At 30.3% G+C, this 144179-nt stretch overlaps 5 protein-coding genes across 7 annotated transcripts; 3 read left to right on the forward strand and 2 right to left on the reverse strand.

Annotated features, from left to right (window-relative positions):
- Window positions 1–36124: 36124 nt before the first annotated feature.
- LOC126836942 (ADP-ribosylation factor-like protein 6) lies at window positions 36125–40303 on the reverse strand. Its single transcript, XM_050570662.1, has 2 exons — window positions 40105–40303; window positions 36125–36528 (listed from the first exon to the last, which is right to left on the reverse strand). Exons 1-2 carry the CDS (start codon window positions 40301–40303, stop codon window positions 36125–36127), a joined length of 603 nt encoding a protein of 200 aa, XP_050426619.1.
- Window positions 40304–40500: 197 nt separating this feature from the next.
- Window positions 40501–46432, forward strand: LOC126836788 (uncharacterized). The gene is made up of 10 exons (XM_050570432.1): window positions 40501–40747; window positions 42030–42193; window positions 42482–42610; window positions 43053–43231; window positions 43376–43597; window positions 43750–43890; window positions 44027–44186; window positions 44357–44509; window positions 45135–45283; window positions 46245–46432. The coding sequence occupies exons 1-10, from the start codon at window positions 40603–40605 to the stop codon at window positions 46351–46353; spliced, it is 1551 nt and encodes a 516-aa protein (XP_050426389.1). The 5' UTR covers window positions 40501–40602; the 3' UTR covers window positions 46354–46432.
- Window positions 46433–48023: 1591 nt separating this feature from the next.
- Window positions 48024–75333, reverse strand: LOC126836645 (tetratricopeptide repeat protein 39B-like). Of its 3 annotated transcripts, XM_050570225.1 has the most exons (14): window positions 74895–75333; window positions 74742–74770; window positions 69562–69666; window positions 64596–64671; window positions 61986–62118; window positions 61239–61371; window positions 61029–61134; window positions 57431–57496; window positions 57163–57330; window positions 55156–55319; window positions 54149–54313; window positions 52323–52552; window positions 48736–48976; window positions 48024–48585 (listed from the first exon to the last, which is right to left on the reverse strand). In XM_050570225.1, exons 1-14 carry the CDS (start codon window positions 74934–74936, stop codon window positions 48474–48476), a joined length of 1770 nt encoding a protein of 589 aa, XP_050426182.1. In that variant the 5' UTR covers window positions 74937–75333; the 3' UTR covers window positions 48024–48473. The 3 variants fall into 3 exon arrangements, with proteins under 3 accessions (XP_050426182.1, XP_050426184.1, XP_050426183.1); XM_050570227.1 differs by lacking the exons at window positions 74742–74770; window positions 74895–75333 and adding an exon at window positions 69771–69911; XM_050570226.1 differs by lacking the exons at window positions 74742–74770; window positions 74895–75333 and adding an exon at window positions 69749–69909.
- A 17760-nt stretch (window positions 75334–93093) lies between these two features.
- LOC126836943 (uncharacterized) lies at window positions 93094–97337 on the forward strand. The gene is made up of 12 exons (XM_050570663.1): window positions 93094–93151; window positions 93234–93263; window positions 93359–93406; window positions 93991–94044; window positions 94333–94362; window positions 94449–94484; window positions 94622–94672; window positions 94898–94921; window positions 95964–96053; window positions 96363–96410; window positions 96688–96777; window positions 97054–97337. The coding sequence occupies exons 1-12, from the start codon at window positions 93094–93096 to the stop codon at window positions 97335–97337; spliced, it is 843 nt and encodes a 280-aa protein (XP_050426620.1).
- A 3072-nt stretch (window positions 97338–100409) lies between these two features.
- Window positions 100410–115682, forward strand: LOC126836761 (uncharacterized). The gene is made up of 13 exons (XM_050570392.1): window positions 100410–100429; window positions 110723–110752; window positions 110844–110891; window positions 111314–111367; window positions 111825–111854; window positions 111943–111978; window positions 112115–112165; window positions 112435–112464; window positions 112802–112843; window positions 113613–113702; window positions 113932–113976; window positions 114289–114378; window positions 115336–115682. Exons 2-13 carry the CDS (start codon window positions 110737–110739, stop codon window positions 115611–115613), a joined length of 810 nt encoding a protein of 269 aa, XP_050426349.1. The 5' UTR covers window positions 100410–100429; window positions 110723–110736; the 3' UTR covers window positions 115614–115682.
- The last annotated feature ends 28497 nt before the right edge of the window (window positions 115683–144179 follow it).

Consider the following 144179-nt stretch of genomic DNA (forward strand, 5'->3'; position numbering starts at 1 on the left):
TTTTATATTCTGCCTTTAACCCGGTGTGTCGGTATAAATTTCAGGGATTTAACCTACCGCCGAGAGGGGAGGGAGCAAACAGGGGGACGGTGAAGTTGGGTCACCGATGGCGGGGCGGATGAGAAGGGCCGAGAGAAAAAGAAACGCGCGGTGGGTCGGTTTCGGATACGGGCGAGTGTGAAATATAACGTTTTTGCAGCTTTTGTTGCTTACATCCCAGCAGCAGCACACAATGGCCCTTCTTCACACCTACCACACACGAGGTAAGATTGAAACACACATTTAGAAAATGGAAAATGTTTTTCCTCGGTTTTTATTGTTCTTCTCCCCAGGTCGGACATTTATTATTCCGCGTGTAATTCAAAGAGCGCGGCCAAAACTCGTTTGATTTCCAAAAGCGAGCGTTTACAAAAAAAAAAAAAAAAATACTTTTAGAATGGAGTAGGAAAAATATAAGGGTAAAATTGTACAGGTTCGGTATTGTTTTTTCGTATTAATATTAATATAACACAAAGCAACAAAAAACAGTTCTTTAGCTCATTAAATAAACTTTTTTTATTCTAATATTCTATTTTTATATTCTCCATATTCTTCAACGCTTATCGGTAGTGCTACCTCTAAAGAACATTTCATACAAATTTGGATAAATTTACAAATTTCATACTAAAGTTGATTATTTTAGCTGTTTCTTTTAGTATTTTTAATTCATGCAAATAACGATGACAAAATGCCTATAAACCTTCCCTTCGTTATCTCATATCATGTGTCCAAATAATAATAATAAAGAATTATGTTTTTCTAGAATTCATGGGTTGTATGATCTCGGTCTTTTTTATATTTCTCGCTATTTTTAATATTCTCCAGAACCTCAATAATAGTTATGGCACACAGTGAAGAATTTTAAGTTTAATGTAATGATAATTAGCCGGTCGATAGGAAATCGTCCACAGAAAAAAAGTTATCGTGACTTTGCATCAAAAAAAAAAAAACGAACACATCACTGTCTAAGGTATAAAGGTATAAAATGTCCCAAAAAAAAAATCCCTACTGCTTCAAATCTGAAGTCACACAAGTATAAAAAGACGCTCGGTGAGGTAAGCTCGGTGAGACAGAAATATTCTTTTCTGATAATTAGTGAAACAACAATCAATTTTTTTTTTTACGATCGATTTTTATATAGTCTCAACATATTTTAGACAACGTTTCGAATTGCTAAAAATTGATTATTAGTCTCACGTTGATAGCAAGCAATTCGCGAAAAACTGACCGTAAGTACACCTATTTCTATTTTTTGTCATAATTTTACGTAGAAACTGTTTACAAAAAAATATTATGAAAACTACTCGGGAGGGGTCACGAAGATACGGCAAAGAAAGTTTTTTTTGCATTTATTTTCATACATAATTCGTGTTATTGCCTGCCGAGTCGAAACAAAAAACAAACAATACCAAAGAAAAGAATTAATAAATATTCATTCGGTGAGAATTGTAATTGCGCAGCGGAACACACCCCTTCTTTTATGCGATGTAAAAAAAAAAAAAAGGAGAAGGAGATGTCTTTCTACTTTGTTTTTTTTTTTTTGTTGCTTATGAAAAGCATGAAAAAAATACGGACCGAGTATTATTATACGACAAGAACAATAAAAAAAAAAAAAAAAAAACGAGCTTTGCCGGGGAATAGTTTACATTTTCCGTTCGTTTATAATTTCCATATTAAATAAGGAAATTTAAAAGTAAGTTAAGCGCGCGTCTCTATGGGGATTTCATTATTTCTCATTTCGCCTTTTTGTGTTTTTTAACTTATTCTTATTCTTTTTTTTTTTTATACACCCCACCCTCCCGATGACCGACCGGGGGAGGGGAGGGGCAACGATAGAATCTTGGAAATTTCCACGTCTTGTAATTTAACATTTATTTAAAAAAAAAAAAAAAACCAACTAAAATAAATAATACCCACCGCAATGGCAACGGCAATGGCCGCGGCGCCGGCAAGAACAGCGACAGAAATAACAACACGGATGAAAAAAAAAAAAAAATACAACGACAAAGACGTTAATAAAGAAAAAATAAAATCCCATTATTTCGTCTCATAACTAATTCCTTCGGTGGCCTTTTTTTGTTTTTTTTTTATTAAAACAAAAGAAAATTTACTCTCTCTCCCTCGACGCCGCCCCCGTCGCTGTGGCAACGACAGAAAGCAATCAAGTTTATTCTATTTTTTTTTTTTTCATTTTCATTTTCATTTCCATTCGGATTTTAATTTTTTTTTTTGTTTTTTATTCTTTTCCCCCGGTTATATTTTATACTGTTGGTTTTTTTTTTGTTTTATTATTATTAATTTACACACAAAAAAAAAAGCACCGGACAAAAAACCGTCGGCCTCGTTGAAATTAAATAAATTAAAAAAAAAATAATAATGTTAAAAAACGCTCCGGGTAATTAAGCGGATTGCCATCGTATTAACGATAATAATGTTATCGTTTCAACTATTGTCGTTATTGTTGGTCGGCTAAAAGACTAACAGAAAACAAGTCAAATCGAATCCGTCATTGTTATGCGAAGAAGCCGTCGGCTGCGTGCCGTTTTCTCCCCCATTTGCACGACAAACAACCCAAATCATAGTATTTATTATTCATATACAACACACGGACGGTGTTATGTCACGTGTAAAATTGAATTCTGAAAGTATTTTTTATGTTCTTTTCCATTTAGTTTTCAATTATACGGCCAACCGACGTTCCGGTTATAATATACATACATGTGTACACAGGGTGGTACGTCTGATGTAAGAAGACACTCGCTTTTAGTAAAAGTTGTCTGAAATAACAAAACAAATTGAAGCAGCTGAACTAAAAGCACCGAGTACAAAAAAATAGCCCGTAATTATACATTTTTCTAACTATCATATCATATCACTGGCTGCCACGGCAAATTTAAATTTTGTACATCATGATTTTAGTATTATTGAAATCGTCTAAAAATGGGCATTATTGGTATGTAATTTTGGAAAATGTGGGTTCGTGTGTTGGCTGATATATGACAATATAAATGTCAATAATATCTACAATGTTTTCAAATCCACATAATCAACGCTTGTTTTTTATAGGCTAAAACATATTAAATCAAGAAACTTAATAAGCTCGAATCGGACGGTATGTCTTTTAACATACCTGACCAAGCAAGTACTGCCAGCTTTTAGTGCGGTTTTAAAATTGACATACTATAATACGTTAGTTTTGTAGTATTATTACTTGCGCCAAAATTGAAATTTAACTAAAAATCATTTTTTTTAAATACATAGTGTTTGTTTATTTTTTTTTAGTGTTTCACATGTTCATCGAGTTCCAATACCATTTTATCTAATAGCCGTAAATTTATTCTACGTCCGGTTTTTACGGTTTTTCGCTATGATTTTAGGCAAGCAAATACATCTATGGTACCTAAAATTGTGTGAAAAAGACAAGGAGCGTTAGGGCTGTAAAAATGTATTGTGGTTGCCGTATGGAACTAGATCCAATTACGGGGAATAGAAAACTCAATTTATTTAACCAACAACATTTTGATAAAACGATCATCAAAATATACATGTGCTGTTCATAAAATTAACATGCAAAGTAAAAATTAAATTTCGTTAACATTACATAACATATACTATCTAGCGAAACCACAGCCAAAACCACGGGACAGCCTCCAGTGAATGACCCTATAAGATTTTCGCCTTATAAAACTCCTAATATGTGTAATTGATATGTAATAAAATATAATAAGGTGTTCAATAAAAATAAATGAAAGCAGCTGAATCAAGTCTCAAAAATTGTCCAGTGACAATAACTGTAATCTAAACTACAGGGTTTTTTTTTACGGTCGACGTGGAAGCGGGCTAAAAGGTTGATGGGCAAGAAAAGATATGTAGAAGACTGTGATTTTGTCTAAGCTTCGAGATTTGAATAGAATGTAATTATTGTGAATAATATTTTATATGAAATATGTTCTTAGAAAACATTAAAGTTCCTTCAAAAATATATTTAAATACTGTATATTGGTGTCAGGAAGTGTTTCGGCGTGAAATTAAATATTACTGCAATTATAATTTCACTACAAATATACATAATGTTGTTACAATGTTTCTTTATCCTTATAATAATTATACGGCTGTCTTTGTGTAAAACCACATGTTATTACGCTTACAAAATTATATTGAATCATGGTTATGTTTTAGCATTACGGGTCCGTTAAACAATAACGATTTTATTCGTATGAAGTACACTCAATATACATTGCAAATTGACGGCCGCCACTGTCGCACTTCCAAAGTACCAGGGTCCTATGTTAAGTTTGCTATGCATTGTTTAGCAGCTGTAGCGGATGATAATTTATATGAGACGCATACCGTCAGAACACCTTAACCTATTAAAAACTGGATTTGTTTAAAATGTTTAGAATGTTATTATTTAAAATACACAGCAAAATGTGTGTACCACCGTCCTAGGCAACCGCGAGAGTGTCAGCGCATTATATTTTTTCTAGAACCCCGGTACCCATATTTATTGTTCAATAAATAATCTGGATCTTTATATCGATGACGGTCTCATGTCTATAACATATTTATGTCCATTACACGAAATCGTAACACGAGTTTCAGAATAATCCTCGGCCTAAAAACATATCCATGTTAAAAAAAAAAACAATCCTGTACTCGAAAACCAAAATATGCGAATATTTTATTTTTGGGATAGTACAGATAGTACAGTTGGTTAATAGGTGTTTTAAAAATTACCTACATAATACTCACCTAATAGTCGTAGATTACATATCCATGCTTCCATATTTATCACTTAGTAAGAAAACTTTATTGGTCAGTGGCAGATTTTCTTCGTAGCTATTTTTTTTTTTTTTGGTCACAAAATTAAAACTAAATATCATTAACTTACGGAATAAAACAAAATGCACTTATCGTAACAATGTAATATTAAAATACTGATTTCCGACCGACCAACAAGTATCTCCCTGGAAACGGACTGACCAGCATTGGATTTTACAGCGTCTTTGAAATTCGAATATTATCGTCGGCCAATTTTATGTATACATTTGTCGCGCGCTTCTGATATAATGATTTAACAAATTACAAATCACTTATCTTTCTAATAGTGCTTAAAGGGCACGAAAAGCGCTAAAAACAAAAACAAATAATTAACAGTGAATTCACTTTCTAAAGTGTCTACCTAACCGAACTCTCAACCGACCAATTATAATTTAAACAAATATATTTTTGAAAGTTTTAATTTAAAGTTATATAAAGCCTATAAAATTCCTTTGTCTTTGTACTGTTAAATAAGTGGTTTAATTATTATGTGTAATTCTTTTATTTTTAGCCAGGGGGGTGTCCAGACACCGTGTAGACACCCCCCCCCCCCAAATTACGCCACTGTTAGTATCCTTCTACGGAGTTGCGGACCAGGAAATACACGAGTAGGGTCGTAGTAGGAAAACAGGGATTGTCAAAACTTATTTTGACCTAACAAAGTTTTAGAAAATATTTAAAATGACAAATTTTAAACTTAAAAACATATTCGCAAATTTCAGAGCGGTTTCTTAGAGAATTGCAGAAAAGGAGTGTAATTGAACTAAGAAAAATATTAAGCACCATTTTAGATAACTTCAAAAATAGACAATTTAATCAATTTGTTGGTTTAAATGTCCTAGGAATGTTGAGAAAAGAAGAAATATCTGATCAAATAAAACATACATTTTATGAAGAAATTGATGATACAGCAATTTAACCAAATAGGGTCGGTATCTACAAAAGTAGACTATTATTACAATTTCTGTAGACTATTTGTGTCTTTTTTAAGTAAGTAATAAACTATTTAGTACCACACTATTTCATATACCATACTCAATATAGCAGGTAAAACCCGCCTGGAAGCACATTAATTATTTAGACTGAACAATTACACCCTTTTTAGCACGGTTGTCACAGCGGTGTCGTTTGTTTAGTTTAGTTATGGAAAATGAAAACGTCCGGAAGTTTATTTTTTTTTTGTCGAAAAGTAAACTACAAAATGTGACATTGGCCTTTTCAGAGGCTGTAAATAATAAATTTGTCTTTCTCGCACGACGTCTGTCCTTTTAACCGCTCGGACGACTTTTACCATTTCTATTGATTATTGTGCTTACATATTGTATGTTGTATAGACAATATAACCAGCTTGTGAATATCTCTAACGGTTTTGTAATTTTTCGCTACACTTGATTTTTTGGAAAGTCTGTTGATCATATCAACCAGGGAAAGATTTTGTTAATAGAGGAACATCTTTGTTATGCTTGTCTGGTAACTTGTGTGTTGAGCTTTTTGTCGATAAGCTTGACTGAGCATGTGAAAAATATTTCTCGGTATCGTTTTAATGTTAATGAAAACGGTCATCAGATAAAACATAAAATTCGGTTAATAGGTTTATTATAATCTAAACTGGCCATAGACTATCTTAAACCACCCCGTAGGAATTATTTTTTTATGAAGGAGACTAAAACAAAAACGCCTATTCGAAAAAATCTGATATGTTATTCTATTTATTATTTTTAATAAATTCGTAATAAAATTATTGATTTTATATATCTTGTCTAAAAAAAAAAAAGGTATTAAAATTTTCAAAAGTATGAAAAACCTATATTTTACGATAGTTATTACCTAGCTGTTCAAAGTGAAAAATTAATGTGATCCTACTAATAGAACAGGACAAAATACTTTAGCGAGTTCATACTAAATACCAATTTAGAGATTACCCAATTAAGTGCTTTGAGCTAATTAGGAATTAGAAGTTGAAATAATCAATTTTTATAAATTTCTATACTTCATATTTTATTGATATATCCCTAAGGTTTTATGACCCAGCTAATAAACCTTCTGGTGAATTTTTATTTTCCATTTAACATTTTTAACTTAAACCTTATTGAAGAGTGTTTCTAATAAAAACATTTTATCTGGTCATGTTTCCTTATTCTCCACTCAACCGTAGAATTTATTTTTCGAGTTTTCTTTCATTAATTTTTCTTATTGGCTCTGCGCCATTTTTCCACTCCTTTGGCGTTATTTCTTTCAGCACTGCTTTTTCCGCATTCCACGAGCACCAAATTATATGACAGCACTCCAATGGGCGCGATCCCTGACATTGTATTCATTCTCTCTTATGACTTTCTCCAGCTAACCGTTCTTATAATTGTTACAAAATATATTTCTTAAATGCTTTTATCTCGACCAGTTTTTATTCGCTAATCTCGCGGCGTTGATCAAGCTGAACTGCTAAACAAGCTGACCGAAACTATGTATCCTGAAACGAAATGAAAATTAAGGCCGGGGTGGTTTTCGGGGGGGGGGGATAAAGGGGGGTGGGCGACGAGAATCCGATGTTATTAATGCACGGACAACGAACAATTTGTACGCGTTAAAGGATTGGTCGGACGGTCGTAACTACCTCGTCGTTTGCAGGGTATAATCTGCTCTGTGGAACAAGGCAAACAGACACAGGACTCGCGGGGTGCGCGTGCGTTATGGCTGGTGCGGTGTATATTATACACGGGAGAGAGATGATGATGCCGGGAGAATTACATTATTAAAACGGCGACCGTCGGGCCGCGTTATAGGGATCGAATCGAGGGTATTAAGGGGAACAGAGGGAAGACGACTTGGAAGGGGTGGGCACGGCGGTCTCGTTAACCGGACTAAGTCGAACGCTCAATCAACGTAACGTCGTGCGCAGCACAATGTTGTTCATAAGACTAAGCGGCCGCGGGTCAGTGCCGGGCAAGGAGGAGAGGAAGAGCCCTCTCCTCTCGGTTTGTGGTCAGTTTTAATAGCGTTCATTATGTCTTGTCTGTGTACGTTATAAATTTACTGGCGAAACTCCAAAAGGGACCGCGAAGGTGGAAAGGGTCGACGGTCGTGTAGTATTTGTTGTATCCGGCGTGTTTCACGAACCATAAACCCGATGGGTAACCGCCTAAGAGAGAGAGAGAGACGAGGCGAACGAGCAACGGAAAACAAATACAATATCTCTCCTGTGGAGGAGTAGTTTCTGTCGTGGACACATTCTCCGGGGCACATTCATCGTCACGTACTTAACGCACACACACACACATCAGTAGTAGTCACTGGTAGTGTTGGTTTTGGGTTTTGTTGTTTCTAACTCCGGCACGAAATTTCCTCCGCATAATGTATAATGCATCTGTTCTCTCTCTCTCTGCCGCGACGATGACGATGGTCATCCTTTCTGGCGTGTGTAAGCGTGTACGGACATACGGACGAACAGATGAAGCACCCGCCCCCCCTCCGCCCACGGGTCGGGGTTACAACCGTGTATACTGCTATACAGCACTCGGCCGAAATTAATCATCCCATTAATCCGGCGGCGTCCCTGTTTTTCCATTAGGTTTAATGACACCCCGGGCCGCCTGAAGGCGCGAAGGCACGTCAAACGGATACGGTTTTCGCACACGGCCAATAATAATAGTATATTCAGCAAAAATAACAACGACGACGACGACGTTGGACGGGACGAGACGCGGCGCAAGCGTGTGTTCGTTCGGCGTTTTGCATTTTCCGCCGATTGATCGAACACGGTTAACGTTTTGATTTATTACGTCGTTCCATTTTTAACCCCCCCCCCCCCTCCGGCCACGACGCACAAGGTTTCGACGGACAGGTATGATAATGATCACCAAAGACTCGATAAGACAAGCATGGATTTGGCAGATAGATTTACCTCACCGGAACGAACCGGAAGAAAAAAAACATTATTTTTTTCCCAACCGTTTACCTTTGATGTCGCATTCCCCTTTTTTTTTTACCCTTCCTCTCTCCCCATCTCTACTTCTACGCCGCGGGGCCCTTTAAAAACGTTACCGCCGCCGACGGCCAAGTCGAGCATACAAATAAAATCAGTTTAACCGCATTGTTGTGTGCTGCGCGTGCCACCGCAATCGTTTTATAAAAAGTACGGACGATAAAACGTGCACGTCAAAAGTCGAATGAAAATTTTAATGAGAACCAATAGAGTTTCTTTAATACATTTCAACATAATATTTCGGTGGACCGAGAAAAGGTTGACTAACTTTATCAGTCAAACTTTATACATAAACTGGTTTTTTTCGGGCAAGCGGCACAGTAATACCTATGTTGTATCTTTTCTGACCCAATCTTGGAACATAACTGACATCATTTTCACCCTTTTCATGTGTAGATGGTGTATGTTCGTCAAAAGTCAAAGATTTAGTAGGTGTCTCCGGCTTAGGTGACATTTCACTCAAGACAGCTTAACGAAAATCATACAAATTTAAATTTGTCCCAATGAGGTACTGATTATATGTATAGACGTGGTGCACCACGAAGACAGTATTCTCCGTTTGTGTTTCACCAAACGGAATGCCTTCAACATCATATGACGTACTGCCTGTTTAGATAATTTTCAAAATAAATACAAAGTATATTTTAGTTTTAATGAGTAGGTAAATTGTTCAAACTTCAATTGGTCGCTCTTGCCTCTTGGTTTTGCGACGATAAAAACTGCAAAATACACATTTTAAAATTTACTAATATCGAATATTTATATAAGTAAATTTTAAAATTTATATTAAATACGAGTTGAGACATAAAAATAATGATCAATGAATATTAAAGACAATTTTCTATCATTATACCAAAGGAAAACGGCTCCACATAATTTGTGAATTTAGCTGCGTTAATTAATTACAAAACCAGGTTGATTTTCTGAAAATTGATAGTGAAAATAATAATTAAATAAAAGTAAATAGTTGTTAAATTACATTTAAAATTGTCGTCGTTAGGAGCGGTATACTCACCCTTCGACGTTGGATTTTACACAAAAGAGTGTAATTAAGAATTGAATGGGTTTTATGCTCCGAGACCAAGACAACTTTTACAGTATAATTATTATCGTCAACGCGGACATGTCCCTTTTGCGCAGCTGTTAGCAAAGGACAATAATATATATATATATTATGTATACAGAGGACAGTGTGCATTGTCGCCGGGTCGCCGTGGGATTCGACAACAACGAGTCCACGTGTAAAGTATGTAACTAGTGTATGTGTGTACTCGAGTATTATAGCTATATGTATTGTATATACATTATGTACTTATCGGGGAAACGGTCGCGTTAAGGCAAGGGTGTACGGTTAAAACGGATTATTGTATGGGGGCGACAAAGGCCGATGGCCGGGAAATACCGCCGCCGTAGCTGACCACATCTTTGTCCGGTGGGCTTTATCGATCGGCCAAGAAAAAGCAAGACGAACCTCTTGGATGTGTGTGTGTGTGTGAGCAAGTAGGGGAGGGAAAACGCTCAACAGAGGGAGAGACGGGATGACCGGGAACAGAGGGAGAGACCGGGATGGGAAGGTCTCCACCCTTTGGGCACTGTGTACTACCGCGCCGACCGTGTGCGTGTACGTGCCGCCGCTGGACCCTGTCCATCAGCTGCAGGCCAAACAAAGGATTATTTCCATCGGTTCTTCTTCTTATTCTAGTGTCTTATTCTTTCCGTGTTTCGCCCTTAGGTACGCGTGTACATGTGCAGCGAAACGACACGAAAACACGCGTGATGCTCGGGGCTAAAAAGTATCAAGCAACGACCGTGCGAGGGCGAAATTAAATAAAAAATAAATAAATAAAATAAAATATCCGAATAAAGCTCGGATGGTACGGTTTTTTTGTTTATTTTGGTACAAAAAAAAGTTTTAACACTCGCATCGTGCAAAACTTGCACCTTCTTCTGCGACCAATCCCACCCCCACCCCGTCGCTCCTTCCTAAATTCTAAAACCCAATTTGATAAATCTAAAATTTCGTGAAAAAAGGTCCAAATAGGGCCCATAAATCATAACTAATTAACTTATATTGTTATTCATTATGTCGTTGGTCATTATTTGGATAATTGCAAGCTCTAACCAAAAACGTCTTGAGAGACGGACAATTCGCAAGTAGGTAGTCGTCATTGGGCTTGTGCAAACAAGCTTCTTAAGATGCAAAAAAAAATAGTTTTATGTCAACAAGAATTTACGGTGTACATCGATATACATAGTTGATTTGAACTTAAAACGGTTTCCACTATTGAATACAAAACTGGAGTGATACACCTTACCAAATATTTATTTGTTTACACGCCTTAGTTGTTCATTGACACTTAAAGTTAGAGTATACAATTATTTAAAAATTTAAGGGATGTATAGGCAATATAAACAATGAAATTCGAAGCTCTGCTTCTTTAATTTTAGTTATAGTTGTCTTTTGATTTAAGGAAGTTTCGCAATTTTTGAGTTATATTGATAATAACATTATAATAGAATTAATGTGGTAAGTAAACTTTTTTTACCATGGTTGGTTTTTAGGTACACCGAGTTGGACTATGTAAATTTTTACACTCAGGCAATTACAATTAGGTTTGTCAACGTGAAAGGTTTTGATTTTTGTCGTTTTTTTGTTTTGTAATTTTTTTATAATTTTAATTTTTTTCCAAGTCTCAAATCTCAGTCTTCTTTTCGGTAATGAGCAATAGCTTACAATTGAGTTTTAACACTTTTTTTAAAACTAAATTTTATTTTCTATCGGTTAAGCCGTTGTACTGCATGATGGACACTTTCGATTGAATTACTTTGTTTTGTTTTGTATCTCCTCGCAGACTTTGGACGAAATGAGCAAACATTTAAGAGGTATGTACACGCGGTTCAAACGAAACGTTAATAATAGTAGTTCATCCGAAAGCTTGAGGGAAAAAAATGCAATAACGTATAACAAAGCGATCGAAGTGTTGGACGTGTACCGTCAAACTCGACTTGTGAAAAAAAATGGCGAACGTGACTTTGGCGTCTCGCCGAATAAAAAGAAGGTGTGTGTATATATATTGTATATTTTTATAAAATACAATACAATCATTTATATGTATATATATATTGTGTACACGAGAAAAAAGAAAAAACAAACGGTGACAGCCGAGGAAAATCGTATTCTTTAATAGCTCCTCTTCTCTCTGATTCCGGCTCATCTCTCCATCTCTCTCTCTCTCTCTCTCTTCGATAAACAAACCAAAAAAAAAATAAAATAAAAAATACCGCGGATATATATATATGTATATATACATAAATATTGTGCTTGTATAAACCTATTACGCGAGGGGTGCAATAAGGCGTTAAAGAAGAAAAACGGCGGCGGGTGTGTGTGTGTGCGAAAGATGAAGCCCCGCGGTAAAGGCATTCAACATAGCGAAGATAACGTTTAAATATATTATATACAAACAAAAAAACTGAGAGTGAAACGACCCCGGGGTTTGGATGGGAAGCGACGGCGATGATGTAGCCGGGGGCCGGGGCCGGGGGGGAGGTGCCCGGAAATACGAAACTTTTACAATATGCGATAAATTGTGTAAAGCTGCACACCAACGCGCCTCGACGGCCGCCCATAGTTTTATATACATTTATATATATATATATTATGCATACAATATAATATAAACGATATACAAGTCAGAGCGATAAAAAAAAAAAAAAAAATACTGGTATTGCCAATATTTTCTCCGGTTTGCTTTTTCTTTTCTTTTTTTTTTGGAGGGGAGGTGGAGGAGGTAGGGGGGATTTAATGTAAAAAATTTAAATTGAATTCGATACGGGCGCGCGCCAAGTTCTACAAAAAAAAATCAAAAAAACGTACAATAATCGACGACAATATCCGCGTGGAAAATATTACTACGTGAAAAAGATCTGCTATCTGTTGGCAGTCTCAACACCGAATTTGGACGGTTGAAAATAAACAATAAAAAACATATTTTAATAAACAGAGTATTTGCGTTTCGTTGGCCGAACCGAAATTATTATTAGGTATTTAGTTAAAACTTTAAAAACGACAACAACACAGTTCAGTTTTATTTCCAAACCGGTTGGATGAACTGGGAGAATGTTCCAATATTGTGAAACACCGCCACCACAAATACTGACATTGTTCGCTTACTGTGATAATTTTATTGTTTATAAATAAAAAAACCTATATAAAATACACTTCACTTGTCTTTGATTAGGTTAAGTCGGGTTAGGGTAAATAATGTTCTATTAGCAAGGACATCATCGTCATCATGTACCTTCAGGAATTGTAGGCCCAACGAAATAGTTATATGATATTGTAAAATTCAGGAAAAAGTAGATTTTTAAAAATTGTCAGTTGAAGTGGCGCACAGGGGTTTTATAACAGCACATGCAGCAGATAAAATTACACCTAACTACCAATGATTATTAACAAAAATTAAGAAACATGTATGTAATAAAATAATAAAGAAATATATAAGGGTCATACAATTATTAAATATTGAACCAGTCTAATGACCCTTCGGTGGTAAGCTATATGGGCGCTACTGCAGTCAGTTGTATTCTTTTGGTTCTCACATTTAACATTATGACTCAATAATTTATTATCATCGAGTTTCTATACATAGAAAAAACTAATATGTTTTGTTACATGAGAATAATTGTTAGTACATTAAATTCATGTTAAAATATGCGACATGTGTTTATCGAAAGTCTAATCTAATAATGTAATGAACTACTAGTTTTATTAAGAGGTTCCAAATGCACAACTTATGTGTAGGCACATCCCTATACAGTATACTATTTAATATATATATATATATTAAAACTAACCAATGTGGTCAACAACAAACTGTAAAATCAAAAAACATATTCATCATATTGAAATGATCATAAACCGGAAAAAGTGGAAAAATTTCAACAACGGTAACAATAATAATAATTAGGCAATCTACGGTTCCGGTTATTACTATCTAAATCGCTGTCTTAAACGCGTACATCCGTCGCCTTATATAAAAGAAGAAAACGTTAAAGGAAAATCTTTCACGAGCAGTGTCAAGAGTCGAGGGAGCGAATCCCTTTTTTGCGGTTCATTCCGCACACTTTGCAACTACGGCCATAACCACAGAGTGGTAAAAAAAAAACCCGACAAATAAATAAATAAAATCAACTCCGAATTACTGTCGAGTGGAAGCCAAATGCAAAGAGAGATCAGTGTAAACACCGTCGATAAATAAATCCGGGAAGACCCGTGCGGTCTGCAAAAGCAAAGGTCGAAGAAGAATAAAAAATGTTAAAAAAGTGACTGATAAAGAAAAAATAGAAATTTCCATTCATTTACACTGCTGCCGGTGTGTACACGACCGAGTTTCGATGAATATTTTATAAGTCATTATACCGCGCTAAGTCAGCGCTAGTAAGTAAGTAGTAAGTACTAAGTCGGTTTTCGAAGAAATCAAATCTTTTCCGGGTCGAATGCCGGCGAGGTAAAAAAAAACAGAAAAGTAAAGTCAATAATATTATTCGGAAAAGAAAAATCGAGGTAAAAAACGGCAAACGGATTTTTTATTTTTGTCCTCAGCCATTTGGTTTGTGTTGTTCGACTTGTCCTGTCACGTGTTTACCTTGGCTGACCATTAAAATCGGTCATTTTTGTTTTTTTTTAGTTGTCTCCTTAAAATCCGCAATGTTTTATTTATGCGGATTTACATAGCTAACTCGGTACCGACCGATATTGTATATATTATTATTCTCTACTAAAACAATAATAATAATAGTATCCTCGACGGGGTCGGTTTGCCGGTAATAGTCAATTGCGACGATAAATCCGACACGGACACAATGTGTTTTTAGTTTTGGTTAAGTGTCGTTGGAAAGTTACGATGGAGTTTTTTTTTTCATAAAAGTAAAAAGGGTCTAAATTGTTTGCCGGACCAACGCAATAATGTTCCGGTTAATGAATTGTGTTTCTCTTCTTTTTTTTTTTTACTAAATTCTCTCAATAGATTTTGCTTGCCAAATCCTTTTCCGGACAAAGCCACGTTGAATGGTTATTGAGAAAAACTTCACAAGCGTTTACTCTGTAAGTCGTTGTGTAGTGTTTTAAAATAGTACATTTATAAGGGCAGAAACTTCAATACGGGCAACGCCTATCTATATGACACCAGGTACTATATTTTATGTATTTTTCTTACTTGTTTTTTAATCGACCGCAACTGTTTTGGCTTCTTACAACTCTTGACCTCCAGTGCTACAATGGGCTTAGCCACAAATTTCCACATTTGAGTTGATCACATGCTTGAACGGCCTGAACCAACTTCACTAGATGGAAATACCTGGACGGGTTATATTGCATTTTTAAAGAGCATCATTGGACTGAAGTTTTTTTATCGTTTGACAAATAATAACAATCGTCTACTTCTTAAAAAAAAATTAGACCTGACACCACAATTTAATACAAGTTACACTTTTAACAATCATAAAAACGTTACATTTCCACCTGTTAGGGTTAAAGTGAACGTAGACAAACGAAACTCTATACATTTAAAGTTTACAAGCGTTGGTGTGTCTTTTTAAACGGCGTGCAGATTTTGTTTATGGTTACACCGGTATTGTTTTTACTTTTTCTGATGTGTTTAAAAGGAAGGGTGACTCGCGTTTCAATCTCACCCTTCGCGTACACCGTTTCCGTCAATCGCAGCTTATTTCAAGAAACGGTTCCGAGACACAATTTTGCTCACACACAAAACGTTTAATCAATACCGTTCGTTTGCTGTGCGACTTTTGAATTGAACTCGGCCAGCACAGCTCCGGATAGATATAATATAAGTTCTTATTACAAACGTCAATCATAATATTTTTTGTGCCAAACAAATTTCCCCACATATCGGTTCCATTTTTTACTCTCCACTCGTAGAGGTGGTCTTCCTAAAAGCTGCTTGCTAAAGTAAGCATTTGTTATTTTTTTATCTTCACGCGTGTCTTGCCCGTCTTTGAAATTTCTTTTACATCATACGGCCTTTGAAATAGCTTATAAACCTGTAAATACTCATCTTCTGTTTGGGTTAGGGGCCATATATTCTTTTGAGAAGCGTTCTCTCAAATACACTTAAGCTACATTCCTCTGTTTTCCCAAGGGGCCATGTGTCATATAAAACCATTGTACTCTTGGCTTTCTCAATATGGACCTGGAACTCAGTGTTTTTCCAAGGCCAAAATTATAAGACTTGTTGGTCTTTGGGTACACTTTCTGTAATAATTTCCATTTTTGGGTCATGACTTGTTGTAAAAGATGACCCAATTAATTGAAATTGTTCACTCTAAGTGTCCTTCAACGTGTATAAACTTCCCCTGTTGTTTTTTAACTATACTCAGTTGAACCGGAAACCGAGCCAGACAAAGGAACCAAGAAACCGGAATCGGCCGCAAGCGATGAAAAGAAACAAAAGAAAGCTAACTAAATTGTAGATAATAATTTATATGAACAAAAACATGAATACTATGCATGTTTTTAAGTGTGTCTACTTAGCCTAAGTAAAATAATAGTACCATAGCCTATCGGCCGGGGCATGCTGGTTTTCATCGCCCCCCCCCCCCACAGGTCGGTTTTCCGGCGGCCATTTTCCAAATATACAACAACGACAAAATATAATATAATAAATATATATTTCATAATAACGCGATTGATAATATTTACCGTGCGCCGGCCCCTTTCGACCGTTGCCGGGGATTGGACGGGACTTTTTACTGCGTTATGTAATAACACGGTAACGCCCAACCCCCCCGAGTGAAATCCGTCATAACCGCGGGGGTGGAAAATGATCCGGTGGTGGCGGCGGCGGCGGCGCAATCATAATAATAATAACACGGGCTTTCGCCATTGGTCGAACGAACCGCCCGGCCGAGGTGTGTGCACCGGCCAAAGTATATTTCATATATACTTTGCCGCTTAGGTTGGGGGTGGATTCGCGCGGGGGCGGCAGGGGTAGGTAGTAGACGGCCGGATAAAGCCAAAGGGGGAGCATCACGCACGCACACATACAATCCGTGTCGTATAAGGGAGCGCACCACACACGTCTCTCCCTTGCCCCATCATCCCTTGCCCTAAGGGTTCATCAAAATCGATAATTTTTCCCGTTTACCCTTTTCCCCGTCGCCCCGGTATGATACACACACACACACACACACATCCCGCCCACCCCATCCCTCTCTCTCTCTCTGCCTCTCTCACACATGCCGGATCCTGTGTTTTATATAACGCGAAAACGACTACTACCCTCCCCTCCGCGCGCCCACTGTCCGCCGCCCCTTCGTCGGCGATCCCGGAGATTTTCCCTGACCGGCAGAGGAGCACCGCCGTTACCGCATTCGCCCGTGTAATAAGTCATCGATCCCCATGTGTATTTATTATATACAATACACAATATGTACATCTACAGCGAAAAACCGACGACCGTCGCAACTCCGCCCGAAATGGCCCGAAACGCGGCAGTGAAAACAATGTCACACAAAAAATGTCCATTCCAAATAACACACACTCGGCGTTGAGCCGAGGCTCGAAGTAAAAACGGGAAACGAACAATTTTACCTTGTAGTCTTGCAATAATAATATTGTTCTACATGATAGTTTAAGCTGATGTAAGACACTGATATTATCGAAAAATATATTTATACTTTGTAAATTATTCTCATACGTCTTTTAGGTACATGTTTTTCAATACTATGTGTTAGAACCGCGTTTTTAAATTTGAATGCTATAAAAGTCATGTGAAACGTAAAACTTTAAAATATTATGAATGATATAGCATGTACCGTCCATCAACGTGTTAAGAAAATATGAGCTAGCTTATTACTTTGTATGATATAAAACAAAAATATTTAAGTACATAAGGATAAATATCTTCATTTTGCAGAATACAATTTATTTACAACTAATTAATAGATGATTAATGACCACTCTTCAAAAACAAAGTCGTCCGCACGGGCATTTTCGAAAAATACTTGAAGTGCATCTAGACAAAAAAAATAACCAATAAATATAAATACCTACCTAAATGAAGTATTATAAAACATGTGTTTTACTTACCTTCTTCAGCATCAAATCCATCAGCAAAGTCTCCGTTATTTATCATTTCCAAAATTTGATCATCAGAGAGAACACTTTTGTGGTTTTAGTCAACGCGAAACATTTTTCAGAAGAAATAAATGTTAACCGTAAAAAAAGTATGAACACACTAAAATATTATAGACTACTGTGTGACTGTACACTGATTACAAACGATTAAAATCAACAACAATAATTTGAAGTAAACAAAAACTAATAGGAACCCCAATGTTCTATAAATATATAGTTCATATGGTATAATAATAGTATCATGACGTATCGTCACGATGTCCTGCCCATAGGACAGATAGTTAAAAAAAAAAATTCTCAGCTAAAAGTTGTGATCTAAATATTTATAGATAGAATACATAACAATCTTTTAATATAATGCATTTTTTGTAAAGATTTTGCATCAAATATTATATTTTAAATAAATTTCTAAAAATCGATCTCTCGAGGTGTATTATGATTTCATATGTACACCATGATATAAAATGACCTATAACTCAATAAATAATCCATAAATGTTACAAGAACTGAAAATATAGATGCTCTACGTGTAGGACAATGTGCTGCAAAATATAATATTTGTGACCGAAAACCATGGATTTATATTATTTATTTTTTATTTATTTACGGCTCAATAGTAATAGGATCAGTTATTGGAAGCTGCATAACTTACCTACTTGTGTGAGTGCGGATGCACTTGCCGAGTACGTATAATTACAATATCGTTTGTCCTGTTGCCCATAATATATTATGATACGTCATATTGATACATACTCAATGATTATATATATATATATTTTTAGGGCAATAAGTATAAGGGATATGTGAGAACAGGAACACGGTACACGCCTAATGAAGCTAGAAGGACTAGACGTTTAGTAAGAACCGTATTGAGGGAATTAAGGATGATGAGGTATCAATACGGCAGAACTCCGGAGAACGATGAAACAGGAGATAACGCGACTATACAATCGTCTAGTATTTTGCTACCAAGAAATATTGATGAAATAGTTTGAAGCTTTTGGGCACCCGGTTAGTAGTATCAGCTTTAAGAGAAGCATTCAAGTTCCAAAATTTTATTGCGATCGGATTAATGATGTACTAATGCATAAAGGACAGACAAACATACAATAATTTATAAATATAAAATATTGTGTAGAATATAAAAGTATATATTAATCGACTGATCATGTGATTTTTAAAAACTGTGATTCTTTGAATGACCTACAAAAGTATTGCAAGTTTTGACCTTAAGGTGGCCTCCAGGTTTCGGTTGTCCTTGTTGCAGTTATGAATGAACAAAACCAAAAAAAGGTCTTGTAAATTTTTTAAATATATCTCTTTGTATGCACAACTTTTATGTATTGATACTATATTGCAGTTATTTATTAATAAGGAACAATTAAAAAATATTAATTTACGCTTTGCAAGGGGAAATTATTCAATGACATCAGTTATCTGTCCATTGTAAAAATATTTAATGTGTAGGTACTGACTTTTTAATGTATCAAAATTGTCTTCTCTATCATTAATCATGAAATTCATAAACATAGTTTAATTATAATTTATCGATAGTTTTCAATGGTATGGACTGGTCTACGCTTGTCAATTAATAAAAACCGGAACTCTTCTTAATGAGACGTGCAAAGTTTTCTTATATTTGATCGGTTATGTGAATAGCTAATCGGAAAAAGTACAGTTTTTTTTGTTATAATCTAACAATAGCTAACTAGTTGAGAAGAAAACGCTGAAAATTACAAGTCATACGGACCAGTTGACATTTTATTGACTCAAGTAAAACGAACAAAACCAAGAAACCATTGCACACGTGAAGTACATTTTACCAATGCTTCAATCAAATTTTCAGTTTGTGCCTTGTTCTTCATAGAATTCAGTTATTCTTTAAACATTTTAAGCTGTTGAATAACGACGGTGGTTTTTTATTGCTTAAATGTCGCCTTTAGTGCAATAACGGACAAACCTAACCCCAAAACCCACTTTAGTCCATTCTTGTTCATGATAAAAATATAAAAAATATAATTTCAAAACGCCACTACGGTTTAGGTGCTGCCATCTATCGAAGAACGTTTAAACAGTTAAATCATCGAATTGTATTATTTCTCATTGCTGTTCATACAAAATCTGTTTACCTAAAACAAGAACATTTTTGTAACTCAATAAAATATAACATTATACATTAAGTAATGTAAAACCTAACCAGACAGAAAAAACAGCAAAGCAGAAAAATCCATAATAATAAAATAAAACAAATAAGATATGCTTTATTTTTTATCCTATTAAACATGATAAAATAAGACACTTTGACACCCATTTCTTAAGTCAAAGTTATTCGCTCTTACAGTCCAAAAAATGGCTTATAATATTCCGTGATTTATATTCTTTTTTTTTTTTTAATTTTTGATTGTATAAATTGAACAATTTTAGTTAAAATTTCATTGTTTTCAGAAAAAAAAAATCAAAAACATATGAATCAGTATTATTCAATGCCTACAAAATAATTTTGTACACTGTACAACCTTAAAAAATCAAAAAACTTTAACCTTTAAAATCTTATAATAATTATTATTGGATGTTTAACAACGAACAACACTAAATATTAGAATAGTTATAACTATTGTAACTAATAATTATTGTTTATAACGTTTCACTGCGAAGATTAAAGCGATAAATGCAAAAAAAAAATAAATTAGTCCATAGCTGTAAAATTTTATAAAAACAATAAATTTTTTTTTCTTTTTAAAAATGTCTGAAAATTTAATGTGTAGCCATTAAGAAAGTGTGTAAATTAATATTGAAGAAATATATGATATTTGGAAGTGTCTGATCGTTAATGATTGTAACTCACCTGACTTTAGTTTGTTTAGTTAGTAAGTTAGTTTTAAGGCATCTTCGACGTAGCCAGCGGATTGTGTTTTACTTCACTCACTATTAGACTTTTGTTCCTGACGTTTACATCCAGGACCATGGGCGCCCATTATTTTTTAGATACTATCTAAGGCATGAAATTATATGATTTATGATTTCTTATGAATCTAAAATCATATATATTATTTTTACTTATTATCATATATATTGTATAATATATGTGTATATATTAGTATCTATAATACAATATTATGTCGAATATAAAAGTATATTGATCAGTCAAATCGATATTCATCTTACAAGCAAAAACATATTTAATACATGATTTTTTTTAAAGATTTACTATTTATTATACATATATATATTATCTATAATATAATATTATGTCGAATATAAAAGTATATCGATCAGTCAAATAGATTGACCATGTGATTTTCACAAACCGGGTGTTTCTTTAAAATACCTACAAAAGTATTGCAAGTTTTGACCTTAAGGTGGCCTCCAGGTTTCGGTGTTGGCCTTGTTGCAGTCATGAATGAACAAAACCAAAAAAAAGGTCTTGTACAGTTCTATTAAACACTTTTCAAATTTATTTCTTTGAATGCATAACTTTTATGCATTGTTATTATATTGTTGTTAATTATAAATAAGAAACAATTAAAACACATTAAATTATGCTATAGTTAAGAGAAATTATTCAATGACATCAGTTAACTGTCAACTGTAAATTATTTTATGAGTAGGTACAGACTTTTTTTTAAATGTTTCAGTGATTTAATGCATTTTTTTTCTTATGAGCGCGTACCGTGATCAAGACTTGTATCGAATTTAATATTCAAACGAATACAGCACGCTCTTTTAACGGTTCTGCTCTCTCGAGTTCAAGGCAGAAACGGTAATAATTAATTATAATTATTGGCATTTTTAGTTTTTGCAAACGAAACAAAACACAATAATTTTCTAATTAAAATTTAGAATAGGTCTAAACCTAATCTAAGTACCTAACAGAATAACAATTACATACTTTCTTGGAGCTCTCGAGCATGAACCATTTCTCGTTTTGCGATTTGATTAAATATAATAAAACAATTTATGAAATATATTTCATAAATATTAAAAAAAAAATGCTAACAAGTATTATTTAATTTTATATATTAAAAGTAAAAGTTCACTATATTATAGATTATTATAGACAGTCATTCCTTGAGTACTTCTCAGGCTATATCCTCCACCTTGAAGGATCCAACGGTCGTCCTAAATGGGCCGTTTAAATTAACTATTTTAATCATTGCCTTAGATTAATTGCTTAGCTTATATTTTATTAAGAGAGTAGATTTTCGGGTGGTGATAAAATATTAAACTGATAAACAGCAGTTTGTGCTGTAACTATAAGTTGTTCAATACTCTCAGTGTTGCAATTGTTTACCTGAAAAGGTGTTGCTGAAAGTAGATTATATCTACAGTTATAAAAAATTAATGTTAAAATTCTTATATAGATTTCCAGAAAACTACATTTTTTTATTCTGATCCTTTTCATTCTGTCTAGTACCATTCTATTATAAACCTATTTTTGTAATGTAGGTAAGCCACATCTGTAGTGTTCGATTACATACAAATAGACAATGTTTTTTTTTTGTACAATTTTCCGTACACAAAAACGATGTACAGCAAGTTAAATTAAATAATAAATTCTAAAACGCATTGTCGGATAAATAATTTCAAAAAAAAAAAAATACCGTCGTTACCGGCCTTATTTATTATTACCTTGTGACCTGTCTTACAGATAACATTTTTCGTTTGCAATTAGCTTACATTGATTCACTGTTTCACTGCATTTATAATTAATCTTGTATTAATTAATTGTATTTAATCAATACAATGGAAGGATATCATTTCTATTGGAAACGTAAGATTTCATCATAAACGTTTATTAAGAGCTCAGCACGTCGATGACAGTTGTATGATGTTCCCTGGCCTTAGTCAGGTTTCAGGGCTTAGGATGAAGTTATCCTTGGGAGTTGATCCCCTGATCCATTGATGTAGAGTCCAATTTTGTATAGGTATTAATTATAACAATAATATATACTCGCATAAACGACTCTTGTGGTATTAAAAATGTTGGACACTGGCCATCCAGCAGTGACCGAATCAGTGTTATCAACGCTGACATTGCAACCACAACCATATGGAATTAATTAAGTTAGTGATGGCAGTACAAGGTATAATAAATGTCCTACGCTTTTGTTGCTAGAACAACTGTGTAACACCGGAACACATATTGTATTTTTTTAAATAAAAAATGTTTAGTTATAAATCTAGCCAGAACAACGTTTGCGTTGGACTGAAAGCCCAATGCGACGAAAACCGATGTGAAGTTGAACAGCTTAAAGACGAAAACAAAAGACTAATGTTGAATCTGACCAATAACGAAAATAAAACAAAAAAGCTTGAAAAAGACAAGCTAATTAGGTAAGTACTTATCAAATTGATAACACAAAAAAAAAGTCCAAATAATTAGTGAAACACAATTTTAAAACTACCGGACTCCTTTTGGACATTTTATAATATAAAACTATAATGAGTTTTAATACGCTTAACTTTTAAACGATAATAACAGTAAACATCCATTTGAACCCAAAGCTTAGTACACTGCTTAAGTAATAAAATAAGTCTAGATGTTAAAAAGAAATCTAACCTTATTAAAAGCGACTGGACCATATTTGTATCAGACATAATTGTTTGATATGCATGTGGACTTAACACTCCAAATCTCCAATTGAGCCGTATTGGTTTCTTCGAGTGTCTTAGTGAAAAATAAAAATAAGCCAGAAAATACAATAAACAGTTGTATTGTATTAAATTATAACAAAAAATATTTAATACCATTTACTAGAGTACATCGATGTTATTAAAAAAGAATTAAACGTGATTTTTATACACATTATTATGGCGCACGTTAAGTTTGAACGCTTAACTTTAAAAAATGAATGATTTAGAAAAATGACAAAAACCACTACCTCCTTACACTGAAAGTAAAAATTAACATATATTAGCAAAAAAAAAAAGCATAATTATTTTTGTAGTTATAATGTTTTAAAATGTATATAATCAAGTTTTTTACTGGCAATTATGCCGATACACTGGTTCACAACAACCCAGTCAATATATCAGAATACATAAGACTTGCTTATACGTTAAAGCTTTCAAATCAAACCCTGTAATATATTTTATGAAGTATTGAACTAAGAATATGTTTTGGAAACATTCTTCAGATATGTTTGAAAAAAAATTACAAGTGCAAATAAATAATACATAATGAGCATTAAATTGTAGGTAAAATCTTATTTAAATTCCATTTGCGATAATTAATCTTATTTTTTTCAAGTAATATTACTAATCAACGTTCTTAGTTTTAAATCATTATTTAGTTAAAAAGACAAGCACATTCTATCGCTCGACTAAAGTTGTAAAAGCTGAATTTAGCTAAAATAAAACTAAAAAATAGTTCTTTGATACGCATAGTGGATTTCTACGTACTATTGTGGAAACTACAACCCTTTTCGGTCTTACCTTTAGTGTCCTTAAGGTGTTAAGGCAATTGACCGAGGTCTTCCTTGTATCCAGGTTGACTAGTTGTTCGGCCAAGCGTCGTGTATCATTATTAAACTCAAGAGGCGTTTCTTACGTGAACCGAGGCACCGTATTACTTTTGTGATCTTTGTAAAACTTTAATTATTGATTAAATTATATATTTATTACAAAAACATGTTTCTTATTAAAAACGATATAAATGGCGAGCGAATGATGTTTAGTTAGAAATCCAGTTAGCCAGAAGAACGTTTGCGTTGGAATGAAAGCCCAATGCAACGAAAACCGACGTACAATTTAAAGCATTGAAAGGAGAAAACCTGATGACTGGAGTACATACGACGACGGTAAGTATATTAAGTACTATTAAGTGTTATTAATTTTGTAAAATTGATAACACAAAAAAAAAAATACAATCCAAAAAATCCAATCATAAAATTAGTAAAACATAACTTTAAAACTACTGCACCACTTTTTGACATTTTGTTTTATAAAACCCTTTTTGAAAACACTTAGAAACCTTAAGAAGACCGCGACATTATTTGGATTGAAACACAATTTTAAAACTTTGGCTGGTCTATAATAAATAAATAAATAAAATAAGTTGTTTAAAAATTATAATATTATTTGTAGTAAGCATGGAGACCACACATCTAGCAGGTATACACACATAATATAGCTAAATTATATTGTGAATTGATATTTTATATTGCGCACACGCTTGCTACATTATTATTAATAATAATAATAAAAAAACAAAAAAAGTTTTTCAGCCGAGTCTGCAACCACGAAAGAGCGTTTTCATGTCTCGTTGGAGTACCGAATAAATTTAGAGTAGTGGTGGAATTAAAATAAAATAATAAAACAACAAATGAGCACAAATAGGAAATGTCATCAATGGGTAGCTGCTTTGGTTAAGCTGTTCAGGTCTAAGTGAAACATTTAAAGTATAAATCCAAACTAACCAGGTAAAACTAAAGGGATTGACCAGCAAAAACGCACAGCTTCAAAACGAAAATGTAACACTTTCAGACGAAATTGCAATGACCGATAAGGAACTGTCTGTCGTTAAGTGTCAACTAACTGGAATAATCTAAAAAACCAATAGCTGCCAATCTCTTATGATCGATCACGCTGCACTCGCAATGCAATTACATTAATTTAAATCTATTTAGCCAGAAGCTAAATTCGCTTATGTTTTCATTATAAAAATGTTGTCTGAAAATATATGAAAATTCAATGTGTAACCTGGTGGCAACCAAGACGTTTTCCAATTGGCGGAGCCAACAAAAAACGCACGTACTTAATTAGTTTAATTAATTACTTAAATAATTACTTAAGAAATTTATATTTTCGTATTTTGTAGTTTAGCGATCGTAACTCACCTGACCGTTTAGTTAGTAAGTTAGTTTTGAGGCTTATTCGACGTAGACAGTGGTCGTGTTTTACATCCAGGACCATGGGCGCCCATTAGATACTTGGTTTTGCTTAGGATAGTATTTTAAACATATAGTAATATAAATGTTTTTTTTTTATTAATAAACACCAAGATAAATACAAGCAAAAACATAATTTTATACATGATTTTTTTAAAAGAGTTACTATTTATTATATATATATATATGTGTGTAAATATATTATTATCTATAATATAATATTATGTCGAATATAAAAGTATATCGATCAGTCAAATAGATTGACCATGTGATTTTCACAAACCGGGTGTTTCTTTAAAATACCTACAACAGTATTGTAAGTTTAAAATTCAAATTTTGGCCTTAAGGTAGCCTCCAGGTTTCGGTTAGCCTTGTTGCAGTAATGACTGAACAAAATCAAAAAAAGGTCTTGTACAATTCTATTAAACACTTTTCAAATTTATTTCTTTGAATGCATAACTTTTATGCATTGTTATTATATTGTTGTTAATTATAAATAAGAAACAATTAAAACACATTAAATTATGCTATAGCTAAGAGAAATTATTCAATGACATCAGTTATTTGTCAACTGTAAATTATTTAATGTGTAGGTACAGACTTATTAAGCATTGAATTATATAATTTATGATTTATGATTGCAATGGCATCAACAGATAATTTGTGAACTCAAACATGAAGAGAAATTAAATGGTTAATTCAAAACAAGTAAAGATAATAAAACAAATTTAATAAAAAAAAACAAAACGAAGAGATATTAAATAAAATAAAACAAAGATTATGCTTTATTTTTTATTTTATTAAATATCTTATTTGACGTATACAGTGGCCGTGTTTTACACCCAGGACCATGGGGGCCCATTAGATACTTAGAAAATAAGTTAGATTTATTAGAATAACCCAAAAAAAGTAAAAATATAAACATTTATAATCAAGTTTTAAAAACCGAAATAAAAAAAATCGGCCTTTTATTGAAGATGTTTACTTTATTTTAATAAAAATGTTTTTGAAATCGGCTCGTTAGACACTTAATACAGTCTACAGAAAGTGACTTTTTGTTTTAGTCTTTATTGCCGGCGTGGATCTTTCATCGTTATTAAACTTGTGAAAATAAATCAATGAAAAAAAAAATGGCATACACGGGCCTTTCAAATAAATCAAGAATTTCGTTAACGTTAGGTTAGGTAAATAAAATAAAAATGTAATATGTAACCTAATTAAATTAAATAAATATGTATAAATATTGTATATATATGTAAAAATGTATGTACCTGTGATTGTTGAGAGGCTAGTAATAATCTCTCAACAATGAAATATATATATGAAGTAAACAAACTGGGTGATTCTTTGAACGACCTACAAAAGTATTGCAATTTTAAAATGTAAGTATTGACCTTATGATAGCCTCCAGGTTTCGGTTGAAATTATTCAATGACATCAGTTATCTGTCCATTGTAAAAATATTTAATGTGCCGGGCAAACTGCATGTAACAAAATGTTTCAGTGATTTAATGCAGTTGTTTTCCTATGTGTTTATCTTATGAGCGCGTACCGTGATCAAGACATGTATCGACTTGAATATTCAAACAAATACAGCCCGCTCTTTCACCGGTTCTGCTCTTTCGAGTTCAAGCCAGAAACGGTAATAATTATAATTTTGGGCGTTTTTAGTTTTTGCAAACGAAACATACAAAACACAATAATTTTCTAATTAAAATTTAGACCTTATCTAAAATTAAATGATTTAGAAAAATCACAAAAACCACTATCTCCCTGCAGTGAAGGTGAAAATTAACATATATTAGCTCTAAAAAATACAAAATTATTTTTGTAATAGTATTGTTTCAAAATGACTGTGGTCAAGTATTGTACTGGCAATCATGCCGACACACTGGTACACAACGACCCAGTCAGTACATCAGAATATATTAGACTTGCTTATGCGTTATAGCTTTTAAATCAACCCGTATAATATATTTTTGAAGTTTTTAACTAAGAATATGTTTCGAAAACATTCTTCAGATATGTTTAAAAAAAAGCGTCGTGTATCATTAATAACATCAAGAGGCGTTTCTTACGTGATACGAGGCAGCGTATTAATTTTGTGATCTTTGTAAAACTTTAATTATTGAATAATTTCTTTTTTATTTTACAAAAACAATCTATACAAATATGTATGTACAATAAGTTTTTTCTTTATCTAAATTATAACAGGGCATGTATATCTTGAAAAGGAAGCTACCCATTGGTAACACCTCTCTATAGTAAGTTGGGTTAGGTTATAAGTTGTTTATTTTATGTTAGTAAGTCTCTACTCCAGTTACGTTTTAGTCTGCGTGGAGGGTCGTCAGGGATATTGGCCGTGTGCATGCGTTTTATTAGGGGGTTTGAGTTGAATAATTCAAATATTTATCACAAAAACATGTTTCTTGTTAAAAACTCTATAAATGGTAAATGAAAAATGTTTAGTTATAAATCTATTTAGCCAGAACAACGTTTGCGTTGGATTAAAAGCCCAATGCGACGAAAACCGATGTGAAGTTGAACAGCTTAAAGTCGAAAACAAAAGACTAATGTTGAATCTGATCAATAACGAAAATAAACCTAAAAAGCTTGACAAAGCTTGACCAAGCGAACTAATCAGGTAAGTTAATTGCTTTTATAAAATTGATAACACAAAAAAAAAGTCCAATTAAATTAGTGGAACACAATTTTAAAACTACCGGACTCCTTTTGGACATTTTATAATATAAAACTAACATCCATTTGAACCCAAAACTTAGTACACCGCTTAAGCAACAAAATAAGTCTAGATGTTAAAAAGAAATCTAACCTTATTAAAAGCGACTGGACCATATTTGTATCAGACATAATTGTTTGATATGCATGTGGACTTAACACTCCAAATCTCCACTTGAGCCGTATTGGTTTCTTCGAGTTTCTTAGTGAAAAATAAAAATATGTGTTTAAATAGTATAAAAAAAAACTCATTTTAATTTGTTGAAAATTGTATTTAAACAAAAAACAGTGAATTACATACAATACATATTATTGTAATATATATTGGACTACCCATGGCAACAATAATAATGCATGGAAAATACCCATCGAATATGTGTTAACAAAAAAGGTTACTAAGAAACGTTTCAAAACGACAAACGAAAGTTATAGGAAAACGATATGCCCAATCAGCACGGTGGTTACTTTCTGTGAACTACATAATTGTTGACTATACTTAAGCAGGGGTTATCTATGATGGTTGAACTGTTATAATAGATCGGTTTATATCAACATACAAAATATGTATACCAACAAAACACCGGCAAAGTATTGGATACTAACTAAAATATATCTCTGAGGAATTTGTGTACCAAAATGAAGAAACCCTAAAAATGTATACGTTATTATAAATGATAATATCATTTTGAAATTACATAACCAATCCCAAACATTGTATTAATAGACTAATGTATAAATAAACAAATAAAATAATATGTAAGACATAATATCAAGTTATGACTCCCAGTGTTTAACTAGAGGTATACAAAACACATATTTTTCTAATTAAAATTTACATTTGATCTAAGTACCTAACAGAAAAACAAATACACACTTTCTTCGAGCTTTCGAGCATGAGCGTTTTCCCGTTTTTTTAAATGTTTTAAATATTATAATACTACAAAACTACATTATAGATAATAATATATTTTGAAATATCTTGCAATAAAAAAAAACATTTATAACGTGTGTTTATTAAAATACAATTTGTATAAACATAGCAACAAAGACAAATAAAATTAGCCAGAAAATACAATAAACAGTTGTATTGTATTATATTATGAAAACAAAAATATTTAATACCATTCATTAGAATACGTCTATGTTATTAAAAAATAATTAAACGTGATTTTAATGGCGCACATTTACCATTTATTTTGAACGCTTTACTTAGCGCTGTTGTATATTGAATCAATTTTTTTTTCATCTTTTCGGTATAAAAACCTAAATGATTTAGAAAAATTACAAAAACTTCTACCTCCCTAAAGTTAGGGTGAAATTAACATATATTAGCTCTAAAAAAAGCATAATTATTTTTGTAGTTATAATGTTTTAAAATGTATATAATCAAGTTTTTTACTGGCAATTATGCCGATACACTGGTTCACAACAACCCAGTCAATATATCAGAATACATAAGACTTGCTTGTACGTTAAAGCTTTCAAATCAAACCCTGTAATATATTTTATGAAGTATTGAAAAATAAAAATATGTGTTTAAATCGTATAAAAAAAAACTCATTTTAATTTGTTGAAAATTGTATTTAAACAAAAAACAGTGAATTACATACAATACATATTATTGTAATATATATTGGACTACCCATGGCAACAATAATAATGCATGGAAAATACCCATCGAATATGTGTTAACAAAAAAGGTTACTAAGAAACGTTTCAAAACGACAAACGAAAGTTATAGGAAAACGATATGCCCAATCAGCACGGTGGTTACTTTCTGTGAACTACATAATTGTTGACTATACTTAAGCAGGGGTTATCTATGATGGTTGAACTGTTATAATAGATCGGTTTATATCAACATACAAAATATGTATACCAACAAAACACCGGCAAAGTATTGGATACTAACTAAAATATATCTCTGAGGAATTTGTGTACCAAAATGAAGAAACTCTAAAAATGTATACGTTATTATAAATGATAATATCATTTTGAAATTACATAACCAATCCCAAACATTGTATTAATAGACTAATGTATAAATAAACAAATAAAATAATATGTAAGACATAATATCAAGTTATGACTCCCAGTGTTTAAAGAGGTATACAAAACACATAATTTTCTAATTAAAATTTACATTTGATCTAAGTACCTAACAGAAAAACAAATACATACTTTCTTCGAGCTTTCGAGCATGAGCGTTTTCCCGTTTTTTTAAATGTTTTAAATATTATAATACTACAAAACTACATTATAGATAATAATATATTTTGAAATATCTTGCAATAAAAAAAAACATTTATAACGTGTGTTTATTAAAATACAATTTGTATAAACATAGCAACAAAGACAAATAAAATTAGCCAGAAAATACAATAAACAGTTGTATTGTATTATATTATGAAAACAAAAATATTTAATACCATTCATTAGAATACGTCTATGTTATTAAAAAATAATTAAACGTGATTTTAATGGCGCACATTTACCATTTATTTTGAACGCTTTACTTAGCGCTGTTGTATATTGAATCAATTTTTTTTTTCATCTTTTCGGTATAAAAACCTAAATGATTTAGAAAAATTACAAAAACTTCTACCTCCCTAAAGTTAGGGTGAAATTAACATATATTAGCTCTAAAAAAAGCAAAATTATTTTTGCGGTAGTAATGTTTCAAAACGAAAATAAAATTAAAAAGCTTGATAATGACAAGCTAATTAGGTAAGTACATTGCTTTTGTAAAATTCATAACACCAACAAAAATGAAATCAATTTGAATTAAATTAGTAAAACACAATTTTAAAATCTATTGGACGGATTTCAATTTTAATTTTGTTTAGATATAATAAATAAATTTATTATATCTAATATATCTATCTAAGTATAAAAATACTATTTATTATATAAAATTGAACTTGGCAAAGTGAAATAATAGAACACCAGAGAATACTGAATGTGGCTTCATTTCAGTTTTCCAAACAGTGTCCATATATGGAATATTATATAGCCAGTATGTCCAAGATTGTGTGTGCATATTTTTTGTACATTTTTTGGACGGATTTCACTTTTAATTTTGTTTATGAAAAGAACGTTAGTAAAAAAAGTATTGAAACCGAAATGAAAAGAGCGGCCTTTTAGACCCCATTGAGAAGATTTCGCTTCGTTATTATGTCACTTACTTTCGAAAGTGACTTTTTGTTTTAGCAAAATTTAGCAATCGATAATCAAGTACCGATGGAATCGAAAAAATTGTAAAAAATTTGCGAAAAATTAAGGTATTCGAACTTTCCAATAAATCACACCTCAATGTGAACCGCCAAGGCAGAGTTGCTAATGTTAGGATGTAACCAGGTAAGTACAATGCTTTTGTAAAATCGATAACACAAAAAAAAAAATAAATAAATTTAAATTAGTAAAACACAATTTTTAAACTACTGGACCACTTTTTGACATTTTATAACATAAAACTATTTTTGAAAACATTTAGAGACCTTTGGAAGCCCGCGACATTAATTAGATTAGTAAAACGCAATTTTAAAACTACTGGACCATTATTGGCTGGTCTATCATATGTACAGTAAGATAGATAATTTGAATCAACTTGAATCTTCAAAAAACTATTTCACGCAGCTCTTGCCATGAAATTACCTTTATTGTATATCTGTTGGACGGTTAGTCCCCGCCAAGGCACCGTTACTGTTGTTGAGATCTTTGTAAAACCTTAGTTAAGACAATTGAATAATTGAAATAATTTTCACAAAAACATTTTTTTCACGTTTCAAACGCTACGACGAATGGTAAACAAATATTGTTTATTTATAAAACTTTATTCAGCCGTCAATCGTTCACATTACCTGGCAACGAACGCGCATAGGTAATTTAATTCAATAAAATATGTGCTTTTTTGTCAAAATTTAATTTGGGTGGCCTTTTTTTTTCCATTCGAAACGACACTTTGACGTACACGACCTACGACGAGGTTTATTCATAATATGGCAATAATGGAATTTTTTTATAGAAAAGGGGGATGGTGTGTGTGCCGTGATTTGAACACAATAAGGTTGACAATGCTATTATTTATCGCCTCCTATTTCTAGTTTCAATATCCGTATGACCAAAATCGGGATCTAGAAAAAAGTTTCCAACCTAATCAATGATTTTGTTATATCACAGTTTTAAGTTAGTTATGGACAGTAATATTATCGTTTATTGTATATTTTCTATCGCTTACCTTTTTGGGAATTTTTGGTCTGTGTTGTTGTTGGACAAACGTTTTCCAAACATAGTTACATCGAAGGTGAAATTTTTAAAAACAACAATAAAGAATGAAAAACTTCTGAAAATAACTGTAATTCATCAAGAGTTAAAATATGTTAGCGGTAATGCTTGTGTTGCTAAACTGGCGATTGTCTAAATTGTTATGCCTACATCGTCTAGGTGATTTTTGTTATGCCAACGGTTTGTAGTCTCATAAACGTATTAGCCATATGTGACAAAACACAATTTTAATATGGTATACTTTTAAATCGGTTTTCGTCCAGAAAATGAGAACATAGAGAGTCTTATAGAATTGTCAATTTTAAGAGTAATTTTTCAAAACTGGTTATCGACCAGTCGACATTTTCATCAAGTTACTTTCAACTTGAAAAGTTTATTAAATATATACGTTACCATATTTTAAGGTTGATAGAGCTCAATGGGGGAATAAAAATTAAAAAACTTGATTTTTGTTCAATATTTTAGAACAACATTAGCTAAAATGTTCGCAAGTATCAAATGTAGTAATTGTTGTGGCAAACAAACAAAACTATAAGCGTTTAAATTTCAAATTCTTTCTAAGTGTTATTAGATGAAAAACTGAAAGACACTAAAAATAAGTAATTTTATAAGCGTCATTTAGCCTTTTTTAGTATATTTTTGTATGTACTATCCAAATCAAGTCATAAACCTTATAAGATATTTTACCATCAATTTGGTGTACAAAATAATAGATTTCAATGTTTATTATTTAATCTTTTGAATTTTATACTTTTCAAAGCGTTTTAGTGAGAAAAAATTAATAGCTGCCAAAAGGCGATCTGCAGTGTGACCACAATGACGAAATTAAATTTCTCTGGTACATATTTTGATTCGTTTCTCTACCCCACAATTATGGTGTTATCACATTATTAAAATATTATTGTCATATGAAACGTTAGTAAAAATAAGTATACCTTTTAATTATTACTTTGTATGATATAAAACAAAAATAGTTAAGTACATAAGGATAAATACCTTTATTTCTTATATAATAGGTGATTAATGATTACTCTTCAAAAACAAAGTCGTCCACACGGGCATTTTCTAAAGAAATAACTAATAAATATAAATACCTACCTAAATGAAGTATTTTAAAACATGTGTTCTACTTACCTTCTTCAGCATCAAATCCGCAATCAGCTTAGTGAGGAAAAATGAATAGCTGCCAAAAGGTGAACTACAGTGTGACGAGGACGAAATTAAATTTCTCTGGTACATATTTTGATGCGTTTCTCTACCCCACAAATATGGTATTATCACATTATTGTCATATGAAATTTGAATGTATCTCTTGATCTCTGTAGTCGATACGCTTTATACTGCGCAGTGTATAACGACTTGTAAAAAAGGTATTTATTATTTATTCAAAGCGGTCACACTGTCACTGGCCTACTTTGATTGCCTCATATTTTCACAATTTCCACGTTAAAAACTAACCGAATAATCGCGCCGTTTCTGTGTTATATTATTTGATTTTTTTCTCCCCTACCCTTAGTTTCTGCCATTAATTATTGTGTTGTGCGGGCCGTTTGATATAATGACACATTCGTTCGCAGGACCGGAAATATTTCTCCCAAAGTGATTGGAAAGCAACGTACACACACAGACACAGGAAAAGTTGACAGACTCGCCCGTCAAACGCAAGGGGCGGCTCCGGCGCTAATATATCATGTTTAATGTTGCTTGTCAGTAAAACCGTGCAAGCCTCTCTGAAGGGTTTTATTGCCCTGGATGGACACTGGTCAACTAATTTTCAGTTGTGTATATATATATTTTATATATAAATGTGTTTTATGTGTCTGTGTGTGTGTGTGTGTACACGTTGTTGCACACACTATTGTTCCTAACCGGGGAGTAGTCGGTGGTAGTACACCCCATATATTTTACCTTGGCTCCGGTTCAATATAACAGCAGCAGCAGCAGCAGCAGCATTCGGACAGTCCACCCGAAATTCCCTACAACAACAATAATAATAATGCATCCATTATACCAATGCAAACGTCCAGTCTTTCGGTGTTATTGAGTTATGTTATGTGTATACACACCAGCACTAAGCCAAGACCGACCCCGCGTCGATAAATCTCCCAAGTCGGTGTCCGGTATTGTTTTTCCACCAGTTTTAGTCGGTCGAGTTTAATAATGAAATACACTAAGAAATATCATAACTTAATAGACAATAGCAATGTGTTTTAGTGTGTCCGCGACGCCGACACGGTGAACATGGCTCTGTATTAATTTTGAGACATAATTGCTTTGAATGGTAAAAAATTAGTTCTATGTAATGCATGAACGCCACATTTAATGTAAATTTTCATTTGACCACCAAAAAGATGATTGAATAAAAAAACTTCAATCCAAAAACAAATGACCACTTAGAATATTCATTTCAACTGTAATTAATATAACTATGAGATTATGCAAAATTGAACACATGTATACATATTATAAAATATAATTATTTGTTTTCCTAACCTTAAAGGAATTATAAAAAAAGCGGGTAGTATAAGTATAGTGGAGTTGGTTCGATTTGATTAGTTAATTCATTAACTGTCAAGTAATTTTTAGCAAAAGTAAATTTTGCCATTTTAAAATCTAGTAATCTTTATGTCTTACCTACAAAGGTATATAACCATTAATTAAATTACCAATAAAAAGTAAATACATTTATTAGAAGTAAGTTATTTAATAATTATATTAAATTAGTTCTTCCTAACTGAGACAATTACATACATTACAATTTTAGAGTGGTCAGTGGTTGTTAGGCATTTTAAGCCTTAATAAAGTTGTATATTTATTTATAAATGTCTGTTAATATATTAACTATTAAAACCGCATAATAGAACCAAAAAAACTACATCTGAGAAAAAACTTGACGAATTATTTTATTCAACGTACAAATGTTATTTTTGTTATAAGAGTAACGAGCGAGTTGACGATTCGAGTAGCGCGAGCATGCAACTGACCTACTGATAAGAAAACAACAAACGAAACAAAACAGAAACTTATCACACAATATTTTTTTTTGTAATTCTTGTATTTTTCCAACTATCACAGAATCGTGAATATTTTATCTGGAAAATCACTTTGGAAGGTGGTAGCTGTTTTTTTTCTTCATAGTAAACATGTTTTAAGTATAAATTTGATCATAATAATGATAACAATAATGATAACAATAAATTAAAAAATGATAGCTCTTCAGCGGGCCGTCTTGGTGATCTGTTCCACCAGCCAACACATGGCCTCGTGCAGCCCGTCCTCGTCCAGGCGGCCGGTGCTGATGTCGGTGGCCGCCAGCCGCCACGGCCGCGACTGGCCGACGTCCTCGTGCAGCCGGAGCGCGGCCGCCACGGCGGTGGTGCTGCACGCGTCCGGCGCGGCCGCTTTGCTGGCCAGGAACAGTATCGGCACGGACGGCCTGTCCGCCACGTCGGCGTGCCTCAACGTCATGTCCAGCTCGTCCTTGGCCACGGCCAGCCGCATCTGGTCCGTGCTGTCCACGACGAACAGCAGCGCGTCGCACCGGCCGTACATGCACTCCCACATGCTGCGGTAGCCGTCCCGGCCGGACATGTCGTGCACCGTGAACTTGACATTGTTGACTGCAAAGACAAGATAAGATGAGACGGATGCAATAAGTGAACACGGGCGTGACTGAGGAGAGAGATCAATCCGGACCGATAAGAACGGCAATGCAGATAAACTGGATCGCTGCTAACTGAACGAGGCTAAAAAATGCTCCACAAGAAAAAACAAAACAACTGGAATGCCCAAGATTAAGATGGAAGACAGGGTAATAGAGGACGTGGAAAAAGGTAGAGCCCGGAGAGGATTGGAAGGAAATGTCATTAGAAAGGTAAAGTTGAAGGCAAACATGCTGGACGATATGTTCTTAAAGGCTGAAAACCACGGTGAAGAAGATGAAGAAAAGAGGGGTGGAGGAACACCGTAAAAAGGCTTTTGTAAAGAACGTTTTTTTTGGTTATGTGCCAGAGCTAAGACATGTAAATGTCAAAAGGTGGTTGGATGTGACTGAGAATGATATGAACACTGTTAGTGTATGGTATATTATAAGATGTGGGTTATCGTATCGAGGAGTTCTAAGACTAAGAAAAAACAAAGCATAAATAATCATAAAAGTCTCAAATCATAAATTTCTCATATTTCATAATTTTCTCAAAATCACAAATTTCTCAAAATCATAAAAGTCAAATCGTATATTTATTTCTTAAAAATCATACATTTCTCATATCATAAATTTTACATAAATATCATAAAATCATAAATGTCAAATCATACATTTCTCAATTCATAAATTTCTCGTATCATAAATTTCTTATATTTCATAATTTTTTCAAAGTTCATTATATAAAATCATAAATTTCTCAAAATCATAAATGTCAAATCATACATTTCTCAAATAAAATTTTTTTCATATCATAAACGTCAAATCATATATTTCTGAAATCATAAATTTCTCATTTATGAAACAAATTTGAGTGTTTTACCAAACTCCACTCTAGACCTAGAACTATATTCAGACTTCAAGGCCTAAAAATTCACTGCACTAAACCATTTCCACCCCTTCTACGGGAAAGGGCTTGAGATATTTTTTTTTGGTTTGTCAACGTAAATTGATACATAGTACTGGGGATAAATATATTTCATATTTTTAAAAGAGTTTTTATTGCGCCATAATTTTAAATTGAAAAATATTTCAATAGTTTTGGAGATTTTTTGATTTTGTAGGAAAAAAGAAAACTATTTCGATTTTTCAGGTACGATATAATCTATATATAGACTTGCCACATGAAAATATCGGTTCAGACTAAACACATGTTTACATCTTATATCTTATAACATACTAGGAAATCGAACCAAAATAATTATAATCACAGAACTTTCTTTTTTTCGTAAGTCAGTATTTCTATACTTTTATAAAACATTTTTTAAGTGTACAAACATTGAAAACCCATTTTTCACTAACATAAAGAAAAAATACCTATTGGATAGATATTCGTTATTTTTTTATAATCGAATAAAATACATTGGTTATAGATATTTCTTTTTAAACTAAATAATGCCAAAAAAAAAAAATACATACATTTATAATTATTTATAACATTATGTTTAAACCAAATTTCAAGTATAAATAATTAAAAAGCTATATTATTAATTCAAACGTGTACGACACTTGTATAAAATCCCAAATATTATTTAAGTTATAAATTTTACTTTATAGGAAAATTCTAATTTTGGTTTTGTAAATTGTTTAGTTGCATTTTTTTGGAGAAAATACCAAAAAATAAACCAAAAGTGATACATAAATTAATTGAATCGGGTGTCAGAAATTTCCAGAAAGTCTATTTCTTGAATCCACATCCTAAGTTTGTAATTAATTTACATACAATTAAATAGTATACAAAATTAGCTATACAATTTTTATTTGTTTTGTCTTATAATATAATTCTTAGATAAACTATAGGAATATTCGAGAGAGATGAAGAGAGGAGAAACACAACTTTACCATACCCCTAGTTGAAATGTAATAATTAATTTCTAACACTGATTGTGTATTTGAAAGTGTTTACATTGAAGTTCAAATACTTGTAGTAGAAAAATACATTTGAAAATGAATACCTCGGTGAAACAACCCACGCAATCTGGTGATCAAGGAACGCTACAAAAGTGATTTCAATGATTTCACTATTTTCAGAATAATAATTATACAATGTGATGGGTTTAACGTTGTTGGCTGCACATTAGTTAGTCATTCTCAAAGTAAAACATCTTTAAAAGCCGGGCAGATCCCATACCCAATTATTTATTTTACAAAATATATTAAGTCAAATAGTATAAAAATAAATGTCTGATCGGCAGACATTGCTTCGATTACTTTGGAAAAAAAATTAACCCAAACTACAGATTTTTGAGAAAATGTTTATCGATTGTACTTACTTATCTAAAGAATATTTTGCCACCATTTGGGGATGGTTTTAAAATGTTTTGTATGAAAAGTACACAATGGAATCGCTTAACGAGTAAGTATTCACAAGAGACAAGACAAAAGAACACGTTAGAAGGACCTTACAATTACATTAGTAATAGTAATTGTAACATTAAACAATAAATGGGAGGATATTTGAATAGACAAAGTGAGAATGATGAGTAATATAGATAAGGAATTTGGCTTTTGTTGATCGTTTGTATTTAATTAACTACAAGCTGTTCTAGATAAACCTAAAAAACGAATCTTAAAAATTACCTTTTTTTTTTTATAAAAAACCTAAATTAATTTTTTTTTTCTAAAATGTTCACAGTCTAATTCAAATTTTATAAAGATTTTTTTTAGTATATTTTTTTTAAATACACGGTGCAGAATATTGAATTTTAAAGTTGATAAACTCGAATTTTGGTATGCGTTTTTAATTTTTTCTTGCTTATTGCTTTTTGTATGATAAAAATAAAATATTTGTTGTCTAATTGAACGAATAATTTACAAAAAAAGAAAATTTTAAAATTTAGATTTCCCTTAAATATATTACAAAGGTCAAATCCTCCTGGACACCTTGTATGTTACCATTTATATATTTTCATAATTTGAAAAAGCTATGCAACGAAGGTACAGAACAATATCAATATTTGTGACATTCATAAACTAACGCGAGTCTAAAACTAATCTTTTTTATCTAATCTCTGCTAATACCTTATGTATAATTTTGTCAATTAGGAACATTATAAAATCTATAGAAAACCTTTTTTTTTCAGGTATAAAATATTTCCCCTTTGTGGAAAAAACACAATTAGATCATGAACATGTCCTATGGGACCTCGTCAGCTGGTTTTCTTATCAGTCGTTCAGGGGTTATCAATTGTCATCAACCCATTCTCTACTAGTTCTATTAGCTCCTACCAGTTATTTTCCTTCCCCTTCGTTCGTCCTAACCTAAACAGTTCCTTCCGCTCATCGTCTTGTACTGTTGTACTGTAATCCCTCACATCTCCAATCCATCCGGAGTACCTCTCCAGCAACTCTTCGACCCTTTTCCTCACCCCCTTTCCCTTAAGTCGAACTTAAGCGTGACGCCAATTTCGACAGACTCTCAGGCCCCCGCCCTGGGACGTATTCCCGTCAAAACTACTCGCCATAATAATTTAGTGTGTTCAGCATGACTTACATGTGAATTTGTCCACGGCGAACCCCACGGTCGGTCCGACGTTGCTGCTGGCAAGCTGCTCGCGTTCCGGCTTCAGGCGATTCAACAGCGTGCTCTTGCCGGCATTGTTCAGGCCGATGATGAGGATGTGCGCGTTTCGCCGGCGCGGCGTCCGTCCGAAGATGCCCAGGATTTTGGCTATTTTTCGCCAAATGTTCATCGCCAAATTGAAAATCTAAAAAAAATACAGCACAACCGAATTGGCTGCTGGCCGGGGGGTTAAGCTAGTAGGTCCTACCCCAAGCACGCGAGCCACCCTTTGCCCGGTCGTTGCACGGCTATCACCAAGGTTACAACGGCGCGACAACAAAACCGCAGCGCCGCCGACTGGATGCCGACATTTCCCTATTATGATGATGTGACGTTGTTGTTTAGCGAACACCTTCGATACATTGATTTTTTGTGTGTTTTTACACACAAACCCTGAAAACCGTCGGCGAGACCCATCTGTGTTTACAGATGGAATTCACCGTGATCGACGCCGAAGTCATCCAATCGCGGTTGGGACCGCAACAAACCACGGCCACGGGGAAAAGCTCCAACGACCCGGACCGGCTGCTGATCGCCCTGAAACAAGTCCAACAGCTAGACCTCAGCTGCATGAGTAAGCACGCAAACCGATAGATTAGTTTTTTGAGTATAAAAGTTGAAAGGAACAGAGACAGACATCAGCGAAAGAGATGGGAAGCAGAGGCTCCGGTATGTACTTAAGTGGAGTGGAAACTATGACCATTGGAAAATAATATATTTGGTTTGACTAAACCTAAAAAAAAAAACCCCCAGTTAGCTCAAAAACAGTTTTTATTTAATATTTTAAAAGATTTATAGTGTCTTTCCATTGACATGAATATATTTTATGACCGAGGGGTGTTGTCGAAAGAGGGGAAGGAGTGTAAGGCGAAGGGGAGCAGATGGGATAGTGATAAGTGTAGATTAGATAGGAATGGAATGAGGTTATGGGGAAATCGACAATTCCAGGATGATTGGTAAGATATTATTGATTAGAGATACAGCTGATAAGACCTTGGTCTAACCTCCGGCTCCGAGGGAGTGATTGATGGACATTTTTTGTTTCCTAGTGGCAAAGTAATTTAAATTTGTATTTTTTTTATGTTTTTTTAGTTGCCCGTTTATTAATAATTTCACGAATTTAAATGAGATTAATAAAAAAAAAAAAAACTGTACAAAACAATCAAATTGGTGTGAACATCAGGTTTTGGTTAAATAATAAATAATATGGACTTTATCCCTATAATATATCCCTAAATAATGTTAGTTGTTTAACACAAAAAACAAAATAATAATTATCATAAATTATCAATTTAAAAAAGCTGATAAAATATATTGCCAAAATGGAAATAGGAACAATCTCAAAAAAAATTAAAAACTGATTTAAAAAGTCAAAAATTATAATTACTATTTTTCATAGTGTATACTGTATTTAATATTCATATTATTCATGTTGGTTATATCCAGCTTTTACAGATATATATATATTTTGCAAAAAGAAGAAGACTAAAATTATTATATTAAATCATCTTACATTGCGTTAAAACTTAGTAATCACGTTGGTAAACACATGAAATCAGGGTTTATTTTTTTTAATAAAAAAAGAGCATTTTTTTTCCAAATAACGTTCACAATTGTATGTGTAGCTTTCACGAGGCACATAGCAGGACTAAGAATGACAAACTAGTTTGTCAATATTCGTTGAGTAGAAAGAAAAACCATACATTATACCATTCTGATCCTTATACTGATATTCCCCGGTCGTTCCCGTGGGATCAAAAAACAAACGGCAAGAGGATAACTCCAATGCTAGTACCCTATATAAAATACATTGATATTAAATGGGTTTTTTATGAAAGCATTGTTGTTCATATTAGATATACTGCACATCGTCAATTTGAGCGTGCTGTCATCGTCTAACCTGACGTCGTTGAAGCTGTCGTTGAATCGGATCGACAAGCTTTGCCATCTAGACACGTTGACAAATCTCGTCGAATTGGACTTGTCGCACAATCGTATAAGCCGCATCGAAAACATTCAGGTGATTTACTCTTTTCTAATACCTTTATTAAAACGAAAAGAGAGAGAGAGAGAGATGTTACAGTTTGAAAGTGCCTAGAGAACCTCCACGTAAATGGTTTACCCGAAGAACTCAGTTAAACAGAAAGAGATACGAAAACAAAAATGGATTGGAGAATATTTTCAAGGAAATGGATTACTGAATGAAATGTGATGGGCGATGATTTGAGTGGTGAAAGGTTAACCTCGTACTGACACCTAAGTCCCTGACTAACGTCTTAATGTTGATATAGCATTCGTTATCTTACAGCATTTGACTAGACTGCAGCGGTTGTCGTTGAATCACAATCCAATCACACGAGTTGAAAATTTGGAAGGTCAACTCGATTCGTTAGCAATGTTGGACGTCGGTTATTGTAAGATCGAAGACTTAAAATATGTAAGTGTAACAATTAATGCACAAATACATTCGCGTTAAAGAAAACCAACTACATTCTTATATTTGCATCTTCTTGGAATACGAATATGATCATAAAAAAAATCAGGATTACTTTTTTCTAAGGCACCACTCCTGATTATATTATCAGGCTTGATCCTTCCCAATTTCCTTTTTAATTCTTATTTATCCAACTTTGGAGCAAATTAATAAGCTATGCAAAGTCTAACTGACAGTATTTACGATCAACCAATACCCCGGTCAACTATTCCAGGTGAATGACCACCAGACCTTTGCTGATTGAGCCTTAAAACTTAAATAGCATATAAATGTCATTTTTTTCATGCCTTTTTCACTTCTGTTTTATCCTGATTGTATCATCCTGATTTTTTGTTGTGATTCAACTGCATGATACTTGTTCATTTGTTTGGAAACCGTGTTTCAGACGTTGTACTTGAAACAGTTCACGAATCTAGTGTCGCTGGTGGCAGAGGGAAATCCTATCCACTTCAAGCCGGCTGGCGCCGATCGGTCGTTGTCGATGACCATCATACAGTCACTTTTGGTGTACGACAACAAAACAATAAGACCAGAAGAAAGAGTTAAGGCGCGGCACGATTACAGGTTAGCCTCCGAAACCTGTTACTCCGGTTCGTCTCGGTTCTTTGCATAACGTCAGCCGTTGAAGCAGAAGAGCCGAACTGAACCGCGTGGCGGGTTATTTTCCCGGGAAAACCTGTATTTTTAAAAGTGATTTTTCCTGCGTAGAAAACTGGTCGAATTGCTGGAAAAAAGCCACCGAAAATGGAAACTCAAAGCGGAAGCCGACGGAGAGCGTGCGACCAGAAGTTTGGCGAGAAAAGAAGCTTTCTTGGATGGGATTTTAGAAGGAGACGACGTCGACCTGAACGAAAGGATTTTTCGAAACGCCACCGTGGAAAGCGTTCTCCGCGAAAACAACCGTTACGGGATTCACAACGCCTATAGAATGTGAGTACACTTCGATTGGGGAAACATATGAAGCATCAGTGGGTTTCTTAAGCGCCCACCCCCTTCAAAAAGAGTATCGTCCCTCTTTGTGGCATGTCCTTAACTCTTATTACGGGTCCAAACATAGTCACGTTAAACCGCGAATTGTTTAGGCACTCGGAAAAGTTCAAGACCCTCGTCAGTGATATCACAACGGCCGCAGAAAGCTGTCGGGCCACTCGAACCGGTCTGGTGCAGACTTTCGGCGAGAATCTGCGACAACTGGTCGACGAAAGAGTGGAAGAAAGTAGAAGGTATGTGTAGCACGAGTTACCTGAGCTCCAACCTTATCAGTGGTACCGAATCAAAGTCGGTTTCGCCAATCTATTGCGAACAAACTCTTGTAACTTTTACCACGTAACATCTTCTCTCGTCTTTGGTCGTTTACAGGTACGTCTTGAAATTTATCGGTGACCAGAAAAAATATTTTGCCAACCGCTGTCCAATGCCGTCCGATGTCAATGACTCCACCGTTGGTTTGGAGAGCATAATGCACAAACTGTGGCTGGCATTGATGTGCCAAGAAGACCGTTTGTCGAGCAGAATATGTGTTGGTACACAAATAGACTTTACCCCCTAACAACCGACAACCACGTGGTCGGTTAAAGCCCAATAACGTGTCCACGTTAAGCACAACAGACTGCACACGTGGTTATCGGTGGACAAAAATAAAACTGATCTCAGTGAGATTGATTGGTCTCGTTCGATTCATTTGTCCAGGCCATGATCGCGGATCTACACGGTGTACTCGAAAAGGAAATAGATCGTTTCAAGCGGTTCGTCAAGGATAGGTTCGGCTCGTTGCAAACGCAGCAAAATGATTTTTTACAATTCATTTTGGAGTACGCGACGAGTTTCGCTCAAAACAACGAGGTGAGCTAATTAGCAAATACCAAATCAGATAAACTGGTGTTTAGTGTCTTATAAAAATTAGTATACTCGAGGTATACCTTGAATGAAGAAATTTAAAAGAGTTTATTTAAAAAAAAGATTTCCAAAAATTTAAACATGATATGAAAATATCACCAAACAAATGTTATTTCGAATAAAAAAAAAAGGCTCAAGTCATAAAAGCAAAAAACAAATTTAGTTATATTTTATTTAATTTACAACTGTTCCAATTTTTCAAGTAGTTTAATGTTTTAACTTTTAACACATTTTCAATTATATTTATTTTTCTTTCGTTCGAATAAATTCGGTCAAATAAAAACACAATGTATAAAACAGTGAACAGAAACTTTTTTTTTGATAAAGATAAAACATCTTAATATAACCATTCCGAATATACTTATGTTTATTATTGAAAATTTTCGGATGTTTAACGGTTAATGTTTAAAAATTTAAATATGTTTTCGTTCACTGAATCGAGTGATTTCGAAATGAAAAGAATGTATACCAATTTTTATTTTCAATTAATTTCAAGCTGTAAGTTACCCACTCATATTTAAGTCTGATTTTCTTCTTTTATGACTTATTATTATATGCTTTGATTTTTCAGGCGATCAATCGACAACGGAAAGTGTCTGAAATCACCGACGACATATCTCAATGCATGGAACAGCAAACCCTGTTGATCGGTCAGGCCGAGTCGTCCATAACGACAAAGTCTTCAGAGTGGCTGAACACATTGTGCAAAGATCTCAAGAGGTGGGTTTTGGCCGTTTGTCTTGACTTGACGACAAAGTCAGTTAATCGCAGTCACGAATCGGTCAAAATTGGTTTTTTCTTATTAAATATCTTTGCAAAGTGTACTTTCTGTGTCGACTATTCGGTGATTTTCTTTTTCGTGCGACGTACAACAAAAAAAACGCAGAAGACAAATCAGTAAAATCAGTAAGAAATTAACAAAATAAAAAAAAAAAATGAATAAAAGCTTCATCAAGCTTATAGCCATAAACCGTGCAAATTGTATAGAACAATATAAAAACGTTTTAATTATAATTGCTCGAAGACGGCGTTAAAGATAGGCAAAACTGCACACAACATGTTAATCAATTAAAAAATATTGGAATTATTTCAAAAATAATTATTCAAATAACATTATAATTCGAATAATATTCTGTTCAAATCATTTTAAATTCAAATTTTCGAGCAAAACGTTTTTCGAATACCTAATTTTTAAACATATTTTCTTAACAGACTGCAATTGCTCGTTTGGTGTAATTAAATTAGTTTAAACCATCAATTCGTATAATACATTTACAAAATATATAAAACCGAATTAGTCGATTAATATCTAATTATTGTTATATTTTATTCAGAATTAAAAACAATGTTTTCTTAAACACACAACTGTTAATTTATTATTAATATTGTTAAAACCATGATGTAAGTAATTAATGAAAATAATATCAGTAATATAGATAGTCTATCTAATTGCTGAAAATCAATTACATGTTACTCGTCTAACTTGGCCAAGGCAAAACGTTTTAAGTTAAAACATGAAAATGACTAAAAAATCAGCTATTTTTAAACAGTTAAGACAACATAATATAACAACATATTACTATTATGGATTGACCAGACATCAAGTTATGTGTTATTTGTTTAAGTAAACCCAATCGATTGCACTCCATTCATTTGACTATTTTTATCAATTTTGTTATAGCCGTGAAGTCCACAGGAATCGTCAAAAGGTTTTGGAAATAGCGGCTTTCGTACAGTTCCAAAAGACAAGATGGAATGACAAGACAAAAAATATGAACATACCTTTTTGAATGTGCCTATCATTTGGTTTTTTTAATTTGATTTAGTCGTTTCGTTTGCTTTTAACAGACCGAATATAAACTGTACAGCTGAAAAATAAATTAAGTAAAAAAAAAAAGTGTTAATTAAAAATATAATTTATATTCGAATTTTTCAACATAAATTATAAGTGCAGATTTTAGACAAATCTTTTATTGTTTCAATACTAATTTTCGGGTTTTTTTTAAATATATTTGTTCATTTAATATAAATACAGAATAATTTTAAGTATCTACTTAATTAACATAATTTTGCTTTTATCTTTTTAACTTAAATATACATATAGATATATATTTCACTAATTTTTTTTTATGAATAAAACATCTATAGTTTTACACTATTACAGTTTAACATCAAGTTTTTTTTTATCATAGAACAAATTATTTACTTTTGTAAAAATAAAAGTTTTTTTTTATCTAGTTTAATAATTTAAAACGTTAGTTAATAATGTACTAATAACATTTATATTCCTACATATAGTAAATATATATATTATATTATGTTGTAACAATAAAAATATGTATACAATGCAAAGTAATTTTGACACTGACTAGTTGTGTTATATTCTAATAATCATGTATAAATATATTTATAATATATTTTTTTTTCAATTCATTACAATATAATTCAATAAGTAACTACCGTACTATATTAGATTACAAAAATAAATATATAAAATAAAACAAATGAACCTATGTAGAGAAGTTAAAAAACTCAAAACGAGACCACTTTTCCAGTTTTATTGGCGACACTATTAGGCTTGGCTGTTGAAAAATTAACAGTATTTGACAATTAATTGTGTGATGATAACAAAAACAATAACAATAAAAACAATATAATCTTTGCCTGCAACGACATTATGACATTGCAGTGTTATGGTAACTAATAGAATAAAATTAAAAAAATAAAACTCTTATTCAAAAACAAATAATTTTTATAAAAATAACTAGCTAAACTAATTTAATAAAAATTAAACAGTAAAATTCAAACAAAGCAGATCCGTTTCATTATTTAAATGCAATTGATAATAATTAATGTATTTAAAACACCCTCTTTAACAAATATATATATATATATTATGTAATATAACTTTATTTCTATTTAAAAAAATTAATATTTTTGTTGGCAAATTAATAGTAATTTAAAATGAAAATGGCTATGTTTGAAACTAAGTATTTTTTTTCTAAATATTTAGTAGACTTTTTAACAATAGTCATAAACTATATTATATTTATTAACTACCGAATAACAATAATTACAATAACAGTTTATGTATATATATTCTATTTGTCATTCAACAACAATATTACTACAGTAAAGTATACATTTGGGTTGTTCCCATGTCAAAATGTTTTATAATATGTTTTTGGAAACGAGTTAAAGATATAACGTTACGATTGTAAAGTAATAATAAAAAAATAAATACTATTAAAATAATAAATTATATTATCCAACAACAACAAGAATAAAAAATAAAATAAAAATATAAAACATTCATTATCACATATTAATGGTATACTATAAATCATATAATTTTTACTTTTTTTTATAACGTTTTATACTTAAACGATAAAAATCTAAATATTCTAACAACATATATATATATATTTTATTTTATAACGCCTAAGTATATAATAGTAAGGATTATACAACGAGGACACCGATCGATAATAATATTATTAAAATATATTCATATATATATATTTTTTTTTTTTGATAAACTTTTCTAACAAATAAAATAAATTAAAATATAACATTAGGTTTTGAGTTTGTATGAGTCCATGGGGATTTAATCGTTTATCACAACAAAGATATTAAGTACTATTTAGTAGTATAACACACAAGACGTGTTATGGAAAATATTTTACGAGATAAAAATATAATATAATAATAATTTTAAAAATATTATGCAACAACTAGAGAAAGACAAACAGTGTCCATCACACACCAAAAATGGCCTGACAATAAATTACAACGCAGACCTATTTCGAATGTCGGAGACTTTCTTTTGATAAAAAACTACAATTTATTTCAAAACAAACATAATCATTTCGAACAGGGCAGCCAACATACGCACACACACGCGCGGCGTTTAGGCGCTGCAGTTGTCGGCACTGTTTGTGTTGCTGTCGTTTAACGCGGACCACGCGCAGTGAATTTGAAAATGCAGTCTTGTCTCTAGAGAATAACCCGTATAGTTTTTCCTGAAATAAAAAACAAAAAAACGCTCCATTTCAAAATGCTTTACAACAGTTTAACAAACAGTATTCCAAAATTGACTTTCAGTCGACTGTTTTGAATAAAATTGTTTAGGATTAAAACCCAATGGCCAACAGCTATTAACTCTGACATACTTTGCCGAGTCCAGATACCAAGCGGCCTTTTCCAACTGCCCTTTGGACTTGTGCAGAAAAGCCAGCTCGACGTGGGCGTACGGCACCAGGTAGCGGTCCTCTTTGATTTTCTTCTCCATGGCTATTACACTCTTGAGACATTCTTCGGCTTGCAAAGGACTGTCCATGACTCGCAGGCAAGTGCCTTTGAGCAGCTGGCAAAGCGCTTTGTTGTCATATTCGTATTCGGTGCCGTATTGTCCTGTTAAAAAAAAAAACACCATAAAACACAACATTCATATTGACAATGTAAAACTGATAAAAAGGTCAAGTCGACGACCACGCTCCTTCTTTCACTGTCTATTTCAAAAAGGCTAATTTTAAATAAAGTCTTGAGATTAAACCATATCTAATAGCTTCAATCCTACAGTTCCAACGAGTGTCACTTAATCATTTTAACGGTTTTTTGTTTATCTTTAACTATTACTGGTTATTGCATACAAACCATAAGTACAGTATAGATTAGTATAGAACAAGTTACCAAAGTTGGGTCTAGTGGGTTAGGGGAGGGGTAAGTTTATTGGCTGAACTATGAAAAAAAATGTATACATACAAAAAAAAAAACTGTCGGATTTTTTTGACTAAAAAATGTCTTTACTAGATTTTATCAACTACTAAAAGTATTAAACTAAGCGCAACACGTTCAAAAAATTTTTTAGAATATTGAAATGTAGTAAATAAACTATTTTTTTCAATAATATATATAATATATATTAACTATACAAATAAATGAAAAAATTGTTATTGTGTTGGTTTTAGTAATTATTATCAAAATAGAAATTCCCAAGCATTAACAAAAATAAATTGGACTACATTTTATCATTTTTATTCACTAAAATAATAATTTGAAAGGTAAAAAATGTAAATATTTTTCTAGAAATTATTTTTTTGGTCAGAAATTTAATGTGTCTACAATATTAGTTAAATATCGTTTAAGTATGTTTTTAACTATTATTGCAAATATTTACAACAAGAATAAAATACAAAATATTTACAAAAAAAAGACAATTATAAAATATAAATAATTATTTTTCAAACGATTTCTTCTGTATTTGTTTGTTACTTTTTTTGTTTGTCGTGGCGGGTAAAAAATTACTATTTAACGGTTTAAATTAAAATAAATTAAGTATCCTATCTTCAAGAATTGTAGATTTATGATTGAAAAATGTTTACTAGATTTTATCAAGTAACATATAATTAGTGTAAACAATATCCTAAGAAATGCATTTGGAGTGGTTACAATTGACCAAAACACATTTTTTTTTTAATGAATAAATTAATGAATTTCCATAATAATTGTAGACCAAATTTGAAACTTAAATGAAAAATGTTGTGCTGATTTCACACGGATGACTCGTGTTAAGTTAAATTCGAACTTTTAACAAAAACAACTTATCGAATAGGATAAAAAAATGTATACTGTATTTTTAGCGGTTTCCTTCGTCCGTCGTCTTTTACACAACCGATCGATTCCATCACGGTATGTGATTTTTAGTATTTGTATTTCATTTATGCAAATGAGCATGCACAGTTCAAGGACACGAGGAGACGGTCTGCGCTTCTTACCGTGGTACAGTATAATAATATTATTAAGTTATTTAATTCTTGACACACAAACCTACACGGGACGACGGCAAGGTCAAGCGAACAACACTAAGGTTTCGGTCATTTCGACTGGTTTTTGGTTGTAAAACTGGTACAAAAAAAAAAGAAGAAGATATATATACATATACATGTAATACATGTGGAAATAGCAAACAATCGACTTTTATCTGATTACTAGTTAGTATTATACTAACAAAAAATACATAATGGTGTAGAGTTTGTTTGCTCACCGACAGAAACCATAAAAAAATACCTCAATTACATCAAAAGGACGTGTACATTTCTTTCTCTACATATTGTTTTTTAGTAGCTAAAATAGTGGAAGTCAATTGTAAAAAAAAATTCTAATTTAAAAAAATAGAAAAAAACAATCGTTTTTACTGCGTTCTAAATGTACTATGAAAAATACAAGCCATTTTAATCAGAACAAATTTCGCTGTCACAAGATGCTCGGATTTTTCTTAAAAAAGTCTAAATTTTTAAATGGGTTAAGTAGCCTATGTGTAAAACATACTATAATCGAACTACTTTAAAAAAATTAATTAAAACGCATTCATTTGTAATCGATTTATAATATTTCAAGAAGAACAAAATATATCAAGTTGAAATGCCTTTCTATTATTTTGTTTACTTATATAAATATTAGATGGATAAGTTTTCTTAGAATAGAAAATAAAAATATAATTAAAACAAAAAATAGCTATAAGTACTTGTCAAATGAAACAACTGATCAACAAAAAAAGTAAAAGCAAAATGTAATAGTTTTTTAATTTTTTATTTAATAGCGATCGAAAACTGTGTTACTGAAGAAGTATTTAATACCATATTATCATCTTTAATGTATTTCACAACATTAATCATACTAAAACGTACCTACCTCAATTTAATAGTGAACAAAAGTCCATTAAAAATTATCTACGTGGAATCGTTTATTTTATTTTCAAGAAACAATTACCTATACTTAACTACTTAATGAATGAATAAGTGGTTTGGCGTCGTCTTAAATAGCAGACAAGTCCGAATTGACAGAAATTTCACTCTTTTCTACAATAAAACGTTTTGTGTATAGAGTTGTCATTATACTTAATCCTAATACTTTTTAAGTACAAAATCATACCACAAATTATTTCTGTTATTATTTAAACTATCTCCCTTTCAACTTTTGTACTTTCCAGTGATTTACAAAGAAATTATATTAATTTATAAATTGATAGTATAACGATTACTTAAGTTAATTTTCCTTTTATTAACAATTTAATTGTTTACAATAAATATAATTATATTTTAAAGGCTTAATGAAACTTAACCAGTTTTTAAATGTACATAGCATTTACTATACATTGGTGCTTTGGTTATTTAGTGCCAAATTTATTTTAAAAATATTTAACTATGAAACAAAATTTAATTACCGTAAAAGAATATAGGACAGGGCAGTTTTAAACAAATCATATTATTGACTTTTTGTCGGTTATGACTAACATTATTTAATCACATTCTAAAATATTATATTACCTCCATTATTACAACATTTGAATTCATGATTGGTTTTGCAAAAATTAAGAATTTGAGTACTCAAACAAAAATGTTCTAAAACTAGAACTTTCTTTTGGAACCGTTAAAGTAGTATTGAACAACATAACGGCCAGTATTTTTTTTCTTTTGGACTATTATGGCGACAGTTTTAAAATTAAAAACTACACATTTTTTCTCATTCAAGAAGGAACATGAAAATAACTTGGGGCACATACCTACTTCTGAAAACGTATCATATACTCTTATCACTCCTTATCTCTTATCACCTCTTCTTATCTCTTATCACTTAAAAGTAAACAATACGTCACATTCTGATCTTATTAAAAAGTTTTCCACAAAACATATTCAAACGTTAAAACAAAACTTTATAAACGATACAATGTAATTGTTATTGTTTTGTGTTTTTTTACCGGGATTTTTCTCCAGGTCTCTGGCGTTTTTGTCGATTAGCTTGTACAAGTTGCCGGACAGTGATTTCTTTTTGCCGAAAACGCTGAACAGGTTCCACAAGTACAGCAGTTCAATGGTCGGCAAAAACAGTCGGTTTTTTTGGCTGAAGTATCTCTGCGCCTTCCTGACCGAAAATTTCTCCATCGGTAAAGACTTGCCGGCGATTCTCTGTTTATATTTTGGCACGTCCCTATTGAATGATAATATTACAATAACAGTTTAACCGTATTCAAAAAAGCAATACCGTCCATAAGGCGATCTGACACGAAGAAAGTGGCGGACTTAAGTCGACAGTAATTTAATTCTAGCATTGGCGTTAAAAATATTTAACAAAAAAAAACTATTTCAATTGGCAAAGAAATTAGACCATGAATATTTCTTATTGTACTACACGATGGATTGTTTATATCTTATCAATGTTTCCTTATCACCGTTCCATACTAACCCTTACTCATTCTCTCCCCTCCCCTATTTTCCAATTCCGTTTCATATTTATCAATCTGTAGTTGGTGTAAGTACTAAACATCAATAAAGACTATTGAAAAGGCAAAAACGTGTATGAAATTGTATAGCAAATTATTTTTTTTGATAGGTTAGTTGCCGTTGTTACAAATCATCACAGATTTATTTTTCATAAACCCGTCGACGTTGATTCACACATATACAAAGCAACTCAATTTACAACGGTAAAAGATTGACAACATATTTTTATAGAAATCGTTCAGGCCTTAAAAGGAACACCAAAATAGCAAAAGAAAAAGTCTCCACTATTTTGGGGGAAAAGGTTTTTGATGCTTGTCAACGTTTATTGATTTTGACATGTCTAAAATTATCAAAAAAAAGTCATTTGAAGTTAAAATATATGCACATTTTCGAGTGTTTGGAAGGGTAAAGGGTGACATTTTAATATTTTTGGCTCTATTAAGTACTTTTCAAATAGAATTTCTGGTCTATAGACTTACAACACACAGAAATCTGTGAAGAAAACATTGTCCAGACACAAAAAAATATATGATAACAATAACCAAAAAATATCGTTAAATCCGAATCTGGCATATCTTAAACCGTCTACAAAGTAGTGAAAAAAACGGCATTTTGTGGTGTTTTCAGTTTGTTTTGTATGTTTGAGTAATATTATAATAAATATAATATGTCAAATAGCGTTTTTGAATCTATTATTTTTTTCCCCTAAATTCAGAATTAACGTAGGTATAATTTTTATTCATACAAAATAGAAAAATGAAAATTATAAAAATGTGATCCACACCAAACGGTGTTTTTACAAATTTGAAGGCGATTCAAAAAACAACCAGACGTGGCATTTAGATTAAAAAAAAAATTAGATTCAGTTAAAGACAATCATTTTTTAGTTCTTGTTCGAAAATCTTGTGTCGTACGGCACAATTAAAACGGTCTAAAGTGATTTGCGAAAAATTACCAAGGCAATGTGCACCTTAACAAAAATAGGTGATCTAACCTATTTTTGTAAAATCAGAGGATCTACTCTGAACGAGCAGAGCTGAAAAATGTGTACATTTTTTGGGGGGGGTTTTTTTCACTTTAAATAGTTCAGTTATATAATTTATACAAACAATATTATAACAGCTCAGGTTTTAACCATTTGCATCACGAGCGGTCGATAACGGTTCGTTATCGTTATGGATATGATGCACACATATTATTGTCAGTGTCACGGTCGGAGCTGTGTTGCGTGCACAATGGTGTTATGATAAATTAAACGGACCGTTATTATTATTATTAAACATTTTGTTAGTATTATACTTACAACATTAATTGATTGACGGTATTGAGGTCGTCACGAGACAGGCCGTTGTACCCACGCATAAGCATTATGCATGCGCGCTGATAGTTGTAAATCGTTCTCGACCACTTGCTCTCCTCTGCCAATTTCACTGCGTACACTTCCGCCCGTTTCCAATCCATAGCGACGCTTTTATAAACAATAAATTTAAAAAAAATTATATTAAAACACATATGTTGAATCCTCAATTACATTTCTTTTTTTCCAATGCTAAAGCACTAAAACATCTTGGGGTCCTAAGGGTTCCAATTCTGATAGGTTTTTGACTCTTCACTGCCATCATCGATTTTCCCTTATAGTGGTAAGGGGAAGCTAAAAATCGATAATGTTTCCCTCTCCTCTTTCTTACAGTGCCAACACTTGAAAACTTTATCCATGATTTATGAGTCATGTAATGGTCAGATCTCCTTGAGATATAGTATTGACCATGGGGCACGTGGAATACACAAATTATTGCTTACTGTTGTTTCGGGTAACTTTTAATTAACGTGTAATACTTAGTTAGCATTTAAGCATTATATTATTGTACTCAATTCTGTTTAAATGACGTTGTTAATACTTGTTTTTCACAAGCATTAAGATAATATGCTTAGCTTGCATTCTTGTACTATAAAACCCCAAAGGAACAGCGAGTATTCATTCTCAATTGTTTTATCTTGCTTCACCCGAGCAAGTTACTGTTTGTGTAAAATATATATGTTATTTACAATGAATCAAACCTACCTTGGCAGTTCTTATTGTTTTACTAAATATCAGTTAATTACTACAGTTCTAACACTGTCCAAGATAGTATTTGTATTGGACTCTACGGTTCGTTACAGTCACACTAAGTTAGGATAAACTTGGCAAGATACTTTGCTAGTGGATCTGTATACGGTTTGTGCGGCTTTGCTCAGAGCAATCCTCGGTACACGTGTCTTTATAACAACACTTGGAGTGTCCCTTGGGGAGACTTTGAGTATCATTTTTACCTGTTCGCCCAACACAATTCCCAATAGCAGATATGGTGAAATTGTCGCCACGAGGACTGCGATTCGACCGATGCCGTGTACCACTTGACCGCCTCGTCGATGTTGCCCTTCATGAACTCCAACCGGCCTTTGAAGTACAAGAACCACGCACCGTTCGGGTATAGCTGTGCCGGACAAAAACATTAAAACGTTAAGTCCACTGATAGGTCTTTTGCAAAGTCACACGGTGGTGCCGATTACAGTTTAGGCGGACAAAAGTAATAAGACAAATAAATCCACCTTTCCCTCGAAGCCGTTGGGGGGTTTCCTGTCTCTTATCAGCTGATTCTCCTGGTATTAAGATTTCGACATTTACCCCTCCCCTCCCCATCGTTCACTTTGAATTTACCTCCCTACCCTTACTTTTGCTTTCTTCTCCTCCACTCCCCTTCTTACTTTTTAACGGGCATATCTTGATATGACATTTTTTTTTCTTCTACAATTTATGTTCTATACATACTTATGCTAAGTTAGAAATTTTTAGCCAAAAAACATGTTCATTAGGGTGTAGCGAAAAAAAACAATTTTCAAAATCGTTTTCGTAATACATTACAAAACTAGCGTGTTGGTGTATATAAACCGAAAGTAAAAAAAAAATGTTTTTAAAAAAATATTTTCCCCGCCCCAAGTCAAAAAACCAATATTTAGCAAAAGTATTTAGACTTTCTATCATAACTCAAAAAGTTTTAATATTAAAAAAAATTAAAACCTATTATTTTGTAGAGAACTATATTCTGCATATTATAAGTGTACAGTTTTATTTTTTTTTTCATTTTTTTTTTAATCGCCAAAAATAAAGTTCAAAGCTTAAAAACACGCAAAAATATTTTTTTTTTAACTATGATTTAATTTTTAAAGTGAATAATAAAGTTTTTTTGAAAAATTAGTTTTTCTACGCTCTAGACTAGTTTATTTCAAACCAAAATCAGATTTGAAAAAAAAATTATGATATATATATATAAAACAACCATAAACAAAAAAAACAAAACCCGGATTATGAAAACTTGTAAATAATGATTTCTCAGAATCACGAAATGGTAGTTTATAATAATATTACTTGTTTTATTTTTTGACGACTGAATTATCGATTGATGGTCGAGGAAGGGGGCTCATTGTGTTTGCATACATATCACAGGAATACATGTTTAGCCAGTGTTTTCAGTATATTAATTTTCACTACAAACAAGATGTGTGCAAAAACTCGATAAGTTTTAATCGAATTCCCTATAGTCCAAAACAACTAACTAGAAATGTATTTACCGCATATAAAGATATGCTTTGCTATTTGTTGTTTCTCCCAAGTGTTGATAGAGTAACAAACATTTTTGTTTTTCATAATCCGGGTTTTTTTTTTGTTTATAGTTGTTTTATATTATTATATATTTTTTTGTCAAGTCTGATTTCGATGTGAAATAAACTAGGCTAGAGCGTAAAAAAACTAATTTTTCAAAAAAACTTTATTATTTACTTACATCTTATCTTTACGAATAAAATGAAAAAAAAATGTAATAAGATTTGTTTAATTATGAAACCAAAAATGTAACTTAAAACATGTTTTATATTTATGTATATATGTAGTATAAATTCGTTTCGGAGCCATGTTGCATAATACATGATTATTTTAAAATTTTTTAATTTCTTTAAATAATGTTTTGTCAAAAAAATTGTCATTATTAATTTTGCCCGCTTAAGTATTATAATTTGGCCAACTGTGGATCATGGGTATTATAGCAACAAGTGGGGTGGGCGCTGGGGAAGTCCAGACCCTTTAAAAATTCTCAAAGCTCCCTCGGAAGGACGTTGGATCGTAAACGTGTCTCATTAGCTGAATGTCTGTTATCAGTCTTTTCTTATCAGCCGATTCTCTTATCAATCATCTGTTATCAGCCAATATTCTCTTGCCAGTTACCCGGGATTTGGACTTCCCCGGAACCCCCTCTGTAATTTGGCCAATAGTCAAGGGTTTACCGCCAGCTGTTGGCGCAGAGCCGCGTCGCAGAATTCCAAATCGCCGTCCTCTTGGCTGAACACGTACACCACCACCAGGTTGTATGTGAGCAAAGTGATGACGCACAGCACGTGCCTCAGACCGGTTGGCAGTTGATAGCATGCGTCCAGCTCGGCCAGGCCTTGTTGCTAAGCAAACGTGTCGAAAATACAATATATTAAAACCGATTTTTCTTATCTACCAACACCCACCTGTTGCCATTCTATAGGCAACAGGCGTATCACTCACTTTGCTTCCGGAAAATCCTATAAACTCCAGTAGCTTGATCACTTTGGACGGTAGCAATGAGATCATCTGTAAAACGACAAAAATTATCATTTGTATATTTTTTTTATAATTTGTTTTTATTGTACTACATTTTGTTAAAAAAAAAAAGAACAAAACAACTCTACACGAATTAAGGACTAACATATTATTAAGTATGGTATACATTACACAAGAAATCCTTGATATTTTTTCCAAACTAAATACACAGTAGTCGGATTGGACAAACGATAAAACAATTTCATTCAGAACAAAAAAGAAATTAACAAGAATTGGACAAATTTTTGTTAAATAACGAATAACGACAAAAAGAAATTGATGAAATACCCAAATTACAAAGAAAAATTACATATCTAAACTGAGGATTTTCGATTAACAATATTCAAATAAAAAATGCTTTTAATAGACTTCCAAATGCTTTTATTGCGACACCATAATTTTTTGTACGCTTTTTAAATTTTTTTTCATACCTGTAAAATAGTTCTGTTTATTGTAAAAGTATATAATTTATTAAAAAAAAAATTACTACAGCAAGATGGGTAAGAATAACACTTCTCAATATACAGTATTTTTTAATTTTTTTTTTAAAATCCAAAATATCCATAAAAGTAATCTATGTGTTTTTAACAACTTCTTCGCTATGATTGCTATTTAAAATATCTAAACGTGCAATTGAAGATTTAATATAAAAAGCTTTTGTAATTTTTCGAATCAATGAGAAAACTATTCAAGGAAACATGGGACTTTTTCTCGAGTCGGTGCGATTTAAATCTATTTTGGCATAAAATCATAAGTTTTTTCTCATTGAATTCAGACAACTGACAGTACTTCTATTAAACTAAATAAAATAAAACAAACTAACGATTTCATTTTTACAAAGTCATGAGTTTTAAGTTGTCACCGTATAACAACATCATACTAATTATGTCCGATGGTCGTTCTCGTCGGTTTAGCTTAGTAAAATTAAGTATAGTTCTAAACACCGAAAATTAAGTATAGTTTTACAACACCGAAATTTAATTATGTTATGCTAAACTATGTTTAAAAATGATAAGCAAAACTCATGAGAACGACCATGAATAATATGTTATTATAGTATGTCTGAATTAACAGAACAAAAACTGTATTTTTTTATTTTAAAAATATAAAAAAATAAAACAGTACAACAAAGAGGTACAAACAACTGTCCTAAGCCATAATTTTGTCCATGTAAAATGTATAATTAAATAAAATGTATAAAAACGTAGAGCTAAATATGTTTTTAACGGATAATGTGGTATTGTTTGAATTTCATATTACTTTAAGCTAACAAAATTGGATAGGTAGTTTAACATTGTTTCAATTGACTTTATTAAAAAATACATAATATGAAATATTTAAGCGTTGGACTCAACCTAGACAACTTTTATCTAAACAGCAAATACAAAATTGATGTCTTTCTTTGAAAAGAAATTGTGACACAAAATTATAAAAAGATGGATCACGAAGTGGCTATTGAAATTGAAAAAATGTTCTCAAGTTAAAATTTGTCGAATGAAATAATTTTAATTTCTCATTTTGATAAAACGCAAAAAAAAAATCACCAGAAAGCACTTAGAGTTAGGGTAAGTGGAGATTAGGGGAGGTAAAAACATTTTTTTTAGACACAGTTAAGTATACACATATACAAAATATGTATGTAACTATGTGTTAAGTAGCGATGCGTGTAGGTAACATAACCGACCAAGTAATGGCCATGAAGTGAGATATCAAGTTTTCAAACGGTTTGCGATTACTATGATATTATATTTCCAATTGGAAAAAACGACCAGGCATTTATATTGTTTTATGTGTACAACATGACCTTATGCCGTCGTTCGACATTCAAAGTGATACTATTACACTTTTGGCTGTTTTAAGAGTTAGACACAACACGACTGAAAAAAAAACAATGTACATAAACCGTGTTAACACATTTACACTGGTATGCTAACCGTTAATGACACTTTTGGGTCGTGTCCTTGTTTGGAATGTACATATTTTGTTTTCAGTCAGCAGAATGCAACTAAAGTTGAATTATAGCAAATTTGTCCTGGTAAAATTGTATAAAATAAAAATAAAGCCAGCTATATAATCACTATACATAAAAAAATACACAAAAGTGTTAATCTCTTCCGGTTAGTTTATAGTTTGTTTTAAAAATAATGAAAACCTAAATTTTTGGTTTGCTTACAACTTTCTAAGATGATTCCGAAAAACAAATAGACTCGATTTAGCAGTAACAGTTTCAACAAGAAATATTTATGTAGGTTCACCTCAAAATCAAATATACTTGTGTCAGTATTGATATATTGCATTCAATTGGTTTAAATTTATGAAAATTATAACTAGTAATAGACAAATTAAACTGTATATTATATTTGCGACTAGCTTAAATAATAAAAATCAATCACCACAGAGATTTGGTAAACAATTTGTTCATTTATTATATATTTAATTTATGTACTTCAATGGTATGCTTTATATCCGTAGGGGGGACATATAAAAATATACATTCCAATATACATGTCCAATTATAAACTAATTTGATTAATCATCGTGCATCAGCAATGTAGCTCTATAACAGATGTCACACAATATCTACCATGGTAAAATTTGCCTTTATGAGACAGCAAAAAAACAATATTTTAATATTATAAAAATTTGACTCGAGACCTCTAAAAAATAATCAACTTTTTAATAATAAAAATTATTAAAATTATTTAATTACAACTACAATAAAACATTTTTTATTATTTGATTATAACTATAATTAATATTTAAAAATTTATTCAGTAGACAGGTAATTAAAAATAATATTTTAGTGTGAAGTGTGAAGTGAATTAATACTATTTTTGGCTTACATTAAAACAAAACAATTATCTTTCTAGTAAAAATATACTCAACAAAATTATGCGGAAATAATTTAATGATGGACACACGCGAGACATTTGTGGTAAATCATTGTTAAGCATCTGACGGCTATGACTGATTTTTCCTAACCTTCTGTATCCGGAAGCGTGTTAAGATATCGCCCAATGACATAAATAATATATATATGTATACATTTATGTGTTGTTCAAATTTGTTATTGTGTATTAGATGGATTGGCACGGTATAAAAATAGGAGGTACATAAAGGCAATACGAATCCAAACATAGAATAAAGAGGTATATTTTAGTTTTCTCTTTTTAAAAACTTTGTTTATATAGTAAACTAGTGTCCTAACAACGTAAAATAACGTACAATCTAACCTAACCTTACCTACAGTGGCCCAACTAGATGTTCTGGTAACCACAGTGTAAAGCTAAACATGATGCTCTCAGTCTTTGCCCCTTGGAATTTATATCACTGTTTTTGGCGAATGAGCACAGACAAACCGCTTTCACATTACTTCTCTAAAAATAATTTATACACCTAGGCCCTAGGTACTACATACTAGGTACACGAGTGATCTTTTTCATACAAACCGAGAGCTTGGGGTGCTATACTTATATTAATTATTCCAGTGGGTTTTCACCGAGTTTTTAAAACAATGACTAACCAAGTTGAACGCTCCAATGCCGAGCCGGACGCCGCTCTCGAAATGCGTTTTGTACGGTTTTTGTTCTTCTGTCCAAGTGCGCGAGTTGAGAATATGATTGCACTCTCTGCAAACGAACAAACAAAATATGCAAATGCAATTAATACAATGACCCCCGAGTGGTTACCAACACCGCGGTTAGGGTATGCCGGGACTAGGTATAATACGGACTTGTAAGAGTTGTAGCAAGACCGTATCTTGATTCCGGCCCGTAAGAAACTGACTAGTGTTTCGTCTTCGATGAACGTCAACAACGCCTTGAGCAATAGCGCTTCGGCAAAACACAGTTCGGCGTGTAGCTCGTCTAAAAAAACAAACAGCAAATAATATAACAGAATATTATATTTTCACGTAGGTATATTCAAAATATGCACAAGCACAGCCCCCCGGTCGAATTGGTCCAATAGGTTCAAATCCTCGTTGGCAAAAAACAGTATGGCAAGTAAAGTATCTCGAGCAGAAAAAAAAACAATTGCCGGTGTGTAGATTTTCTTGACTTTTGGAAAATTTTTCAAAAATAATATACTTTTTATTATTAAGCAGTTAATTCAAAAGCTGTACAAATTTAAGGGGAATATTGTGTTAATTATAATAACACAACTTGCAGTGAATGAACGATATCGGATAAAGTTGTGAAACTCTTCACTGCACTTCTACGTGTCAAAGTGATTCTAATAACACCTTAAAAATTGAAAATTATACTTGGCTGCTAAAAGTGACTATGTAAGAGTGAATAAACTGTCAACGGGTAGCTGAAAATTATATATTTATTTATCGTTGAGACGATATTGCCTATTAGTAACAATTGATAACTAACCTGACCTCTAACCTAACAGAAAATACAACCGTGCCCTTACAATATTTTTAAATGATATAATATAATAATAGTTATACCGTGATTTCAATATTATACCATACCCGGAGTGTATGAATCATAATTAGGTTTTTTCATCATGTTGCCGAGGGTCTGAGTCAACGTGGTCTTCTTTCGGTACACGTTGCATAACCGGATACTGGTTTTGAGCGAAGCTGATGCTTTTTGTATGCTCGTCTGAAATAAATATTTATATATATATATAATATATAAAAAATGTATATATTTCTTTAAACTTATTATTTCATAAAATATCAGTTTCACATTGTACACTAGAAAAAAAAATGGTTTGTCTCCTGACTTTGTCCTGACGTTTTTTATTTGTTTGAGAATTATTTAAATAACGTTTTAATCTAATATTGTGATAATAATTTTAAATACAGTTTGTAAATATGTATTTCAATTAAATTAATCATTAATCAATTAATCAATTTCAATTGAAACGTTAAAAAGTTATTACTGAAACTACTCTAATATCTGATATATCTTACGATACTAAAGTAACATCTGAAACAAGATAATAAGATGATCAACAAAATTTAATAACAATTCATTAAGATTGTCTGAACCTTATCATTTTTCTCGTTCAGTATTGTGTGGTAACACATTTTTCTATTTAGACTTTTTTTTTATTAATAAACCCTCTCCCTGACTTAAAAGTAATATCAGCTATTGTATTTTTTTTTCATTAAGATTTTGAACGTTTTATCTCTATTTGTTGTTTTAAATCAAACATTAATTTTGCAGTAAACAAAAATGTATGTATTTTCCAGATTTTTTTATTTGCAAGTTGTTATTTGTTGTTTAATTAAAAATTCGAGTCGTTGCATGTGAATCACATGCAAAAAATTTATAGATTTATAATGAACACTTATAGTTATTGTACATAATATATTCTTGTTATTTATAATTATACGCATTAAGACCGAATTAAATAAAAAAATTTAATTATTTGTTAACACATAATTATTGGTTAAATATTATTGAACTGACAGTTCATAAATCTTCTTAACCTAACCTTAATTAAGGTAATTTATAGGTTTTCTTAATTTTATAGAATTATACTACTATAAATTATTAGATTCTTGTTTAAACAGGAAATGTTTTTAGGATAGTAATAAATAAAAATAGAGTCCCATAACGTCAGTAAAATGTTAATGAAATCCAACCGATAAGTAATTCAAGAAGAAAGTGGTAACAATGATGAGAATAATCTGATGAGAAATTATTTACTTAGATATGATAACAGGAAGCCCAGACACATTTCATAATTTTTCGAACTATGTTTATACTTTAGTGTTTTAGGTTTACCTCAAAATAACAGATTTTTTTTACTAGTGTATGGATTTGCAATATTAATAAATGATTACGATAATTAATCTAGAATAGGTATTTTTTATAGTTTTCGATAATTATGTGAATATGCGCTCATTTATATGATATTGTAAATAAGATGGTGAAATGAAGATTTAGTTAATATTATGTGTAATAACAGTAGAAGTGTTAGTCAAATGTCTCATTTTAATACTGTTCTAAAATGTACACTACTCTACAAAATATACATACAGGCATTCAAGTGAAAATTAAAATAAACGTTGTACACAAAAAGTCATTAGATACAAAATATAAGAATATTGTGGTTTGTACATGTTTTTAGTGAATATATATATATATTTTTAATAATATTTATAGATTTTTCCTAATTTGTGGTAATTGGAGCCAATATTTTTATAAAGTTTGAGATTTTAACAATTAAAATCCAACGAATTGCGACTCAATTTTTTTTTTATGTACATTTACAAACATTCGATGTCATGAAAGCGTTTTACTAACATCCAAAGTACTAAAATTTTGAAACATCATTGGCAGTCTGCAATTACAGTAGGAGTTAACTAAATTTCGTATTTTCACAAAAATATCAAGATAGTCAAATCGCGTGAATCGCACGTAAGTTGTTAACGACGACCTCCAAGTATTTTCCTAACACTTTTAATTATTATTGCCCTGTGACAAATCCGCTTTTTACGACAAGTTCACCGGTGACTCAAATGACGCCAAGTGCAAGTACAAATCGCACGTAGGTAAAAACTATATATGTATAAAAAAAAAATACATAAAAATATAGGTTTGCGAGTAGGTACTGTAACGTTATTAAACCAGTCGATAATTGGCGAAAAACTACCTATAATTTTATTTTTATTACTAGATTATATAACGTTAACAGAACCTTGCCAATTGGATTTGCCAAGGTGTACAAAAAAATTCAATGTATACAACACACACAAACACATACGCACGGTTTTGTTTTCTCCGAATAATTAATAAGTTCTAATGATAAGATAATAAAACAATTAAAATAGTATAAACAAATCAAGTTCGCGTTAATAAATCCGAGGACGGACGTAATTGGTAACCTTGAATCTCTATTATGTTTTGCATTTTTTAAAAATAACTATTTTTACAACCAACAAGCGGTTTTTAATAAAATACTCGTACGCCATTTAACGGGTTGTTGTGCAGCCTCTAATGATGGTTTATAGCTATTTAATAATGACATATGGGGTAAATTATGTACCAATTAAAGATAAATGGTTAATTTTTTTTTTTAATTTTCACGTATAAATTGTAAGTGTAACCAAAACAATAATAAATACCTGATCGAAGGTGAGCACCGCCTCAAGAAACTGAAATATGGCCGTTCCCATAGTGTGATACATACTCGTGCCGACCCTGTTAAAAGCAAATTAATTAAAACGTTTTATTTAAACAATTTTCTTTATAATATTATCAGGGCGGATACGATAAGGGTCGATCGTCTGGCTATAATATTATTTCTTGCCGTTATTTCAATTGCACAGACATTGTATGCCTTTAGGCTATACCTCAGCAAAATAAAAAAATAAAGTTACCACACTGGCGAAAGGGTTTTTTTTATATTTGTAATTTTTTCTTTTTTTAGTTTTGATGAGTAGTTACAACAATGTATTTTTATTTTTATTAATCTAAAGGTTTTTTTTTTGTAATATATTTTAGCAAGTCTATACTCTTTAGAAAATCTAAATGGTATTACAAAGGGCCAAAATTTAAAAAGTTAACCCTTTCCATTTCAAAATAGAAAAAAAATTTAAACCTAAGGCGTCATAATTTTTATTTTAAATACTGAGTTCATTTTTAATTTATGTATGAAATATTTCCTAATAATACTATGAATTAACGTTGACAAACCTATAAAATATCTAAGACCCAAAGCCTCCAGAAGGGGTGGAAACTTTTCTTTTATTTCACTTTTTTAGATGAACTTTTAAGGGTTAGGTCTGACAATTAGACAGATAGTACATCTTGAGTGCGGCAATAATATTTTTTTCATTAAGGAAAAAATTACAACTTAAACCGTTATAACAGTCTATAAACAGTCAACAGGTAAGATTCTGAAAGTATATTAATTTAATGTTGACATATTATTGCCTATTGGTAACAATAGCAACTTACCTAACCTAACCCAACCTAACCAAATAGAAAATAAAATGTAACACAATTTTGAACAGGATTTTTATCAATTCCGTCTACAGATATAAAAAGATTGCAAAATAGTTTCATTACGTTGTTAATAAATTTAGGATCTGTGGAAAACAACGGCCACAAATTTGTATAGAAAGACGATCTGAAAGTGAAATTTAAAGCACATTATTGTCATTACAATGCCTTAGTCGAAAGTTTTATTTCTACCAAATATAGATTGATTCTCATCGAAGCATTAACATATTACTGTAGACCTGTGATCTCCCCACTACGATTTCCACCGACCCCCACACTATCCTAGCTTTTTTGGGGTGGTTTTTCTTGTTTAATTGTAAGGGTGTCCATCTCGCTTTTGATGAGGAAAGAGGTACACACTTTAAATTGTTGGCCCAATTAACAAGTACCTATGCATGATTTCTGATCTATAGACTTATCATTTTTTAGGAATCGGTTTAGCGATTGAAAATAATTTATCGGTGGATTAGCCACAAAAAAAAATACACACCATTGTAAAAATACCTTCTAAGCTCCGCATGGAAGCTGAAAAACAAACAAAACCAAAAAGAGCAACCTAGCCAGCTCGAAAAAGAACCAAGTCAATACAAACATGGCCCATTAAGATTAAATACAGGTAACCACGTTTATTTTTCGCCTAAATAATTCACTTATTATAATTTTTGTTTTACTATCGCAAAGACCTCGATTAAAAAAAAATTGACAGATGGTCGATTATTTATAGTTTTATTGCGCTATAATTGATATAATATTTTTAACGAGCTAGTCAATTACATTATATAAATGTTACAGTTTAATTATTAAGTATTAACAGAATAAATTAATACAGCCGGAAGTTAAAAAACTACAAAATTATAAGTTTTTTATGTGTAAAACTCGGCTAATTAGTGTGTCGTGTATTATTTTTGCATGTTTTTTTAATTTTTTAACGACTTATTCTAAAACATGACAAATATGATAATATTTTATATTGTATTAGTTTTAATAGCACAAGTAAAATAAAGTTGTATTTTTAAAATTACGGACAATCTGGTAAGACTGATTAGGCACAAAATATGTTCCACGATACATTATACGTCTAATTTCATTCGGTAGTGAGAACTCTCCCTAGCAATTAATCTTTTTTTTTTATTAAAAAAATTTGAATCTTAGCTACACCGCCCCTGCCCCAAAACAAACCATCAAAATTTGTCTTCAAGTTTTCAGAAAAAACTTTATATTATAATGGATCGGCTAAAAAAAATTAACGGTTTACTTGACATTTTGTTATGTTTGTCAGTTTAGAATTAAACTGAATATTATATCTGAAAATATTTAGGATGATACTTTTAGTAGAAAAAATAAAAACCTATATTTTTCAACAATTGAGTTTTCACTAGTTTAAGTTAAATTTTTCATAATTTATATTAAAAATAAAAATTTATTAAATTTATTTAAAAGTGATTTACATAACAATGCTAGTACAAAATCTGAGGCCAAATTAGGCAACAAGTACAGTTGGTGTGTATAGTTTGCAATATTCTTTTAACCAAAACATAAATACGTTTTTTATTTAATGAAATCACAATGAAGCAAGGTCAATGTGGATAATTGGAGATAACATAAAAAATCGATAAATGTAGCTAAATATTTTGAAGAAATACTACCCGCCATTACAGATAGGCGGCTACAGAAGGGACACGAATAACCTCTCCAGAACCTAAGGTGTCAGAGATACAAAGATGATGAAGTTTCTTGGAAAGAGCAATTAGTAAGTAGCAAAGTAATAAGTAATATATAGACTACAATATATATATAGTAGTTTTAATTTGTGGTCAAAGCCAAAGTGTCCGAAATCAGTATTATAAGAAAAAAAAATATTATGAGGCCAAGTGTTCCAATAAATACACCGATATTGCATAAATATGCACAATAAATTAAACTATGAAACGATAATCTACAACCAATTAGATTGCTCTTTAACACAAATAGACACACTGGTGTTAACGCAGTATATGATAATTAGCAAAATTCCATATACTGAAAATTAGCATAGAACAATAATAATAGTAAATACAAAAAAAAAAACATATTATTATGCACTTATAAATACTTTGAAGGACAGTGTCAAGAAAACATTAATTACAAGTGAAAAATGCACACAGCCGTTGCGTAAATCCTATAACAACTCTGAGTGTACTCTATTAATAGGCTATAATTATTATTGCAACCTTAGTAACAAAAATCCTATTAAGAAACAAAAACACAAGTTCAGGAACTTAATTAAATAGGAGCCAAAACATTTTATCCAAACAGAATATGAAATGGGAAAAATGGAATACTCTCCAATTATATAAATTATATAATATTGAAATACAAAAAAACAAAATATTGTTAAATATTGAATCAAAAATAACTTTGTTATTTCACTACTTTTATTAATTCACAAAATTTATCATTTTCACGATGAATTACAAAAACAAAAAATGGAATATAAATTAACTATTGAACTTAAACATATTTCGTTTTTTCATTCTGTTCTATTTATAAAAAAAAATCATTTTTACAATTAAAATCTTATATTATACGCCCAATTTTTTTGTTTAAACGTCTTTTTTAGTTAATCTATTAAATTATATTAATTAAGAAAAATACAAAATTACAAAAGGTTATTTTAAAAAAAATTGATGTTTGTATCTACCATTAATGTCATTAACCTTCGTCTCTTTAATTAAAATATATATGATCGATTTCCTAATTGGCTTTATTAAAGGAAAATTATGATGGCCATTAGCAAATGGCGTTTATTTCCCATACAAATGCAATATGATGTTCTTTTCATCGTGAATATTTATGATTTAAAAAAAAACACAAAAAATTAGTTGTTTTTTATACTATGCACACATGTCAATAATGCAAATACATTTTTTTTTAAATAATGCATCGTGTTTATTGAGTTTTCTTTTGTTTATAAAATACATAAAAGCGCACGCTTTATGTGTTTGTACATAATTAGTATAATAATTTTTTTTTAACAAATAATTAGAGTAAATATTCAGACAACGAGGAAAACGTTAAATATATCGTTTCGACATCATGCCACGCTATTGAAATTACATGACCATGAAATAGGCAGAACAAACGTTATTGTAAAAAGTTCCAATTTCACACAAATACTGTTTTATCCACACTTATTTCACTATAGATATTGACATAAAAAGTTTTAAAAATTAACAATATTAATAATAATAATATCGTCATCCGATTTGGTTTTCCCCTTTTTATTTAAGTTTAAATAAGAGAGGAGAAGGTCGACGGACAACCCACCCCCCCCTAATTATTACAAGAGATTTTTTTGGGGATGGAGAGCAACATTTGTATTTGACCTTAAGGCGGTGCTTAGAAGGAGCCACTAGAAATGTATATTGTTGGATTCTTTGTTGTATAAGAAGTTATTGTGTTAACTACAAACGTATGTATGTAGTTTACAGTGTGATAAGACTCGCACACGTTATTTTTTATCGTTTGTATAATATATTCAATTATTTTATTTATTAAACCGTGCCTAATATTCATAACTTTATTGTTGCAACTGATCAATGTAAAGCCGATTCTTCAACTCAACGACCTTTGCAATCGCTGTATTATCATTGAACCGAGTTGTATCGTTTTACAAAATACACTAGTTAAAACAAAATATTGTATTATAACAATGCAAGTATATTAATCACACTATAGCAATATTATTATTATGTAATATCCTTTAATGAGGCTACCTTACTGGCAATAGGACCCCATACATGTTTTGTATTTATTTATAATAACACCCATTCACAGCTATAAATTATCATTTTATAAATCTCAAGTTCACGGGATTTTAACAAATATACATCAGATCTGGTCTAACTAACAACTATAAATATATGAAAAATAATAATTAAAATTTAGAGTAATTAAAGAATAATTTAAAAAATTTAACACCTTGTTAGATATTGACTTGGTTAATCAATCGCACCGTTTACTCCATTTATAAAGATTGTTAATCGTTTAAATAAATATTCTCTGGGAAAATTTAAATTTATAAAAAAAACTATACCAGGTACGTACCACGGTTGTAAAATGTTTTGGGCTTCGTCGAATTTGTTGTTGAAAAAGCAATGGATGGCGATTTTTGAGTCCTCCAGGGCCGTGTCCAAGTCCATGGTACAATGCCTGTAAAAATACAACACCGCGTTATACTAGGTAATAATAGCAATAAAAAAACGATAAAAACAAATTTAACGCTTAACAAAACCTTAAAAAAAAAGTCTAAGGACCTAAACCTATTGTTATACGGCTTTAAAGGTAATAATTATATTGCGGTTAGGTCGGCAAAGTAAAATTTTGTTTTTTTTTCAATCCACTTGACACACGGTCGTAACACATTGACTTCCGGCGAAAGCCAACGAGCGATTAAATAATAGTTGATAAAATTCAAACAAATATTTAAAAAGAAAAATAATAACCTTTTAATACCTACTACCGTTTCCTTATCTTCCAACGCTTTTCGTTTTTATCGTGATTCTTTTAACGCCCCACACCAATATTATCTCTCTGAAACTCTTATTACAATTTTATAGTCTTTCTTTTTAAAAACATTTTTGTTTATGTTATATTACAATATTAGACATCAGTATTTACATTTTTATCTTATTTAGTATTTTCTAGAGCTGTAGCGATTTTGGAAACTTATATACATATATTTATATATATATATATATATATATATATATATATATATATATTTAATTAAATGTATAAACTGTCAATTGGTCGATAACCAGTTTTGAATAAATAGTTTCAAAGTTATTAACGTTTGATATTTAGTACTGGAGGTAGTCGAGTAAAGCAAGCAGATAAAAATAACTCCACCCTTCTTCCCGTCCTAAATTTTAGATTAAACCTAACCTACTGAACCAGTCAAAATATTCTAATTCAGTAATTCAGTTAAATATGTGCATTACCACGTGAGTAACATTTAAGTTTCAAAAGTCGATAAAGCTCTAGAAAATACCAAAAAAAAGTAAACATTTGAATATTAATGTAATATAATATAAACAAGACTGTTTTGAAAAAGAACAACTACACAATTTTAATTATTCTAAGAGTAAACAAGACGTGTCTTACACGTTGAATGATGCATCCGGTATAACAATCTTAGTAACATTCTCAAATTACACATTTACGCGTTAAGCACACTATTAAATTATTGTGACTACTTTGTTCTATTATAATATCGTTCACGCCGTGTAAACATTATTATATCATCGTGTACAATTTCAACGGTGTTATTTATTTATGTATATTTTCAAAATAGTACATTATTACACGTATGACTCAAAATTAGAACATTTCAATGTGTTCGCACAACTAGACCGATATTTTACTTACCTAAAAGTAATTATCTACTGTTAAATGTTAATATATTCCCACAAGGATAGGGTAGAGAGACCTTGAACGGTTAAAAGGTCGAGGAAGACTACTAAAAACGTTTTTCGGTCGATAAATCAAACGTGTGTGCTTGAACGGCTACTGTCGGGTTAGGTTAAAATTACTGATCTTGTTGTAAAAATAAAGCACGGAAAATTTAAAAATGCCTTTTTGTATTATAATTTTTAATTTTACATCCTTTACAAATTGCGTTGCAAACAAATCGTTAAATCTTGGACACATGGATGTGTTAAAAAAAAAACCATGGATAGAACGCAATATGTATTTTGGCCGTATGGTGTTGATGTTTAAGTTTAATATATTTGTATTTATGGTAATAATAAGAAGAAATAGGATATCAAAACATTTTAACTGGAACATTTTGTTAAAGCTGGCCAATCTGGCGGAGTGAAAACCATTCTGATTTCATGGATATATGATTGACCAATTATAGTTGAGATTGTATTAAACCGTTTGGCAATTTAATATCTTAAATCGGAATTTCTCAAAATACTAAAGGTTAGACAAGGCCAGAAGTTGAGAAAGTTCAATCATTCGGATCGAAATCGAAAAATCTATATACCTATCAATAGTTCTTCAATTTCAAAAGATAAAAACTTTCTTATTTAACTTTTTTTAAAAATAACTTATCGTGTGATTATTGTAAATTTTAAAACTTTAAAATTCACATTGAAGCTTTTTTAAGGTTATTTTATCACTTTCACTGATACAAAAATGTCTATACAACTGTGACCTTCTATTACGCTGATTTTTTTTTTTTAAATTTACATTTTAATTTAAAAAAAATTGGAAGACAACATTGTACTGACTGAAAATAATAACTAGTCGATAACACGAGTTTTTTTAGAGGGAAGGGGGCAATTTTTTATAAGTGTGATATCATAATATTTGATATTAACAATTCAAACTGTTCTCAATCGAATATTACATCTTCTAATCTTTAAACCTGGTCATCTTTTTTTGTGAAGGTAATGACTTGGGAATAATTTTACGTTATACTAATTGCAAATATAAACGAGGTCGTTTGATTTAAAAAAAATTGTTTTTACAATTTTTACACTTTATGATGAGTTAAACACACAAAGGTTGTTGTATTTTGCCCTGAAAAATATATATTCGAAATATTATCAATTGAAAAAGTAAACTTGAAATGATTCGTTTGTGCACCATTTGGGATACCAGATACCAGGTTCTAGTATGGTTATAAAATAGTAGTAAGTAGCAGTAGTAATAGAAGTAGTAAAAAATATTGGACGATAACGATTATAACGGATAAGGTTTATAACAATGGCGACCTCAATATGGTAACCACTGGCGTAACCTTATAACTAGTAAAACGAATATAATAAATATGCTTGGAAAGTTTTTGTTTTCAAAAAATGTCTAGCTACTCTATTTCAATAATTACAGTTACCCCAAGAGACATTGTCAACTCCTGGCGGGACACCCTTTATGTGCAACTCGCAAGCCTTAAGGGTAAGGTGTGCTACAAAACAATATTACATAAGGGTGTATAGTTGACCTTGTGCCGGTTTTAGTCGTGACATCTTCGTGAAAACGACAAAAACGTTTTATGATATTATTATCGACAATGCTTTGCTTTCAATATACCCAAAATGTGGACATCGTCATCACCAGGGCTGTCACTGTTGCCCGAAACTGCAGATTATGGGTTTAATTTGTTTTATTTTCTGACATGTTATTAGACGGTTTTATACGCCATAGATCATATTAGAATTTCGATTAAAGTTTGTAAAGGTATGACATATTAATATAGAAAGACACTGCAATAATAATATGAACGTCCAAAAACCTATACCATAAAACCACTGGCAACAGCCAGCAGTTTAGAAACAATGAACAGAACGATAAAGAGTACATAATGAGTTTATTTTCTACCTAACCTCTACATGGTATTAAATAGGGGTGGTTTTGAGGGTGAGGGGCAGAGTTTTATTACTGCAATTGGATACTAATCGTACAGTAGAAATTTAAAACGTCGATTTTACTGTTAAAATATTTTGAAATATTCTAAATGTATTTTAACAATAATACAATTAGACATTTTTTTTTAATCACCCTTTAAAAGTTTGAATACAAATTATTATTGTCTACTGTTAGATATGTCTAACAGCTGTTATCAAATTGACTTACTTATAATTTTTTTTTTTAAATATTTTTGAATGACTCTTAACATAGAATCCCTAGATATCTAATAGTTTATTTTTATTTTAAAATTTACCATTTGACACACATAAATAGTAGTCTGATTGTAAGCAAACATATTTTCTAATTCATTTATTTTTTGTTTGAAATATGTTACAAATGATTTTGTATTTAAAATTGGACTAAGTCCTTACAATAAAGCCTGAGGTGCTCCATTTGAAATTTAGATTGTTTTCTATATACATCCGCTTGCAAAAAGTAATTTAAAAATCAAGTAAACAGTAATTTAATTCGTTACCAGACCACAGCACTAATTATTATTTAATATTTTTTTTATAATATAATTTCAAATTCCGAAAAAAAATGTTTACATTGTTATATGTATGTTTGTTTTGTAAAGACCAAAACAACAACACTTATCATCATCTGACTCATGTATTTTTATTTAATTTTAAGACCGGGAAAATATTTTTTTTGGACCTGCGAACCGTTTTCCATTAAAATAGTTTACTCACATATAAATATGTTTTTTTCACCGAATATAGAATTAGAAATTACTAAGGCGGCAAAAATTGTAAAAAATTCCTATTCATTCAAATAGTAGGCAATATCTCTAGTAGGTAATCAATTAGGTAATATTGTAACAACTCAATTATTCGACCAAACGTTTAATAGGCTATAAACCGGATTAACGTTTTTTTTTTTTCAATTGAACTTGATCGTGTCAGAATATTACTGCAATGCACGCTTAGCCTTGATTTTATTGTCAATAAAAAATATATAATTATATGCATCGTTTAATCACAACGCTAATGTAATAATAATAATAATAACAGTAGGTATTGTGTTTTGCCGTCTAAAGAAAAATCATTAAGCGACGGTTAATGGGCATTTTATCTAATTGCCAAATGATAAAACTTATATTATGGGTTTTTAAAAATTTAACAATAATAGAATATCCTCAACCAACGTGGGGAATATTGACCTTTTTGGAAGGTTGCGGACACGGGCATTGCAGCAAACACATTTCGGAGAAATCCGTGGTAGGTTTTCACGGGCAAAGACGTTATAAATAGGTACCGACAAAATATATTATGTTAATATACACCTAGGTAGGTATATATTAATGTAAATTTATAATTATTATTATTCGTACGTACTACATTATCGTTCTCTCCAAATCGATTCTAGGAAAATAATATAATCCCACAACAACGCTAAAATATTATATTATTTTTTTTCTCCCCAAAAATGTTTACCAGCCGTATACGTTATTCGGTATTTAAACACAACACGGCCGAGTGGTAAGTATGAAAATATGATATTTTAACAAAAACTAAAAAAATAACACACCTATATGGCTATATTATATGTATACACACAACTATTATTGTATAAGAGGAGCCGATTCGCGTTATGGTTCAGTAAGACGAGAATAATAATATTTTTGTAACGGCGGACGTTCTGTGCTGATAATTATTATTATTTTTATTATTATTATTATCGTACACGGTGTACAAGTAATGAGGCTGCGGTAGAGAGTAGCTGATACACCGCCGGAGAGAAAGACCAAAAAAAATTAAATTGGTTAAAAAAAAAAAAAAATTGTAAAAACGAGCGGTTGTACTTACGCCGGAATCACTTCCAACGCGTCTTCGAACTGTAACAGAAAAAAAAACTAATGAAAAATGAACAATATTTTTAGATTATAAAAACAAATTGCTGTTTAAAATTTCCCTAAGGTAATTTTTTTCAAAGGGGTTTCGGACAAAGGCCTGTCTTACCTCGTCTTCGACGTTATCGTCCATGCCGTTGATGTCGCCCATGTCGTCGGCCGGACTATGAGAGGAGCAAATTATAATATTATGTCTGCGGGTTAGAAAATGATTTTCCGTTTTTGTTCTTATGATTTTTATTTCGAAAATAACATTCCAAACGTCGGTCGGACCGAAGGCCTATCGACAATATACTATTATGCGGGTAGTACCATGATGATAAAAAATGATAATATTATGACCGTTAAAGATGTCCGCGCGCGGCGTAAGTACACTTTTCCACGGTTTTCGGTTAGGTTTTTTCGCGTAGGTTTTTCGAAAAATATATCATATCACTAGAGTGCTGTTAATGGTGAAAAAATCCAAATAAACATAAACGGGCCGACCAAACCAACGTGCGAGCAAACTGGCGTTCCGGCAAAGCGCAACTGAACCGTTGTTTGTATGTGTGTGTACGGTTCATAATATTATCAATATAATATATTGTTATGCCAGGCGGACGGCACCGAACGAAGCCGACCGCCGCGCTCGTGTATGCTCGGCACGTGCATGTGTGTGTGTGTGTATTGTGAGTACCGTCAGCAGCAGCAGAAGCTGCTGTACTACCTGTTTATCACTTGCCGTCAATATGATAATATGACCATAATAATGTTATAATTTATTATTATATTATTACCGTCAATTGTTAAGCCTGCCGTACGCGAAACGATACACGGCGATAATATTGTATTAAATATATGTTAATTGATAATAATTGTAATATTGTATGATATACCAATAAATTACCAAAAAAACCCAGCACAGACTCAGGCCCGTATTATTTAGAAAAATCGGCGATTGTAAACTGCGCCCAGGGCACAGGTAAACACAAAATCATATAAGTAAACTGCGCCCGAGTTTTTATCAAATGTAAAAAGGTTACATGTAAACTGCAATGAAAACACGTTGTAATTTTTCATGTTCTTGTTTTGTTTTAGAACTTCAAAATTAAAAACGTTCGTTTAAATTATTTCATTTAATGTATGTTTCTATTTGAATTTCTTTTAACTTTTCTATAAGCATACAAATATTTGGATGAGTTGTATAAAAGCTAGAATTAAAATGGGAATGGAAAGACTCGCATGCATTGGTGGTTAAAGTTGGCTCGGCTGAAGCTTGAGCCCATATTTCAAGTGGATACTGAGCTCTTCACTTATGTATACATCTACTAAACAATTCGCAATTAATCGTGTCACTCTTTCATCGTCGGGCTTAGATTTTATTAAATAATTTTAAAAATTCTCAGATAAACTTTCTGGGCTTAAAAATGGTATTCCGTAGCATGAACTAACACCCTTCTAATATCACTGTTCTTATTTTTATAGTCACTACTCGAGCCATTTTGTTGGATATTTCTATTCCAGGATTGTGTTAGATGAAAGCACCATCCGTGTTTCTTTAGTTTATCTGAGGCCAAACGGCATGGACATTGGTAATTTATGCAATTTGGTCAAAGTGGTAGCAACCCTAAAATATTAATATTTCTGTGATTTTATTGATTCGGGCGCTGTTTGCATTTCATACCTGAACTTGAATTATTCTATGTCCATGGATATTGCGTTCTTCACCCATATTCGACCACAACCAAGTTTTTATGTGCGCCGTTTTGTTTAATCCTAGGCAATATAACTCTCATGCCAAACGTTAAACACATAATAAAGTGCAAATAGAATTGAAAAAATTGGTAAGTACAAAATTTTAGCAAGTAGCTGGTAGTTTTATACTATTATTATACTACAGTACATTTCAGACCAACGTACTTAAAACATCAAATACCACCGCGTACATTCATTTAAAGTAGAAGTTTGGAACAAATATGTACAAAGACTAAAATGATTATTAAGTAGAAAGTAATTTTTTTTTTTATTTGTTTTGTTTAAACTAACAGCAAAATAAATGTATTTTTAGACAATATAACGTCTTCGCAATCTACTTTGCATGGTTTAAGGCCCTCGGTAGACGAAAGGATAGAATACTTATAAAACATTTAACCGGGAAAAACAATGTTAGCTCTAAAAACTTCTCAAAACCAGCTTATAGCAGGAAAATAATTAATATTTCGATAACATATGTACCTATCGTCTTACCGTCGCATCGTAATGATTATATGTATACTTGAAGAAGTATATAGTCATCGATTAGCCTTAGGTTTGCATTTTTCTTATCTCCCACACCGGCTGCAAGTTTTGCAACATAATCAACCAAGTGCAGGAGGTCGTTAAAAGCGTGTACAGGTCGCAATGTCTTCCAACATCACTGCCAACCGTGTACTACTCGCTTTTTTTAATTTTACCCAGGAGATATTCAATCAATGATCTTTACTAAAAATTGACACGTTTAAATAATAAACCATAAAATCTTGTCAAATTGTCTTTATGCCGTTATTCATAAGTGGTAATGTCTTTTTAAAAAAAATAAATTTATAGTCCTTAAAAATCATTTTTAGATTTATACACTTAATGTATGCGAATTTATGCCTAATCATAGAATTAGAAGGTATAAGTGTGTCAATTATGTTTTGTAAAAAAGAATCGCAACATTATTTTGCATTATAAAATAATTAAACATCATAAAATACACCTTATAATTCATTCTAATAATATTATTGTTGTGTTAAAAATATATTTATACAATGTAAATATGTTTAACTTATAGAATAAATAAATGCATTTAAGGGTGTACGAGTTCCTGAATTAATCCAGCTCAAAGGTTATTGAAGTTTACCTTAAAAAATAAATTTTAAACGAAGGATTTAATCATAACCACAGAAGTCTCTTCAAGACAGTTATTGTGAATATTTTTTAAATATGTCTCTTAAAATGTGTCGCGTAACACAGAGATAATTATAAAATCATATAACTTGTAAAAACATGTAGTAATGATGAGTTATGATTAGGTATCATAGTTTGTAAACTAGAAGATTTTGACACAAAATATTTTAAATACTTAAGCATAACATATAAAATATTTCCGCCAACAAATGTTTTATTACCTACAAGTTCAAAATAAGATAATTCGGATGTCTACTTCATAATTAATGGGAATCCGTTGTCATCAAAAATGGTGCACCATTATACATAAAAGCGTTAATAAAAAAGAGACATCACTATCGCTTGTGATATGATTTAAAAAGGTAATCATTTTTTTTTATTTACTTGCCTGTAGGTGTTATACTTTTAAAGTAAGTAATACAATTTTTTTTTTGGCATAAATTCTCGCTTGTTTGTCACTACTAGATTATACTAGCTGGATTTTATTAACTAATGATTTATTGAATGATGTAATTTTATACAATAGAAAATCTAACCTTAGTATATGCGAATGAGCCAGTATTGTCATAATCTGCACTACTGGTTGACTGTTGTTGACCACATATCCATTATATGAACACTTAAATAATGATAAACATATTACATCTCAAAATGTATTGACTTGTAATTACGTTAAAGTCAATTTTATAAAGAAAAAAAAATGAACTTGCATAACTAATTGCATTTGTTTGCAAATGGAACGATTTATTTCTATCAATGACAAACACAGTTAAATAACAAACATAGTTTATCTCCATAGAGACAAATACAATTCTTAGTCTAAAATAAAAATAAAATAAAATTTAAATAAAATAAAATAAATACTTTTTGAACTATACAAAAAAATGCGGGGAAGAGTATAGAATTTTATAAAACGAAATGACACGTTAATTAATCCATTAATAATTTAATTACTCTAGATTATAAATTGATTTTGCAATTTGTTTGCTGCTAACATTGTCTTAGTAAATAATAGTTTATAACAATAATAACGTAAATAATGATCTATATTTTTCCGTACAAACTTTTAGAATTATCACAATCAAGAAATATAAATTTAACATCATTTTTGAATAAGTTAAATAATTGTGGGGGCAAGTGTTGGGGAACATCGGATATACAGAAAATAGTTTCTGAAAGGTAACTCTGAATTTTAAAAACTTCTGAACGATCGGTCAGATAGGATCTTAGAGCCAAGAAAGTAAAGAGTATTTTATTCTAATATGTTTTAACTTTCTTATAAGAGTAAACCAGAATTTAGACCGGAACACGGAATAGGAAGGCAGACCCATAATAAATTCTCAAATAAAAAAAGAACAAAATTTAGACAACTAGGACATACTATGTATGAAAAAGACAGTGGAAGGGATCCTTATCCAGTTCGAAGGACCATATATGTTTTGAGTATAAACCTCTTGAATTGACTTACAAGGACAGTTTAATTATTACAGGACCTAACGGGAAATGTTAATAAAATATTATTATGTTTTAATATTTAAAATTAAAGGGTTTCTTATAAATTAGATATATGATTGTGTATATTATTATTTTAAAATTAAAAATATTATTATCATTATAAATTGTTTTCTAGATTTGATTTTTTTTTAATAAAAAACATTATGTATGAAGTATACTTGTATATTATTCTACTTTTTAAAGGTATATATAATGATATTTATGGTTTTGACTTTTGTCAAATTAAAATTTATTAATCAACACATTTTTAAAAATTATGTAATTCCATTATCGTTCATGCACCTATTTATTTAATTAAGTATCTTAAGAGCGGCATTAAAATTTTCGCTTTAGGGCGGAAAATATCTTACGACGGGGCTGAATTTAAAGACGTAGCAAAACGAGGGCATGCGATACAACAGGAGATATCCAACAGGAGCGAAATAGTAATAGGAATACAATCCAGTCGGATGATTCAATAAAAATCGAAAAAATACAATACAAACATACTTCTGTGGTATGCTCCCTTTTTATATTGGTTTATTTGTGGGTATTGTCAATTTATTTAAAATTTATGAATTCCCGTTTCGATGATAAAGCTTTCTATTTATATTTCATATATAATTATTATTGTGAGGCGTGAAAGTTATGAAGAACCCAAAAATAAACCGCTAAACAGTTTAAAGAGCTTAAAAAAAGTAAGTCCTAAAATAAATATGGCACAGATCTTTGAAAACTCGTTGAAAAATATGATGGCTTACATTTCCATGCATTATATTTAAATTTTGTAGACTGTTTTGGTAATGCAAGATTTAATTCTTTGATTATGGAAGACACTTTAAAAAGTATAAAAGTGAGTTGAGTTTTCAGTTAAATTAATCATTTTTTGTTATTAGTAAAATGTAAATGTATTTAACTTTTTTCAGGTGCTGTTGGGCTGCGCCAATGATTTGAACAATTTTTCAGAAAGAAATTTGTTAAAAAATTTAGGCCATTGGTATGGGATGATTACAATAGGAAAAAATAGACCCGTATTGATGAAAGATGTCGACCTTAAAATGTTGTTGGTTGATTCGTACAGTAAAGGTGTTAAAGAATTACTATATACTGTACCATTTATAACAAAAGTTTTAGAATCGTGTTCTAGAAGTAGAGTAAGGGCAAACAAAATATATTAATAAAATATTTTAGTTGATTTCTATTGATTTAAAAAAAATATATACATCTAGATATTTAAACCGAAGAATCCTTGGACGATGGCTATTATGAACTCTTTAGCTGAACTTCACCGTACTCCTGCTTTAAAGTTATCATTAAAGTTTGAAGTGGAAGTACTTTGTAAGACTTTACAACTTAATTGTTATTGTGAGACGTGAAAGATATGAAGAACCCAAAAATAAACCGCTAAACAGTTTAAAGAGCTTAAAAAAAGTAAGTCCTAAAATACGTCTCAATGTTTTCATCTAATAATTGACTAACAAAAAAGCAACGAAACTAATATGGCACAGATCTTTGAAAACTCGTTGAAAAATATGATGGCTTATAACGAAAATACAATCGATGGAAACACGAAAAAATAATAAGATAAATTTTTTTTACGGCGCTTTATCTTGGATGCATCACGTCTGCCTAATTGTAATTTTTACCTGAACTATCAGAAAACTGAGAATAAATCAGAGAAATGTGCTGTCAACCTAACATAAAAGTCGACGTAGATATTTTGGGTAAAAAAAAAATAATTTTTTTATAGAGACAACCGTCTTGCGAACAAATTTGTAGTAGAATTTATTTAGTAAAAAAAAATTTAGGAGAAGAAAACGGTGTAATCTCATTTAGTATTAAGCAAAATGTGTTCTTTACATAATTAAACAATTTAATACTTATATATTTGAATGGAAATGCATGTAATTGAAATCGAAGAAAATTGGCCCTTTGACATGCCGACTTCTTCAATTGATGAAAAGTATCAACAAAGGAAATGGTTTTAATAGGTACAATAATACTTAATACATTTTAAAATAAGCGAAAGTTGGACTGTTGGCCGTATACATTTTTTTCAATGTAAACTACATAAACAACTGAGACATAACCATCATTATGCATTTTCTATCCAGTGTATATTCAAAATAATATTATGAATGCGTTTTAAATATATTTCTTAAAATATCAAAATCATAATTAGAATTAAACTTAAATTTATGGATTAGTTAATTAAATAGCAAATTATCTTAGACCAACGAGCTAGCTGTTCTAGTGCTATCTGCCACAAGATTATAAACTTGTATACAACATGATTAATCGCAGAAAAAGGCTTATAATCGTTAATCGTATACACACCAATACTAAAAATACAATATTAAGTTAAATTCAAATAAACATTTGGAGGTTAGCAATAATGTCTTGAACATGTCTAAAATGTATTTCTTCCAATATCCAAAACGTAACTTATAGTTTAGACACAAGAGTTGAACTTATAGTTTAGACACAGAGTTTTTCCAAACACTAAACTGCAAATTGTTTAAAACGTTTCGATAACTCAAAGTAACAACAATTTATAATCATTTTAACTGAATTTTTAACCGAAAATCTAAAAAATATTAAAAACGTAACTACTATGTATATAGATATTGTAGTTGGTAATTCGCTGTGTTTCGAGTCATAATCTCACTGACAATCTCAGCACCATACTCTTACGGTACTGACAATTTTAAGTATGTAAAAAAAAAATGTTCACAATATCACCTTTAAGGTATGCATTATAATGTTGTGACCACGTTAATATACTTGATTAAAACTCGAATGTGATAAAAAAGTAGTCAATGTTAGGACAGATCGAAAACCATTGGAATCAAATCAAAGGTACCCGGTTGATATTTAAAATAATAATAATCAACGACAAAATATTAAAATAATAATTTAAAGGCGGTTGAAAAAAAGTGTTCAAACCTAGTCCGATTATTATAAACATGCTGGGATTTGATTGTAAAACGACACAGCTAAACAAAACACATTTTCATATCCAGCAATAATTCATGAAAGTTTTAAAGCATTAGTTTTGGACTTTTGACTTTTCCAATGGCATTTTACATTGATAACCGTCAATTTCGCACATATACACATTCCTGTTATTAATGTTATCTTATTAATAGGTGTATATAGTATAAAGTTTACTACCAACACTACTATATTATATTATATTATATTATACAAAACAGAAATATAATATATTTATATATTATCTATTTCAATATATAATAAATTGTACATACGGCTCATCGAGAACTTTATCCTATTGGCAGCTAACACAAAATGATTTCAGTGCCCAAAAATAAACGAAACATGATCACTTTTTACATTCAAATTTTACTCAATAGGCATTTAGGTGTTATACTTTGAAAAAAAAGTAAAAAACGTATTTTTTGTTTTAAATTCTCATGTTAGGCACTACTAAATTATACTGGCTGGATTTTATTAATTAATAATTATATTGAGTGATGTAGTTTTGTACAATAGAAAATCTAACCTTAATATAAGCGAATGAGCCAAAACTGTCATAATCTGTACTATTGGTTGACCACATCTTCGATATGTGAGCACCTAAATAATGATAAATAAAAATTTAACGAACAAAAAACATAAATATAAATTTATATTACATCTAAATATATATTACTGACTTGCACATACGTTAAAGTTCATATTTTGTGGGTAAATTTCCAGTTACAAAAGTTAAAATTTAAATAAAGTACTTTTTTTTTATAAAGAAAAAAATTAAACTTGCATCACAAATTGCATATATTATTACAAATTGAACGATTTATACGTTTCAATGGCCATGACAGTTAAATAACAAACATAGTTTATCTCTATAGAGACAAATACAATTTTTAATGATCTATAATAAAAATAAAATAAATACTTTTTGAACTATATAAACGAAACCAGGAAAGAGTATATTAAATGAAATAAATCGTTACCAATGACACGGTACTTAACCCATAAATAATTTAATTACTCCAGATTATAAATTTATTTTGCAACTAATTTGCTGCTAACATTGTCTTAGTAAATAATGGTATATAATAATAATAACGTACATGGTGATCTATTTTTTTCGCACAATCTTTTAGAATGATTTCAAACACAAATTTTTTTTCCATTAGTCTCACCAACATGAGACCATTCTCAAAGTTTGCAAAGAAAGAACAAAATCGTAAAAATTGTTAAGTCGCTGGTGTGTTTGACTTGCAATAACAGGTTAAAGTAAAACAAGATAACATTACGATCCATACTATGCACAAACGGTTTTAAAAAATTATAAACGATACAATATAAAAATTATAATTTATGTAGTAACAACTAGAATTAAATTTAATAAATAATTGTATCGAAGAAATGTACCTCAATGTGCTCGGTCTTCTAAATTTCTGTAAGCGAATGATGAGAGCCACATCTTAATCAAGTTTACAAAAAAAATGTTAAATTTAAAAAAAAAAATAAGATAAGAATTCCGAATCGTTTTCGCCAATTTTTTCGAGGTGAGGGAAAAAAAAATAGTTTTACCGCATTCGAATGAACAAAACAAAATTATTACTCTATAAGTATCTTAGCGACCGATGCTTAGAAATTCGTTATAAATATGCGTTTTGCACGGAACTGTACAATATATTTTTTTTCATGAAATAATGTTTCATGGAAAAAAGAGTTTCGGGGAGATTGGCAATTTGAAAATGTTTGTTTTATCGACACGCTGAAATTTATTTTTAAAAAAATGTGTAAGTCTCCACATATAAGTGAAGAAATATAATTTTTTTCAGTTTGACAAACAAAGTTAACCAATACATTTAGCATTTGGTGCAAAAAATCAGAATTGTTCTTTTCTCTTAAGAATAGTACAAATTATGTTTCTAGTTGTAAGTTGCCTTCAAAAGATTAGAAAATTAATAAATTGAGTGGGACGGCTAATAAACTCAAGAAGCTTTATATTATGTCTTGCATAATTTTTTGCACAAAAAATAATACTTTATAAAACCGCAGTACGTATGAAATGAACAAATATCTTATTTTTTAGTAAATTACAGAAGTGAAGTATTAAGTTTTTAACTTATTTGATTTTAACTTATATTGTATTAGTTTATTATTAGTAGTACATATTTAGTTTTTACAATAATTAGTATAGTAATATTAAGTTAATTGTGTATGTGTTTGAAGTTAGCCCTAAACGAGCCAGTAATATTTCATAACAGAAAGTATTTTAGTTTCTAGGTCGTTTTTTTGGAAAACGTTGATACCTAAATTTAATTTTTGTCAGTTTTGCATGCATGACCCAAAGACCCAAAGATCGGCCCAAAGACGATACCCAATAAAAAAAAATTATTATAAACTTTATTTTTTATTAATGCGTTGTAATTAGTACAATTGGCTATTACAATCAGTCAATAATTAATAAGAATTAACTAGTATAATATAATTTTGATTAATTTGCAATTCCAGTTATATGAACTTGATACCAAGCTGTTCGAAGAGCTGATGAAAACTGACAGGACCAATACAGGAAAAATAGCAAAAAAGTGACAATTAAAAAACCTAACGATACAATAAATAACGATAATCATGAAAATAGGATAACGAAAAATGTTTTGAAGTATAATCATATAAACAAAAAACAACCGTCTTACGAACAAATTTGCAGTAGAATTTATTTAGTATAAAAAATAATTTAGGAGAAGAACACAGTGTAATCGCATTTAGTATTAAGCAAAATGTGAGTTATGTTTGCTTTAAAATGTGTACACGTTTATACATAAGGCTATTAATTAGTCAATAATTAATAAGTAATTTGATTAATTTGCATTTCAGTTATATGAACTTGATACCATGCTGTTTGAAGAGCTGATGAAAACCGACAAATTAAAAAAAAATAACGAATAATAATAATTGTTTAACTGTCGTTAAACACTAACACTAATACTGTCGTTGTTAATTAAAGATTTAGGAAATATTTTGTACAGCCTAAATCTTTACACCTTAAGGGATTAAAAAAATTGTTTATTAAAATAAAATGTACCTATTGTCTTGTCATCACATCGTAATGGTTTTATATATAACAACATACTTGACTAAGTATATAGTCAACGATTTACCTTAGATTTGCATTTATGTTATGCCCCACACCGGCTGCATGTTCTGCAACATATTCAACCAAGTGCAGAATGTCGTTAAAAGCGTGTACAGGTTGTAATGTCTTTCAACATCACTGCCGACCGTGTACTACTCGCTTTTTTTAATTTTACCCAGGAGATATTCAATCAATGATCTTTACTAAAAGTTGACACATTAAAATCCATAAAATCTTGTCAAATTGCCTTTCTGCCGTCAGGTTAAACGAGTTATTCGTATAAAATGGTAATGTATTTTAAAAAAAAGAAAATTATAATCCTTAAAAATCCTTTTTAGGTCTATATTCTTAATGTATCTGAATACATGCCTAATCACGTGATTATAAGGTATAACTATGTCAATTATGTTTTGTAAAATAAAATCACAACATTATATTGTATTTATCAAAATTGGTTTCTCAATCGAACGAGCATCACACATTTTGTATTATAAAATAATTAAACATCATAAAATTACGATTACGATATACACTTTTTTTTTTATCTTTATATTTTTAACAATTTATGACATATAACAATAAAATAATACTATAAAGAGTTTTATAGTTGTTTTAATATATTGTCAACACATAGAAAAATTAAATCAATAAAATTAGAAAAAAACTGATGTAATTATTAAAACATTTGGAGGATTTACAATGAGGTCACAAGTTAAAATTAAAGTTGAAATAGAAAATTAGAAATGTAAGGAAAGTATTCATTTTCAAGTATAAATTAAATTAAATGAGTGAAATACAATTATATTAGATTAATTAATAGAAAATAAAAAAGAACAATTTACAAAAGAAAATATTGATGTATTTATCGGTGTAGGGAAATTTCCGGATAAGCCAAACAAGCCTTCTGCCTTTCGTCAAATGTATTTCGAATTTTTAATGTGGTCTTAACTCTTAAATATAGCTATTCAATTTTCAAAGCTACAATACGCATCACCAAATATTGGCTTCTACACATAATAAAATAAAACTGCATTGTTTTCGGTCCTTAAGTGTCTAGTCAAAACTCAAGAATAACATAGCAAGTAGCAAGACGTACTTGTATTAACGAGCTTTACCAAGTAGATTTGTTGGCTATGTTGCACTATTCGATTTGATCTAGATTGAATTATTTTGGAATTGAAGAACATACAAGCTAATTAACAATATGGAAAAAGAACCAAAGTCAAACCATACTACCTTTACCGCCGGTCTTAATAACTTGGATACAACAGCTCAGTTTAATATGGTCGAACCCAACACATCTAAAAATGCATTAGAATCTGTAAAAATTGTAGATCTTCACTGTATGCTTGATTGGCAAAATAACACAGCGGTGGCATTCAAAATAAATGAGTATGAAAAGGCAATACAAGAAAAGGATGAACAAATTAAATCATTGAAAAAACACATGTCGAACTCTAAAAATAACAGCATCACTAACAGTTTTACAATTCCGTAGAAGAATTGACCACTTTTACAATTGACACTTGTAAGCAAATGGATTCGAGTTTCACTTCAATTTGTAATCGCTTAAATAAGTTAGGAGAAAATCTTGATAATTCTAAATCCAGATAAAAAGAAATAATTGATTTGGTAGTTCAAACTACAAATAATTTTCAAGAAAAGTTATTAAAAGTTTCAGAGGATTTAGAAGATTCATTAAAATGTGTTAACGTTGAAAAGATGCTAAAAATGAAATATCAAATTTGGAAATCCAACACACCGAAGATTTAATGAAATATAAACCAAGTCTTGAAAATATTGCTAATGAATTGGATGAGATAAAAACTGAAAGAAATGACATGTGAGATCAATAAATTGAAGTTAAAAATGTATTTAAAGAAAAGACGACATCCTCCGACTGCGCCATGTTTTAATATATTGTTAACACATAGAACAAGTTACAAGATTTTAATTAAAGAAATTACACATAAGTCATGACATAATTTTATTTTAAACAAAACACAAGACAGTGCCTTTTTTGTGATAATGATAATAATACTAATAAAACTGACAACACATTGATATGATAAAAAATAATACAACAAACATAAATTAAATTTTCAGTAGGAATACAAACGAGAAAAAAAAACATTAAATAAGTTCTTTAGCTAATAAATAGGTTATTGTTACAAAACTTATTAGCAGCTGATTGAACTAAATTAATAGGAGAGTAAGTAAAATAATTTTTAGAGGACTGTGGGATAGGTATAGAAAAGGTCTTTGTCGCGCATATTATAAGGATTTTATTTGTCAAATTAATGTAATAGGACCACTAAATTTGAGCAGTTACGTTTTATTGTACCAAAAACCGATAGAGAATTTCCTTAGAATTTCTAATAAATGTATATTAAATAACAGTTTAGAATCAAAAATAATTCCAAGATATTTGATCTGATAAACTCGAGATAAGCTGTGATTGGCTAAATTATAATTAATTGATTTTATACATCGTTTTTCGGAGAGAGAAATAGAGTTACGCATTTTATTAATGTGAAGGGTCATTCCATTAGAGTTGCACCAATCATAAATATTATTTAATGTTTTTTTGTAATAGATTCGCATCTTCATTGCTGCTAATTAGTTTTAAAATGTTTGCATCATCAGCAAAAAGCAAAATTTTTGAATAATAAATTTAGAGCTAATGCAATATCATTAATAAATAAGCTGAAAAGATGTAAGTTAGTTTTAACGGATGAATTGGAGCTCCCACCCAGTGCTTAATGCCTCCGTTTGGCGCAGAACGCACTAAATTTCGTTCCTGTAAAACTACAAAGTAGTCAGCATATTTGTCTCGTATTGCTGCAGCTCCTCTTCCGTGATTATTACTCCCCATATTTCTAGAAATATCCATCAAACCCAATGTAATAGAACCTATTCCAGATTTTCTGTATCGACTATTCCATTGATGTATTTTATTATACGGAGCCAATTTTGTAATGCGCATGCAGCTCTAATAATAGAATCAATTTTGTTCAAAGATAGGTCTCTGAAATATCCTGTATCTCAAAACAAGTATTTCAAACGCAAATCAATACGTCAATAGTTGAAAATTGTGTGAAACAACTAAAGAAACGAAAAAACGGTATTAATATAGCACAGAACTTTGAAACCTCATTGAAAAATATGATGGCTTTGAACGAAAATACAATCGATAGATACACGAAAAAGTAATAGGTTTTATGTATTTAAAACGTTACACAAAATCCCTCACTAATTTTGTATTACTTTATAAAACCGCAGTACGTTCAAAACAACCGACTCAGCGATGACTCTGATTTGAAACTGCAAATTTCTATGTCTGATTAGTAAAATAAGTTAAAAGAAACAGTTACTGCAATTCAATTCTTTGACCATTTGGAAGATTTAATTGTGTGACTAAGGAAAAATAAAACGATATGAATATGGAAAATATGATGGCTTATAATGACTTTTAAGCTACAGGAAATAATCATGAAAATAGGATAATGAAAATGTTATGAAGTATAATCATGTAAACGAAAAAAATACTTTATAAAACCGCAGTATGTATGAAATGAACAAACATCTTATTTTGTAGTGAATTACAAAAGTGAAGAAATACGTTTTTAATTTTTACTTATTTAATTTTAACTTATATTGTATTAGTTTATTATTAGTAGTACATATTTATTTATTACAGTTATTAGTGTAGTAATATTATGTTAAATGTGTATGTGTTTGAAGTTAGCCCTAAACGAGCCAGTAATATTTCATAACCGAAAGTATTTTAGATTCTAGGTCATTTTTTTGGAAAACATTGATACCTAAATGTCATTTTTGCCAGTTTTGCATATATGAGGTTCTTTCGGCCCAAATACCCAATAAAAAAAAATAAATATAAATTTTGTTTTTTATTTATGTGTTGTAATTATTACAAAATGCTATTAAATAGTCAATAATCCATAAGAATTAACTAGTATAATATTATTTTGATTAATTTGCATTTTCAGTTATATGAACTTGATACCAAGGTGTTTGAAGAGCTGATGAAACCGATATGGATCATTAAAGAAAAGTTTAAAAAATATAAACGTATAATTAATATACATACAAAATAACTAAATCAACATTTTGTTTTAGTTTTGAAAAGTTGTTAATTTTATCACTAACATATACCTACAAAAGTACATGAATAATTAACATATATATTATATTATTATTATTGTTATAACATTATTATTAAAATCTAATATTAAAATCTACTATTATAATTATTGTTATTTATTATGTTAATCTCTATTGCCGTTGGCGAATCCTCGTGGGTGGCGATGTAAAACCCCTTATATTTGATTAAAATACAAGTATTTTTCTACAAATTCTTATCACAATATTTTTTTAATCGTTTTCACCTCTGCTTATTAAGGAATTATGTACAAGTAATTTTTCACAAAATCTTTGCTAAAATCAAAATGTGTAAAATCAAAACCCGACCGGACCAATAGAGAAAAGTTTAAAAAATTACATAAAATCTAAAGGACTTCACGTTTTTTTTTTATTTAATACTTGTGTGATCAAGAAAAAACAAAACGATATTAACAAGGCACAGAACAGCAAAAACTCATTGAATATTCATTTATTTACTATTTATTTGACACAGCTATTACCGTCCCATTTCGGATGAACTATCAGAAAACTGAGAATAAATCAGAGAAATGTGCTGTCAACCTAACATAAAGGTCGATGTAGATATTTTGGGTAAAAAAAACAATAATTTTTCAATAGAGACAACCGTCTTAGGAACAAATTTGTAGTAGAATTTATTTAGTAAAAAATAATTTAGGAGAAGAAAACGGTGTAATCTCATTTAGTATTAAGCAAAATGTGTTCTTTACATAATTAAACAATTTAATACTTATGTATTTTAATAGAAATGCATGTAAATGAAATCGAAGAAAATTGGCCCTTTGACGTGCCGACTTCTTCAATTAATGAAAGGTATCAACAAAGGAAATGGTTTTAATAGATACAATAATACTTATAACATTTTAAAATAAGCGAAAGTTGAACTGTTGACCGTATACATTTTTTCAATATAAACTACATAAACAACTGAGAAATAACCATCATTATGGATTTTCTACTTAATGTATATTGCAAAATAATATTATGTAAACTTTTAAAATATATCTCTTGAAATATCAAAATCATAATAATCAGAATGAAGCATAATTTTATCGATTTGTAAATTGAATAACAAATTATTTTAGACAAACAAACACCAACCAGCTGTTATAGCTGTTTTAGTGCTAACTGCTAAGTGTCTTGCCTATAGGTGTTATACATTAAAAGTAAGTAATACGAATATTTGTTGGCACAAATTATCATGTTTGCAACTACTAAATTATACTAGCTGGGTTGTATTAATTAATAATTATATTGAGTGATGTAGTTTTATACAGAAAATCTAACCTTAGTATATGAGAATGATTGCCAAAATTGTCATAATCTACTCTACTGGTTGACTGCTGTCGACTACATCTTCGATATGTGAACATCTAAATAATGATAAACATAAATTTAGCAAATAAAAATATTTAAAAGTAAAGTGTTTTTTTTTTATAAAAAAAAATTCAACTTCCATAACTAATTGCATTTTTTTGCAAATTAAACGATTTATTTGTTTCAATAACAATTAAATAACAAACATAGTTTATCTCCATAGAGACAATACAATTTTTGGTCTATAAAAAAATTAAAACACTATTTGATAAAATAAAATAAATACTTTTTGAACAATATAAACGAAACCGGGAAAGAGTATATAAAATTAAATAAATCGTTACCAATAACACGGTACTTAGTCCATAAATAATTTATCTACTCCAGGTTATAAACTAATTTTATAAATTACAATAATAATGTACAGGGTGATCTATTTGTACAAACTTTTAGAATGATCTCAAACGCAAAATGTTTTTTGCATTCCTCTCAGCAACAATAAGATTATTCTTAAAGTTTATAAAGAAAGAGAGAAATCACCCTGTATAATAATAATAAAAAGTAAAAAGTCGTACAATCGCTGATGTGTTTGACTTACAAGAACAAGTTATAAGTAAAACAAGATAACATTACGATCCAGAAAATACACAAACTTTTCTAAATAATTGTAAACGATACAATAAAAATTTAAGAATTATAATTGATGTAGTAACGACTAGAATTGAAATAATTAATAATTGTATCAAAAAAACATAGCCATACCTCAAAGTGCGCGGTCTTCTAAATTTCTGTAAGCGATTGATGAAAGCCACATCTTAATCGAGTTTAAAAAATTATGTTAAATGTAAAAAAATAATATAAGAAGTACAAATCGTTTTCGCCAAACATTTCTAAGCGAGCAAAATAAAATAAGTACTCAATAAGTATCTTAGCGACCGATGCTTAGAAATTCGTTAGAAATATGCGTTTTACACGGATGTTACTACAGAGATATTTTTTTTCATGATATATTTCATGGAAAAAATAGTTATGGTGAGATTGTAAATTTAAAAATGTTTGTTTTATCGACACGTTTAAATTGCTTTAAACAAATTTTAAAAATCAAACCGGATGTCTAAAAATGATTGGAGAAATTATATAGAAATTAATAATTGGCGTTCTAACTTTTGATTTCCATCGTTCTGATCATTTACTATGACTTTGCAAAGATATTACAATTACAAATTAAAACCTTATATTCCATTTTGGAAAAACCAGTCCAAACTTATCTTACACGTGGGGCATAAAATGTATTTATCTTCGATGTGAATTGTAGCACTTGTTTAGTTGTGTACATAACATTATATTATGAGACTTGTTACCAGTTGTAGTCTTAGACTTATATTTAAACTCTAATATGGGTTAGCACGTTGAACACATAAAAACGATGTGTTTTTTAAACAAATGTTTTGCGCTAAAATTATTTACACATATGTATTCTCAATAGCTAGCGATGAACAATCTATATCACGCATCTGTAGTATTGTTTTTTTTTATCAGAGATACCTATAAAGTCAAGCCACACTATATTAAAAAATAAATTATTGAAAATAAAGTGATTCATACCTAATTCTCCCCGTGCCTAATATGCTTCACCGCCACTACACTGGCATTTGTTTCAATATTTTAAGCACACGGTTTTTGTAAAATCAATAACTGGTTAATAAAATGTATTATTTGAATAATATTGTAAACTTGTTAGTCATAACAAAAAATGTCTAATGTTGCCGGTGCAAGTAAATTTGCATAAACAATTCTACAAAATATATTTACATTGTATTGTTTCGGTCGACATAATATAGGTCATTCAAAAAGTCTTAAGCAAACCATTGAAACAGCCGGGTTATCTATCATTGCAAATTGTTTAAATAAGTAATACTATCAAAACTGGAAAAACGATATCCACTATATCCTTAGATATCCACTAGTCTTATTTTCATTATACATCAAGGCCAATAGTAAGTAACACTATCACACTTCAAAAGTTGTAAGTACACTGTAAAACAGAGATGGATGAATTTTTTATACATTTATCTACAAATAATATACCAAATATAACATTATATTTTATATGCGGTATATCAATTATATAAGTCCGTGTGTCTTTATATACATTGTATACTGTTAAATACCGTTTTGTAATTTAAAAAAAAAATAATGCCACATAGTTATTATTTCACACGATGTATCTCGACCAAACCGGAAGCGCTTGAATTGCATTTATGATTGTTATTTTTTTCAGGTAAAAATGAAAATTTTCTGTATTTTAATATCATTTATCTGTGTAAATGTATTTGCAGACATACGTAAGCCTTTTATTTTCATATTAACTCACACAAGATAGTTTAAAATCTAAAACGAAATGTAAGATTTAACTTTTCATTACAGAAGAATATATAGATATAGTTGAAATGACAAGTAAGTGATATCCTTTTATCATACTGACAATCTTTGTGAGTTTTTTAATTTTAATATTTTTTTTTACATATTTTTTAAAAAAACGTTTACAACAGACTCGCAAATCAAGATTGCTTCAGACTATAAAGATGATTTAAAAGGAAGTAAGATATATACATATTTATGTACATCACATATATAAATAGATAAATGTATAATAATTAGTATACTAATATACTTTTCTTTTGTGATGTTTACCTAATTTTCAAATGAATTATAAGTCAAAAATATAATATATATACGTGAAAGCACGAGTTAAAATATAATAACAGTGTGACAAATACTGTGTACATATTAAAGTAATGAAAAATAATTAGTTTATATTGTAAAGAGGCACATGCGTTTTTACGGTATAAAACCATGAGTTGGCTTTCATGATACAGCGCTTCCAAAAATTGGCTCACAGAAAAGTTACCTACATCATCTGAAAGTTAAAAACTTTATCTGTGTGGTTAAGATTTCTAAAAAAAATTGCCTTAACCCAATCCTTAATAAATAGGGGCGGATTCGCATCCTCTTAAAGTGGTAGTTTTATATTTTAGATTGCGTCTGTGAACACACTTGATTCTAGGAATTGACTATTTTCCCTCGGCAGGAAGAGTATTTTTTTTTAATAATTTGTAAATGTATTCTGATTAATATATCTTAGAAATTTTCTATAGGTCAAACCGTTATTTGTTTGTTTCAGATAAATTGGTGCATGTAATTACGGTCATTTTACACGCAAATAAACATCCATTGTGTAATTATAATTATATAATTATAAACAAATAAAAAAATCTTGGTGATAGAAGAACTTTTTTAAAAAAAACTACAAAAATTCACCCTTAACCGTTTCATTACCATGGTTAATGAAAATGTTATGTAGTATTTTCATTGGATTTCATAATATTTAATTTAATAGAGCTAAGCATTTTGTTTCCAATTACTAATATATATATTATTTTTCCTTACATTTCTACTCTAGTAGTTTATGTTTGAATAACATATTTTAATTCAATACCATTAATTTATATATGGCTAATTTCAGTTTTTATGAATTTGATGTTTACTGTGCCGGGTAATCATTTTTATGGCAATTTTTGGAAATATTTCCACACAGTCGTTTGATAATAATTAATTATACAGTTTTCGCTTTAATTTCAGAACAAGGAATAACTTACCACTTTGACTATCTAAACGGTAATCTATAAAATATCACCTTTATCTATATATTTCAAACTTTTATATTTATAATACTTTACACAGCTTTAAAATATATACAATATTTGTTTCTATTAAAAAAAAAAATAAGTACATTTAAGTTTGTTTTATTTTAGAATCAATACCGACACAAGAATTTTTGCAAAAACAAATATCTGATTCAATAGGTAAGTGTTCAATTTTTTGGAGACCAATTTTCAAAATTGATAATTACTCGATTACAGTGTAAAGAAAGCAATCATTCAAACGTCGCAATATAATAGTTTTATGTTAATAATTTATTTTGATTTGATTAATTGGTCAAATTAATATGAATTTTAGAGTGACTCTTATGGATGAATAAAACAACCTGGTTTGAATAGCTGTTTAATTATTTTTTATTTTTGTTACAGATATTCCTGCTGATACAACCAATAGTAATTACAAAGTTATTCATTAAATAGAACTTACTGCTCGTTTGAACGATGAAATAGTCTTTGTAGATTTTTCAAGTTACACAGTAATTAAAATAAAGTAAAATTTGGTTGAGGACACTTAAAAACATAATATTGACGTATATAAATGTTAAAACATTTCACCACAAAATCAAATCATAAACACGACAGTAATTTGTTGTTTTGGCGTCTTAAGTTAACTTGAAAAAGTATACTTGTGACTCGAAAAACGACATGCCATACTAGTACTGGCAGTTTATATCATATCAACAATTTGGAATTGGATTCCCAACTGGGCTTGGATCACATCTTACCTCGCAGATAGAAGACAACGCACTAAAGGGCATAGAGGTGTTTCTGATCATTCTACTGTCTTATTAGGCATCACGCAGAGGGTTCCTTATCCTCGTTTTAGTTGGAGTTTGCAAACACACAAAGTTCCTTCGAAACATCTTCTTTATTATTACCTTTCCTACGAACTATTACCAGATACAAACTGAGCTTAATTTATTTCTTGACGGGCCTCATCTCCTTGATCTGCCATTGATTATTGATAAATGTTGTATTGTACATCGTTGTCCGTACTTTCCTTAACAATATCACTTCGGTTGATCGTTGAACTAACGCTGAACTGAATTTTATTTTACACTTCTTCTAGGCCCCTGAAATTCTTTTACCACATCTTGTCGCACGTTCCTTCCCACTATTTTTTGTACTCATTCCCTGTTCCAAGTTCTTACTCGCACCACATCATTTGACCGCAACCATCCTATTCATAGAATGTTGCACAGTGCCCAAGTTTCTTGTATAGATTTTTTAATCAAGTTTGGTCTGGAAAATCGCTTGGTTAGTTCTACTCAATTGTTGATTGTCTTAATTTTATATTCTCAGCTCTAGCCATTTTCATTGTAATATTTTTATCTATGTACTAATGTTACATGTTACAGTGTGTGTTATCTATCATTGCATAATATTGCTTATTATACTGCATTATTGACCCGGTTAAATATTAAAAATAATGCAGGTAAAGAAATGATAACAATTACCAAACGTGAAAAGGCGAGAAGACATTTTACTGGAAAAGCTTTGAAAAATGTAGTTAACCAAATATTAGGTGAATATAAATATAGTTTTAACGGTATTGCTTTTTTAATTAAATTTATTTTTTACAAGGTTATTTATTGTAGGTAACACAATCAATTTATTTTTAACTAATTGATAATTTGTAGTTTTTCTTCTTTGGGACGCAGTTTAACTTTTGTTATTTTTTTAATATTGAACAATATATACATTTTTTTCTAGATTAGGTGGATTATATCGGCTTTATATTAATACAATTTTTGGCATTGATTAATTGGAACTGTTATGGATCAATATATCAACCAAGTTTGATTAACTATAAAATGTTTTTAATTTTTTGCAGATCATTCTGAGCGTCATGAAATATACCAAAGAAATTACAAAGCTAGTCGTTAGTAGTAAATATAAGTTATGGCTTGTTTAAAAGTTACAATTTGTTTTACATTTTCCATTGTTCACACAACAATTACAATGAATTAAAATTTAGTTTTTATTTTTTCACCCCCTCTAGGCTCCGTCAATACGGATGTTATATTTTTACTATATCTTTTCACATTACTTTCCACTTATTTTGTACTCATTTGGGCGTTAAATTTCAAATTAAAACGAATATTTTTACAAATATTTAAATGTTTTCAACTCAGTTACACATACATACGTTTATACAGGCAAAGAAATTGTGAAATTGAACGAACTTGGAAAGGCGAGAAGACGTCTTACTGGAGAAGCTATAAAAAAAGTACTTACCCAAAAATTAGGTAAATATAAATAGCAAAATTTAATGGTATTGCTTTTTATATTTAAAAAGCTCTAACTCTGTTTGAATTTTACACATTTATTGTCAATTAGTTTATTAAATTATTGTCTAAAAAAAATATTAAAAACTTTTTCAATCTTTGGTCCACATGTTAAAAAAAACTACTTTTTAGATTTTAAATTTATTTTTAATTGTGTCCTGCAAATTATAGAAAAAAAGTAGCTTAGAAACTAAACTTGGCAATAATTTTTAATAAGCATTTTCTGTTTTTTTTTAGCTGAAAAGTTCTCGACTGACAAGATGTATGTTCAGAGAATTTGCACTTTGATAGGAATGTGGATTAGTGTAAAAACGTCTTTACTAACGTCGTACATTATAGAATCTGACGCTTGTGTAATAGATTACGATGTCGGTCGTTCTGTAAAATACAGGCCATTGAAGGGCAAATGGTGTCAAGTAAAACTCTTTTACAAAGACGAAAAAATAGAAGATTTAAAAGTACAACTACTCAAGGATCATTTTCTAATTGAGGAACAGAACCGGCTTAACAATTTAGACTAGTAATCAATTGTATATTTCTATGCAATTATAAGTAAACAAATAAACAATTTTTGCATATTGCACTAACATTGGAAAATAAATGTCAATTACAATAATGTTTTTATCGAGAATAAACGGTTTTTTTCACCATCATAAACACATTTGTTGCTTAAGAAGTATTATTATTATTGCGTATCTATAGCTATGGTTTGATTTTGACAGGAAGTAGGTTTTATGATTTAGATAGGTTACAAAATTCAATTGTATAAGAACTACTATTGTATTTGTTGTACACTTTTTTATAGTTTTTATAATTCATTAATATTTTCATGTTGTTTTAAGTTAACCACGAAGGAAAATATATTTATTCATTTTTTTAGATGGTTTAACAAAATTTCATACTATTAAATGAAAATAATAAAAATTTTAATTAATGGTAAGTTTGAAAAAAATAAATTATTTTTTCAACATTATTCTCCAGCATTGTGGGATGAATAACGAAATAACGGTTAAAATTCAAACTACAATTATTTTTTATACAGGTAGATACCACAAGAATATGACTTGTAAAAATATTACATTTCCAAATTAAAACCATATGTTCCATTTTGGAAAAACCGAGTTCAAACTTACGTTAACTAAAAAGCTTCAATATAAATTGTAGCACTTGTTAAGCTGTAAACATAATATTATAATATAAGATTTTTGCTACCGCCACAGTCTAAAATTTATATTTTAACTCTTATATGGGCTAGAACGTTAGAACACATACAAACGATGTGTTTTTTAAGCAAGTGTTTTGCGCTGTAATTATATATATATATATAGTTCACACTGTAGGTATTAGTGCTTGTTGTTTTGTTATTCACATAAAAACATGTTGATGCACAATAAGCTTACATATAATATGTAAAATTATATTTACATTGTATTGTTTCGTTCGACATAAAATAGGTCATTCGACAAGTCGCAAGAAAATCATCGAAGCAGCCGGTGTAACTATCATTGCAATCGTTTGAGTAAGTAAAACTTTCCAACCTTAAAAACGATAAACTCGTTCACTTTCAATATGTTTTACTAATTTTCAATTATTTTCCCCCATCTAGACCTTCGATAACATTTTTTTCCACTGGTTCTTTTGCAATACACAACCCATAAGTAAGTAATACTATCAACATCAAACTATCAAAGTATTGAGTACGCTTTCAAACAGATACAGATCAATTTTAGATACATTTATACGAATAATATTCCAAATATAAAATTATATTTGAAGTTTAAAATTATATTTTATATTTGGTATATGAAACATATAAGTCCATGTTTTTTTGCACAATGTTTTTAATTAAATGGATTATTAGACCAAATACCGTTTTTTTTTTAAATTAAATCCTGTAGGGAGAGCTAGATTATTAAAATTTGGATTTGAGGATATTTATGTATAGGAACATGCCTGATGTTGTACGCTATGTTATAGAACGTTAACTTTGAAAGTCCAAAAAACCGAGAACTTTTCTTTGGTTATTCTCGGTTCTGGCGTTGAAGAAGTTGACTTTTTCTACTTTTGACCCACCAAAGTCACCTAAACACATATAATTTCGGTTAACTCAAGTAAATTGGGCCATAGAAATAATGTATGGTGTTGTGGATACAAAAAAAAACCAAATCATAGGAACACCTTTACAGTTACTCATCGAAGCTAAAAAACAGCTTTGTAAATAAACCAGCAAAGTTACGCTGCAAACTATGTATTTATTTTACTGTTTTGCTGAAATATGTTTTTTACAAAAAAATGTTATAAGCGTGTTTATTATGTAAAATTGTATTTTTGATTTTGTATTATTATAATACACCTCGAGTTCAAGTTGTTTCTTGTCTTTTATTTTTACATAAATATTATTTTTAATAAGTTAACCGTAATATCAAAACACTTTACCTTTTTGTTAGTTAGTAGGTGTTGGTATTAGTATTTTTTTTTTTTTTAAATCAAGTTTAAAACTTTATCTTCAGGCCAACGCTGCCTGTCACGTGCCTCTCTATCGTTGTCATTCTCCTATATCTCCCACCTACATCGTGTCATCTGTGGTTCATAAATCCTTAAGTACTGTACCTAGCCGTCTTTGTCTTGGATCTCTATGATGTCTTTTCCTATTTCATTTTTGTATAGTATTTCCTTCATTTCACTTCCTTCTGCTCTCCAGACATGCCCAAGTCTGTATCCGAGAGACCTAAGACTGAATCCGTTTACTTTTCATATTTGGATGTTTAAATAGATTCCTTAAATCTTCGTTGTGTCTAATTTCGTATTGTTGTGTGGAAGTATTGTAGTATGGGTCATATATTCTTCTTAACACTTTCTTTGAAATGTTATAAGTTTCGTGTCATCTCCTTTGGTCGTAGCCCATACCTAACACCCATAAGTTAAGATGGGCGTTTTTGATTCTTTGTTGTATCTCTCAGTGCATGCCATTTTTACTGTTGTGTCCCAAGATATTTGAAGCTATTCACGCGTTCAAATGTGTATTGACTAATTTTAATACTATTGTTATTATTAGTATTATTAATTTTACAACTTAGAAAGTTTTTCTCTCAAGCAACTTTTATGTATTTAGTTTTTCCTCACTGACAATTATTAGTCACATCATCTCCCCAGCTTGGATTAATTTTTTAGTAGTCTCAGTTACATCTTTAAAATATCTACAAGGATCGCTGCTATATGATCTGCGAAAGCGAGTATAGGGCTTCTATTTAATCCATGAATCTAGTTTCTTCCATTATCATTTAGCTATCTAGCACACTATGTATAACGTTAGCGAGGGTCTAATAAAATACATCCTGTAGTGCTATTCCTCTATAATTGTTCGTTTTTCATGGATCTCCTTTTTTGTAAATTGGGCAGATGATGCCTACATTCCATTCTTCAGGAATTGTTTCATTTGTCCAAATTTGTCCAATCAACTGCTGCTTATTAGCGCAGGAATGATATGTAATATCAAAACACTTCAACTTCTAGTCTTATATAAATTGCAATTATGTTTATTTTTTGCAGATTAAAATGAAAATTTCCTGCATTTTATTATCATTTATCTGTGTAAATGTATTTGCAGGTATACGTAAGTATTTTATTTTCATATTTATCCACACAAGATCGTTAAAAAAAATTGTAAAATGTAATAATTATCTTTTCTTTACAGAAGAATATATACAAGTGGTTGAGATTACAAGTCAGTAATATTTTTTTATCATACAGACTAATTTTGTGAGTTTTTAGTTTTACTTTTACTATAAATATGTTTTAAAAAAATGTACAACAGACACGCAAATCAAGGAAGCTTCTGACTTTAAAGATGATTTTATAAAAAGTAAGATTTAATATATTATATACACATATATAAATAGATACATTTATAATAAATAATATTATACTAATTTATTTTTGTTTTGTACTGTTTGCCTAAGTTTCAAATGACTTATAAATCAAAATAATAGTTTATATAGATGATTTCACGAGTTATAATATAGTACCAATGTGCTAAACGTTGTGTAAAATAAAGTTTCCTATACTACCTGAAAGTTAAACAATTTTACCAGTGTGATCAAGTTAAGATCTTCTGAACAAAGTTACTTACACACAACTCCTCAGTAAATGGATGAATTCATCTCCTCTTAATTATTTTCCTCGACAAGGAGAGTAATATTTTCTAATGATTTTTAAATGTGTTTTGATTAGAAATGTTAGATATTTTCTATAAGTCAAACTTTTATTTGTTTGCAGATGGATTGGAGCATGTATTTACAGCCATTTTGGATGAAAACAAATATTCAATGAGTAATTATAATTATATGATAAGAAAAGAATAAAAAAGATAATAGAAGAAATGTATACAAAAAACGTCGAAAATTCAACCTTAACCCTTTTAATGCTACTGTGTTTTACACACTGCGACACACAGGATTTAATAACACGTCCTAGGCAGTGAAAGGGTTAAGGAAAATGTTCAGTGATATAAATCTTATTCTACTTATATGATGCCCATAATATGATTTAGTTCAGCCACTGTATTTTCATTGGGTTTTAAACTTATTCAATTTATCAGAGCTAAACGTTATTTTCCCAATTACTAATACACATATTATTGTTCTTACTTTTTCTACTCTGGTTTATGTTTGAATTAATGTATGCATGTATGTATTGAATTTATGTATGTATTGCTAATTTCAGCGTATTTGTGTTGGATGTTCACTGTGCCGGGTAATAAATTTAATCGCAATTTTTGGAAATATTTTCACACAGTCGTTCGATAATCATTAATTATACTAAATTTTCGCTTTAATTTCAGAACGTGCAGTAATTCGCCACTCTGTAATAACACCATGTAATCAAGTATTACCTTTACCTATTAATTTCATATTTCATAATTACAATGCTTCACACAGACTTATAATACGTACAATATTTGCTTATATTACAAGAAATATGTACATTTAAGTTTATTTTAATCTAAATTTTAGATTCCATGGCTATACAAGTACAATTGCAAGAACACATACTCGCGTCAACGGGTAAATATAACATTTTCATTTATTTTAGCAAACAATATTCAAAATTGATAATTACTTAAATAAATAGAAGTTACATTTTATGAATATGATAAAAACCATTTTCAAAATTATTCATAAACACAAATGGCCAAAATAATTCAGGCTAATAACACCTTTAGACGAGATTGTGAACAAAATACAAAAAGATCAGCTTGTTACATTTCCCAGGAATTTCAAACAAATACAGAGTACAGTTAAGTTCATCAAGAAATAATAGTTCACAAGAACTTTTGGTAAATACAAAGGACAAAATGAAGGCACAGAAAAAATCAGATTACAATAAAATGCATTGTAAAGAAAGCATTCATTCAAACGTTGCTATAGAAAAATTTCATGTTAATACTATAATATTTTGTTTTAATTAATTGGTCAAATTAACAAGCTTTTTAGCGTGACTATTATGGATAAATAAAACAACCTGGTTTGACTAGCTGTATAATTATTTTTTATTTGGTTACAGGTATCTCTGTGCCTGCTAATACATCCAATAGTAATTACAAAGTTATTTATTAAATAGAGCTTACACCTCGTTTGAACGATAAAATTTTTTTTGTATATTTTTCAAGTTACACGGTAATTATAATAAATTAAAATTTAGTTGAGGACACTTAATAACATAACATTGGCGTATATAAATTTCATAACATTCCACCACAAAATCAAATCATAAACACGACAGTAATTTTTTGTTAAGACGTCTTATGTTAACGAACTGTTGCCTCCTACAAACTGAGCTTAATTTATTTCTTGACGGGTCACATCTCCTTGATTTGTAACTGATTATTGATAAATGTTGTATTGTGCATGTTGCCCGGACTTAACTGGTTCGATAATAGTAGCTGTATAATTATTTTTTACTTTTGTTACAGGTATTCCTATGCCTGCTGAAACAGCAAATAGTAATTACAAAGTTAATGATTAGTAATATATTATAGAACTTAAGCTTGATATACATTTTTTTTTGTTTGCACAATAGTTACAATGTCTCAATAGTGCCAAAGTTTCTTGTATAGATTTTTTAATCAATTTTGGTATGAACAATCGCATGGTTAGTTTTCAATTCGATTGTTGAGTGCCTTAATTTTATATTCTTAGCCTTAGCCATTATATTGTAATTTTCTATTTTCTATTAATTTTACATATTACAATGTGTTTTCTATAATTGTATCATACTGCTTTTTATACTGTATATTGTACTTTGTATGTGATATTTATGTAAATTGGTGAAATAAAATATGCATATTAGGGCTTTACATTAGAAATCAAAAATTAAATACAGATACATTAATAAATATTATATTATTAACCCGGTTATATTTACATCTATCTAGGTAAAGAAGGGTTGAAATTGGCCAAACGTGAAAAGGCGAAAAGACATTATACTAGAAAAGCTTTGAAAAATGTAGTTAACCAAATATTAGGTGAATATAAATATAGTTTTAATGGTAATGCTTTTTTAAAAACATACATTTTTTACAGGGTGATTCATTAAAGATAACACAATCAATTTATTTTTAACTAATTGATAATTTTTGGTTTTAATTTTTGAGGACACAGTTTAATTTTTAAATTTATCGGTTTAAATTAATAATATATTTGACATTGGTAGTTGTTATTGATAGATATATTTAATTAACTATATAATGTTTTTATATTTTTGTCGCAGAACATAATAAGCGTTATGATTTATACGAAAATGATTACAAAACAACTTAGTTGTAAATAGAACTTATGGCTCGTTTAAAATATAAAATTTGCTTTACATATTCTTTTGTTCACACAATATTTAATATTAAGAAAACTTATTATTTTTATTTTTAACTCCTTATAGGCTCCATCAATGATATCATTGACAAAATGATATTATATTTATAAATATTGTAATGGTTTCAACTCAATTATACACAAATACATTTATGCAGGTAAAGAAATTAAGAAATTGAATGAACTTGGAAAAGAGAGAAGACGCCATACTGGAGAAATTATAAGAAATGCACTTACCAATAAATTAGGTGAATAAAAATTTAAAATTTTAATGGTATTACTTTTTATAATTGAAAATCTGTGGTTTTTTTTTTTTGAGACACTAATTTTTTTTTTTCATCACTACACAACATATTTTTTGTCATTTTTTTCTAGAACCCTAGCAACAAGAATAGTTTGGTTAAAGTGTTGACTGGTCGATAACTAGTTTTGAATAATTTGTCTTATTGTAAATTTACTGAAGTTTAAAATTTAGGATGAGAAATGGAATTTTGTAGATTATAATAGCACTTCACCCATTCACCCGTTTTGTTAATAAATTTGAAATCCAGTCAAAATTATCTTAAAATGGAAAGTTATCTTATTTTTACACACATTCATTTTAATTATATTGATTACTGTGGTTATTTTATTTTATTTTTCTTAGCGTGTTTATGGAGAACACGGTTTGAAATTTACATATTTAATGTACAATTTTTCAGCTTTCTAAAAAAAGTATTAAAAATATTCTCAAACTATGGCATGCAACATTTTAGATTATAAATTCATTTTAAATGACTTTGCGTTATTCGAAAAAAATCATAATTTTTTTAGAATGCTGAGATAATTTTGCATAATTAACTGATTATAAAAAATTGTTTGATGATTTCATAAAAAAAAAACGATTAAAAACAAAAGCAAAGATAAAATGACTATTTTATACGACCATAGCAGTATTTAAATTGATAAGAAAAATCAAAAAATTTGAGCTCGTAACAGTCATACAGTGTAAGTTTCAAAAAGATTCACGCTGGGTGGGGGGGGGGGTTAGTGCGCCAAACGTTAGTTCTTATTTAACGTTTTGACATATTAAATATAATTGTATTACTTGTCTTATTTAAGTTTGGTAATTGTGTCTTGGGAAATAGTGCCCAGTAATTTAAATTTGGCAATTTTCAACAACTATTCTGTTTTTTTAGCTGAAAACCCAACGAATGACAAGACGGATGTACAGAGAATTTGTGATTTGATTGCAATGTGGATTAGTGTAAAAACGTCTTCAATAACGTATAATCGTATGAACTCTGATGTTTGTGTAATATATGATGAAGCCTTTGAGTATTATAAATACAAACCATCTAGCGGCAAATATGTTGAAGTATTCATCACTGACCATAATGTTATAGTAGGAGAACTAAATGAACAACTCAAGGCTCCACTATTTGAAGAAACAAACAGCGATGACGATTTAGACTAGTAGTCAAATGTATATATTTCTTTAAAATTATAAATAAACAAATAAATCATTTTTTTCATATTGCACTAACATCCGAATAATAATTGTCAATTAATGTAATTGTTTTTTTTCTCTAAAATAAACCGTTTTGCTCACCGTTATAAACACATTTGTTGCTTAAGAATTATTATTATTATTATTTTTCCGTGCCTTTGGTTTGATTTTGACCGGAGGTATGTTTTATGGCTTAGTTGGTTCCCAATGAAGAGGAGGATGGTAGACTTTTTCTGGACTGTTTATTGCCCAAAGAAAGATAATATAGTATCAACGAGTGACAATTCAAACTACCATTTCATATATAGATAAATGTATAGCATATAGTATATTAAGGTAATTAAAATCAATGTTTTTTTTCTCTTTGTGACAAGTGTGTTATTTTAGAAAACGCAAAAATAAAACTTGACGTAGACTTGACTTAATGTATAAGTTTGTTCCTCTAGACAAAATCGTGATAAATTGATCTTCAATTGTGCTAATTTTATTATATAAAACTTGAGTTTGTTTTTGGTTCGTTCAGTTCTTACAATATGTATATCAATATGCCTTTGGATCGTTGATTATGTACCTACTTTAAAATTTATCTTATTTAATAATATATCCAACATAATTTGTTTTATATAATATGACTGCCTAGGTCTTCCTAGCTTCCCTTCGGGCTTACCATCAATTATAGTCGTTATTCATGTATTGTTTCTTATGAGATGTCCTATCCACTTCTTTCTTCTCTCCGCGATTGTCGTCTTTATTGATATTTTTCCATTTATCCTCTGATACACTTCTTCATTAGTCACTCGTTCTGTCCAAGAATTTGTTTAAGATCCTTCGCCAACAAAGTAAAAATGTTTAAATATTTTAACCAAAATAGTAATTTTAAAGTAATATACAATAGATATGTTTAACATACACATGTTAGGCTAACGGTTATACCAGATAAAAGTACATATCCGACACTTCAGAATCCATGTTAATAACATTATAATTTTCTAATAAGTGATCCATCAACAGTTTGAATTCGATTAATTTGTATTAGCGCGCCACACAAAAGTAAACATTCCAAGTTCAATACCTCTGTTAGCAGACGTCCAAAGGTCAAATATGAAACCATTCTATCGTATCCAACTATTTAACGACTTATTTCTAACAATATCATAATTTTTAAAAATAGACTTTTGTCCAACCAGATTTGAATTTTGACCCACTGTGCACCGCCTCTGGATAATAAGCTTGTTTGAGTTGTTTTATCATATCATACTTATGATATATACACCATAAATATGAAAACCCAAAAATTCTGATGACATAACACTATCTGTGAACCCAGTCTCAGTGAAAATAAAAATATCATGTAATGCACATACGATATGCTATTTAGTGTCCAATGAATCACGGTAGCCTGCAAACGATGCGTCAAGGGCATGAGAGAAGTATCGGGGGGCAATCAAATGCCCAAATCTGTAACCTATAGGTACTTTGACGATGGTTGTCAAATTTTAGTGCGTTTAGCCAGCCTTGGCCAACACGAAGCCCACTGCATGTACAAACCCGTGTGCTGTGTCTATCCAGGATGCCAATTTTTTTTTTTTTTTACCATTTAAGGTAATATATTATACACCTATCGTCTTGCCATTAAATCGTGATGGTTTTATGTATGACCGGATAAAGATTTCCAATGTTGTTGTTCGAGCTGATAGAAGAAATGATAATATGAAAAAGTTTCTACGAAAATTCGTTAGAAATTTGCGTTTTACACGGAAATGTACAGAGATACTTTATTTCATGAATTATATTTTATGGAAAAAAGAGTTAAGGTAAGATTGGAAATGTTTGTCTTATCGACACGCGGGAATTGATTTAAACATTTTTTAAAAGTCAACCATATTATGTGTATAAATAAAAGAAGAAATATGTTTTTTTCAGTTTGATGTCAAATTTTACAATTTAAAATACTATTGTTACAAATTAACTGACAAAAAAACTGACATTCATTTAGCGTTTGAAACATTTGTTTTTTTTCCCTTTAAGAATATATGTAGAGTTCATTTTTAGCTTCGGTGCAAATTAAAGGTATTGGTTTTACTACGATGTAGGATTTTTTTTGTGTCCGTATACACCGTAACTTTTTTAATACTGGACCAATTCCTTCGAGTAGCAACTCTAAAAATCACAAATTTTATCTAGTTGGTACATTGGACAGTAAAAGTTGTCTTCTTCACAGTAAAACATACTATTGTTACAAATTAACTGACATACATTTAGCGTTTGAAGCATTTGTTTTTTTCTTTTTAGGCTTTTTTTTTGTGTCTGTATACACAGTAACTTTTTTAATACTGGACCAATTCCTTCGAGTAGCAACTCTATAAATCACAAATTTCATCTAGTTGGTACCTTGTGGAGGTAAAAAATGAAAAAGTTTACTTCTTCACAGTTAAAATTTGAAAAAACCATACGGGTTTTTAAGTCAGAACTTTTACTGACTATAATTTCGAGAAAAAGAGTCGGATCGAGTTGAAATTTATAAGGAACATTTATTTGGTATGCACGCACACGTCAGTTGTATTAAATATAATTTATACCCATGTATATTGGATTTTATCCGAGAGGACTAGTACAGTAGAGTATAGGCATAATGGAATCAAAGCATGGAGGGGACGGAGAGCTCACAGGTATACAGGAATTATTATTAATAAAAGTGATAAAATTGAATAACATCACTTTCGACTAAACGCTTTGGTGCTTATTTGTATTTCAAAAACGACACAAGTCACAAAATTGAAATTTTACACTAGCCACAAAAAAATTCATAACTAGTTTTTTTAATTTTTAAGGTTTTAATTTCTTTAATAATTTCCTTATTTATTTCTGTTTTTATTTTTATGTAATTTCTTTTTAATTAAATACAGTAATTGCGTTTATCATTAGTTATTCAAAATATTCATAGTTTTAAATATTCAACCTTTGACCATGGCCTAAGCGATTGGTGAAAGCCACATTTTAATCAAGTTTAAAAAATAATGTAAAATGTAAAAAAAAAAGATAAGAAATACAAATCGTTTTCGCCAAACTTTTCGAGGCCAGCAAGATAAAATAGTTTTACCATAGGTACTTGAATGAACAAAATAAATACTCAATAAGTATCTTAGCGACCGATGCTTAGAAATTCGTTAGAAATATGCGTTTTACACGGATATTACTACAGAGATATTATTTTTAATGAAATATATTTCATGCAAAAAAGAGTTACGGTGAGATTGTAAATTTAAAAATGTTTGTTTTATCGACACGTTTTAATTGATTTAAACAAATTTAAAAAAACAAACCGTATGTCTAAAAACGATTGGAGAAATTATATAAAAATTAATAATTAACGTCCTAATTTTTGATTTCTATCGTTCTGATCATTTACTATGACTTTGCTAGATATTACATTTCCAAATTAAAACCATATATTCCGTTTTGGAAAAACCAGTCCAAACTTATCTTACTTCTAAGGGAAAAAATGTATTGATCTTCGATATGAATTGTAGCACTTGTTTAGTTGTGTACATAATATTATATTATAAGACTTGTTACCAGTTATAATCTTAGATTTATTTTTTAACTCTATTATAGGTTAGCACGTTGAACACATACAAACGATGTGTTTTTTAAACAAGTGTTTTGCGCTGTAATTATATATATATATATATAGTTCACACTGTAGGTATTAGTGCTTGTTGTTTTGTTATTCAAATAAAAAAATGTTGATGCAAAACTAGCTTACATATAATATGTAAAATTATATTTACATTGTATTGTTTCGTTCGACATAAAATAGGTCATTCGACAAGTCGCAAGAAAACCATCGAAGCAGCCGGTGTAACTATCATTGCAATCGTTTAAGTAAGTAAAACTTTCCAACCTTAAAAACGATAAACTCGTTCACTTTCAATATGTTTTACTAATTTTCAATTATTTTCCCCCATCTAGACCTTCGATAACATTTTTTTCCACTGGTTCTTTTGCAATACACAACCCATAAGTAAGTAATACTATCAAACATCAAACTATCAAAAGTATTGAGTACGCTTTCAAACAGATACAGATCAATTTTAGATACATTTATACGAATAATATTCCAAATATAAAATTATATTTGAAGTTTAAAATTATATTTTATATTTGGTATATGAAACATATAAGTCCATGTTTTTTTGCACAATGTTTTTAATTAAATAGATTATTAGACCAAATACCGTTTTTTTTTAAATTAAATCCTGTAGGGAGAGCTAGATTATTAAAATTTGGATTTGAGGATATTTATGTATAGGAACATGCCTGATGTTGTACGCTATGTTATAGAACGTTAACTTTGAAAGTCCAAAAAACCGAGAACTTTTCTTTGGTTATTCTCGGTTCTGGCGTTGAAGAAGTTGACTTTTTCTACTTTTGACCCACCAAAGTCACCTAAACACATATAATTTCGGTTATCTCAAGTAAATCGGGCCATAGAAATAATGTATGGTGTTGTGGATACAAAAAAAAAACCAAATCATAGGAACACCTTTACAGTTACTCATCGAAGCTAAAAAACAGCTTTGTAAATAAACCAGCAAAGTTACGCTGCAAATTATGTATTTATTTTACTGTTTTGCTGAAATATGTTTTTTACAAAAAAATGTTGTAAACATAATATAATTAAAATTTAGAATAGCGTTTATCATATGAAATTTTAATTTTTGATTTTGTATTATTATAATACACCTCAAGTTCAAGCTGTTTCTTGTTTTGTATTTTTACATAAATATTATTTTTGATAAATTAACCGTAATGTCAAAACACTTTACCTTCTTGTTAGTTAGTAGATGTTGGTATTAGTATTTTTTTTTTATAATTAAGTTTAAAAGTTTATCTTCTTATTCTTTCTCAGCTTACGGCCAATTAAGGGCCAACGCTGCCTGCCACGTGCCTCTCTATCATTCCTTTTCTCCTGTATCACCCACCTGTATCCTCATGTCGCCCATACCTCGCACCCATAAGTTAAGATGGGTCTTATATATGCTATGTACAATATTACTTTTGATTCTCTAGTCCGATTGGCGTTATTGATTCTTTGTTGTGATCTCTTGGTGCATGTCCTTTTTACTAGTGTTAACTAGTGTTTGAAGATATTGGAGGCTATTCACAAATTCAAATGTGTATTGACCTTTTTTAATATTATTATTATTAAAAATACCACCTAGAAAGTTTTCCTCTCAAGCCACTTTCATGTAGTTAGTTTTTTCCTCACTGACAATTAATCCCATTTTCTCCCCAGCTTGGATTAATTTCCTAGTAGTCTCATTTACTTCTTCTTGAGTATCTACAAGAATCGCTATATGATGAGTCCTGTACATGTATTGTAATTATGTCTATTTTTTGCAGATAAAAATGAAAATTTCCTGTATTTTATTATCATTTATCTGTGTAAATGTATTTGCAGGTATACGTAAGTATTTTATTTTCATATTTATCCACACAAGATCGTTAAAAAAAACTGTAAAATGTAATATTTATCTATTCTATACAGAAGAATATATACAAATGGTTGAGATTACAAGTCAGTAATATTTTTTTATCATACAGACTAATTTTGTGAGATTTTTAGTTTTACTATTCTTATACATATGTTTTACAAAAATGTACAACAGACACGAAAATCAAGGAAGCTTCTGACTTTAAAGACGATTTTATAAAAAGTAAGATTTAATATATAATATACATATATATATATATATATATAAATAGATATATGTATAATAATAATTATACTAATTAATTTTTGTTTTGTACTGTTTGCCTAAGTTTCAAATGACTTATAAATCAAAATAATAGTTTATATAGATGATTTCACGAGTTATAATATAGTACCAATGTGCTAAACGTTGTGTAAAATAAAGTTTCCTATACTACCTGAAAGTTAAACAATTTTACCAGTGTGATCAAGTTAAGATCTTCTGAACAAAGTTACTTACACACAACTCCTCAGTAAATGGATGAATTCATCTCCTCTTAATTATTTTCCTCGACAAGGAGAGTAATTTTTTCTAATAATTTGGAAATGTGTTTTGATTGGAAATATTAGACATTTTCTATAGGTCAAACCTTTATTTGTTTGCAGATGGATTGGAGCATGTATTTACAGCCATTTTGGATGAAAACAAATATCCAATGAGTAATTATAATTATATGATAAGAAAAGAATAAAAAATTCTTATAAGATAATAGAAGAAATGTATACAAAAAACATCGAAAATTCAACCTTAACCCGTTCAATGCCACTGTGTTTTACACACTGCAACACGTCCCATCCATCACTAGTATATTAGTAACCTTTTTCGTACTCCTTTAATAATTAAATAGGATTTAGTAACACGTCCTAAGCAGTGAAAGGGTTAAGGAAAATGTTCAGTGATATAAATCTTATTTTATCTTATTCTACTTGCCCATAATATGATTCAGTTCAGCCACTGTATTTCCATTGGGTTTTAAACTTATTCAATTTAACTGAGCTAAGCATTATGTTCCCAATTATTAATACACATATTATTGTTCTTACTTTTTCCACTCTGGTTTATGTTTGAATAGTAAATAAAATTTAATACCATTTATGTATGTATTGCTAATTTCAGAGTATTTGTGTTGGATGTTCATTGTGCCGGGTAATAACTTTAATCGCAATTTTTGGAAATATTTCCACACAGTCGTTCGATAATCATTAATTTTACAAAGTTTTTGCTTCAATTTCAGAACGTGCAGTAATTCGCCACTTTTTTATAACACCAAGTAATTAATTATTACCTTTACCTATATATTTCATATTTCATAATTACAATGCTTCACACAGACTTATAATATGTACAATATTTGCTTATATTACATGAAATATGTACATTTGAGTTTATTTAAATTTAAATTTTAGATTCCATGGCGATACAAGTACAATTGCAAGAACATATATTTGCGTCAACTGGTAAATATAAAATTTTCATTTTTTTAGCAAACAATTTTCAAAATTGATAATTACTTTATTAATAATAACAGAAAAAATCGGATTATAATACAATTCAGTGTAAAGAAAACATTCATTCAAACGTTGCTATAGAAAAAATTTTATGTTAACAATATTATATTTTGTTTTAATTAATTGGTCAAATGAATAAGCTTTTAAAGTGACTATTATGGATAAATAAACCAGCATGGTTCGATGAACTGTATACTTATTTTATATTTTTGTTACAGGTATTCCTATGCATGCTGAAACAGCAAATAGTAATTACAAAGTTGTTTATCAGTAATAAATAGATGTAAATATTTTTTTTTGTTCGCACAATAGTAACAATACAGTATGATCCACTTATCGTGAACCACTCAATATCTCACAGGGTTTAATAAGAAATTACAATTTTTTTTTCATATTGTTTTTATACAATGTGATCTCAATTTTTCACAATTTTTTTGTTATTTCTCCCCTTCCAACTTTAAACTTAACACTGTATTTTGCTTTGACTAATTGATCAAATTAATATGATTTTAGAGTGACTGTTAATGCATAAATAAAACAACCTGGTTCGATTAACTGTGTAATTATTTTGTATTTTTGTTCCAGTTCTTTCTATTCATGATAGAACAAAGCAACGTAATTACAGAGGTATTCTTTTTAGTATTAAATAGAATTTATGGCTTGATTGAATAATAACATTTTGTTTATAAATTGCTGTGTTTACACAATAACTACTATAAAGTAAATTTTAGTCGAGGAGATTATATTTACGGTAATATTTTGAACAACATATATCGGTTTTTAACATTTCACCAGAAAATCAAACTATAAACAGTACAATCATCTGTTGTCAAGACGTCTTAAGTCAACAAAGACTCTAACTCGACAGACAACATGTCATGCTAGTTCTTGCAGTTGGACATTATATCGAATAAAAATTGGTTGGAACGATGCTCCTGATGTTTTTTTACCACATCTTTTCGCACGTTGCTTCACACTTTTTTCATACTCATTCTCTATTTCAAGTTCTTACATGTACCACATCATTTGACCACAACCATCCTATTTATAGAATGTTGCACAGTGCCAAAGTTTCTTGTATAGATTTTTTAATCAAGTTTGGTCTGAACAATCGCTTGGTTAGTTTTCTACTCAATTGTCGAGTGTCTTAATTTTATATTCTTAGCCTTAGCCGTTTTTATTGTAATTTTCTATTTTGTATTAATGTTACAATGCGTTTTCTATCATTGTATCATACCGATTTTTATACTGTATATTGTACATTGTATGTGATATTTATGTAGACTGGCGAAATAAATGCGTATTAGGGCTTTACATAACAAAATAAAAAATAAATACAAATATAGCTATTAATAAATATTATATTATTAACCCGGTTGTATATAAATCTATCCAGATATAGAAGATTTGAATTTGTCCCCACTTGAAAAGGCGAAAAGACATGTTAGCGTTAAACTTGTCAAAAATATGTATAACAATTTATTCGGTGAGTGTAAATATAGTTTTAATGGTAATACTTTTTTAATAACATACATTTTTTACAGGGTGATTCATTATAGATAAAACAATAAATTTATTTTTAAGTATTTGATATATTGTGGTTTTAATTTTTAGGGACACGATTTAATTTTTTTTTATTTTTCAATTTATCGGTTTAAATTAATAATACATTTGACATTGATAATTGGAACTGTTTTTTTATATTTTTGTTACAGAATATGATGGCCGTTATGATTTATACGAAAATGATTACAAAAATAGTTAGTAGTGTATATAACTTATGGCTCGTTTAAAAGATACATTTTGCTTTACATATTCTTTTGTTCACACAATAATTACTACCTATTAAGTAAACCTTTAATTTTAATTTTTACACCCCTTCTATGCTTCATCAATGATATTGTTTTACCATATCTATTCATATACCTTTTCCCTCTATTTGTACTGATTTTGGCGTTAAATTTCAAAATAAAATACTTAATACGATTATATTAATAAATATTATTAATATAATATTTTATATTAATATTATAATGGTTTCAACTCAGTTATACACAAATACATTTATGCAGGTAAAGAAATTAAGAAATTGAACAAACTTGGAAAAGAGAGAAGACGTTATACTGGAGAAATTATAAGAAATGCACTTACCAATAAATTAGGTGAATAAAAATTTAGAGTTTTAATGGTATTACTTTTTATAATTGAAAATTTGTGGTTTTTTTTTTTTGAGACACTTTAATTTTGTTTTTTACAATACTAAACAATATTAAAAATGTTTTGTTATTTTTTTCAAGAACCCTAGCAACAAGAATAGTTTGGTAAAAGTGTTGACTAGCCGATAACTAGTTTTGAATAATTTTTCTTATTGTAAATTTACTGAAGTTTAAAATTTAGGATAAGAGATGGCATTCTGTAGATTATAATAACACTTCACCCTTTCACCCGTTCTGTTAATAAATTTGAAAACCAGTCAAAGTTATCTTAAAATGGAAAGTTATCTTATTTTTACACACATTTATTTTAATTATATTGATTTTATTTTATTTTTCTTAGCGTGTTTATGGAGAACACGGTTTGAAATTTACATATTTAATGTACAATTTTTCAGCTTTCTAAAAAAAGTATTAAAAATATTCTCAAACTATGGCATGCAACTTTTTAGATTATAAATTCATTTTTAAATAACTTTGCGTTATTCGAAAAAAATAATCATAATTTTTTTTAGAATGCTGAGATAATTTTACAAAATTAACTGATTATAAAAAATTGTTTGATGATTTCATAAAAAAAAAACGATTAAAAACAAAAGCAAAGATAAAACTACTATTTTATACGACCATAGCAGTATTTAAATTGATAAGAAAAATCAAAAAAAATTTGAGAACACTCTTTTTAGGGTAACAGTCATACAGTGTAAGTTTCAAAAAGGTCCGCTGGTGGTGGGGGGGGGGGGGGGGGTTAGTGCGCCAAACGTTGGTTCATATTTAACGTTTTGACATATTAAATATAATTGTATTACTTGTCTAATTTAAGTTTGGTAATTGTGTCTTGGAAAATAGTGGCCAGTAATTAAAATTTGGCAATTTTTAACAACCATTTTCTGTTTTTTTTTTTAGCTGAAAAGTCATCGAATGACAAGACAGATGTACTGAGAATTTGTGATTTGATTGCAATGTGGATTAGTGTAAAAACGTCTTCAATAACGTATAATCGTATGAACTCTGATGTTTGTGTAATATATGATGAAGCCTTTGAGTATTATAAATACAAACCATCTAACGGCAAATATGTTGAAGTATTCATCACTGACCATGATGTTATAGTAGGAGAACTAAATGAACAACTCAAGGCACCACTATTTGAAGAAACAAACAGCGATGACGATTTAGACTAGTAGTCAAATGTATACATTTCTTTAAAATTATAAATAAACAAATAAATCATTTTTTTCATACTGCACCAACATCCGAATAATAATTGTCAATTAATGTAATTGTTTTTTTTTTCTAAAATAAACCGTTTTGCTCACCGTTATAAACACATTTGTTGCTTAATTTGACCGGAGGTGTGTTTTATGGCTTAGTTGGTTCCCAATGAAGGATGGTAGACTTTCGCCGGACTGTTTATTGCCCGAAGAAAGATAATAATATAGTATCAACAAGTGACAATATTACCATTTATAAGAACTACTATTGTATTATGGTTTTCATAATTCATAGTTATTTTCATATTGTTCTAAGTTGACCACAAAGGAAAATGCGTTTATTAATATTTTTTTTAGATTGGTATCTACAATTTCATCGTACTAAATTAATATAATTAAAATATTTTAACATTGATAAGTTTGAAAAAGTAACTTATTTGTTTACATTATTCTCCAGCAGAATGGGAAGAAAAACGAAATAACGGTTAGAATTCAAACTACCATTTTATATATAGGTAAATGTATATCATATATATTAAGGTAATTAAAACCAATGCTTTTTTTTGTGTTCTCCTCGTGACAAGTGTGTTATTTTAGAACAAAAACAATTTCTAACAAATGTTGACTTTTAGGTTGATTTGATATAAAGTAATCACTATTAAAGCCAACAATCCGGTCTGGAACCACAATACGTTCACACGATATCTTCATAACATCCAATCAAAACTTACATTAGTTATTTCAGTTATCATAAATCAATTATATCTGTCTTGGCCATAGAATTAGAAAATTACTACAACATGTAAATACGGCCTAATTGTTTTGTAAAATAATGCATAAAAAAATAAATAATAATTAATTTCAATTAAAAATAACTTTTTTATGTGTATTTTATCATTTTATTCCAAATTACACTACAAACCTGTTTTTTCCATTTTAGCATGTGTGCAGGATCAAGATAAATAAATAATTTTTCATTATATTTGTTGATAATAAAAGCTTCAGGGTTATCAACATCAAAATTAGCTCCTAAATTTTTCAGAATGTGGTGGAATGATGTACTAACTCGTGTATCAGAACTAATAGGTGTAGGATCTTTCGCATACGATTTTCGGATTACTGAAATACAAGTTATTGTACAAAGAGAATTGGATACAGTGGAATGAAAGGGCAATGAAGAAACGTAAAGTAAAGGGACCTTGCTGTGGAACGTGTGTTCATGTTTAGCTATGACATAAGTTATGGAGCTAGATCTATTAAACACGAAGTGGAAAGCTCTGTTGGCTCAAGCCCACGAGAAGGGAGTTATTATACAAAAAGGCAGAAATAAAACTTGACGTAGACTTGACGTCAAAAGCGATCGTGGACAGTCTTGCACGAAATGTATAAGTATAGAGGAACAAACTTATCTTAGTTACCAAAATTTACACGTCAGTATATAGGAATTTTAAATTAGTGTATAAATAAGAAAATATTTCAGGGTTTAGCCTGCCTTGGCCAACACGAAGCCCACTGCATGTACAAACCCGCGTGCTGTGTCTATCCAGGATGTTAATTTTTTTTTTTTTTATCATTCAAGGTAAATATTTTGGTAATATATTATATACTTATCGTCGTCTTGCCATTACACCGTGATGATTTTTATGTCTTTCGACACACTTGACCAAGCATGAAGTCAACGTTTAGCTTCAAGTTTTGGCAGCATGTTTTTAGACATAATCGACCAAGTGCAGGAGGTCGTTATTAGCGTTTACAGGTCGGAATGTCTTCCAACATCAATGACCGTGTACTACTCGCTTTTATCGATTTCCAATGTTGTTGTTCGTGCCGATAGAAGAAATGATAATAATATGAAAAGACCCAGAATAATTTTCCTAAAACAATATCTTTGGTCCACATGATACAGCCCCATTCGAAATGTTTGGGCTGTTATTATCAGATCCAAAATTATCATCGACTGAAATTTTGTTAGTTTTGGAGCGAATCGAGGAGTTGTTAGCTTTATTAATAGTAGGCGAACCGTTAAAAGATGTCATATGTTTGTAAAAAAACCCAACATTGTTGACAATAGCCAATCACGACCGTTGGCAGGCAATGCGAGACTGGATACCAACTTACTAAGATTGTATTTACCGCATACGTGTGTGGTATTGGTATATTAATTAGAAAACAATTTGGTTAAGTTTTGGTAATTTTGTTTTAGGTGTAACAAAATCATAGACAAATACCTTTTCAATATTCAAAAATGATTTAGGAAAGTCCCAGAGCATCAATTTTTGGCCTTTGACTTTTCTAATGTACATGAAAAAAAAAACAAATGGACAACATGAACACAAGAGCGCGGAATAGCTCAACAAGGTCATTTTGGAAACGATGAACAAATTGTTATATGTAGTACCGCGTTGTTACGTTGGTACATTGTTGGGCTATGGTGGGCGGTACGTATTGAATGGCATTAACCTTGTATTTTTGTATTATATTGAATTGGGCTTGTATAATTATAGAAAAATTGGCAGCCAACCTAACATAAATGTCGACAGAGATATTTTGGGTGGATAGCGGTTCGAATCCGTAATCCAATTGTTAATTGTTACATATTTTTAATTTTGTTATATTGCTTTATGTAAGAGATGTGATACACGTAAACGCAGAAAAAAAGTCAAAACTCTAACACCTAGAGTAATTTTCAAGTACATAAATTTACTCAACACTTGCTTCAGAGTTTCCACAACTTGTTGACCACAACTTTGAATGTGAACACAATAACACATTAAGGACACATTATAGACCTTAATAATGTTAAAGATAAATTTAACGTTCAAAATATTTGAAAAACTACATTTTACATTATACATAGTATTTATATTTTATCTAGCAATATATTGACTTATACATACGTTAAAGTCCATTATTGTTGGTTAATTTTCCGGTTAAACTAAAATTAAAATAAAGTACATCATTTTTTTTAATTTTAAGAAAAATCTCAACTAGCATTACATTTATTTGCAAATCGAACAATTTGTGTGTTTTTAAATGACAAACACAATTAAATAACAAACACAGTTTATCGCCATAGAGACAAACCAAAATTCTTGGTCTATAATAAAAAATATTTGGCTTAAAACAATTCATTGAGAATTTGGGCCCTTAAACTGTTTTTAATTTATTATTTAGTTCTAATTTGAACGCACAACATATCTCTTATCTCTTATCTCCCACCCCGAGTCCCCCTTCCCTCCCTTGTTTCCATCTATGTCCGCCACAAGTACCACCTCCATTAAATAATAGTCACCACAGCGGTCCTTTTCAGTCACTTACACCAACCAAATGACCTCCTCCATCATCCTCCCCTCAACAACAACAACAACAACAACTGCAACAACAGACGCCTTATCCACAGATGCCTACCCGAATCAGCAACAGCAAGCACCACACACTGATCGACAACAGCAACAGCAGCAGCAACATCACCCGTCGCCCACTCCGCAGCAATTGCAGCCCCCTCAGCAACAGCAATGGCACGGTACTGAATCCATAAATATTTCAATAACTCTAGATTATAAATTTATTTTGAAATTTGTTTGCTCTTAACGTTGTGTTATTAAATAATAGTAAATAATAATAATGATGTACAATTATTATACAGTGCAAGTTGAAAATAAAGTGATTTATTTTTTACCGTATAAACTTTTAGAATGATATCAAACACAAAATATTATGTTTTTCATTCCGCTCATAGACATCAGATCATTATCAAAGTTTGTAAATAATGAAAGAAATCAGCCTGTATAATAATAAAGAGTAAAAAATCGTACAATCATTTATGTGTTTTACTTACAAGAAGACATTTTAAGTAAAACAAGATAACATTGCGGTCCATAATATAAACAAACTTTACTCAATAATTGTAAACGATACAGTAAATTATGATTTATGTGGTAACGGACTAGAATTAAAATTAATAAGAAATTGTATCAAAGAAACATGGTCATGCCTCAAAGTGCTCGGTCTTCTAAGTTTCTGTATGCGATTGATGAAAACCACATCTTAAACAAGTTTACAAAACAATGATAGTTGTAAAAAAAATTAATAAAAGAACACAAATCGTTTTCGCCAAACTTTTCGGGGCGAACAAAATAAAATAGTTTTACCGTATTCGAATGGATAAATTAAGATAAGTACTCAATAAGTATCTTAGCGATCGGTGCTTAGAAACTCGTTAGAAATTTGCGTTTTACACGGAAGTCGGTAATGTAAAAAGATTCTTTTTTTTCATGAATTATATTTCATTTAAAAAAAAAAGTCACGGTGAGATTGGAAATTTGGAAAAGAACATTTTATCGGCACGCGGGAATTAATTAAAATTTTTTTTAAAAATGAACCGTATTTGTATAAATAAAGGGAGAAATATGTTTTTTCAGTTTGATGTCAAATTTTACAATTTAACATACTATTGTTACAGATTAACTGACATACATTTAGCGTTTGAAGCATTTGTTTTTTTCTTTTTAGGCTTTTTTTTTGTGTCTGTATACACAGTAACTTTTTTAATACTGGACCAATTCCTTCGAGTAGCAACTCTATAAATCACAAATTTCATCTAGTTGGTACCTTGTGGAGGTAAAAAATGAAAAAGTTTACTTCTTCACAGTTAAAATTTGAAAAAACCATACGGGTTTTTAAGTCAGAACTTTTACTGACTATAATTTCGAGAAAAAGAGTCGGATCGAGTTGAAATTTATAAGGAACATTTATTTGGCATGCACGCACACGTCAGTTGTATCAAATATAAATTATACCCATGTATAATGGTTTTTATCCGAGAGGACTAGTACAGTAGACTATAGGCATAATGGAATCAAATCATAGAGGGGCGGGAGCTCATATGTCTACAGGAATTATCATTATAATAAGTGATAAAATTGAATAATATCACTTTTGACTAAACGCTTTGGTGCTCATTTGTTTTTCAAAAACGACACAAGTCACAAAATTGAAATTTTACACTAGCCACAAAAAACTTCATAACTAGTTTTTTTATTTTTAAGGTTTTAATTTCTTAATTAATTTCCTTATTTATTTCTGTTTTTTTTTTAATGTAAATTCTTTTTAATTAAATGTATTAATTGCGTTTATCATTAGTTTTTCGAAATATTTATAGTTTTAAATAGTCTACCTAATTCAAATATTCCATCAAAGGAATTCCAACAGGAATGCCATTAGAGTTTCTCTACAACATTCCACAGGAGTTTCCCTAAATCATTCCACAGAAGTTTCCAAAACCAAGTCCATGTACTTAGACTTTATATTAAGACCTCAAATTAAAGATAAATGGTTTAAAAAGGAGATAAAAAGCCCTCGAGGAATATGAATTTATTTATTTCATCTGATCTAATGAATCATGAAAAAAAAATAGGCATAGAGTAAGCATAAAAGCATGTGTCATTATTTAACATTAAAATTAATTAAATATAGAAAGAATTATAACTTATATAAAAAATAATATTTCAAACATTGACATCATTTGTTAAAAACAAACTAATTAGTAATTAATTAAAACGTCTACATACATATTTTTTAAATCAGTTTGCGAGTTATACAATGTCATGAAATACATTTTAAGGCTATTATTGAAGTTTTTCAATAACAGTAACAATAAATAATAATAATAAATAATTTTTTCCAAAACATGCTTAGTAAATAAAAAATCAAGAATGTATTGAAATAAATTAATTAAACTTACCACTTTACACGGACATCATTGTTTTCTGAACAAAGGTCAATCGATCCAATGGTCGTTGAAGAATTCTCAACGTTTTCTTTATGTTATATGTACAATTTTCTGATAATAAATACGTTAAGAGAAGTGTTGGCTAAAATTTGATTTTTATCTAAAATAAACAAAAAAAAAATCATTGTTATTTAATTAATTAAAGACAACAATTTTCCATATTAAATTTCACATTAATAATATTTCTGTAATTTTTTTTTTACCAATATTTAGAATACTTTGACTAAAGCTCAGGGAATTTGCATCTAAATCGAAAGTATCTATGATAAATTATTATTATTGACTTAAGCAAAATATTTCATGCTAATACACATTGATGTAATTACAAATATAAAAACAAAAAAAATTATATATACCTGCTTTTGTTGGTGTATTTGAAATCTTTGAAAAAATTAAGAGTCTTTTAATTAAAATAATTTTATTTTTATTTTGAAAATTTGTTTAGTTTGTTATGTTTTGAGAACTTTTACTTTTAAGTTGTTTAGAATTGTCAAAAACAAGCAAAATAATGTACATCATATTTTGTTTTATAAATATACAATTTTAATTACGCAATAATAAAATTTAAAAAAAAATCAAAATACAAGTACATTTATTGTCTATAAAAACAATTTCATCTTGGCCGTTTTTTTTGTGAAATTGCTCTTGGAACAACAAATAATTTGAGGTTATGTACCATTTGGTTTTTATCACGAATTATCAGTTGTTAGAAAAACTGATTTCGTCAGCTCTTTTACACAATAAGATTATTTTTCCATCGTACGACATTTTACCTACAATTTAATATTTTAATTTATACAACGTTTTCATATGTATTTTTTCTCGAACTAACTAAGATTAAATATTGAATTTTGTATCATCGAATAAGCTGCAAAACGTAAGTTCTTTATTCTAATTTATTATTGATTATAAATTCTGCATAGACTTTATAAAAATAAACGGCAATTCAATTTCTAATATTGTGCGTATCACCAAAAGATTATTACAGATTTTGTCTGTATGATTAAATATATGTCGTAATAATTATTATAAGTATAAAAATATGTTCTGGTACAACTAATTTAACCTCACTATTTATATTTTTATTTTTAGCGATTCAAGCAGCGTGACAATATTTCAATTTATTTCAAATTCAAGATAAAAATTGATAGAAATCAAAATTTATCAATCTTAATGGATAAATGTGTGACTTCCGTTCCACTAAGTAAGTTAAATTTTTCATCGAAATTTTGATTTTAAGCTAATTGCCCTAGTTTTAAACCATATAAAAATCTATTTTTTACTATTAATTGTGTGAAAAAACCTTAAAAGAAATTGTTTGCTTTTAAGATTAGGAGTATTTGATTTATTTCAACATAGTTACTATTCAGTTAATTGTTTGTCATTACTTTATATGTAATTATTTGTTTACCTTGTATTTTTAGTTTTGTTGAATCAAACTTCGATACGACAACTATTAGAGTTGAAAAAACTGATGTCGACAACATATCAGAATCCACAAATTCAATTCTAGAGCCGCTGAATATTGAGTAAATCTGTTTGTTTAGGTGTAAAGGTTCATTAATATTAATTTTATATAATAAAAATTTTAAATAATTGTATAACATTTCATTAGACTAAAGACGTTGATTTAATCATCATTAAAAAATAAACTAAATTTTAATCATTTAAATTCATACATTTGTGATAAACATTTCCAAAAACAAAACAAAATCGACTTGTATAGGGTATTTAATTTTTCATTACTGCACATTAAACTATTTGACAAGCCTATATATATATATAGAAGAAGAGGGGTGTAGAATAATATGAAAAGAAAAAGACAAACAAAAATATATATTTTTACATTTTCTTTACAAAACATAATAGTTTGTGAAGAATTTAGAGTAGAAGTAAATTAAGAGTAAGAATTTATATGAAAATAAGTAACATTATAATATAGTATTCATTTTAACGGTGTATCATGCTGGTACCCCATTAGCCTCTACGTTTTCCATTTTCAACGGGAATCGTTTGCCGTTGATCATGAAATCTTTTAGATTAATTGGAATGATGAAGGTCTTCTCGACAGACTTGTCTGGATAATATGTAATATTTATACCGGCAATGGAAATACCGCAGCCGCCGAATATTAACCCATCGTCATTGGGTGCAACACCAAAAGCGCCACGATTTTTTGTACCATCGTCGATGAAGACAACGCCAAAAGGGCCACGGAATTTTGTTCCATTTTCATTGACTTTGAAACCGCCGATTTTGGGTTTATCGATTGTATTTCCCATTCTGAAAATGATGTGTATATCGTTTGAATTATTCTTGTCTCAATTGCAAAACAAAAACAAATACAATTATAATGATTATTATGATAATGACAAAACGTTGCCATGGCTGCAATCAAACTTGGTCGTTGTTCATGTTGAAATTTTAACTAAAAAGAAATTTCATAATTAAACATAAAGAAAAAAAATAAAATTATATAAATACATTTTTATTACCAATCGTCGATTAAAAAAAAAATAATAATTACAATGCAAAAAAAAAAAACAAATGTAAATCGAAAGTTTAATATTCATCTGTGTACCTACTTGAGAAAAATTCGATTTTCAATTTGGCCCAATAACAAACGGGCAACAATATTCTCGGCTGTGCTAAATGTATTATCAAAAATATTATACCAAACCGATACAGCCTTAGAGAGCAAACAGTGATCTAAATCCGAGCATAGCAAAGCGTGTAGTGTAGTCTATTTCAAGTTTCAAGGCGCTGCTAACACTGTGTTAACAAATAATAGCAATACTAATAAAATGTGCGAGTCGATGATAGGTTTGACTATACAAAAACTCTTTTAATGGGAAAGAACTTGAAGGTATTAATTCATTCGATACACAAATGTTCCTCGATAATTGTAAACTATATAACATGTATGTACCTAGTAACGGACTCGGATTAAAATTTAGGAAATAACTGTATCAAATAAATGTACTCATGCGAAAAATGAGAATTTTTTTCTGTTTACAATGGTATAGTTAATTTTTTGGTTTTCAAGTGCATTTACTATTTTTTTTTTTTTTTAATTGTAAGTATAGCCTTTTTTGTAATTTTAAAATAGCTTTTTAAATAAATACATTAATCATTAAACGCAGTTTACCACAAGATAATAATTAATCTCAAAATACCTAATTTGATCATACATATTTTCCGATAAGTACTTTACCATATCTCCTTTCAACAATATTAATAACCAGAATAGTGACTTATCTCAATATAAAGTGTTTTTTAGGTTGACAAAAAGTCATGTTACCTTTAAATCAAGTTTATCTTAAATAATTATTTATTTTAAAAAAAAATATGATATTATTGTAACAACAAAATAAACAATAATTTAGCCACTAGGTCTAATAATTTTGACTTAGTCAACGTCATACGCCAAACACCCTCTTTTTTACACAACTATTAACAATTTTATGTTATATTTTAAATTTAAAGAAAAATGATTAACAAAATATTGTTTTTAAATACAAATATTAGACAAATGTTTTCTGTGTTGCTCAACGAGTATAAATTAAATAGACCACACAAATTGAGACAGTATAAAAAAATTGTTTTTTATATTTTTCGTACGGTTTGACCGACAAAATTAACCAATGCATTACTAAATATTAATTATTTGAAAAAAATGTGTATAATGTAAAAAAAAAAACTAATTTGACTTAACACATTGGCTTAATCGTCATTAAAAAACAAACAAAATGTAAATATTTTAACTCGTACATTAAAAATACAAAAAAATTTGACTTGAATGATTTTTCTTTATTTTTTTTTTTTACTGTACATTAAACTATATGACAAGCCTATATACAGAAGAAGTGGGATGTGGAAAGGACGCCATAACATGAAAAGTTAAAGATAAAAAAAAAATTGTATTATTACTTTTGCTTTACAATATAATATAGTTTGTGTTGAGAGTGACTGAAAAAATAGTTAACATTAAAATATATTATTTTTCTTCTATTTCTACGCTGCTGATACCGGTACATTCAACCACTGTGTTTTTATTGTTCAACGGAATTTTTTTGCCGTTGATTATGACTTCTGTACAATCTTTGCATTTTTGGTTTGACCACTCTAAGTTTTCAATACATTTCGATAACATTTGACATTTATAAAATCATCACCGCCGACTTTTATTCCATTTTTGTTAATTACAGAACTGCCCAATTTGATTCTACCGGCTGTATTTCCCATTCTGAATATTATATATTTCTTTTTGAATTACTCTTGTCAATTGCGCAAGTCTAAACTTAAACGGTAAAATGCAATTATAAATATTATGATATTAACCAAACGTTGCCACGGCTAGAATCAAGCTTGGCCATTGTTTATGTTGCAATTTTAATTAAAAAGAAATTTCATAATTAAACGTAAAGACAAAACACCAAATTATTTAAATATATTATCATTACAAATTGTCGATTAAAAAAAAATAATTAAAAGAAGAAAAATATCTTATAATATTATATTTATCTAAGTACCTACCTGCTTCAGATTTAATTTAATTTTCAAATTGGCCCAATAACGAACGGGTAACAATATTCTGGACTCGGCGTTGAAGCCAAACTAAAATTTGACTATACAACAAATTAATTGAATAAATTTCATTAAAAAAATAATATATTATTATCGAATGTAGTTGAAAACAATACAGCCTTAGCGCCCCCAAACAATAATCTAAATCCTAGCATAGCAAAGTGTGTTGTGTAGTATATTTTAAGTTTCAAGGCGCTGCTAACACTGCTAGTTATTAAATAATAATAATAATAATTACATTGAAATGTGCGAATCTTACAATCGCTGTAACTCACTGATAGTTTTGACTAAGCACAACTGTACAAGAACTAGTTTAAATCAAAAGAAATTTAGGGTATTTCATTCAATATGCAAACGTTACTCAATAATAATTGTAAACAATGGAAAACATTAAATATGTACCTAATAACGGTTAAAAAACTAATAAATAACTGTATCAAAATATAAATGTACTCTGACCTTTTAGTGCTCGGTCTTCAAAATTCCTCTATTAACACAATTAATCGTTTGTGTTGATTTTTTTGGAGCGAGCAAAATGAAATAGTTTTATATCCGAATGGAGAAAATTAAATAATTATTTAATAGGTTTCCTGACAGATGGTAAAATTCGTTTGGGGTTTACACGGATATGTATGTAGGTACCGAGATTTTGTTTTTCTATGAATTATGTTTCATGGAAAAAAAAGAGTCGAGATGAAATTATAAAAAAACCACCGGGACTTGATACCGAATTTTGAAAATTAATAGTTTTAACTGACAAACCTAACCAATACGTTTTATTTACAATGGTTTAGTTAATTTTTTGATTTTGAGGTCTTTTACTGTTTATATTTTATTTATGGCATTTCATCTTTTTGAATTAATACATTTATTATAAATCTCAGGAGTAGCTATTTAAAAGTTTAGAAAGTACCTTTAAATATCTTCTTTAAAACAATAATATTAACCAGAATAGTGACTCAACACAATAAAATTCTTTTTAGGTTGACAAAAAATAGCGTAGTGCTGTCAAGTTTACCTTAAAATCTTAAATAATGATTTATTTTTTAAAAAAAATATAATATTATTGTAACTACAAAATAATCGATTTAGCCATTAGGTATGAGGTCCAATAATTTTGCCATAGTCAACGTCATTCACCAAACACCATTTTTTCACACAATTATAAAAACATTTATGTTATACTTTAAATATAAATAAAAATATTAAAATAAAAACACACACAAAATGTTGTTTCTAGGTACGAAGTTAGACAAATATTTTCTGTGTTGCTTATTGTGTACATATGTAAATTCAATAGACTAAAAAACTGGTAACTGTTTAAATAATTTTTTTTTTTTGTCCACTTTACTCGATTTGTCTTAGAACTATGATTCTTTTAAAAAAAAGTAAATAAAACTATCTTTAACTTTTATTGAAGCCGAAAAGATAAAAAATTTTAATTTTATTCAAAAAAAAAATCAATGAAATTCAATACAAGCGAAAATCGGATAAAAGACCGTGTTACTTTTTTCAATAATTGTAATTTTCAGTAATTGTAATTATTTTTCATTGTGTTTTAATAGTAAAATTTGTTATATTTTGTGCAAGGTATGTTACATTGAAAGTAATTTCAATCAGGGTTGGAAAAAATACTTTTACAAAGCATTCGCATATATGTTCGAACACTAACTAAAATTGTTGTAAATCTTCAAGTTAAAATTCTAACGTGTAAAGTTTTGTTCAATGACCTGATGCGTTTAAGTATAGGTACATAGAGTGTGTTGTACATTGTATTCATTGCTATCATGTACATGAGTTTTATATGCAAAATGTTATTGACTAATTAATTATTAGGTACAATATTATATTGTACAATTGCTATTATCATCACATATATTATTATTTTTATTTTATTTTATGGGTATATAATAGTAGTGCAGTACCTAATATATACATAATATTATAACGATTTACAAATAATAATAACAGATAACACATAGCTACTTATTGTGTTAAAATTAATATGTATACATTTATAGTATAATTTGTACATTGGATAGTAATATTGACGACCGGAAGTTGGTTGTGTGTTGTTTATAATGTTGTATACTATCAATTTAATTAGCATGAAAATATTTGCACATGTTCATAAGGAGTTCGTCTAGTAAGGTCAAGGTGACAACAGTGTAGGTATTGTCTATACAAAAAAAAAAAAAAAACCAAAACCCACTTGAATGCACCTTATGACACATTAAGTCGTAACCCGAGTTCGAGTACCTTATATATTAGTTCATAAATATTGTAATTTGTATAATCTAACGTAAAAACATGTGCCCATCGACAAAAAAAAAATAAAAATAAAAATGAGTATTAAATTTAAGTAGATAAGATTATTTTCGAATCTAAATCCATCACACACACACACACGCCTTAAGTAGTTTCTAAATGCGATTTTTTTATTTTTCACAAGGTAAACCTTCTTGTTTACAACAATGACTATATGATAAAATTAATGGACACATATTATTAATATTATTATAAATCTTATTTAACTTGCATTGTATCATATTGGTCAAACACTTAGAATCTTTTTGAACCAAGGTCAAGTCAGGTCCGTCTGTACTCTAATCCTTAGTTATGTCTGCAATGTCATACTGTAATATCTAAAGAATAAAATACCATATCAATTGGATATTAGCCGACCGCAAAGGTTAGGTCTAAGTATTTTTTTTTCCTCATAATTATATAGTTACAAGTCCACAAGTTACTCTAATTAAAAATAGACTAAAAGTAAACCTACCGATGGATTTTCACTCAAGACCGTGCTAGTTTGTAGTTTTCCTTTTGGGAGACATTCAATGTATGGATTATATTTATTTGAACCGTTTCTAACTATCAAGATGTTGAAACAACAATCAATAAAAACAGTCGATTCATATTTATCCGATAAACCAACATTAAGAACATTATTTTCAATCGAGTTTATAACAATAGACACTTACAAAATACACGAATTGGTTCTTTTTATTGCTTATATTATATAATTTATATAAATATTTCAACACCTCGTAGAAGTTAGATTTTATCTTTTTTTTTTTATTGGGGGTGAGGCATGTAGTAACAGGCAAGGTATAATTACAATTAGGTGTATAAAATAAGGCAGAGATCTACAATTGAATACACATAATATTCACATGGTAGGCCGGATGTCCATATTATGTTTTGTAGGCAATTATTATGTACGACCAAAAGTCGGAACAGACAAATTAAAATTACCCATTTAAAAACTATGATTCAAGTAATATAATAGCCAGTGTTTTTCACTGCATATAGGCACGGCCAAAAACCTTGAGATGGTCATGTTTTAATTATTTTTCTGGACTATTAATTTGTTTTCACGGCTCGGTTGGCCTTTCATACATATTTTGATAACAGATGAGCGACCAACCGCTTAATGAACAAAAAAAAAAAAAAATAATAAAGATTTAGACACCTTAACAAAGTCTCTAGAAACTGACAATAATTATTCCAAACACGGGTTGTTCACTTAATCCTAATATTTTCCAAAGCTTTTTTTTTTTTAATAGTTAAAGAATTCTGACGAAAAACGAAAGGATTATTAAATCGGTAGACGTTAAACAATTTAAAATAGTCGCTTTGGTTTTGTCTAATTCACTTCATATTTAAGCCTAGGTAGGTATCCAGAGGTAGAGGGGAGGGCCGAGGGGGGTAGAGTCTTAAGTATAACATTTTTTTTTTACAATGTATCTATAACCTGATATTGTAAAATGTTAAAGACAAAGAAAAATGGTATTTTTACTTTTCGTTGCAAAACATAATATTATATTAAGTATGTTTAAGTGGTTAAACAAAGTTGGGCATTATCATAGTTGATAACAAATTCGGTCTTATGGAGATCCAATTTGAAATTTACACATTTTATGTAAAATTTTCTCAGCTTTCTGAAAAAAAATATTAGAAATATGATCACATATGGGGCAACGCAATAAACACAACTTTTTAGATTATAAACTCAATTTAGATGACTTTCTGTTGAGCGAAAAATAAAATCAATATTTTTTTAGATTGTTTTACATAAGTAACCAATTTTTAATAAATTTTTTTTTTGAATGACCGAGAATACAGAGGTGGCAAATACTCAAAATACCTGCCAAAAATCCAAAAAAATCCAAAAAAATTTGAAAACATTCTTTTTATTGTAACAGACATGCAGTGTAATTTTCAACAATCTGTAGTCGAAATTTTGTTTGGTATATAACAACCCCAAATATCAAATAACACAATAACTATCAATGTACATGGGTTGTTCATAAATTATTTGTAATTGAACTTTTGGTAGTTTATACCTACCATCTAAAATTTGGCGTCGAAATAACATGTGAAAGTGATTTAATCACATTGTTGTTATATAATAATTCTCGAAGACCTGCGACCTCCCCATTGCCAAAGCCGTGTTGGCTATTTTTTTTTGATTTTAGGAAAATATAGTGGACAGTGGTTTATCCGAACAAACGTTCGTTGGAATAAAATATAGATAATATTTTACACGAATTAACTTTTTATCGAATAGATATTATTATAAAAAACACTATTCGAACGACGAACAATGCTCAACTCCAGTCGCGGCTTATCAGTTATCAGTTTCTATCAGCATTCAGCAACAAAATCAGCTGTTGTAGCCACGCACAAAGCAGCAGCTGCAGCACAGAATAACCAGAAGAGAAACTTTGATAAAACAAATTACACGGGTTCTCATAATCCGCTAAAAAAGGCCTTATTGGTTTTGCAACTGGGAGCCAGACTACAATAGGCGGGGGGGATGAGACTATGGATAATTACAGGAAAATGCGTGATTATCCGCAAAAACAAAATGTCGGACACGTCTTATCAGTCCTGTCCTAGGTTTCCCTTCTGGTTATTCTGTGGCAGCAGCCGCGGCTTCGGCGTATCGCTGATAATGCGGAGGCGAAACTGAACGGGGCACAGGTTGCGGACGGAACCAGTTGACCGCGACCCGCGACACTTGTACCAATAAGTATTGTGTTATTAAGCGACAAACAGCTCCTGGGTTTCTTAATAACAAGTGTTTTATTTTTCAATACATTAAACGTGACGTCCCGTTTTGCGATAGTAACACAAAAAGCAAAATTTGAAAATTTCCACAGCCGACACGATTGTACCTCCACGCGGCCGCGATGCGAGCGGCTGTCGACGTCCCACCGGCGACAACAGCAGCAGCTGGCTGCACCTTGCCCGCACTCCCTCCCACGGCCGCCGCCACTAACAAAACTTTTATTTTACAATATAATATTTATAAACGGGTTAAAAAACAGTAATAATTATTTGGCCACAAGAAGACGACCGTGGACTGTATATTATATTATCGCGCTGCGCGTTTTTTTCATTATCAAAAAAATTAACAAAACGTCAACAAGCGGCCGGCGTGCGGAGGCGGCTGTCGGCCGCGCGCCGCCACAACCGGCAGCACTGTCCGCGGCCGGCGTACCATATTGATTATTTTCCAGGTCATATTTCGTGCCGACCAATGAGCTGACATTTTACCCAATGCTGCGGCCTGCCTGCCTGCCGCCGGTCCGTGCGTTCGCCTGTTCTTGTATGTGTGTGTGTGTGTGTGTGTATGTGTATGTGCGCGCGTTTGTATAATATAGTGTTACCCAAAGGACGACGTCTATATACATTGCCGAACGTGCGCACGTCCGCGGCGGCCGTCGTCGTCTGCGGTGGGGGACGAGTGGTGGTGGTGGTGGGTGGAGGAGGAGGAGGAGGAGTAGGAGGCGGCAACGGTGGCGGGGGGGTAGTGGAGGAGGAGGCGGCGGCGGCGAACACGGCCAGCACCGATCTCGGGGAATTTATCGCGTAAAAATATTATTCCGTCGCGGCGTTCGACGATAACGCGTTTATTTATTTTACACACACACACACACACACACAGATTCATAGAATACAAACGAAAATATCTATACCGGTGTTATTATTACTATCCGTTACACCTATCCTGTATCATATCGGACGGACGATATAATATTTTTATATATTACATATTATTATAATTACACGAATTATTATCATATTATATTAAAAAAAAAAAAAAAAGAAAGAAAAAATCTATAGCCGCGTTTTATACACGGCCCGGGCGCTGTTGTGTGTGTACTGTGTATGTGTGTGCTACGCCCGTGTGAGAGTGTGTGTGCGCCGGTGCGTGTGCGTGCGGGCGACCGAGTCGAGCGGTCGTCGAGTGATACAGAGAAGACGGACCGCCGCGGTCCGTTGTTGTGTTGCACACGGTAGTCGGCGTATCCTTCGGGTCTATTGTGTGCGTGCGCGTCGTGCGGTCACAGTCACACGGCCTGTGTCGGGACACGGCGGATACGAATTTTTCGTTGTAACGTTGCGACACGTTTTTTTTTTTTGTTGTGTCTTTTTTCACCGTCACACGTCGTCGTACCATCGTCAAGCTCTCGTGTGTCGAATACACGTTATTGCCATGATGATATAGTATAATGTTTTCGTTATAAAACCAATAGGTGTACAAAAAATGTCGCTGCGACGGTACCCGGACCGGACGGACACGACCGAGTGCGCGACGAAACCGCGTAAGAGGTAATCGCGATAATAATAATATTATTACATATTGGTTAACCGAGATTAAAAAAATCAACTTTAATTGGCCGCGCACGTTTTTTTTTGTTTTGTTTTCGTTTTTTTTTTTTTTTAATCGCGAATTAAACGTACAAACCGGGTACAAATCTGTTTTAAACACTATCCCCGTACGTCGAAACAAGTCCGGACAAAAGCGGCCGCCCGCACCGACGACAAACCACACGACGGCGGCGGCGGCGGCAGCGGATTAGAGCGGCTGCTGTTAGATGCAGGTGGCCACTTTGTTTCGGGAGTCGGCCACTCTGCTTGGAGCCGCTATGGAACCCGGCTCGTCCTCGGACAGTTCGTCAGCCCTAAAACAGTAAGTTTCACATAGTACCTGCCTACCTAACGCGTTTTGTTGTGCCAATTTTCATTTACCTTGCACTTGGTCGAATACCTACCTGTTACCTAATAGGTAGTGTTATTTATAATAATAATAATATGCTACATGCTACATAATTTGCCATTCACTGCCGGTCGTCTCGACAACATTTAACGGCCACTACATTATCCGATAATAACGCAAACCATTTTTTATTCTCATCGACCCGCTTGAAGGCCGTTGCTTGCGACTCCACAAACCAGTCCCTCAGGAGAGGTTGACGACAAAAATTTCGATAGCCGCTGAGCCGCAAAGACTTACTGCGTTGTCGTTACTGCAGTTTTGGGTCTCGTGCGGCCATTGTCGATATCGCTCGACAGCTCCTTGTTGGTTATTGAAAAGTTTTATTTAATGTTATTTTGATATAATACCCGTACAGCATAATTATAATATATATATTTAATGGTATAAATATATCAAGCATGGTGTTTTGTTTGTGTTATCATAGTATTATATTATATTTAATTCAACCGGTAGACACATTCCATAAATACTAGGTTGATATTATCTATAGTACAACTAAACAATGCCAATAATTTAGTTTTTAATCATCACGCGCACATACCCTGACTGTTGTTAATGTATAGTTTATTAATTTTAATATTTTTTAATTTAATCGTCCCCCTTGCTTGGATATAATCGCAATCCAGTTTCCCCTCGATGTGATCCAATTTACTACTTGCGCATACTCAGATTTACTGACATAACTTTAATCTGTTAAATCCCCTCTGCTTTGCCCAAGAGGGTTTTATTTATTATTGTCGGTATCATTTTTTTATTTTTAACTTTTAATAATAATAATAACAAATCATTAACATCCAGTAACATTTATACACATTGAATATCCAACAGAAAGAAAATTTACATACATTCTAATGGTACGATTAGGTTTGACATTCGATTGTAAAAAAAAAAAAAAAAGGTTGGTTCCTTTATAAATTATGATAGTATTACAATAGGTGACTAGATATATATAGCAAAGGTCACGTACTAATTAATAATTAATATGAAATTTTGTTTCTGTTGGATACAATTGTACGAATCGATTAAGGTGCCCCATGTTTAAAGTAATGTTCACGATTTGTTGTTTGAGTTAATAATTGCATTCGTTTGTGTAAACTTATGGACTATGTCTTTACATTATTTTATATCGGCATCGAGCAAAGATCTAAAGTATTAGAGAAAACGGATAACCGATTCGATTGTTGGTAGGTACGAACACCAATTAATGGTATCTGTACGAATATTCATTAAAAAGACCTCGGTCATTTATAACAATATATAAATCATTTATTTAATTCAGAAGAGGAGTGACAGAGACCACATTTTTGTGTAGTAGTGTTTGTGTGTAAACACAATACATTGTAGTATGTTAAAAGTCTTTTTTTTTCTGATACTACTTAAATTTTTGCATGTCCTGAAATTATTAGTCGTAACGAAAAATGTAATCTGAAAAAGTTAAACGTTTCATTTTAGTGATGTTTAAGTGTGAAACAGAGGAACATTTGGTCGAAGACCAGGACAGGGCATATTTATTTTAAGATAGGTGCTTTTCAAAGTTTGTTCATAACAATATTCGTCACAAAACTACACGCACCTTGGTGTTTGTTTAAATACCTATTGACTAAACAAATATCTAAGTAAGAACTTTTTTTTTTTTTTTTTAACACGTTTTTACTACACAACTTGACTAAACAAACTGTTATGTAAGAAACTAGTAAAAATAATACCACATTTTCCTTTTTCCAATGGAACAACACCTTTGATAAAGAAGACGAGAGAAATAATTTTTTTTAATGACATTGTGATCTCAATACATTTACAAAAGAAGGCGTCTGGTAATTTACGTATTATAAATATATCTTTAATTGTTAGTGAAAATTCTGCTAATACAATTTAACGTGTAAAAAAAAAACCTATTTTATTTAAATCTATGTGAGATAAAAATATCTCCTGTTCTAATGTGTGTAAAGATACGGTAATAGGCAATAATTGATCATTGTTTATTGCTAATTTACTTTTAGTTCTTACGGAATTTGGGAAATTAATGTGTTACATGTGATTCTTGTATAATGCCCTATTTAAACTATTTAGAGTTATTAGCATAGCTGTTCGTTTGATGAGATAAATGCAAATTTATAAAAATATTGTTTTAAAAAAAAAAAAGCATTTGATAACTATACTAAAAAAAGTTGTTATGCAACAGAATAAAATACTAATAAATGTGTTTTCTGTAGTACGATTTGTTCTACAATATTTTCTATGAAAAAACATACCTATATTTTATAAAGCCAAAATTTTGGTTTTTAGAGATTTACAGTTATTCATTTACATCTTTACTATAAAGCGTGCACTTACACATGTGTTGGTAAAAAAGTGTCGCTAATGGAATCATATCAAAGCGAGATTAAGTAAATGCGGTAAGTTGTGTATTTTCCAAGTAAGTTATGTACTTAGTTGGAAAATAAAACAATTACATTTTGTCATTCGTTAGTCGGAAAGTAACTCGACACCGGACACCCTTTACTACTGGCTGTGTTGTTGGTACGAGACATACATTTGGCAGGACAGCAAAGGTTTTTTAGTGCATGCGTCTGACGAGTGATCTTTGACGTGGTGTCACATTAGCGTAGTTAAATGTATGGGCGATACATTTTTATGGGTAGTCTATTAGTGTTGTGTGATAACTTTGAGTATCGTAAAGTTCATGTACAATATTATATCGAAAGTAATTAATTTAAGACAAAAACACATTGTATGGTTTCAGTGTTTAAAACTCTTTGTCTTTTGACGTCTTCTTTAACATTTCTATTGAAAAAAAATAATACTACCACTTCGGCTTACTAACAAAAAATTTAAAAAAGTCCTTGACAATGGCTGTCAAATGTATTTTACAAGATGTATATGTCAAGCATTGAATAATTGAATTTTTATTAAAAGCGTCGACAGTTGTGATGTATCTAAAAATTGTTTAAAACTTAAAATTATCTAAAAATAATTACATTCTCTATGATTTAAAATAATATGATAATGACAAAGTATCACATTATGAAACTCTATTTAAATTTTTAAAAATATTATAATTTTTTTTTTTTTTTAATTGACGTTCTTATTAAAAATTAACTAAACGTCAAGTAATTATTGTTAAACGTACTTAAGATTGTTAAATGTGCTTAAGATTAAGAATTGTTTACACAATAATACCACATGTATAATTGGATTTGGTATAGTGGGTATTTTTGTATATAAATAAGTAAACATTTTCTTAACGATAATCTATCAAATTTAGATGTTAATTTAATACGAAAAGTGGCAGGTACATGTCGACTAAGTAATAATAAATCATTGAGTAACGTAAAATATACTGTTATATTTTAGTTTAATGTGCTTAAAATAGAGCTTAAAAAAGCTTAAAAAAAAACCTTAAAAAAGCTTTAATATAGATTTACAAAATTGCATTTTTACTTCTCTTTGAAAATTCTCAGTTTAGTTCTTGACAGACGACTAACTAACTAAGCTAGTTTATGTAAAATTAAATCTTGATTTTTAATAAAGAATGTGAAATAAAATAAAATGTGGTTATGAAATTCAATTTTTTTATTCGCCAACGACAGCCTATGATTACGCCAATTTACCATAGGTAGTAACATTTATTCCTCCCATTTAAATTTTTTTCTTTGGATTACTCAAATGAATTCCATATGAACGATTCAAGTCCCGGAGAAATGGAAATATCCAAATCGTCTACAACCGCTGTAGACCTTTGAGGAAAAAATATTTTCCGAATCATTGACTCGGTTTATATTTACATAATTAATTTTATTGTTCGAAATTATGGCGTCATTTTGTGCAGCGTTTGAACTGTAATAATAATATTAAGTAAAGGCTGATTTAATCAAGGCTCACAGATTGATAATCAAGTTTAAAAAAAAAAAATTTATTTTTTTTTACATTGTTTCGCCCAATTTGACAATTTATCATAAATAATAAACGGTCGGTGTAGTTTTTTCTTTATTTTTAAATGCATTATAATAATTGATTACTCGACTTGGAAAAGATGTTTTTGACCATTTTGCCAATTGCAGTATTATCCGTCTTGCCAAACTCACGGTGTGCTGTCGTTTTAATAAGTCGTCGAATATGTTTCTAAAATTACACAATTAAACAAAAGTGTTCTGCTGTTGTTCAAGATACACCACTCGACGGTTCAATCAACGTTTACCTAAAGCGTTTTTCCCGTTGTGTTGTAATATCACTTTAAGTGCTGTAAGTATGGATAAGTTTCTATATCTTTGTTTCAACAGTTTTCGAGCATCGGATTTGTATGAGCTACTTCACGTATTATCATTCTGCTAATTTTCGACCTTGTATATGTTGTTGTTATTTATATTGTAATAAGTTATAAAAAATAAAAACTAGATTGCACAAATCGATAAACACACTTAATATTTACATCTTAAAGTTATAAAACAAGCACTCTTATGGATTAAAGCTGTGATAATCGGCTTTGCCCGATTATTATTAATAGAGATTTCTAAGCGATCTATATTTTGGGTTTATTCTTCCGGCAACGGGACTTAGCTACATGTGAAGTATCAGTGGTAGAACACAAATATATACAAGTTGCTTGTTATATGTTGTAGATATATATAATGTAGTTTTACAAGTTATAATTTGATCAATAAACTTGAATACATAGTTTAGAAGTAAAAGTTTGTTCGTATTGAGTTTTATCGAATTAAAAGAACGAGAAAGAAACTTAGTGTATGTAGCTAACTTAGGTAGTAGGTTAGTAGGTTATCGTATTAGAGCTCGATAGCTAATGCAGTTATCGTACTGAATTTTAGAAGATTAGCAGCAAAAATTAAAGTCTTAGTGTATATTTTATTAAACACCGAGATAACTGTGGAAAATAATCATTTTTCATTTTTTTTTTTATTCAATTTATTTATTTCACTTTGGATGATTTTGGTGGCCGAAAAATTGACTTGATATCTGTTGTTTTGTTAGTTTAAAATTAAAAGTAGGTGTTTTTTTTTTTACAAATTAAGTTCTCTACTCAAATAACAAAAAAAAAAACCCAAAACAGTCCCTTTTTTAAAAACGGCAATTTTGGTGCCATAAAATTCGTTGCTGTATTTGTAAACATGTTTTTAAATATTTCTTTGGTCAAAAATGTTCTAAGCAAAAAAATTATATTAAATCAATTATCGACCGATTGCAATAATTCTCTTCAGAATCATGTTTCGACAAAGCCATATGAAGTGAGTGAAGAAAACAGGGGCGAAAACTTACTACTTTCTGAGTTTACTTGGCGTTCCTGGGAAAATATTATAGTTTTTTTCCTTTCTCCTGGATCTATCACACATTCATTATACATTGGCTTCTTTATGATGGGGCATGTATATAAAACGGGTCTGTCCTTCAACTTTGTTCAGTTAGGTAAACGTTCACTCGTCCCAATGTAAATGCAATTTAACATTGAAACGACTTTACGGTTTACATTCGAATTATATATATATATATTATATTATTATTTTTTTTTTTTTTAGGTAGGTTAATCACGTCTATAGGACAATGCGTGTTTTTATTTGAATCTAGTATGAAATCTAAATTTTTAAGTAAATACCAATAATTTACACAAGTATTGAACAATAAATTAACCGTTGTCATTTTTTTTTCGATTCCGTTTTTTTTTAATTTTTTTTTTTTTTATAGCTACCACTTAATAATAATTGTCTCATTTCCAACTTTAAAATTCACTTTGTCAAATCCAACGAAACCAACCGGTCTGCAGTGGAAAACCCCTGAAAAAGATGTCATTAACCATTTAGGCGGTTGATCAATATGTATATATTTTCAACGGGTAACAGGTATAAAACCCGTTATTATGTGTTTGATGATTTATTAATAGTTTCGTTCTGCTTCTATCAGTAATGTTATATGTTGTATTTTTATACCATCAGACCGTACGATAAATAAATAATAAATAACCCCAAGAAAGAAAGGGGTGGAAACTTTTCCTTTGCTTCGCTCTTTTGGACGATTTTTAGAGCTTTTGAAAATTACACTAAAAGTCGATATTGAAATCAGGTTTTATATATTTCATTTTTTTTATGTAATGTAAAAAAATCACTATATAAATAACACTATTATCAACACAACGTTATTGCTTACACATATGATGTGTTGTTGTTTTTTTTTTATTAACAATAATATTTGTATAATTTTTTATTGTAAACAACGAGGGTTTTTTCGATTTAAATGAAAACAAATAAAAAATTATTTTTAAGATGTACCTACTTAAAAATATAAATGTGATCAAATTAAGGTACCATACGCGTTATTGGTATAAAATTAGTTTTGCGGATTTTGTCAAGAAAAAAGTTTTACTATAATTTCTTAATTATGGTATCAATCTTATTATGCTATAATCTAATCATATCTTAAAATCAATAGTCTTGTATGAGGCGTCCAGTTTCAAAACTAGGTAAAAGCATTTTTTTTTTTTAAAAAGGTTCACAAACAACAAATAATTCTTTTATAGATGGGCTATTTTAAAACTAACCGAGATTTTCCCCAAACAGTTTGACTTGGTATAATCTGTGTTTTATAATAATATTCAATAATAGTCTTGCGTACCTTGTAAGACAGTGTGGTCATACTAAAAAAAAACATGTTTTCCAAGAGTTTCTTATAGCTGGTTAGCAAAACTTGGAGCCTCATAAATCATAATATCTTTAATGTCTAATTATAATGTCTTTATCTAGATAATGTTTTCGATGACTGAATAATTAACAAACTAATTATAATTAACAACCAAAGTTATGGGCCGTTTTATTCATGCGTGTTGTATGTAATGAATATATTATTATTTGATGTGTTTTTTCTTCTAAATTACCTTGTAACACGGCTCGTATTGACTCTGGTGGTCATTTTTTTACTTCTCGTTAATTTAAACTTACGCCCCACTCCCACTTCCTCGTTTTTGGGCTATTTTTTTTAATTTTTAATGTCTATTTAATCGCTTTCAGTGTTTATTAAAGACTTACCTACTTTTTTCCCCTTATAAAAGTGTTATAAACAAAAAGTGCAGTAAAAAAAAAATTGACTGTACCTAATTAAAGTGTCACCGTTAATCAACCATCGCATTTTAGAGTAAACAAATCAGTCGTGTGAGTGTGTGTGTGTACAATATTAATAATGATTCGAAAACGATACAGCTACATCACGGAAACGGTTAAATCAACAGTAATAATAATAATAACGATAATAAAATATATTTATAATAAATATTTATCGAAAGTAGACGGACAAAAAAAAAAAAATAATATAATAATATCGTGGGTCTTGTTTGTACGGTACTTGACGGTGTAGTATTATAGCATATTATATATTTTATTTGAAAAAAAAAACAGAAAAACGGTTGAGCTTTTTTTTTTTAAAAAAAAACCTTTTATTTTGACGGACTGTTGTTTTTTTTTTTTTTTTTTTTTATATATCGGTCGGTACGACGAAGTGCACGTTTTGTGTATTATGATTTAATCCCCATTCGATTATCAACAAAATAAAAATAGAGTTTTAACATTTTTCCTCTATCCTTTTCGAGAAAAAAATTGTACAAATGTATAATATGCATAGGTACATGCTATATATTATTATGCGTTTGTTGTATGTATCGAATTAAAAAAAAATACCGAAGAAATTCGCCGTATTATAATATTGTGATTTATTACAGCTGCAACGTTCCCAGCAGGACCAGTGCATTTTTATGCCAGTGCCAATGGACGTGTATATATATGTGTGTGTATGTGTTAGTGTAGTGTACTCAAACGCCGCCTAGTTTCATTTCGACTTGCGCACAGTAGTACTACTCTTTCGCACCCTCGTCCTCCCCTCACCCCCTCCCACCCGGTTTTTCCCCATCACTTTCCCCCACCCCTGCTACACGGTCCACTGTCTGTCTCTCAAACCCCCTCCACTTCAACCTTCACCGCCACCACCACCTTTTCCCTTGTATTTTTTTTTTTTTTTAACACTAACGATTTTCCAGCCCCGAAATGTGTACAGTGTATGTATGTGTATATATATATATGTATATATATGTGTATAGATATATATAAATTATATATGTGTATGTATATATATATATATATATATATAATATAATATAATATATATTTTACCCAAAAAATAATCCCTCTTGCGCGCAGAGTTTTGTGCGAAAATGTCACGTTCGATTATTGTTGTGTGCCGCCGCCGCCGCCTAAGTAAGAGATTATACGTTTTTTGGTTTTCGCCAAGTACTCAAAAAAAAAATCCCATCATTTCATTAAACTCTCGAATATTCGGCGCTTCGACGTTGATTTTAAATTATACCGAAACAATCTGTCCTCGCAAAGCTGTCTCTTTCTCGAAAAGTTAAAAAGCTTTTTTTTTGGCCAAAAACCTGTCGGTACATATTATAATGTAATACAACGGACGGCTGTTTTCATCGAAGCCGAATGGAGAAAGAGCTATTAAAGTGCTATTATGTGTAGCGAAGATTATTTTTAAAAGGCATAACAACCGGATCTAATTATTTTAGTCGAAATTTATTATTTTAGGTGCAGTCCAAAGTAGGTAGTTGAAAGTTTAGAGAAATTAAAAATAACGGTTTTACTAAATTTATTAAAATTTGTGAATACTAATTTTTCAAATTAATTTTTTATCCTATATAAACAACTTTGTTGAATGAAATAAAGTGGACTGCACGTTACCACGTTAGTTGCCAATTGGGCACAGCTTACTATTTGGTACATTGTATAATATAGTTTTTTTTTAAAACGCATATTAATAAATTTAACAGAAACGTGGTGAATGATAAACACAATCTAAGTAGCTTAAAGGACAGATGATAAAATAATTATAAGAATATAAATGGTACTAAATTATTCTCAATGTGTCCTTAAGCGAGTAAGGGTTTTAATTCAACAAATTCGACTCTTTTTCATAAACAAATTAGTTACTTAAACTCTTTACATAAATCAAATTACCAACTCATAAAAGGGATTGGGTGCAATAAAGTGATATAAACCAAAACTACATTACCAATATATTGTGTTATGACTTTTGTTGTACAGTCGCCATAATAAAATGAACTATCATACGAATTTGACTCCTATCATAAATAAACGATTCGTCTAAGTTCTATTAAAACATTTTCATATTGTTTTATTAATTTCATCCAAAACATAACAATTCAGAGCATGAAAAAATCATCTCAAAATTTGTCCGCTTATTTTTATGCTGTGGTGTCTTATAGTTTCTTCTTGTTTAGATTTAAGTTTTTAATAAAAAAAAAATCGATGCTTTAACCAAGCTTGATCGCCAGTAGGGTTATTATATTATCCTAGGTTAATTTGTTTAGTGCAGTTTAAAAAATATGTACACAGTTCAATATATTTATTCCTTTTTGCTCAAACAAGTCGCCGGACTTCCAATAAAGTTTGCTAGTGAAATAAAAACGTCCAATTGAAAAAAAAACGGTTTTTGTGTTTTCCAATGTTCTCTTAAACTACCAAAATTAGTATAATCTTTTTGATGATTTTCTGTATTCACCGTGGCGTTAGGATAGGTCAAAAAAGAGTAGAGTTTTTCTCGAAACAAAAATTCAAATAGTATTAATATTTTTTCTACGCTAGTCTCATGGAATATATTTTAGACTTGGTCGCGGTGGGTGGTGATATTTTTAAATAGACTGTTCAAAATAAGCTCGACCGTACTACATTGTATCACTCGTGTGTTGGCGAAACACTTAAAACTATATTTTACAAACGAGATAAAAAAAAAAAATACTTTCGAACTAAGATAAATTTTAATAAAAAGAAAGCCCTGGTCGTCTGAGATTTGTTTTTAATGGCTCAAGTCGAGCAGTATTATTTCGGTAGGGAAAAAAAAAGTAGTCTGGACATTTTTAATTTAACTGAAAGCTTTTGGTGTGCTAACGTTTTTTTTTTCATACACAATTGAAGTAATACAACACACAAAAACCGTTTTTTTTTTTTCTGTGTGGGAAATTTCGTTGATGTTCGTCGTTTACACGATTATCCGAAATGTTTTCATTAGAATTAGGCACATTGTCGTCTGTATTGTCTTTTTAAAAATCAAGTCTTTTCCAAACAGGGCCGCCGAAACAATAGCGGGATTCGGATACCCTAAAAGTGTATTAAAGCTTTTCAACGATATTATTATTATTGTTATTATCATGTCCTTGAAATTAATTACGTTCTTTGGTGAAAACGGACATTAACCGATTCCTCGGAATTGGCACTCGAAGCGCTTCTTTTGGATTTTCTTTCGGAGAAAAAGAAATACGGCTTGTGTTTGATCAAACCCAAGCCTTTGTGCGTAGTCGAGCTAAAAGGTCGATATTTTGTGTCGCATAATATATATTTTTCTCGAAAACAAAATATATATTATTATATTGTGTCCGGCCGTGATATTTTTTCCGTTTGCCAAGTTCAACGTTACACTATTCATAACCTACCCCCGCCGGTAGTTTGTCCCAATAAAAATAGCTTTTTTAGAAAAAAAAAAATTCATAATTATTAGGTTGGTGCGTTAAAAAGAAAAATTTTAAATAAAAAAAACTTTGTCGTCGGTGGTTATTGTCCGTTTAAATAAACGGTCGTGGTAATCATTTCGGCGAACAGTCGACGACTATAAAGTGTTCCGGAAAAGTTTTCCATCGCGAGTTTAATGTTGTTTTTGTATATTTCATAAAAGAACTTTAAAACACACAAAACAACAACAACAAAAAACACCCTTTAAAAAGTACCCAGTTTTATGTATAAATAATTTTTTTATTACCTGAAAAGTGCCGTTACCTTTTTTTAAACTCCATTTTTTCCCTCTAACGAATGAACAAAAAAAAATGGACAATAATGAGGGGGCGGAGTTAGCTGTATAAGCAAGTTGACCTTAAAAAATTAACCCTAGCCAAATTCGAATTACATTGAGAACGTGGACATGTTTTTATTAACCTTCATAGAGAGTGCCTTGTATGGATAACATAATAATATGTTGTTATCAGTTTTTATTATTATACTAGCAATAAAATACTATACGT

The sequence above is a fragment of the Adelges cooleyi genome, unplaced genomic scaffold (genome assembly GCF_023614345.1).
Source record: "Adelges cooleyi isolate 19-005CV unplaced genomic scaffold, UGA_ACOO_1.1 ACOO_flye_CR_arks_rails_tigmint_CR_PRNA_247, whole genome shotgun sequence".
Taxonomy (NCBI): domain Eukaryota; kingdom Metazoa; phylum Arthropoda; class Insecta; order Hemiptera; family Adelgidae; genus Adelges; species Adelges cooleyi.

Excerpts from the sequence above, each read along its gene's own strand:
- LOC126836645 (XM_050570225.1), bottom strand. The coding sequence starts at position 74,936 with ATGGGCGACATCAACGGCATGGACGATAACGTCGAAGACGAG. Across the intron at positions 55,320-57,162 it reads CTCTGCGCCAACAGCTGGCG|CTATACCCGAACGGTGCGTG; the intron begins GTAAACCCTTGA and ends TGTCCGGCACAG. Across the intron at positions 54,314-55,155 it reads GAATTGTGTTGGGCGAACAG|CGTCGCTATGGATTGGAAAC; the intron begins GTAAAAATGATA and ends TGTTTATAAAAG.
- LOC126836761 (XM_050570392.1), top strand. Across the intron at positions 111,368-111,824 it reads TGAAAACAAATATCCAATGA|AGTATTTGTGTTGGATGTTC; the intron begins GTAATTATAATT and ends TGCTAATTTCAG. Across the intron at positions 112,844-113,612 it reads AAAGCAACGTAATTACAGAG|ATATAGAAGATTTGAATTTG; the intron begins GTATTCTTTTTA and ends AAATCTATCCAG.
- LOC126836943 (XM_050570663.1), top strand. The coding sequence starts at position 93,094 with ATGAAAATTTTCTGTATTTTAATATCATTTATCTGTGTAAATGTATTT. Across the intron at positions 96,054-96,362 it reads TGTAGTTAACCAAATATTAG|ATCATTCTGAGCGTCATGAA; the intron begins GTGAATATAAAT and ends AATTTTTTGCAG. Across the intron at positions 96,778-97,053 it reads AGTACTTACCCAAAAATTAG|CTGAAAAGTTCTCGACTGAC; the intron begins GTAAATATAAAT and ends GTTTTTTTTTAG.
- LOC126836942 (XM_050570662.1), bottom strand. The coding sequence starts at position 40,303 with ATGAACATTTGGCGAAAAATAGCCAAAATCCTGGGCATCTTCGGACGG. Across the intron at positions 36,529-40,104 it reads CGCCGTGGACAAATTCACAT|TCAACAATGTCAAGTTCACG; the intron begins GTAAGTCATGCT and ends TTGTCTTTGCAG.
- LOC126836788 (XM_050570432.1), top strand. The coding sequence starts at position 40,603 with ATGGAATTCACCGTGATCGACGCCGAAGTCATCCAATCGCGGTTGGGA. Across the intron at positions 42,194-42,481 it reads GCCGCATCGAAAACATTCAG|CATTTGACTAGACTGCAGCG; the intron begins GTGATTTACTCT and ends GTTATCTTACAG. Across the intron at positions 44,510-45,134 it reads GTTTCGCTCAAAACAACGAG|GCGATCAATCGACAACGGAA; the intron begins GTGAGCTAATTA and ends TTGATTTTTCAG.